Source organism: Epinephelus lanceolatus, chromosome 18 (genome assembly GCF_041903045.1).
Source record: "Epinephelus lanceolatus isolate andai-2023 chromosome 18, ASM4190304v1, whole genome shotgun sequence".
NCBI classification, from domain to species: Eukaryota; Metazoa; Chordata; class Actinopteri; order Perciformes; family Serranidae; genus Epinephelus; species Epinephelus lanceolatus.
This window is the reverse complement of record NC_135751.1, coordinates 10,104,686-10,233,316: the sequence shown is the minus strand read 5'-3', so window position 1 is coordinate 10,233,316 and position 128,631 is coordinate 10,104,686. Positions and strand designations below refer to the sequence as shown.

Genomic DNA, 128,631 nt, shown 5'->3' with positions numbered 1-128,631 from the left:
ATTAAAATGAGTGCATAAACAGAAATTAAAAATTTGATTAAAATTGAATTAAAATTGTCCATTCCACAGTCTGGACTGGATCTAGGAGGCGTTAAACAGTCTTATTGCCGTGGGGACGAAGGATCTCCTGGAACGCTTTGAGATTGTTCAATGTGCTCCTCTCTACCACAGTTCTTAGTGGGTCAAGTCTCCTGTCGTCTGCCGAGCACTGAGCAAGCTTTTTAACCAGCCTGTCCAATCGCTTGGAGTTTTTGTCCGTCAAGATGCATCCCCAACACACTGCAGCATAGAAAAGTGCACTGGACTCCACTGTGTGATAGAACATGGTCAGCATCTCCACACACATCAAAGGACCACAGTGTCCGCAGGAAGAACAGATTTATCTCCTAAATAGTTTGATACAATGCAATAAATGTTTGACAAACTTTTAAAGTATTTCTTTATTTTGGAAACAATGTCAGAATATTTCATATATATAATACAGAAATGTGACAATCTATGACATCTTAAATGAAATAAATGTTTTGCAGTTATGATTTAGTGATTTTCATTGGACTTAAAGACACCATCTTTAAATACACATGCTAGAGTCACATGACTGTCACATGATGATACAGGTGAAATACAAAATCCCCATAAATAAATAAAAAAAATTATACAGATGCAAGTAATAAATCCACATATGTTGAAAATAGTATCCCAAAAGTTACCATTTAAAGTTTACAATTTACTATTTGTACTATTTGATCTATCTGTCCATGTGGTGACAGGTTTGGTGTGTTGTTCCTGTCCTCTATGTGTAATGGTGGATATTAGTTTAGTTAAATCATTTTGTGCCTGTTTATTTCATTGGATAAGTTGTTAATTGCTGAACTTTAACTAGGCTAAATTACAGATCTAAACATATAGTTATATCTTCTTCTTCTTCCCATTTTTAATGACAACTTTCAACCAGGCAGTTTGACATATTCTGTTAGAGGTTATAAAGTGGATTGCCCATGTTGCCTAACATGTGAGACCACAAGTTTTATTACTGAAGGATATTAACATTTTATGGGAAATAACTAACTCTGAAGACCTTTAATAAATCTGCTTAATCAACTGATCAATTAATCCTTATTTTCAAGAGCATACAAGAGTGAGCTCCAAATGACTTAAAGAAGAAAGTATGATATACTCAAAACCTGTTACCAGTTTAAATGTGCTTTACTCATAATGTTATCTTTAATGATCTCATTCAAGCTGTTGCTGCCAGTCTGCTCCATTCATTATGTGTGTGTGTGTGTGTGTGTGTGTAGGTGTACGTGTAGGTGTTTGTTCTCTGGAGATTGTTCTGGCAAAGCTAAAGAGAGGTGACTCATGATGTTACAGAAACAGATTGATACAGATAGCATCAAACTTTAATTAGCCAACGAGTGTACATCACATGTCATAATATTAATCATGTTGCCATGCAGATCCGCTGCATTCATACTGTATCCAAGTGTATTCATATCTATCCCTCACTGTTTATTTATTTATTTTTTACCTTTATAAATACAACTCTGCACTGTTCTGCTTTTTTGAATCTGAGATTTTTTTTCTCCCTCAGATGTGACAAATGTGATCTGTTCTGTGACTGTTTTAGCAGAGAAAATCACAATGAATCAAACATTTTCAACTCTGATTTCCATCCATTCATATCAGAGCAAGTGTTTGTGTCAAAATAAAACCCAGTTTTTAAGGGAATAGTCTAACATTTCAGGAAATACTAGTCAGATGGAAAGGTTGATTTGATTTTTTTTTTTTATCTCTTTTAGATCAGCTTAGCCAAACTGTCATACTGGGATACATGACAGTTCTTTCTGACATATTCTAGTGCTGACTATTGGCAGTGGTGGCAGAAGTATTCAGACCTTTTTCTTAAGTAAAAGTAGCACTACTACAGTGTAAAAATACTGTTGCAAGTTAAAGTCATGCATTTAACAAGGTTAATAGGTACTGACAACCAACGTTAGCATCAAAATATTCTTGAAGTGCCAACGGTAAAAGTCCTCATTTTGCAGAATGGCACATTTCAGAATTATACATGTTTTATTACTGGATTATAGCCTAATAAGTAATACATCAGTGTGTTCCTCACATCTTGACTGAAACTGATGTTCTTCTATTGACTGGAGAAGGTTAATGAGATCCCAAATCCCCCAAGAGTGTGTCTCTCTGAAAGTCAGAATTTTACTGTAAGAAAAAAAAACATTTCAGAGCTTTAATTTAATCATGTTTTATCTAGATGATTGCCATTGTTCTGTATGTATTCAGAGAGAAATGAATCAGCTTTGTTATCCACATTCCCCTCACCATCTGCGTGTTGACAGCAGTCTTTGATAGACGTTTTGCTTAGCCAATGTATTACACCCTCGTAACTCACCGTCCAATCATATGCGTAAAGAGGCGGGTCTTTGAGAGAGAGGGCGGGAACCAGCGCAGGGACAGCAGTGGCGATCAGCCGATCTGTCAGCAGTAACGTTACATTTAGTGTTGTTGTGCGGTACTGAGGAGCCACGGCTGTGATTATGATTGAATATAATGGAGAAAAATGGACAAATCACGGACTGAGATTACTGAGTACACCTACAGAGATTTAGACTGGACGTAAAAAGGCTACGGGCTTTTGATTTCCCTGCGGATATCGGTATTTTCTGGATATAACGCAGTGAAGTTGCAGAAATCTTTGTCATCCCGGACTAAAGAAAGACAAGGGGGCCTGAAATCACACAGACGTCGGTTGAAGTTGAGCTACGGGCTGCGCTAGCTAAGTTAGCATTTAGCTTCAAATACCAAGTCTTTTTATCCAGTGGGGAATGGGGTTGTAAAAGGCAACGTTATATGTGGCAGTGTACAGCATAATGTATAACCAGTGATGGTGTCTTTTAATACGTATCGTGTCTGATAACTGCTTTGACAACGTTAGCGCCAGTGCTAATAGCTAAACTAGCTGGCTAGCTCTCAGGCAGGGCTAGCTTGTTGTTCCCCTGTTAACTTAGCCAGAGAGCTTCTCTTAAATGGGAACAAAAACACAGACTGTAGCTTAGGCAGTTTGTTTGCTTATAGAAAACATATCTCAGCAAGGATATCTGCTTATAAAATTTGAAAAGGGGCTCATTATAATTAGCATTCAAAACAATAAGCATGTTTTTCTTTCCCACATAACGTTAGACCACCAAGCCTATAAGAGTCATCCTGTCCGGATACAGCTTTAGTTAGACTTTGCCTGTGCTTTTTCTTTCAAATAGATCTTAATCTGTCACTTAGGATGACGTCTTTTTAAGTATCTTTAGTGTCCGGTTATTTATAAGCTGTCAGAGATCAGTTTGAAAGACAGTACCAGTTGTTTACATTAATTACCCCCCACCCCACCCCACCCCACCCCCACTGAGCACCACCTATTACCAATCTATATTTTTTTTCTTACCGTTACTTTTAGTAATAAGGATGTTTTGCTCTTCAGAACCACATTTTTGGCACCCACTTTGTTTTTCAAGGAGGACATTCCTGTGAGACTGGACCTTTTTTAATCTGAAAATTGCTCACAGTTTGGAGGACTGTTAAAAGTTGCCAGGCAAAACAAGGACTTTATGCTGGTGGATACACGGCTCAGCAGGTTCATGGCATAACAAGTCTTTGTTTTGAAGGGGGTTATCCATCCTTGTGTTGACGGGGGAAGTCTACAGTCACTCATCTTCAGCCCCTGGGCTCAGATGTGAGATACAATGGGCAGCCAGGGCAGCCCAGTGAAAAGCTATGACTACTTGCTCAAGTTCCTCCTGGTCGGTGACAGCGATGTGGGCAAAGGAGAGATCCTGGACAGCCTGCAGGATGGATCGGCCGAGTCTCCATATGCTTACAGTAGTGGTGAGTCACTTTTCTTTCAGCTGATTGGGAGCTGCTGGCTTAGTTTTGTCCTCTTGTGATGATGAGCTCCTTGTGTTATGTCATGCTGGCTCATCAGAAAAGTCTTGAATGTACTAGCTGTGCATTTTGTTGTGTGGACTGTGGAGACGCACAAAGAGCTCTCTGACACTGATAACACAGAGCATTGACATGGAAGTGAGTATATGGATTGTTGTTGAATTTCACTTGCTAAACAACAGTTTTCATGACCTCTGAATTTAATAACCAGACAATAGATTTTAGACCTACACTTTTTAAACACTGAATATTTTCCACCCCACATCCTCGTGTGATGGTGGTTCCTCCTTTTTCCCTTAACAGCTTCAGTGGTGTCCAACTACAAAAATAATGGAGGCTGCTAACCCAACTATAGCAATGTGCCTTGGTACTTGTATGTATTTTTAAATCTACTGTAGGTTTGATTTGAAGATTGAATTAGATTACAATTGCTTAATATATTTGTTACTTTAGAGTAGGCACACAAGCTTGTTTAACTCCTTCGACTATGCTATGAAGGGGAAAACTGGTGGAGCTGTGCCCAGTCAGATGATCCCTCCCTGGGTGCAGAAGCTCAGATCACCTGGCTCTCTGACTGCTATTGCTCCGGGGCTGACCGCCACTGCCTGATCACTGCAGCCGCTGCTGCTGCAGTAAACTGGTGGTCTCTGGCTTCTGTGCACACATACTCACACACTCCCATCAAAGGGAAGCCCCGAAGAGGAACAGATAGGGTAGGGAAAAATCAAAAGACAGTTCTTATAGGACCATAACAGTGTTTTTCTATTTAATACAAACCATATATCCCAAGAAACCATTTTTTCATAGTGTTTTATATTTTCCTCGTCTGTGTTATGTAAGTGACTTTTCCATACTTTTTATAATAAAAAGCCTTTATTTGTGGCATGGCTTGGTAGGGCTGGGCTGAATAGTATCTAATGAAATATTCTGCTTCAGTCCATATTTGTTGGGCTTCAGCCTTTCAGAAAACAACATTTTTACTGCGGTCAAAAAATGTTTGCTCTCCATTTTGCTGTAAAAAAAAATGGGAGGCATGCACTGGTATTAATAGGGCAGTCTAGCAGCAATCTAACAGCACTATAAATTACTCATTGAAGAAAGTTAAAGAGAAACTCATTTATTACAGTGGAACAAACTGAGGATTCTCTTAAGGATTCAGTTTGTTTTTTAAGGTGATGGCAGCGTAAAATATGACGACATTGATTCAAAGCTCCATTCAAAACATCAACGGTCATAGGGCTTGGTCATTATAAATGACATGTTGCTCCTGCTCATGTACATATAAGTTTGCTTTGCTGTTGCCTTACTGTTTTAAATAATTGGCAACTTTAATTGCATTTCTCCAAAGGAAAGAAAAGAATATTACATGTAAAAATACCAACAAAAAAATAAGTAGATCCATTTGGGTGTGTCACCCAAGTGTAATCGACATATGAAAAATACTTTAACTTAAATAACAACCTTTTTTATGTTGTTCATTGTTTAGTGCAATATAAATGATAATAATACATTTTATTTATAGAGCACTTTTTATATTGCTCAAAGACACTTAACATTAGTTAAAAGATAATAAAATAGAATAGAGTAAAACACATACAACATCATTCACACATTAAAAGCAGTTTTGAACAGATGAGTTTTGATGACTGATTTGAGCTGAAAGAGGTCGGTGCAGTCTCAGATGTGTATGGGGAGAGAGTCTCAGAGGGAGGGGGAGGCTATGGAGAAGACTCTGTCACCCCAGGTCTGGTGCTTGGTCCTGAGTGGTGGAGTCAGGAGGCTGGCATCAGAGGAGCGGAGACTGCTGGAAGGAGTGAGGCAGTGGAGAAGGTCGGTGAGGTAGGAGGGGGCCTGGTTATGGAGGGCTTTATGAGTAATGAGAAGGCATTATGTTATCTGTACTGGAATACCTCGATTTAGGCAACTTTAAAATTTCTGCAAATTAATTTAATAGTGTATTAGAATGAGATGAACCAGTGGCTGCACGGTAGGCACAAAACTCCCCACAATTTTAAAGCACTAAACTGCAATATTATTCCTTTGAAAACAGTGAGCAGTAATTTCGATAATATATTCATTTTGTTAATTGGCCTAAACATGCAAAAACTCATGGGCTGGTCCTTAAAGATGTGGTGAATAAATCTTGTATCACTGGAATCACTCCGATTATGCAAAATAGGTTGTTTGGGTTTTTTTAAGGAACAGTAATGAGGGGCACAGCAAAACAAAAAGAAGCGAGTACATCTTCACATGCATTTGACTCTCTTCTCCACTTTAAAGCACTAATAGTGGAATAAAAGCTGCTCAGTCACTTATTTCTTTAAGCTAAAACGTGCATGTGAGCTGCATTTGTTAAGAGATACTGTCATAAATGATTCCCTATGTATTCATTTAGTTTTTCAGATGAAGATTTTCATCTCCTCCCCTTAGGATGACAGAAACTGTTCATGAAATAAACATCAGTCAGCAGGATGAGCTCTTTTCACCAGTGCTTATCTAATGAATTCTGCTGAAGGGTGATGCTGCCTTGTGGCATTTGGCAGCAGCGTGAAGACCTTCCCAGGTCATGTGTGTTTTCAGACACCCACATTCACTAAAAGCCAAACTGTTGGTGATTTAGGGAGGGAGGTCATCATTGAGCGAAGCTACAGAGTGGTGATTGCAGACAGAGGAGAGCATCAGAGCCAAAGTGGTGCATCAGGTGACCACGGTGCGGTCACAGCTCCACCCAGACTAAAATGCCATATTGCTGCCCAGGCCTAGATGAAACTCAATTTGACACTTAAATAGCTTTTTCATTTTTATCTGCATTAGTGTGGTTGTGATTTAAAGATGAGTGGACGTCACCTTTGTGTTGAAGTTTCTGAGCACCAAACCATGGAGAACATTTCATTCCTCCAAAGACAAACTGAGCCCGGCCAAAGAGTCTCTCAAAGAGGAAGACGTCCTAATTGATGCGAACAAGATCAAAAGCCTTCAAACAGCTTCATTAAATATGGAGGGCAGAGTGGAAAGCAGCTGAACACGCTTCAGCTGGGATGTTTGTGCAGACAGAAGCTCCGCTATTGATTTTCGTCCCTCTGGCAAAGAGAGATTAGGGTGGAGAGAAGGAGGACGCTCGTGAGGAACCTAAATATTTTAAGAGTAGAAAATCGGGACAGAAGGGCAGATTTTGATTGGACGGCATTGTCCTCAGGCTATGATTGTCTCCCTGCCCGATTTAGGACAGCAGTTGGTCTGTTACATTTCCTCCACGTTGATTGTTTTATTGATCAGAAATTTGGTTCCACTAATCAGAATAGTAACAAGTCATATAACTGCAAATTAATTTTCCTTTTTAAATATGTCTGTGTTGGTGAAGGTTTTTGTGACTTCAGTCAGTTTGTTTTTGCCCTCAGGTATTCAGCAAGATGCACACTGGGATGATTTTTAGGTGGTTTTACAGTGTAGTATTTGCAGTTCTAATGTTTAATTAGTTGATTCATCACCAACTAATTGCAAACTGTTTTGTTAATTAATTAATCACTTAAGTAATTTCGGTTCCAGTTCCAACTTCTCAAATATGTGTATTTGCTGCTTTACTTTGTCATAGAGCTACAGCATATTGAATATATCTGGGTACTGGACCATTGCTTGAACAAAACAATCAATTTGAAAATGTCAACTTTGGCCTGAAAAATTTTGATGACTAATTTTTTTTACTTTTTTGACACTTCCTCAGAGCTGAAATGATTGATTAGTCAACAGAAATAGGCAACTGTAAAATTAATCGATAATCTAGCGATTAATTTTGCGATCTACAAAATGTCTAAAAAAAAAGAAAAATGATCATCATAATTTCCCTAGAGGCAAAAGTGATGTCTTCATTTCTGTCTTTTGTCCAGCCAACAGGCCTAAACTCAAAGACTGTTCATTTACTGTCATAAATAACAAAGAAAAGCAGCAAATTTTCACATTAAGGAAGCTGGAACCAGCTAATGTTTGCCATTTTTGCTTGAAAAAACAAACAAACTGAAATGGTAGATTGATTATCAAAACAGTTAGCAATTAATTTTCTTTCGATGGATTAATAGTAGAATCAACACGTCGTTTGCAGCTCTACAACTGTATTGACAATCTTACAACCGTTTCAGTAACAACATCAGATTCCAGGTTGTCCAGATTCCAGATGTTGAAGTCTTCTCCTTTTCTTTGCCACACATGTTAGTTCACTGAAAATATTTTAGTATGGGAATGTTGGCAGGGGGAAAACAAGATTGCAGTGTAAGTTGTTGGAAATTTGGAGTGACATTTTTCACTACTTTCTGACATTTTATGGACAAAGCAATGAATCAGCTAATCAGAGTGAATCACAATTTACCAGAGCAGAAGTTGATTTATTTGAATGGAAAAAAGTAAGGATAGACCAATACATCGGCCGGCCGATATATCGGGCCAATATTTGAGTTTTTTACTTGTATCGGCATTGGCCGATACGCGCGTGGGTTCGCGGATTTATTTTTCCCTGGCACTTTTTTTCATTTGAAAGTGTGTGGTTAAGTTGAACAAAGCTGTTGAATCCTACTGTGTACAGTAGTTGTTGTTTTATTTATGTTTCAGCTTAAATATTTGTTTATTTTATAAAGACATTACTCAAAGATTTAAGAGCATTGAACTCTTTTTTTTATTTGAATGTATAATAATAATAATAATAATAATATTCTACCTGTTCTACCTCAACTTTCCATCTTGTTTTAGTATTTTTTACTGTTCAATAAATGTTTATTATTTTAAACTTGAGACCTGTAATATTTGTTATCATTGTTTCATTTTTTTTAATGTAAATTGAGGGAGCAAAAGCAGTATCGGCCCCAGATATCGGCTCAAGAAAATCGGCAGTCCATAATCGGTCATCGGCTAAGGGTGATGGAAAAAAATCGGTATCGGTATCGGCATTGGCCCTAAAAAATCCATATCGGTCTATCCCTAAAAAAAAGGTTCACTATCACAAAACGCTGGAGCCAGTTAATTTTGTTACACCCTAAGAATTAAATATCTGACAAATCAAGGTGCCTCATGGCATATTTATGAGTAGACTCACAGGTCAGTCTTTAGACGCTTTGCTTAACTAAAGACTGATGACTTTCTCCCTGATTTTGTGTTTAGATGGGCGGATACAATTTCAGAGTTTAAAAAAACTCCCTACGTTGCAGAACCAATAGTAAATCTGCAGGGCGGTCCTTCAGTGGCTCGCTGAACTCTTGTGCTAGTAAACATAGTCCGACTGCGTTAAAAGTTTTAAACAAAGTTGCTGTCAGCCCTTCATTTTCACAATCTTGTAGACTGAGCACACGTTTGATAAAACGGAGTTAAATCACTCGGCATCCATTTTCAAGCTCTCTGTGTGTTTGTTTCCTTGCGGATGAGAAAAGGGGGAGCGCACATTTCCAGGAGGGCGTGTCCTTTTAAAAAATGCAAGGGGCGTTGCTTTGTTGCCGGCCGTTTTCTCCAGTGTGTTAAACACACTTTAGAAAGGAGTGTCCCCAGACTATCAGAAGGCGCAGATCTCTGATTGTCTGGTGGCAAGACTAATTTATGAGTTACTGTAAAGCATTTCTGCACATTAATTTCTGTGTTACTTACAATGGCCTAATATGTCTAGAGATATTTTAGAGATTGCTTTCTCAGTATTGTTGGTATAACAGAATCTCTGTTGTCTCGCTGCATGTATCTTTATATTAACTAACCCTAATTGATACTAAAGTGGGCTTTGGGAGGCTTTAGGAGGGAACATTGGTCTGTTTGGGTTGCAGATAATTTCTAAGGGGATCTCCAGATAACTTTTTCCCACTGTGATAAGGTTTTAAATTTCATAGTCTGTTGCTGTTAGCCATCAGATAACATCAGGCTTGATGGGGTGAAGCCAATTAAAATGCAAAATTGAAAAGATGCATTTGAGTGCAGCTGGCAGACAAGTGAGACTCTTAAATCTGTTTTTCATTCAGCAACAATGGGATATTCCCCAGGGGTCACGCAGGCACGGCACTCCATTGTTTCCCTATGGCAATGGACTGGCTGTTTTGACAGTGCCATATCCACAGACAACAGTCATTGCTGGATGCATGCCAGCTCAGAGATAACCCCCTGTACTGCCCTCCTGAAGGAGAGAGGGTTTTACAGTGTGTGTATAAGACAGTGAATTGATAGGTAAATGAAAAGGTTAACCTGGTCTAATCTTCTTGAAAGATGCACAGACACTGACTGTTCAATATTACCACAGAGCTTAGCTGTAACTGTAGTTTCACTGCTGTCAGATCAGATGTTCTGCACTCTCCTCTGTATTTCTTTTCCTCCCTGTTTCATTTTTTCCCTCACAACATCTATATGTTTTTCCTATTCACTGGTCATATGTTTGTGTTCAAATAATTTAGTAGATTAATTAAATAGACATACCTTTCTGGTCAGTGTTTCCATAAGTAATATATTACATAGAAAGTCAATAGAGAAACTAATACTAGGAGGATTTCAGCCATGTCACCCACTCCAAGGCTTACAGTGACATAATAACATCATCTGAAACATTACCACATAGTTAATTCAGTGCCTCTCTGGTACAGCCTCAACAAAAGATGAACATTTTAAGCCTCGCACAGATCTGAGTGCATCCAAAGAACAAACAAAGTAAGCTGACTCCCGGAATAGAAGCAGCAGTGTTCAGCTAACACGTCAGAGACATCACAGAAGCTATTGATTATCTGGGATATCTAAGTGAGCCCTGGCAACGAGAGGAGAGGAAGCACTTGGTACGAAGTCCCGCACTCACTCCAATTCAATTAGGTTAGACTGAGCTCAGCACTTTAGCTCGGCAGCAGCTTTATGTTGCCTGGAAAATTGGAAGATATTGCTAATTTTGTTAGCCAAGCAGCTGCTACCTGCCAGAGGCTGATGCAGTCATGCGTGAGCGTCTGGGAACTGGGAAGGCTCGCTCTTTGGCTGCCCTGTTTTTAAACAGTACTGAGCTATTGATGCCTGTTTTTCCCAGCAGTCTTAATGTTTAATGTTAAAGCTGATGGTTTCCAGTTAAAAGTGGTCTCTCTTCAATAATACGTCCATTTGGTGGTGGTGCATAGGTTTGTTGAGTGTGGGCATGAAGGTCAAAGCTAGATGTGGAATGATACATTGCGTGAAAATTAGTCAGTGTCGCTTGTCAAAAAAAAAACAAAAAAACAACAACTTGCTTGTTTGTATATGTTTCTCAGATCTGCTGGAAATGCAACTTACTTTTCTCCTTTTTACAATTTAAAATAATTCATAGTCAAAATAATTATGAATGAATTATGAATATCATCATGAAATCATTCTTTTCAGACTTAGCGAGTGCTCATTATTTAAGTTAAGGTGTTGATCTATATTTACGTCATTGCCAACAATGAAAAGCCCAAAACTAACAATGTTTAATCTGTTTCTCAACACTTTCTGACTTTGTGTCTGTGGATCTCAGCTCCAAGCCCATTGGGTTCCTTCTGAAGACTCAAATCTTTAAAAACAACTCGCAAATACATAGTTTAACATTTAAAAAGGGTCAGCAATTTCTTAGAACAGCCTCGTAGTGTAGTTTGTATCAACCAAAACGAGGGGATTGTGTTTTTGTAGGGGACTATTTTCAGTGGTGGATTAATACATAACAGTGTGGCTCATTGATGTATTTTTAATGGTTTTTAGACAACAATGGAGCTCTGTGCCGCAAAGGAAGAAGATACATCAGGCTTTGGAAACACATTGTACTTTGTTGTTGTTCTTCTTCTTGTTTTTTAATTTGTTGAGGATAAAAATACATATATAAAAAAATGACCAGCCTTCCTTTGAGAGCAGCCAGTAAACACAAAGATTTACCATGTCCTGAACAGTTTAATAACTCTTGTCTTGATGGAATTGACATTAAAACAGCATGTAACTGGTTAGCATGTTGAGGCACAGTTCTACACACTCATACATAAAACTGTGGAGCAGAAGATAAACATCTGTAAGGGGGTGGAAAACACTATTTATCCAGTGGTTCACCAGTTTGGCCCCAGGTGATACCAGACTCACTGAAAACCACAAGAACCTGGTGAGCAGACTCAGGTGAACATGTCGAGACGTGGAGCAGCAGGGCGACAGGTGTAGCAGTCAGACAGGTTTGTCGGTAGTGAGCTAAGCACCTGGCCAGAACAAAGATCTGTTCCGCCTTCTTAAGACTACCAGCTCAAATCCCCTTTCCATATTCATATTGTAGCCGGATTAATTTTGGAAGGTCTGGACAGCACAAAAAAAAAAAAGTCTCAGTCAGGACACTCTTGCCACTTAAATTGAAATTCAAAGTGTCTTCTGCATCACGAGCAACACATAACGACAACATCAAATCCAGAGTAACGGAAGTGCTGAGCAGAATGTATGCTTCCTCTAGCAGAGCGCTACGCAGGACAGCATGTAGAACAGTCTGTGGACAAATGCTGATATAAATTGAAATAAATAACTGCAACTTGTTTGGTAGTTGTGTGGTAGGCGAAATGATAGACCCTCATTTTGCATGTTTTGAGTGGGAAAGCCACGTCACCAGCGTTGCTACGTAGTTACTGGTGCCTACGTCACAATATCTACTATGGGATGGATTGTGATGAAATTTGTTTCAGACGTTCATGCTCCTGTCAATATGAACTGCATTAACTTTGGTGATCCTCTAATTGTTTAATCTAGAGCCATCCTCAGGTCAGTATACTTTGGTTTATGTCCAAATACCTGCAGACTTAATGACATTCCCTGCAGCCTCAACTAGACTTTGTATTTAGTTCTAAACTAACATGGTCGCCACTGGAAACATTATACCATTAGCATTGTTAGGTTGCCATTGTGTGCATGTTAGCATGCTGATGTTAGCGTCCAGTTCAAGGTATAGCCTCTTGATCCACTCGCAAGGCTGTTGACTCTTAGATGTGCTGTTGGTTGGTTGAGTAGCAAGGGCAAAATGGCTCATTTAATATCATGGATTTCATATTTCAGCCTTGAAATTGAAATAAAATCGAATTAAGAAAAAAATAAGTCCAAAGATTACAGAGTAGACATCTTAAAAGATTCTGCTGGATTTTATTAATAGGTCTTATATTGCATTGTTATTAGCAACTAAATAAATATGACATTGGTATTTACCAACCAAGAATTAGGTAGAAATTAGAGAGAAGACAGCCTGAATTTCAGAGCAGGACAGACACTTTGAAAGGAGGAAGAACAAGCAGAGGTTATTCTTCACTGTAACTTAGCGATGTTGGTGAAAAGTAGGAATGGGGAGGGACTCTGCCTAATTGTTACCTTTGATGAAAACAAGTCAAAAAAACTGATGTGATAAAAATGTTATTTTCAGGGCAAGCTGAAAGATCTCCACTGTGATATATTTTGTGTTGTCATCCGTAAATACACAGTTGTCTTATTTTTCAGAGCTAATCACAGTTCTCTGTGGTGTGGTGTGGAAAGATTTTCACTGCGATTCAGTTTAAGTGGCTCAAACAGATGATGAGTCATTTTATTGAGCATCAGCTTGTCTCTGACTGCGGTATTGTAATCTTGATTGATGTTGGCCTTCTTGATGCATCTATTTGCCTAATGCCTGCCTCTGTCTGCCCTCTCTCTGTCTAGGTATCGATTATAAAACCACCACCATTCTTCTGGACGGGAGGAGAGTGAAGCTGGAGCTTTGGTAAGCACACATCACTGCTGAACCTACAACCTGCTTTTGTCTGTTCAATAGAGAGAGGAACTGCTGGTCTGTTTCTGGAATGGGCTTTTAAATCTAAACTCGAAATAGTATTATTCTAGACCTCCCAGACATTTATGGGTTTGTTAAGCCGAAGTATTATCATCTTGTGGTGTCAAACCATGAAGAAAGTTTTAGTATTATCTGCCCAAAGGTTGAGTATCTCTCTGTGAGATTTCTGTCTCAAACCTGATACAATGGAGGTGAAAGGAATTTCGAATGTGGTGCTCACAGCTTTGACAAATGGCTTTTGAACAATACAACTATCTGCCTGTTACTCTAGATAATGCACATATAAGGGTTTCAAATAGGTTTGATATAGTGTCAACACGGGATCAGACTGGTATACCAGATTTTACCACTAGATCTAGTCACACTTGACTCAGCAGTCACTCCTGGCACACTATGTCCTAATGGCAAAGGAGTGTCCGATTATCACTTCACATTGCATAACATGGGAGCTCTCTGTCCACATTAAATCTGTTAAATATGCACTTCTGTTACGTTACGTAAACAAACCAAGTACCTATCAGTCATGCGCTCGAGATCAGACTGGAGAGGTAACCTCTTAAAAGATGGGTAAGTACTTGCTATCCTCCTATGTTTGAACAGAAAACATATGTTTTATATTGTGATATTTAATGGAATGACGTACAATGTAGCCAACAGCAAGAAGCCTAGCTTGTCATTTACCAGAAACTTTCATGCTCCTTGGCGCTCTACCGTGCATTAAGAGATGTTTTTTTGGGAATACAGGACTGTAAGAGAAGCCCCGTTTACAAACAGACCTAGAATCCATCTCCTCTCCTCTCCTCTCCTCTCCTCTCCTCTCCTCATTACCACACATTACCTTTCTAGCAAACAAACACAATGTGTGCAGGGCACCCAATAGCTCACCTAGTAGAGCATGCACCCCCTGCACTAAGGGTGTGTCTTTATTGAAGCAATCAGGGTTTGATTCTAACCTGGAGCCCTTTGCTGCAAGTCACATCCAGTCTCTTCCACCTTCCCTGTTACTCTTTGCTATCCTATCTAATAAAGGCAAAAAGGCCATAAAAATATTCTTTAAAAAAACAAAACAAATGCAAACACACTGGCGCCGCATGTTGCCCCTCCCACCTCTACTGAAATTCAGTCTCTTTAATGTTGCCGTCACCGGCCCAGGCTCAGCCTGCACATGGCCTGTTAGACACTAGTGGCTCTGTTAGTCAGTTATAAACATATAACCATGATATTATGTTAATCATCTTGTCATATTGTTTACTACTAATGCAATACAAGTTGGATTTAGCGCCATGACGCTTTCAACACAGGTTGCTTATGTAGGCTATTTATAATTTGCCAGAACGTGTCATGATGACAAATGTCGGTTCAACCAGTTTGTATTAAATCAAACCGGGTCAAGTTCGTACACTGGAACAGACTGGCAAAACTGGAAATTGACCCAACTCTACCACAACCCTACACAAGGACTTTCTCCAGTAGACAGGACTCTCAAGGAAAATGGTCACAGAAGTCTTTGGATTATCTTCAGTAACTGGTAAAAATTGAATACAGTTTTCGTGGCTTTTAGCGTAGACAAAATTTCCTTCACCTCAATGTATTGTATTAAGATAAGATAAAACTTCTGTTGATCCCCAGTGTCAAAGATGCAAAAATCAGTGTGACATATTAACACAATATAATATACATATTTTGTTATTATATTAGTATTGGATGTGAGATATACCATAGTCTAAAGTGAAAGGTAGTCACGTAGTTCAGCATATAGTTCAGTGCAGCATTTTAGCATACTGTAGAATAAAATAGAATAGAATACTTTATTATTCCCCTGTATTATATTTGATGAAATGTATCATAATATTTAACAGAAAAATGGGTATAATATGATTTATAACCAAATAAATCAACATATATAGCGAGGTATATAATAAATAATAGTCAATAGACAGAAATCTCGGCAATTACATTTAAAAAAAATTTATGTCTGGAGACCCCTTACTTAAGGTATGCGAGTGTAAAAATATGTTCACAAAGAATAATATGCATTGACTTTGTGTCTATGGTGTTTGCCTGTGCTGTGTTTGTGTGACAGACTATGACTGGAACTCTCAAGTCTCTGCTTTTCTTGTCCCTGTACATTCATGGAGTAGATTCATAAAGGCTCCAGGATAAGCACACATTTTTTGATCAAACTGAAACACTTTCAACTCAACCTGACGTGTCTCCACCTCACTTTGTGCTGCCCTGGGCCCGCTCGCATCTTTTCTCGCGTTTAAATTTCTCCTCGTGTTTCATCTGAACACACCTATTGTAAATCGGGCACACTAACCCTTTAATTTGAAATCTCTCTGACGTGCTTGTGGTCCGGTTGTTACAAACTCACGCTGTGTTACCAAAACATTGTTCAAACCCACAAAACTTAATTTAAAATTCTGGTTGAGATCCCAAAGTTTCCAAAGATATCAAATATGTCAGGCTGAATTTTGGGGAAATGTGTATAAAATAAGTGCATCTTGAATATTTCAGCTTGATGGAAGAGTGCAGTCTCGAGTCTGAATATTTCACTCAGTGTAAACATCATAGAGCGCCAAAGAAGAGCTGGAACAACATGATACAGAATATATCTGAAACTGGCAGACAGTGAAAGCTACTTAAGGGAAAAAGGGGAAATGTGCATGTCAAGGGGTTACATTTACATAATACACATCACATTTTAAAATTGGCAAGTGAGATGCATACATAACTCAAAATACAAAAATACACTAAGTAGGACGTATTATATAATGATTGCATACTTGTGCAGAAACAAAACAGTTTGGCAGATACATCAAATGATAACTTTTAGATATTATATAATATCCAAACCAATGCTTTAGACATTGAATGGCATACAGTAAAAAAAAAAATATACCAAGCTGTAAGGTGCATGTACTTCACTGCAAATGTTGTAGGTGCATCTGCTTATTCACTGCATATTGTTACATGCCTCACAAATATTCTTGCATCAGTAGAGATGCAGTAGATGTGTGTAATTGTCAGTTAAGACACACTGCAGTGCTAGGCGAGGCCTGTTTGGTGGAAGTAGGCCAAGGAATTCAACTCCTCGGGGGAGAAGCAACGCCTTGTCTTCCCTGTGGAGGGAAAAGTTTAAAGGCAGCTCTATGATGCAGAATCTTCTTTATTTTTCTGCCACAGTCATTTCTCCACTCCTCGCTGTGTTTTTTAGTGTTTAAATGTTGTCTTGTCTTCTTGCTCACACTGTTTACCTCATCCTCTGCTCCCTTTTCTATTTCTGTCTCTGTTGCCATCTTTGTCGTATGGCAAAGGAGAAGAATGCAGAAACTAAAGATATTAAGGGGTGACATCCTTTATTTTTCTTATCAACAAATCCCATGTGCAGTGCCAAACAAACACAGAATGTATTTAACTAACAAATATAGTGTGTGTATTAAAGTCTGATAAATACATGACTGTCAGAGGAGCCCCGTTTACAAATAGACCTACAATCCATCTCCTCTCCTCTCCTCTCTCTCTTCTCAGCGGAGGGTGCCCTGTCAGCCCTGCGCTGACAGTGACAGGGCGCATCTCTTTGATCTGAAGTGACACAGCCCGTTTGCTCATGCTTCGGAGTCGTTCAATAGAGTAATTGCAAATAAATATTGTTTTAATGTGTAACTATTGAAATGTTCACAAGGGCTTTCGGCTGCCGCCTTTGCAGGTTAAAAGTTAATGACAGCGACTTGAAGTGAGGAGGAGCAACACGTCTGTGTTGGTACCGACACCGCTGCGCTGACAAGCCGGAGACGCTCACTTTCGCATGTGATGCAAAATATTAAAATAACGTCATCATAACACAAAAAATATAAAAATGCGGTGGTAGGCCTAGGCTATAGCCTATACCAAGGAAATATTCGAATATTATTCGAATTTTTAACATAAAAAAGAGGGTGAAGATTGACAGCCCTAGAACACACACACTGTAGTTTATTCTGACTCAGTCTCACATACACCGTCCAGCTGCACTTAATATTAATAGAGCCCCAGATGTGGATTAATCTGCTGCTTAAAAAAACAGTCCCCAACAAATGCACTATTTGGAATGGGGTTCAAACCCCGGGGTGGGGGAGCCCTTCTGTGTGGAGTTTGCATGTTCTCCCCGTGTCAGCGAGGGTTTTCTCTGGGCAGTGTGGCTTCCTCCCACAGTCCTGAGACGTGCAGATTAGGTTAATTCGTGACTCTAAATTGCCCGTGGGTGTGAATGTGAGCGTGAATGGTTGTCTGTCACTATGTGTTGGCCCTGTCCAGGGTGAACCCCGCCCAGTGTCAGCTGGGATAGGCTGCCGGTTTAACTCATAAGCTCTGAATTTCGCACAGAGCCCTTTTAAATGAAACTAGCCTTACCACCGACTTTTGGCCAGTCATCAGTCACTTAAGATGGGGGACTGCATGAGTCGTATTTCATTTAAATTTTTGGTCATTGTGAGCCTCAATAAGTGGGTTGACAGTGAAATAACAGAGATGGGGAATGAAATAAAACAAAAGTGGACTCTATCCAGGGACATTGTGATTCACGGTTGGCGCCTTAAACCCATAGACCACCAGGGCGACCCCTCTTTGATTGTCTTTGACCAGGTGATGGCCTACGAATGATTACCATCATTAATCCATCATCTGGCTCAAATATTGGTGTGCTGGTTTCTGAGGCACCTTTTATTTAAAACTGATATCAGCCTGTCAGTTTTATCCAACATCAGTGTGACCAGTGAGCATAATTTAACTCTGTATTAGTCATTCATAAAGCTACACCTGCCTTAAGAATCATAAGCATATAGTTAGTAGGGAAGTAATTTCTGGTAGACTGCATAGTAGATGATTAAAAGATGATTGTCTCTCAGATGGTAAATAGTAAATAGACTGCACTAGTATAGCGCATGTCTTGCCTTCCAACCAATCAAAGTGCTTCTACACTACAAGTCACATTCACATATTGGTGGCCCAGACTATCATACATGGTGCCACCTGCTGCTCTGTAACCATTCACACACACACTCACACACACAGATGGAACAGCCATGGGGAACAATTCGGGATTCATTAGATTGCTCAAGGATACTTGGGCAAGGGATGTAACCACCAGTCTCCCAAGTAGTGGACAACCAGCTCTACCTTCTGAGCCACAGACGCACTAGATATCAACATCTGTCTGGATGAACAAACAACTGGCTGAGCTTTGCTATTTATTTCTAGACTGTAAAAGCAAAGCAGTTGGTCTGAAATTGTTGTTCAGACTCTCCACCAAAAAAATAGTTTCTAAATCTGAAATGCAAAACAAGCTATGAAGTTGTGAAATTGTGCTTCCTTTTATATCTGTAACGCCTGTTATTAAATAGTTGTTCACAGGGTTTGGGAGTGTAGAGAGGCTTGTCAGGATTTGTCAGGCTTAGTTAATCCTCAGTTATTCTCTTGGTGAAAACTGGAATCGCACAATGTAGACGGGCTTTGTAAGGCTGATAGTATGTGTAAGCTAAATATTATAAATTAGGATTTTATAAATCATTTAAGGCAAAAATGGCCATAGAATAAAGATATGACTGAAGAACATGCAGAAAAAGATACATAGAGTACTTTTACATTAACTGAAGACAGTATAACTAGCTCTAAACATTTTGACTGCTGTGTCATATTTTATCCCTCACATATTTGTTTATGAAACTGACCCATAGAAATGTACCACAAAGATACCGGTGATGAATGTAAATTCTGCTCCTTTGGGCCAACACGTGAAAGTTTAATCACCTCTGCTGAAACTAAGGAAGTAATTTTTTTGATTGTAAAAGTCAGACCAGTTTTCAGGCCAGTGTTTTTTCCTCAGGGCTGAAGCCTGCTACTTTTCTAAGGAAAGGCTTTGCCTCATGGCAGCAGAACAAATCTGACTTGACTAATAATCCTTCTTTCTGCCTTTGCTTTCTCTCTTCAGGGACACGTCAGGACAGGGGAGGTTCTGCACCATCTTTCGCTCATATTCCCGCGGGGCTCAGGTGAGAAACAAACAACTTAAATAGACTTAACTGAAAACAAATCCACTCCGCTTTAAGTAAACCTGCTTGACTTAACCCAAAGGTCCAAGCTTTGGTTATAGGAGTCACATAAAGCATGCTGTTGTGTTGACTGTGTTAGTCAAATGCAAATTTACAAACCAGCTACTCTGATACTCTGAGACTTGCTGTTGATTTTGTGTGTGTGTTTGTATGTGTGCGTGTGTGTCTCTTTAGGGGATTCTGCTGGTGTATGACATCACCAACCGGTGGTCCTTCGATGGAATCGACAGGTGGATCAGAGAGATTGATGAGGTGAGTGCGGGAGATGGATTGATAGATGAATAGATGATTGATTTGACAGATGTTGGTCATTTTGGGATTATTTTGATGTCTTTGGGCTCAATGGAATAGTTCACTCAAAACCAATATAAAATGTACATAATACTCACTCCCGTATGCTCTCTATGGTCCCAGAAAAAAGGTTATAAAACATCTGAAAAATGTTCTGAAGATTCCTGTGCAGCATTATCCAAGTGTCTTGTATCCAATCGTGGGCTCATGGAAATCCAAAAACAACTACTTTCGCTAAACAACTGCTAAAGCATAGTATCCTCCAATGAAGGAATTTGTTATTCACACATCTGCGTGTGTTTACTCGCTCAAGCTTTGAATTGACAATCCCTCTACGATACAATTCAAAGCACGAGCAAGCATGCACTTTCCTTAACACCATTTCATGGAAAACTTTTCTTGGACCATAGAAAGGCCAGGGAGGTGAGTACTACATACAATTTATATTGTTTTTGGGTGAACTCTTCCTTTAACTCAGGTTTTCCCATTATCACAAAGTCGTCTCACTTTTAACCGGGGTAGATCAACATGGTAACCTATGCTGCATGGCCAACCTGTTCTAAAGGATAAGATTAAAATCTGTCAACAGCATGCCCACTGACCAATCACATCACTGGGAAAAAAGTGATTAAGAGCAATAGAGATCTTCTTATATATCAATGGAATCACTTTGCTGGAAACGGAAATCATGTTAGAGATTATTTTTTACACAACCCTGTTTCCATTCTGGCTTTAAACAGATGCTTCTATCAGAGGGATAATTTACCACACCGACAGCCATAATAATGGCACTAATAGCTGCATATTAATTGAGCTGATTTTATTTCCGGGGTTCCACTCCGTTTATTGATGGCTTTTACCCAAATTTAACTGGGCCACTTGATATCCAGCTGTATGATGCAGTTATCCAGCATCACCAGTGTTAAGCTCAATAAAGCCAACAAAGCCAGAGAGAGCCAGACTAAGAGTTAAACGTGCTTTGTGATACAGGTTTATTGATATTGTCTAAAGTGATGATTTCTCTCAGTTGTGGATCAGTTTGGATCTTTAAAATAACCTTTTGCAGACTAAGCTTTTACTATGAATAGACTGAATTTTTTCGCAAGAGGGCAGAACTGATGGCACCAGAAGAATATAAAAATTAGAAAAATATTTTATCTATAAATCATCATCAATCGAATGAATTTTTGTTGTTAGTTTTTTTTCCTATTTTATTGCTGCAGCAATCCAGCTGGATCGTCTAATGATGCAGCAGGTTTCATGGACGATTGATTTGATTGTTTTGCTTTTAGACTTAATGTTCCCATTTATAAGATGGGACAAAGGGTCAATAGAGGGAGTTAAGTGAATCACTTAAGACAACCTGTGTGTGTGTGTGCGTGGATGTGTGGGCTACTCTCATCATGTCCTTCCTGCTGACTGAGACACAAAGAGGATGTCCGAGTTTGTGTGTCCGTGTGTGTGTGTGTGTGTGTGTGTGTGTGTGCGGCGTGATATTTTTGGACTGTGGAATGTATGTTTCAGTTTGGCCTTTCCTGCTCCACCTCCACGGACGTGGTGTGGTTGTCGGACACTTTTGAAGGACAGAAATAAAGTAGAGATGGAGGGATGAAAGATTTCTGGATGTTGAAAGTTAAATAGTGTGTAGAGAGGTGCACTGTTAAGGTCAAAATGCCCTTCCTATATTTCAGTTCGTGGGGTTAGGGCAACTTCCTGAAATAGTTTTTTTCAAAATCAAATACAGTGAATTTGTTTTGTTTGCAATTTTTGCTCAATAACTTACTTAAACAATTACTCAATAATCAACACTGTTGACTTCTTTTTTTTGTCAATGGACTATTGTTTGGGCATTATCTCAGTGTCTCAGTGCTGTGGAATTATGTAGTCGGATCAACAAAGCACAGCCATTATTCTGAAATGATTGGCTGTTGATCAAAGTGTCAGCTGTAATTCATTCATGTCTCTCACAGTGACAAAAAACATACCCACTTCTGTTGTTATCCAAATACAAAAACATAAAACACGTCACTTTTTACCAGCTAATACTTAAACTTTATTGTCCTCAGAGGGAAATATGTCTTGCAGCCTGGTGAAACATACACACATAAACCTTAAACTGAGGTAGGCAGTTTAATTTTGGTGTCATGGGGCAAAAATCCCATAATAAACTTTGAGTAAATTGTAATTCAAGTGGTCTTGGGGAGAAAACTAGACTTCTGCACCTCCTCTTGACTCTGTTTTCAGGCTTTAGAAAATCTGGCTAGTGACAGGAGACTTTGGCCAATCACAGGTCATTTCAGAGAGAGGGCATTCCTATTGGCTGTTCTACAAATGCAGATGCACTTGCACGTCCCTTCGGAGGAAGCCTGATTCAATGGTGGAGAATCCTGCAGAGAAAGTTGCTATCCCATCATTGGCAACAACTGCCTACACTGCAAAGCAACCTGAAAAAGGAAGACAGACTTATAGACTTAAAGAGTGTCTAAAAGAGGGTCTGATAATAACCAAAAATAAAATGTGTCACTATCAGTGAAGTGTTTCAGAGATGGAGAGAAAATTAAGCTAATGGTTTAGCCTTCTGCTAACCAGAGCCAAAGGCTCACAGCTGTGGCCCCACTTCAACTTTATGTAGCTAGCGTTAGCTAGAGCTTCAAATCATAGTGTAGAAGGACAGCGCGCAGCAGCTCCAAAGATGGGTTACCTGTCAGCAGCTGCAGCAACCCAAAACCAGCCAGGGAAAACCCCAGCTCCAGGGGACCAGATAGCCTTGACTCCCTGCCCGATCAGAAAACTTTCTGTTGCTGCTGGGACCCATGTTAGACTCGGCACTGTTGCTGGCCACCAGCCTGCTCTGAAAGCTGGTGTTGGGGGGTTTGTGTTGGCCAAATTCAAGCTGCTACAGCTGGTGTTCGCTCTCCTCCTGGTGAAGCAGTCAACAGCAGTGGGGAGAGAGATGAAAGGACAGTGGGGTGGCTAGCCAAGCTTGTCTCATTTGTAGTCTGATAAAGAGAGAGAGCTGGTCAAGGCGACGATGAAATAAAATAATGTATTGAAAACACTGGGTTACTGCATGAAGTGATTGCGTGTATCTTTTTTTTTTTTTTTTTGCCTTTTCCAGATTTCTGCCTACCAAAGCTTTAAAGCATATAAGATACATAAAACATTTCATAAAAATATGTCAAACATAACTACAAAAACTAAAAACCTACCACATTAGCTTACATATAACAAAAAATCTATGATAGCATCAGTACTCAAAAATGTGAGAGTCATCTATTTATTACCAAAGATCTTACTCGCCAGTGGCAAAGTACAAAGCCTAATGCTTGTAGAAACCACAGCTGTTACTGTTTCCCCTGTGACTGCTGCTGCTGCTGCCAGTATAAGACCGACCTCGGTGTAGAGACTCTGAGCATGAAAAGGCAACAGGGAGAAAAACTGTGAAGAGAGGCTGATGAGTGGTGACAGTCAGGGGGAGTGAAGAAGGAGAGAGGTTGGCCTTTCGCTGCCATCATGTTTCATTCAGTTTGTCAGGACAGATGGGGATGAATTAGAGAGACCTGAGCCAGAGTGGCAGGACAAGATACATGCTGCTTCCTGGAACTTGTTGAATTAATAACAAGCTTCCGTTGGTCACTGTGTGTGAGCACAATGTCTCTTAGTCACTTTCTATCTCTGACTGAAGCTTTTAATCAACTGGAGGTACTTTGTAACTGAGATTGTTTTAATGTAATCAACTTTCCTGTTTAAATTATTTTTGAAAAGGTTTGGATAAGCTGTATTCATTTAAACACCTCAAAATATTTGTGGATTGGGAGCATGAAAATAGTTTGTAATATTTGAGAAGATGTTTGTTTCAGCTATAAATTAAGCTTCATGACATCTTGATAAGATTCCACATTTAAGACATACACAGATATCTCAAGGCAATCTTGTCAGTAACTATTAAAGGGTAACTTTGGTATTTTCTAACCTGGACCCTACTTCATGTTTTTGTGTGTAAGCTATTAATGGGAGCAGCAGCTTTTGAAATTGGCCCAGTATTGAGTAAGAGGGCTGCAGCCAGCAGCAGCGAAACAGGCTTCGATCCTAGTGGACAATTGGGTACCATCAGTTTACGTCCACCAAAAGTGCTTGTTCTTGCCATTGACATGCTCGGATTGTTATTAGTGTCTGACAACTGACAACATTATGGAAAGGATCCCTATAGAGATAGACCTTTTGTTGAGAAAGTATAATCTTTTTCGTTCAACCACAAACAGACCTGAAATCGCAGTTGCCAAATACACCAGACTCCATTTAAATAAAGCTTAGCCTGCATAGAGCTGTGGAGTTGGTGATTGTTGTAACAGTGGAAAGACTAACCAAGATGGTTCCTAGGAGTTTGAATGAGGTGTGTTTACAATGATAAAATTACAGTTTATTTAAGTTTATTTGGAGTCTGGTTGATTTGATGATAAGAGATTTCAGGGCTGTGTCTGGTTAAACAGAAAGGATCTTTGTCTTTGACAAAAAGGTCTATGTCTGTAGGGATCATTTCTATAATGTTATCAGATGCTTAGAAAACCAATCTGAGCCTGTCAGTGGCTAGAATAAGCACATTTAATGGACGGAGGTTGACAGTGCTCGGTTGCCTGCAGGGATTACATTACAGCCTGTTGCTGCTGCAGCAGTCTCGCCTTAAACAGGACCATTTTCAAAAACTGCTTATACAATTCATAACTTAGACACAATACCATGGGAAGATATGGTCCAGGTTGAAAATACCAATGTTACCCTTTAGGATTTCTTGCTCTGGAACAAAATCTTTTAGAGCAATGCTCTATTAACAGTTAAATGGACAAATAGACACAAAATATTAGGGACAGCCAGAGTTAATAAATAAGAGAAAAATGTCACTAAAGAAGGAACATGCTCAGTGAAAGCAAGCTCAGACTGGCAGAGAACAGTTATTGGGAATGCTTGTAAAGTTACAGAGAGGAATAATTGTTATGATGTTAAACAGGTTTGAATGTCAAAACATGTCACTAAGATGTTAAGTTCATAAGTGCAACTACAGATAAAGGTTAATTCTTTGATTTTTTTTCCTTCCCAGCATGCTCCAGGAGTGCCTCGAATCCTCGTCGGTAACCGTCTACATCTGGCCTTCAAAAGGCAAGTTCCCACCGAGCAGGCAAGGGCTTACGCTGAGAAGAATGGCATGACCTTCTTCGAGGTGAGCCCTCTGTGCAACTTCAACGTCATCGAGTCCTTCACAGAGCTGTCGCGCATCGTCCTGATGAGGCACGGCATGGAGAAGTTCTGGAAGCCCAACAGAGGTGAGTGGAAAGGGAGCCAGGGTGAGGAGCAGTGGGTAGGTAGACCAAAGAATTAATCATTAGAGAACATCAACCCATTTTCTTCTTTCTAGGGGGGGTAGGGGATCCATAGAGATAGCAGGTCAACAGGATGTGCCACTGAGAAGTGGTATACATTATCTGAAAGATGGGAACTTGAAGATTAGAGATGCAGCTCAGCACAATGTGTTAAGTTTGTCTAGTCATGAATGAATTTCGGTTATGCACCTATTCAAATTTTGAGCACATCCTAACTGTTCACTTCCTTCGACAGTGTTCAGCCTCCAAGACCTCTGCTGCAGAGCCATCGTGTCGTGCACGCCGGTCCACCTCATTGACAAGCTTCCACTTCCAGTTGCCATCAAGTCCCATCTTAAGTCCTTCTCCATGGCCAACGGCATGAACGCCGTCATGATGCACGGACGCTCTTACTCGCTAGCCAACCCGGCCGGCGGCTCCAAGGGCAACAGCTTGAAGCGCTCCAAGTCCATCCGTCCACCGCAGAGCCCACCACAGAACTGCACCCGCAACAACTGTAAAATCTCCTAATTAATGGCTTTCTTGGGGGCAGGGCGGGGTCCATAAGAGACAGTAAATGACAACATGGGATCAGGAGATGGATTTACAGGATGTAAGTAGTTTGAGGAAAGAGCACATCCCTGAACATGAAGAGCTGATGAGCAGGAATGATGGATAAAGGGATGAATGAGTGCTACCTCTCACCTTCATGTTAAACAGCATGAAGTACTTTCCAGAGGAGGGTACTCAAATGGTGCCTCAGGATATCGGAGGATAAAGACTGCAGACTTTTTGGTCTCCACAGACCTGAAACTCACTATTACCAACTGCAAAAATGAGAGAAAGAGACTCCACATTCACTGCTGGAGTTTATACTACATGTACAGAAATCCCTCACCAACTCAAGCCACCGTATTTAATTCCTCTACATGATGCACGCCTCATTGTGTCAGTGCATCACAGAAATCACCTCAAGATCAAATCCTCACTCTTATGTCTCACATTTCTTTCTTCTGTCTGTCTGGTCATAACCCCACCTTTTTCTGTCCATGTCTTAGTTTATTTGCTTTTTTAATGACCAATAAGCTAATGATCAAGACACTAGTAAACGGTCACCTGTAATAATCATTTTTTATCCTCAGCTGGCAGTAATGGTTGTTTGGACACTCATTGTGCTTTGGAAGTTAATTTTTTTTTTAAATTAAGTAACGCTGACTAAAATGGAAATCTTGGTGACAAGATGAGTGAAATTTCCCACCCGCTGTTGTAGTTGAAGTGGAGGCCTTCAGGCAAACATTACTCCCCTAAAATCCCCCAAAAGAAGCAACCTGAACCAGGACCTGAATCAGGTCCAGACTAGCTGCTGTGCCTAAGTTTTCTTATAGAGTGTTTTTTGGGTCATAAACAACGTGTAAGCTTCAGCAACACATGCTGCATTTTTAATGAGCCAGCTTACCTGCAACAAACAGGCGTAAAGCACCAAATCAACCCAAGATTCACAGATGAGTCATATTCCCCAGTAACCAGTTTTCACATTAGAGTTTTAGGTTTCTATTATAATTCAGTGGTTTACACAGCCGCCTACTTTGACGAGGGAGCCAATGAGGCTTGTTGCTATGGATACCACTCAACGCTTAAAAAATAAGCAGCCTATTTGAGGTCTCCATCTTTCTGTGAAAATGTATTTTTAACTTGAGAACAACAGTCGATGGGCGGAGACTATATTTGTCACATTTTTCAACAAATCCCATTGGAAGCTCTTGATGTTGTGCTTTTTGGCCCAAGAGCTTCTGGGAGTCGTAGTGTGGAGATGGTGAAGGAAAGCATACATCTGCATCACCCAGAGGTGCTGGCTGGATCTAGGCAGAGATTAGTTTTTACTGTTACTCCTTCCTCCTCCTTTCACATTTCTCTTTCCCCCTCTCTGCCTCTCTGCCAAATGTTGAGGGACACCTGCTCTTCATGATCTCTGATTTCACACCTCATCTGTCATGTCACACCCATGTCATGCAGCAGCAACATGTACACACCACCACCTGTCCAGGCTGATTCATGTGACATACGTACACACTCAGTTCTGTCTGCTCCCTCATACTGATACTCCAGTGAAATTCTACGTTTTAAAAAATGTCCTCCTCTGTGCACATTATGACGCAACCAAATTATGTAGAAATAGAGTGTTAAGTCATATTTTTACGGACAGAATAAGTGTTTGAACTAGAGCTGAAATGATGAGTCGATCAGTCATTTGTCAAAATGCTAAAATATCTGCTGTAGAATTTTAGCCTTTCTCATGCAAGGATTTCCTGGTTTTATGTTTTTAAAAAACAGTTTTAAAACTGAGAATATTTGGTTTTGGGCTGGTTGGGGAAAAATATGTTATTTGAGAATGCCTACTGAAACTAACTGTTAAGGCATAATAAGGCAATAAGCTGAAGATACAGTGGACAGTAGAGAAGTTTCTATAGACAGTGAAGGCTGGTCATTTTGGGAATCAGCTTTATAATTACAAGACATGAATCTAAACAACCACAGCTGCTATTCTCCTGAAAAAAATAAATCTACAAACTTAACTTTTTAAACCTACAGAGGTTGAGTGTTTGACAGTAAAAAGATTTTGGGTGCCATGTCACTTTAACTATTCTCTGCTAAATTTTAAAATCAGTAGGTAAAATGGACACTGTTGCCACACTGTCAGTTATAGTATGTCCTAACGTGCTTTCCATACATTCATTTAATTGTTAGAGGTGGAGCGAGCGTGAGCCTGGAGGGAAAGGAAGCGCAGATATCAGATGATGGCCAGAGTGACAGTGAAAGGTTTGATGAGCGGAGACAGAAACCAGTCAGTGTAGCTGGACAGGATCATGTTGTGTAAAGTGGGAAATTTCACATGTTGACAGTAAACAGTGACCCGTGTTTATTAGTTTTCTCTAAATGTCACTCACTCCCCTTCATGACCAGCTCCGCATCTCCCAAAGGAGCAAGCTGCTGGTTTATTTTAAACTTGACTGATATAAGTGATCTGTGACATTGAACTATTTATAACAAATCGACAGAGAAGTAATCGCCAACTATTTCGATTTCTTTTATATTTTCAATTAATTGTTTAAGTAATATGCCAAGTTAAAATATAAAACAGTTGCTGTTTTAAACATTAGGTATTCTGAGGATTTAAAGCTTGTAATAGTAAATGGAATATTTGGGGGGAGTTTGGACTGTTGATAGGAAAAAGGAAGCCATTTGAAAACTTCACTACAGGTTTTAGGAAATTGTCATGGGCATTTCTCACTATTCTGTGACACTTTACCGAACAAATGGCTATTTTATCAATTATAATACTAATATTTAAATGTCTCATTAGTTGCAGCCCTTATTATCTTCCTTCCAGGCAGCCAATAGTTTTAGTTCATTTCAAACAAACAGGAGGAAATGGTGCGTTTGTCTAGGATTGTTTTCAGCTGCGGATTAATCCACTTTTGCTTGTTTTTTGTGGGGCAGCAGTGGAACTCTGTGGCACAGAGGAATGAAATTTATGAGGCTTTGGACACACTCAATATTTGTTAATAATGCACTAGTTGTGTGCTAGTTTTGGACTTTTCATGAGAATGTTCGGCAATAAGAAAAATATAGAATATCACCGGTTTGGTCTTTAAAATATGAGCACTATTTGTCATCATCATAAGAAAACAGTATGTTTTTAAAACATTAGCAGCCACATGTTTTTCCTTCATGTCCACTGCATTCATGTCCAGTGGGAAACGGCAAATACGAGTGGATGAGTTGTAAATACTGTTTAACAGCAGGGAAACATCTGCTCCAATGTATCAGTCACTGGTGTGAAAAGGTAATCAAACATGTTAAGTCTTCCGAGTCACTGCTTTTTAACTACCAAACTGCTCCGACTGGATCTCCCATAGGAATGAATGCAGCATGTCTTCTTCTTCGTCTCCCTCTGATCTGCACCACCGCCTCCGCACGCTGTCCCATGATTCATAGCTGCTGAATAATAGATGCTCTTTTCATAGATCTCTTGAGGGCTTCATCAGTACGCCCCGGCTCTGCCTCTCCCTCGCTGCTCTTTCATCCTCCACTCAGCTCAGCGTGGTTTGTTTCTTCGTCTTCACCAGTAGTCCTCCTCAGCATCTGCCTGTCACTGTTGTTTCTCTATGATATAGAGAAAGTGCTGCTGCTTGCTTTCCATTTGACACCACATTTTCGGCAGGTGTTTACTGTGTTCTTCCTCCTAAATCTGGCCCAGTCCAGTCAGCTCTGTGTTAATGGAGTGCGTGTTTGTGGACTCTCCATCTGTCTCCCATCCTCTTTTGCTCGGTTATCTCAGGGAGTCATCTTTGCCTTTGAGATATCTTGACTCACGCGGTAAAGCCTCCTCGCTTTAGGAAAGATTTCCACTGATCCAGAGTGAGATTCCTGCAGCGTAATTCACACCAAGCTATTAACTTGCTTTAACCCATTTACTACAAATGATTTATTCTTTACATCAGTGTTTTTTTATTTTATTTTAAGACCTTTTAGGGACCTAGAGAGATCAAATGATTTTGTAATTTACTACAACAAGATAAAATTAGAAAAGGAATGTGTAGAATTATGCTTTTTCTGCTGTTATCCATCTCACAACTTCAGATGAATCAGATAAGTTTTTTTTTTTTTTTAATCAGATATTTGTTTTGAGGTAAAGATTACTTTCATCAAAGTAAAAGTAGTAATGCAGAGTAGAAATACTCAATTACAAGCAAAAGTCTTGCATTCAAGCTCTTACTTGAAGAAATAGTCCTAATTTTTTGAAAAGGAGTTGATTGACGTTCTTACCCAGTTAGTGTATCACCCACAGTATATGTCAGTTGGCCTGCCCCCAATCTAGAGAAACAGGCGGTAGTACTAACATGAAAGCTAAGCAGTGCACTGCTGTGGACAGGGGTAGCAGCAAAAAGTACGTTGGCCCCCTAAAAAAGTGCCACCATTAAAAAAAAAAAAAAAAAATCAGAATCAGTTTAAGTGTACACTATATTTAGAATATTTTCACTGCTTTACCTCGTCATCAGACAGTCCGCTCTGACAAGTATACCTCTCTTCAAAGCCACCAGACTAATTTTACCTCGCAGAGCATGATAGTTGTTGGTCTACCGCTGCCTAGATTGGTTAGCTTGTGTTAGTTTTGTGTTATTATGTGGCTTTGGTGAATCTGTACTAATTCTTTTAAACATGTACAACCCCACTTCTAAAACATCTGAACTTTCCCTTTAAGTACAAAAGTAAGTAGTAGTTCAAGTCAAAGTATCATTGACTTAAACTACCAAAAGTAAAAGTACTCATATTTTAATTGTAATTTATTAGTTGATGTATATTTTGTATTAAGCTGAATCTGCAAAGTAACTAAATCATTAAGTTACATTGAGTACAACAGTTCCCTCTGAGATGTAGTGGAGTACAAGTATTAGGTATAAAAAGAAAAGTACAGGTACCTCAAATTGGTGTGTAAGTACGTTACTTGAATAAATGTACCTTCCACCACTGGAAACCAGCAGCTGCAATAAAGCTAGGAAGAACACATTTTTTTTTAAATGGGGAATGGTTAACAGTTACTTTAATTTGTAGTAAATGGGTTAAAATGTGTAGAAAGACAGTTCAGTCCTTTTAAAGAGGGTAAAAATGAACTGCTGTACCCTAACAGGACGGTTTTATTCATGGCTACACTCTCTACGTGTCCCGGAGTTTAAGGCTGAGACAGAGATTTAGAAACAGCTGATGCTCATCAGACAGCTCATGCTTTATATTAGCGTTTGTTTCGTCAGCATCAGTGTTTTAAGAAAGAAGGAATTTGACTCAAGCTTGTTGCCAAGATTTTCAGAAGACGTTTCCCACTCTCTGATGAACAGGAAAAGGCTTTTACTGTTGTTGCTGCTGCAGACTCACAGAACATAAAAACCTTCACTGGGTGTAATGATGTTGTCATATTGTACATCCAGCCTCTTTGTGTTATGTGGTAACACTCAAGCATTTTCCTCCATGTTTTGGTCCTGCATCTCCTTTTGTTTTTGTATGGACCTCCTCAGTGTTTGTTGACTCTTTGTAGAATTGTTTTTTTCCCAAACTTTACATTTTTGATTTTCATGGACTTTTTTTAAAAAAGATTGAAATGTGTGTAGAGGATGGTGGGAGATTCAGGGACACCCTCTGATATTGCCTGTTGTGGGGGTGTTTGTATAAAGGAGCAGACTGTTGTGTTGATGATGATGATGATGATGATGATGGTGGTGATGACTCGGACAAAAAAAACACTTGTAAAACACTATTCTGTTTTTTGGCTAAAGCTGCTGAGTATTCTGAAGTGAGTGTGTGAGAGTGTGTGTGTGTGAGAATGTTCTTTAAACACTAAGCTGAACATTTTTCTTTTTTTAAATTATTGATTGTACAGTTTCAAGGCAAGGGTATGAAGAGATAAGACTTTTTCACAATAAAACTATTGAATGTTGGAGTCAAGATGTCTCAGCTGATTATTTTTATGTGACTATTTGTAGGACTGCTGCTTTTAAGGAGTTTGGTGTTGTTTTTGTGGTGAGGCTGCCATCTACTGGAAGTTGCCCCATTACATTTCTCTTCTAAACAAGATTTGCTCATGGACATCAAGACAATTATCTCTCTTTGTGCAGATATCAGATGAACAGTCTTATCAGATGTATCTTCTTTTATTTAAATATCTTATTTGTTTTTTTTAATGGCTAAGGACTGTTTTGACATACATTTTCAAAGTTAAAGGATCATCTAGCCCACAGGGAGTTTTGGGAGCTGGTGCTGGGGCTTCCTTGGTCACAGAATCCGGGTAGTCATCCCGGCCTGTGTGGTCCTACGCATCCGCACGGAGTTTCCTGACGCCCAAAGCCACTACACAGGTTTCAGACCGCCCCTCGATTGAACCGAGTCACATAGCTGGCAATGGCCTCCTCCTTGTCAGGCTGCTCCAACTGTGCAATGAGGTCCTCTGGAATGGGGATGGCCAAAACAGCATCTGTGTACTGTGTCGGGTCAACAAAGACTTTTTCAAATATGAGGTCCACCATGTCAGCCACATATCCTGTTTGATACAACACAAAGATTTAGTTTACATTTTTAAATTTTGTTTTATGAAACAATGACTGAAAGTCTGTTTCTTAATACCTCCTGACATTGGACGCTTCATCTAAATTGTTATAACATGTGAGTGCAATACTTACAACAATACTACAAAAGATATTGTTTGGTTGAAAAATGAACACATGTAACACTTACTGAATGTTGGTTCAGTCTTAACTGGCTTAGCCCTGCATTCTCCCTCCATGGCTTTTGGGAAATGGACCTTGAAGAGTGGTTCGCCTTTGTTGCTTTGGCCTTGTGGTCGGTCAGCGTTTTCATTATAGTACATGGCAGCCAGGTAGAGTCTGGAGATACCATAAAGAGTCAAAAATCATGGAAAGACAACATTCTTTTGGGCAAAATGAAGGATGACGCTGTGGAAAGCCTCCGCAGATGAAGTCTGGTGGTGGGGGCTCAGTTTTGCCACATCCTTTAGAGTCCTTTTGTTCATCAGCAACTTCTTCAGCTTGTTTAAGGCAGGAGTTCCTAAACACAATAAAAATGTATATTTTACAAAACAATATAGTAATAATTATTCATGACAGTATTTGTGATGAGTTCTAAAAGCTTCTGAATCACTAGGTGTGGATACCCTTATATGTTATATAATATATATAATAATAATATATGATCACTAGTTATAACAGGATGAGTCAGGGGATAAGGTTTTAGTCTGTACATTAGTAACACACCTGCTGAAAGCCATTTCCTCCTCCCTTGTCTGGTGCAGTGGGTGTTGACACTGGGGGAAATGAGGATCTTCATGTGTATGGATGTCTTGTATATGGTTGATGATTGAGGTCCACTTTGCCACTCTCTGGCCCAGTGGCTGAGGAAGCTGCAGTCCAGTGTATGTGGTTCTTGATGCTTCTCATCCACTTCTGGAGCTTTTCACAGCCTTTCAGCTTACTGATCTTCTCCAGTTTCTTTGAAATTCCTACAGTGCATATAAAATACATTTATATCCAGTAAAAAGCCCTAAATTGCATGATATGTTAAGTGCTGCATTTTAAAATGACTAAGTCTGAGATACCAACAGTCTCAAAGCATTACACTGACTGTAAGGACTGAATTGCTACAATGTACTTTTTGTAAGAAAAAAACTGATCACCCATGCAGTCACACAATTTTATGTGTTCATACTCATGTTTGCACATGAAAATTAGGAAATGTACTTTTCTCCATGAGCGAGACATCGTAGTAGTGGGTAAAGTTGCTCTTCCTGAGGAACTTCTGGATTTGTGGATGACAGTCGGTGATAATGCAGTCAAGAGTCACACCACGTGCATCCAACAGTGTCAGGCTCCTCTTCAGGCCCTCTTTCTCCATGTGGAAGCTACCACCCACCTCATTGCTCTGCCACCCCGCCACAAAAAATACAAATACATAGTATTGGTAAAAGCCAAATGGACATTGAATTGCAAATTTAAATGAATAGCTGTGTTGCAATTTGATTTCTTCTTACTCACCTGAACCAAATGGATATCCACAACAGTGTTGGTCTTGAGCCATCATTGAGTAAATCCCAAACTTTGCAGAGTGACCTGTTAAAACAGTGTTAACAGTTGTTAATGCCAGTTGTTAATGCCACTCTCCCTTTAACCTCACACAATATCAAACGGCTGTGTAAACTTTACTGTTCCAGTAAAATATAGATACCTGCAGAGTCAGTCCTCATGTCCCCACCAACTATTACTTTGTCCTCCTGACTGAGCCGCTGCAGCATCACATCCTGTGAATGGTTCCAATGGCAAATGACTGCTGGCTCAATGAATGTGCTGGCATGCCGGCGAAAGGTGTCATACTGGAATAGCTGCAGCTGCATTGTTTTGAAGACCTGTTGGTAGATGAAACGGACACAAAAGGTTTCTGTTGCCTGTAATCTGATCTGAATGGACTTTGATAGAGAAAACATGATTACATGCCATATTCAGAGACTCTGAGGGAAAGTAGTTCTTCGTCATTTACCCTTTCAATTTTGAAGAAAGATGCTCCACTCAAGTACACAGCTGCAGAAAGGTGGAGGTTTCCGGCTGGAGTGCTTCTGAGGACAGGCTGGCTATACCAACGTCTGTAGAACTCACAATGTGAGCACCGCTGCTCCACAGACAAGAATGTCCCCAGGACACACAGCAAAAAACTCCATAATGCAGTTCTCATACACTATGTATTTGTTGATCTTGTGGCTGGGAGTGGATGCTTCTTCTCTATAAAAAGATTATAAACATGTTAGGAGCACTCAAACAGCATGAGCTGTGTTCAGCAGTGTACCAATGCTGTAAAACACAGCAGTGCTGCAATAAAAACTGTTGTCAAAGAGGTTATAATATTCAATTTTTGTCGTTTGCAGTGCGGTTGAATTGTACTGCAATTTACAGAGAGGTTGATCTTTTACAAAGGCAATCCCGCCAGTGAAAAACAAAACTTCACGTCAGTATAATGTAACAAATTTTAGCATGAGCCTAAACTACATCAGAAGATGAACATGCATCTGTCTGAAATTCATTCATGATGATCATGATAATCGATTTTATTGCAGGACTGTTGTATCACTCTATGCTAGTTTCAGCAGGTAAACTATCATCAGCACACACGCACTCGCACACACAGATACATTAGAGTAACTTACAACAAAACTGTTGACTCTGTCAAGGCTGTGACAGAGTCTGCATGGTCATTGGTCGCATCTAGCCCTTGTGAAGCTGCCACTGGAGAGCTGCCCTCTGATGGATCATCGTTGTCTTCCTCCTCCTCCAGGTCCAGAGCAGATCTCTTTGAAAGTCTTTTTCTCTTTCTAGGTATTGATGAAGAAGAGAGAGGATCATCTGCGAATGTCCCAACACCAAAATCCTTGCAGGACACAGTAGCCTGGACACCTGTAACCCAATATAACTCTTATTAAGGAAACTCTAACAATATGACACACAAACACAGAGCAATATGACATTATAAGTGAAATTATTGAAGCCTGGCAAGAGTAAAGTGATTATTAACTCAATTAAAAAGTTGTTCCTGTTGTACCTGTACTTCTGAAGTGAGGCTGTAGAGTCCTCAAGGATAACTGTGTGCGTGATTCCTATGGGTCAGTCTGGCATGCAACATCCCTTGTTGCAGCAAACTGTACGGATGCACTTGATGTGCTGGCCTGTACAGACGAAATAGAGGTTACACCAACATCTTCCAAAATGTAGATAAGCATATCTATCCAGCAGACTAACAGACGGTAGGAACACACGTCTCAATCGGTGCTAATTACAACTATAGCCATAAAGTTACCTCACATGAGGCTGATGTTCACACAGTTTCTCTTGAACGTCTCCTAATATTATTTACTCCAGTGTGTTAGTCTGTATTGGAAACTAATGCACTTGAAACTTACACTTGTTAGCTATTTTGCACATTTTTTACAACCTCTACCTCACTTCTCACTGTGTTGTGTACATAATTGATCTTTTTTTTACTCCTGCAATTTTGATATTTTTATTTTATTCCTGTATATTTCTCTTGAATATTTTTAATTTTAGAACTACTTATTTTTGTATACATTCTACATATCTATTATTAGCCACATTAGCTGCCATGCTAACAACACATTCAACAGCCATCATGGTATTCACAGTAAAGCAACAAAAAATGGTCAAACTTACAGCACCCATGTTTTCAGTTGGGTCACGGACAGTCGGTACGGATCCATGCTTTATCTTCAGAAATGCATCGAGTCCTGCTTTGTACTGGCTCTCGTTGAGAAAGCAGTCCATAGTAAAATGGTTACCACACACATACAACACTTTAGCAGTTGTTGTGGGTACATTTCCATCAAAAACAAAATGAATCCACTGGGTCCTCAGGTCCTCAGGCGTAGGAAGTAAAAACAGGCTTTTTTGTCCGCTTGTGCAGCCAACAACAGAGCAGCTGGCGTGCTTTGCTTGTACCTTTGACGTTGTTGTTTTACTGGAGCAGGTGTATCTGAGGAATGAAGGGGGGATTCAATAGGTGGAGCAAACACCTAGCTGGGGGAGTGTTATTTCCCCGCATGGTTTCCTTTCTTCCCCCTCTTCCTGCAACTCCACCTCCCACCAAAGGCCTACTCCCTCCTCCTCCATTACATCCTAATTACGTCTATGATAGAGTAGGCGTTGGCAAGGTAACGTTTCAGAAAAGGAAGAGCCACCACAGACAACATACTCCGACTATCAGAAGACATCTACAGAAATTTCAGCAAAAACCAAATAACCCTTGCAATATTTTTTGATATTGAGAAAGCATTCGACAAACTCTGGCACAACAGACTCAGATACAGATTACTGCATTCCAACCTCAAACCCACCCAAGCCATCATCTCAAACTTTATTACTAACCGACAAATCACAGTCAAAGTAGCCACAACCACCTTTAACCCCCCAAGCAGGAGTTCCCCAGGTCGCAGTTTTAAGTCCACTCCTCTTTCTGTTGTACATATACATTTACTACCCCCCAGCCACCATAGCCCAAGTCTCACAGTTGGCTGATGATCTCTCTTACTGCTCCACCTCCAAATGTCCTAAACTCGCAGCCAAGAAACTTCATACATGCATCAACGAAACAGAAAACTGGTCAAACATGTGGAGAATCAAACTCAACCCTGGCAAGACACAATGCATCCTCTTCACCAAAAACCCACACCTGCAGCCAAACACCATCAATCTAACACTCTGCAACCAGAAAATAAATATCAGTAATAAAGCAACATTCCTTGGACTCACTTTTCAGAACAACATGACCTGGACAAAACACACTGACAACCTGGAACAAAAAGCAAACAATAGACTCAACCATCTCAAAGCCCTCTGCGGAAAGCATGGCGCATCACCCTCCACAGTAATCAAAGTTTACCTATCATCTTCAGATACTTCATCAGCAACCATTACATACACAGACACCATAACAGGCATCAAGACTTTAAGACAAAGACACCAAACAATAGCACAGAGATATTTGAAGACAACATCCAATAATCATGCCCTCCAGAAAACCATACAGGAAACAGACCTAAGAGCTGCCACCCCCCTGTCATTCATTTTACAGTTGGCCAAATCTCCCCACCCGACCCACCATAACCAGTTATCAGTCTACACACATAGAACACTATTCCACCACTGCTGCCTAACATCACCTACATGCACACGTATATTTCAACATTAACAGACACAAGTCTTCTCTCTCATTCTTAATTTTATTCCCTTTTCGTCTTTTCTTCCTCTTGTTTCGTGCCTTGGTCCACATGTGTTCTCTAACGTTTGAGGTCCTTTTGCTGCTTTTGCCTCTGCCATTAACCAAGCCACCAACGATGGACAGAAAAGGGCAGAAGCCCTGATCCAACCAAGCTCATGACCCTCTATTCGCTAAAGTAACGTTAGATACACGGAAGAGGAGAGCGAGTGTAATACGCCAAGACAAGAGCAGAAGAGAAGAGGATCAAAGATATTTATTAACAACGAAGTGAAGATTAGCCAGCATTACCTAATTAGCTGGAGAGGTCCACTAGAAATATGCTAAACTAGGTCGGGTTACTATAACGTTAAAGTTACAACCAGACAGTCAAACACAACCCCGGAGTTTTAAAACTCAACCAGAGTCAGTGATGACTGATGAGTTTTACATTAGATAGTAGCATTAACATTAATAGTAAGTGTAAACGCACAAGGTCAAGGAAGATAACGTTGTTTCAGAGGCTACGCTACAGTAGGCTAACGTTAGCCATTACCACCTGGGTGCTGTGCTGTCATATAATGTTATATGTTATATTAGAATCAATCAATCAATCAATCAATCAATTTTATTTATAAAGCCCAATATGACAAATCACAATTTGCCTCACAGGGCTTTACAGCATACGACATCCCTCTGTCCTTAGGACCCTCGCAGCGGATAAGGAAAAACTCCCCCAAAAAACCCCTTTAACGGGGGAAAAAAACGGTAGAAACCTCAGGAAGAGCAACTGAGGAGGGATCCCTCTTCCAGGACGGACAGACGTGCAATAGATGTCTTACAGAACAGATCAGCATAATAAATTAACAGTAATCCGTAACAGACAGGACCGAATGCAATGATTGGCCAGAGTTTTCTTAGAACCGTATGAGAATGGTACAATTATGAGTTTGTATCTCAGGTGGAATTCACTTACATTTTAGTGTGCCATCAGCTTATTAATAGAATAGTAACCTAAACAAAGAAAAGCGTACAATATCCAGAAAGGTAAGTGTCGCTTTAAACAAAGCCACACGTTGCAGGGAAGAGGTTGTCCATTCTGTAAAGTTTACGAAGAACACAACAGAATAAAACGTGGCGGCAGCGGTGCAGCAATTTAGTGCCGCGAAGATGACGAGTGCTGTTTGCTAGCTTGGATGAGACTGGCTAACCAAAACATCACCACGCGTGAGCGTAGAAAACAGCACACTGCGGGATGGAGGGACTGAAACCTGCAGCAATGTTGGGTCTGGCAACCCTGAGCCCTATATATATATATATATATATATATATATATATATATATATATATATATATTAAGTAGATTTCCAAGAACTTCAATGAATACACGTGGAAATTAAGATAGAACAAAAAAGGTACAATTAAAAATTACCATACCAACGCACAGTCAGACTACATAAACATAAAAAAGAGAAATATAATTTTATGCTATACAGTAATAGTTTTATTATACATTGTATGTGCGTGTGTGGGTGTATATGTAAAGGTTTGTATGTTCTGTATTGTTGTAATATATATGTATGTATATATATTATATCTTCTTTAAGGATGTTCAGGTGTAGACTGTTTAATCTTTAATATGATTCGTTTTAATCAAAAGGGAAAAAATCAGTTTACTCCATCATGTTGAAGAGTTACGCTATTATTTTGAAAATAGCAGGCTCTGACCGGAAATACTTCAAGGCAGCTGAACACAAACGCTAACTTAGCAACAGTCAAGCATTGCATGGCGAGCCGCCGTATTCACAACCAAAACAGCGTGTAGAAACACTGGATATCAGTCAGGTCCGGCCTGTAAACACAGCCGAGTGTCTGTCCGCATCATGTCCAGCGTTCAGCTGCTCAGAGTTCTCGTTAACGAGCGGCTGTCTGCGGCCGCCGAGGAGATCTTCGAGGCGGTTAAAAAAACCATCGCAGGCTACGAGGAGGAGATCCTGCTCTCCAAACGGGAGATCCGCCGGCAGCGCAGGATGCTGCGAACAGTTTTACACCCTGAAATAAAGATAAACAAACAGTCAGGTTTGTGAATTATTGGCATGCATTCATCCTTTCACCATGTCTGGCTCTGACTATGCAATGAAACGCTATCATCACGAGCCTCGTCAACGCCCACTTTTCTGGTGAAAATGAAGTGGTGTCAGAAGTATTTGGTCACTTTAGCTAAGTTAGCTTAGTTCCGTCCTCTTGTCTTTCCTTGTTAAACAAACTGGTAGCTAAATTTGATGATTGCAAAACCAGGTTCATTACCAGGTTATCATGCCTCATATTAACCAGGCCCTTCCGGGGTAAGATGATACCTGCCTAATGGGAGAACACCAAGGCGCCGAACTCCGTTGATATATCTAGAAAGGCAACATTTGATCGTTCATCTGCACGTGTGTGCCTATTAGGCGGCGATTCAAGATATATTGTTGATTGCACATGTATACTATTACATTCGGCATGCGAGTGATTCACAATGCAGCTTTAAATTTAGATGAAAATAAATTCTTATTGTGTCTGATCACCATCGGCGGTTGTAGAGGGGTAACATATTGGGACAGAAAGACGGCCGTATGGTTTGAATAGGTGTAGTGGTTATTAACATACAATATAAAGTAATGTGTGTAGACTGGCAAGTGTTACATATGCCGAATTGGAGAAGGCATCCGAATGATTTGGAAAAAAACTAACCTCCATGACTTAAACTGACAATGTAAGCCTGTAGGTTAAATAAGGTATCATTTAATCGACATACTGAATGGTGTCTGGCGTCACGTGGTATGGTTGGTTAGTGCCAGCCAAACCAGTATAATAATAATCCACAAATAACTATACTGTCAAAATTATGTCACTTTTATGTAACATACTCATATTAACTATAATGTTTTTTGAGCCAGCTAGTGTTTGCTAAGATTTATCTCAAACAAATGTGGCATAGCTAGATTTTGCTACATAAATCTTTGACATTGAGTCCAGATACTTTCATATTTTCAAAGCTTGTATATTGAGATATTTCAATAAGTGCTGTTTAATTTAAGGTAGTGTCATTTTGCATCCAATGTTAAAATATTACCAAATAATAACACACACACAATAAAAAATAGGTTTTAATTCCAATTAATTAAATAAAATCTACATAAATGCAAGTCTAAAAAGATAGGTTTTAAGATTTCATTTAAATCTGACAACTGAATCAGAGTCCGACCTCCTCTGCAAGGATATTTCGGGGCAAAGCCAGAGTTCAAATTGTAATGACTGTAACAGTAACACGTTTAATTGAAAAGTAATTAATTGATAATAAAAGTAACTATTAGCTTTGGTAAGATATTAACCATTTTTATTGGCTGTAAAGATTATAAATTATATTGAAGCTTTTAAATACTCCTTATTTGCTGTATTCTGATGGATAATTTATTTTATAAAAGTTTCTTCCTTTGCATTTTTTCCAGCAGATCAACCTCAGCTGGCTCTTTCCGTCTGGGACGAGGAATTCCCCTCCAACCAGCAGCAGCAGCCTGACAACTGTGATCAGGCATGGAGCTCCGGTCCAGACCAGGACGACCAGGAGCCTCCAGAAACTAAGGAGAGCCAAGAAGACCCCTCATGCAGCCAGGAGGGGGAGGAGGAGGACAAGACCATCAGGTTCATCTTCACTCCTCCGTACGTGAAAAATGAGCTTGACCAGCCTCAGTCCAGTTATCAGAGCACTGAGGGAGAAGGAGATCCTCTACCGAGCACGTCAGCTGAGCAGAAGGCAGAGGGTGATGATGGAGCGTCCTCCAGCTGTTCTGCAAATGAACACGACGATAGCGACGAGGACTGGAGGGGCAGTGCGGGATCTCAGAGTGACAACAGTGACAGTGACCACAACGGCAAGCAGAAGAGGAGGAAGGGGCCTAGACTACCAATGGCCCCAAAACTGCCCCTGACTAAAAAAGCAAAATCACGAATTTGCTGTAAAGTCTGTGGGAAAGGCTTTCACGCGAATGTGTCTTTGGTGAATCATATGGAGGTTCACCCAAAAGAAGTGTGTGGTGTGTGTGGGGAACGATTCGAGACTGAGGACAGCTTTCAAGTTCACCTGAAGACACATGTGAAAGCTGAAATCTGTAGCGTTTGCGGGAAATGTTTTGGGGCCTCCAGCTCTTTAGAGACACACATGAGGATCCACACGGGAGAGAAGCCGTTTAACTGCAGCGAATGTGGGAAATCCTTCAACTGTCGCCACAACATGATGCGACACATCAGGATACACACAGGAGAAAAGCCGTATACTTGCACTGTCTGTGGCAAATGCTTCAATGACTACTCCACGCTGAAACGTCACCTCCTTATTCACATGCACAAGAAAGACCATGACTCAGTTAACACTTCTGCAAACAATAATGAAAATGGCGACGACATGGAGAAGAAGAAGAAAACATTGTCGTCATCACAGAAGAAGCAGCAGACTCAGACCATATGTGAAGTATGTGGGAAAATGTTTCACTCCATGGTTTCTCTGGTGAATCATGCCAAAAGTCACGCCACAGACCTCTGTGGCGTGTGTGGGATGCATTTCGATTCCCAGGAAAACTTAAAACTTCACCTGAAAACTCACAAAAACGGGAAAGTCTGTGAAGTGTGCGGGAAGTGTTTTGACAGTCAAGGAAACCTGGAGATGCACATGAGGATCCACACGGGGGAAAAGCCGTTCCTCTGCAGCGAGTGTGGCAAATCCTTCAACTGCCGACACAACATGATGCGACACATCAGGACCCACACGGGAGAGAAACCCTACCTGTGCAACATCTGCGGCCGCTGTTTCAGTGACCACTCCACGCTGAAACAGCACAGCAGCACACACACCGGAGAGAAACCACACCGCTGTGAGATCTGCGGTAAAGGCTTCCACCGAAAGACTTACGTGAGGCTTCATATGAAGAGCCACACAACTGAGAAGTGACTGTTCTGTAAATATAATGGGATGTAAATAAAAACCTTGACATGAAAAGTTTTTTTAAGCCAATATCGACTTTTTTTAACATGTCAGGGCTGCAAATTCATCTCGACTGTTCATGCATCATTTGCCTTGTTGGGATCTTATAGGATCCATTTTTTACACTGTCCCAATCAATTTTTTAAATGGTTGAAAAACCTATTTTTAAGATGAGATGATGTGACAAGTTGTCACCAGTCATTGCAGTTTGCTGCCCTTAAAAGCAGGTTTAAAGCTGTAATAGCAGATTTTTGGCACTTGGAGGCAGCAGAACAAGCTAAACACGACATACAATCTCTTTATTAGGTTAGTTTGGCTGATGTGTTAGCAATTAGCTGCTCATTAGCACATTATCACTCATATGTAGTTGTGTTAGTGTCCACCTTAAGTCCAGTGTTCACTCTTCAGCTTCAGGTTATTTACATCACGTGCAGTCTGCAACACTTCACAGGTTAAAAGGGACCAGTTAACTGTTAGTTGACTGCTGTCAGTATAGAGTGGTGCAAAATTGAGTCCTAAAACCTGGAAATGAGTTAGCATTTTGGCACACTGGTTCCCTCGTCTTGATGTCATTGGGGTTTTTGAATTGGTGCTAAGGTCTGTGGTTAACACAAGCTTAAAAGACTTTAGTACTACTACCATAAATACGTCCGTAAATACCCTACAGGTACATTTGAAAGCCTTTATGCGTCTTAAAAAATATCAGCCTAACGTCAGCTTTTTAATTCTGGTGATTGCATTTAGGCTCAAAGAATCACAAAAGTGGTCTTGATACGTGAAGATTATCTTGCTGAACAAAACTTGTGAGTATCATTAACCTTGTTTTGCCACAGAGCTTATATTCTGCATCAATACAAAATTCAAAAGGAAAAAAAACATTGGCTTCTCATTGAGGGGACCAGGGCGACACTAACTTCCACATGGCCTACAAATAAACCTCATCCCTATAGTACTCTATGTTTGACCAGTTATACATGTCAGACTGTAGGTTAATTATGCAACTCTCCAGTTTACTGCACTGCACATCAATAAAGTCTGGTGGGAGCTAGTTAGCAGCATGTTATTCAGCAATTACCATATTAATCAAAACTGACATCCCTAAATTGAATATAGAATTTAAAAAAACACACTGACATAGCATGATAAAATTGAAAATACCACTGATCAAAGTAGAAACCAGACATAAAATTCTCAGTATACAGAGAAATAAGACACGAGATGTACATGTCAGTTAAAGGCTTTACTAACCCTTTACACGACTGAAAACAAGTTCCGTTATGCGTTAAAGAATAAGGCCAGAAATAATATGTATTCTTCTTACTGTCAAAAAACAAACAAACAATGTAATCGCCAAAACTAACGATGTTGTAGTCCACGGTGCTTTCTAACTTCTTGTCTGTGGCTTAGTTTTAAAAATGTGTGTCGCATAATGTTAAACGCCCTCCATGTGCTGTTACAGTTTACTGCAGCAACACACAACGTGCCTAAGATAATGGAAAGAGTTTAAATAGTAAAAGACTTTTTCTTGTCTTCTCATTTATGGCATTTATTTTATCAGTTAATAATGCCAAGACTTAAAAAAAAAAAATCCTCTTGTAATATTTTTGAGGTGTTCAACCAAAGATGTTTGCAGAGCTGTGAGACTCTGACAGTGTGTCAACATTCAGCTGTTTTAATAAACATTCACGTAATGACTTATTATTTATGATGATTTATTCTTGAGTCCACTTTGTGTATGCTTTTTTTCCACAGAGATGAAAAGGGGAACAGGGGAAACATTGAACTTTCAGAGGCATGTTTGCAGTTTCAATATTTCAGCTTTGTTTTAGGTTAAAATCATCATCAGGAACAGGTAAAGGAGTCAGGAAAAAAAACAGGTAATATATAGGTGTGCCAGCAGGTAGGCTGATGATGCCATGGGCAGAACATCAACACATGTCAGCACACAACTCTTTCAGGATTTTTTGCCTTGGATGACAGAGACTGTAGTGAGATGATGAACCAAGTTCAGCTAAGGTCCCTGCCCAGATGTTGCAGTTACTTGGTCAGGCCACCAGGATGCCTGAAAATGGCTCTGCACACATGTGGTTCACCTACACAGGTGATTTATGAGCCTTATTTCTGCTGAGCAGACCTCTTCCAGGATGTTTGATATCACCCCCATTCTCCTGGTAGCTTTGTTGCACCTGCTAGTGTGAGATAAATGAAATCTTTATGTTTCTTATCAGTTTAAGAAAATCTGTTTTGTCATAGTGCCCCATACATGACACAGACTCTGGTTTTCTCTCGGTGTAGAGTTTTCGTATTCTCTCTGTGTATGTGTACTGTATCACTGAAGCAGAGCTTTTCCAGCTGAGCTGCACGTGCTAGTCTGTCCCACCACCAAGTGTTAAACAGGACTGATAATGTGGTTTATTACATTACGTTAATAATCTTATGTATCTCTGGAATGGTGCATGCAGAGACAAAACACACTGTCCCAAGTTTTGTCCAGAAGCTAGCATTAGCTGTCATGCCGTTCCAAAGAGGGCTCTGGTGTGATTCAGAGGCTTTGTAATCCAGCCCTGAACTGCAGTGTATTTCTGGGGAGTTTGTAAAACAAAGCCATTATAACAAATCCCACACCGGATGTCTTCTGTGATTATTTATCCATTTCCCGTGTTGAAAACTGTTGCTGTTGTTAGCCATCCACTAGCCATCCATGCTTTGGGTTGAGTCCATTGACCAATCAGAGGTTGTGTTTCTGACTGTGTGGCAGCTCTGATCTCAAACACACATGATATTGGTCCAGACAATAGCGTAATAAATGTTGTCTTTTACTTCTTTTAGAAAGGGAAATGTTTGTCAGTCTTAATTAATAATTAACAAGAAATGTCAAGAAAATGTATTTTCTCCTAGGATGGGTCAGTTGTACAAATGCAGAGGTTGACAACAGTACATCCATGTACAGAACTGAAATATAAAAGACACTCAAGCACATTTACTCACTGGACCAAAAACAAGGCAGCAGTTGTTTCAGATGTGGACCCAACCGCACACAAAATAGTTACACTCCACGAGACAGCAGAGAGGAAACTGCATGTGATCAACCGTTCTGTTTTTTCTTTTATGTTTCCATTGTATCACATTAATGTGTTCATGCATCTGTGAAGTAAAGTAAAGTTGTGTGTGCGTCTGTGTGTTTGGTAGGGCTGCCACCTTCCTGAATGGAAATAAGGAAAGGGTGTAGAGAGGGGTCCTCTGTGACTAATGGAGAAAACTGGGTGGCAGACAGTGCAGTTGGCCTTGTACACATTGTCACAGTCACGCATCCCAGCCATTGGAAAGCATTTTCCCATTTCCCGTTGTATTTTTGTAGTCTTTTTTTTTTTGCCAGTGGGCTATTCTCATAGGTTGCCTTTTTCAAATCTTTGCTATGTCAAGTGTAACCTATTAACACTGTCACTCGAGTGACTCATGACCATTGAGAACCGCATTCTCTGTTTGAGTAGTGAAACTCTCTCTCCAGTAGCTGTGGCCCCCCAGCAGGACAATGCACCATGCCACACCACAAAAACAGCACAGGAGTGGCCCGAGGAACGTGACAAAGAGCACTACCATCGACAAGTACCATTGCCACAAAGGGGTTTACTTGGTCTGCAATGGTGTTCGGGTGGGTGGAGCACATCAGGTAGCATTTACATGAATGCCAGGACCCAAGGTTTCCCAATGGAATATTGCATTGTAACAAGATGATCAATGTTATTCATTTCACCCGCCAGTGGTTTTAATGTTTTGGCTGATCGATGTATAAAAAATATTGGATACAGCGTCGGATGTGGGAACCAGTTCATCAAAGTTGCTCAGTGGCACATGTAGCCAAAACAATTTGATTTTTGTGTGTAAAATTACCCGCATCCCAAATCAAATCTCAATCGCAAAGTTGTGGTTGTGATGTATCCACTGATTTACAGACATCTCTTTCACAATGTAAGTCTACGAGAAAAACTCTTTATCGACCCAGTGGCATCATGTGATGGACCCCAGAAGTTGTAATTCCACAGTTTGGCCTCAACGCAGAGTGCTGTTTCTCAGGGCTTGAATGTAACATGACAGACAGTCTGAGGGATGACGGATCAGGAGGGTGTGCATCTACTTCACACCAGTTGCCCTGTCTTAATAGTCTAACCAGTAATATTTCCCACCCATAGATTTGCACTAAATTAATTTTCAAAAATATGGGACACTTTGAAGTGCATTATGTATCAGTTCAATAGAGAGCATGTCTTTTAGTTCCCAATTATGGGATGATTACTTATTTTACGGAACGGTTATCAACCGTCATGTGTGTGGGGGTTGTTGTTAGCTGTTCAATCATTTGACAAGCAGTTCTGACAGAGTATACTGGCACCTTAACATACAGGGTCATGATCAACTGCCTGTGAGGCTGTTGCAATTAAAGTGACATTTTAACTTTTTGTTTTTTAAGCGCCTGCCTACAGTACACTGATATCTATCCAATCATATTACAACATCATCAGTTGGAGCCAAAAATGAAAACCCATCTTTAAACACATCAGAAAGTTGTGTTACTCGCAAAATATGCAGAAACTGAGACCAATAAAAAAAGGAGTCTCGTCACAATGAGGAAGTTAATTGAAATCAGTCATTCCCTGAGATATGTTCAACTGCTATTTAACATTTTCATCATTTTAGTAAAATAATGTTGAGCTAAAAAGTGAGATGCCTTTGCAACATACTAAATTTCTCTCTTTCTCTTTTTATTAATTCGTAGGCGACATCTCAGGCTGAAAAACAAAACTAGAGCGTGACTTTGTTTAGAGCAAAACAACTTGCAGCGGAAATTAAATGACTTGTTCATTTCATGCTCGTTGTTTGTTTCAGGGTGAGTCACAGCTGATGTGAACAGCCGTGTTTTATATTGCACTGAGAGCAGAGAAAAAGTGTGTCATCCACACAAATAAGTGTGTTAATAATGGATCTGCACACACACTTTGAAAATAAGACAGAATATTGTACCGTATGAGTCATAAGAACAAGGAAACTCTTTCAGACTCTTGAACATGTAACTGACTCACACCTGATGATGCCAGGTTCCTCATCTTGGAGCAAACTTGCTTATACAACATGTTGTCTAGAATTGTGTTTATGGCTGTTCCAAAATGTCCACACCTGCAGGTGGAGTGAAAAGCTTGTAGTCATATATGGTGGGTGGCATACGATGCAGAGTTTAAAGGTGCAGTGTGTATGATATGGCCAGAATTGTAGTCAACATTAAAAAAACATTAAAAAATGAATGAACATTAAAATGAACTAACATTACCACAGAATCTGAATAAGTAACAGCCTGACATTATGTTAAAGACATCTATGTATTGTGTTGCACAGATATCTGCTGTAATGAGCATGCTAACCAGCTAGCCCTGACCTGTCCTGTCCTGTAATATCATATGTACTCCAACAGGGGACACTGAGTTATACTGTAGTGTCTGTCTGCCCTCAGTCCAACATGAGAGGACGAAAAGGTAGAGCTGCTCTGAGAGCTTGTTGATGGTACAGATCCTTGTTAGTGACAAGGTAAACATAAAGGTGGCGGAAGCTCTTGGCAAGCGACCTTCATCACCATCCCAAAAATCTGTCATCCCAAACTCCCGGTGAGAAACTAAGTTCAGGCAGAGAAAAGAAGGGATATTTAAATTTAAAAAAGTAAAATAAGAGTAAACATTGGCGTGTCCCTCCACCACTGGAAACAGCTCTTGGGGAGGAAAGAGATGAGGTTTGGTGCTGAACTGGTAACATTTTGTTTAGACTCATAGATAGGATAACATCTAATGTTGGCTATTTAGCGAAACATGTCTTTTGTGCCTTTCAGTGCAACTAATGACAACACAAAATGTACCCAAAAACATCCCAAATGCTTTGATAAATGGTTTTGTTTTCCTCAAAGTGAACAAAATTAATTATAATGTAATCAACAGGCCGACGCCATACATAATGATTTTAAAATAGCAGTATTATTTTGAGTGGCTCTCAGAGTTTCAGCAGTTTGGTCGAGTTTTGCATATTCTTGCCTTGCTGTTAGTTAGTAGTTGGCTTGGAGGTGAAATGCTGCCTCCCATTAGTGTAGCAAGGCATTACATGCTGCACCTGTGAGCTCTAAAATACACTGCTCAAAAAATAAAGCGAACACTTAAATCACACATCCCAGATCTCGATGAATGAAATATTCCAGATGAAAATCTTTATTGATTACATAGTGTAATTCGTTGAGAACAAAATAATGTAAGAAAAATCCATGGAAACCAAAATCATTAACTCATTAAGGACTGGATTCAGAATCATACCCAAAATCAAAGTGGAAAAATCAGATCACAGGCTGATCCAACTTCTGTGAATTTCCTCAGGACAACTCATAATGTGGCTCAGTAGTGTGTGTATGGCCTCCACGTGCCTGTATACATTCCCTACAACATCTGGGCATGCTCTTGATGAGTTAGTGGATGGTGTCCTCAGGAATCTCGTCCCAGACCTGGATCAGGGTATCAGTCAGCTCCTGGACAGTCTGTGGTGCGATGTGGTGGTGGTGGATGCTACGATACATGATGTCCCAAAGGTGCTCGATTGGATTCAGGTCTGGGGAACGGGCGGGCCAGTCAATAGCATCAATGCCTTCGTCATCCAGGAGCTGAGGCCGGGCATTATCATGCATCAGAAGGAACCCAGGGCCCACTGCACCAGCATATGGTCTGACAATGGGTCTGAGGATCTCATCCTGGTACCTAACAGCAGTCAGGGTACCTCTGGCTAGCACGTGGAGGTCTGTGTGGCCCTCCAAGGATATGCCTCCCCAGACCATTACTAACCCACCACCAAACTGGTCATGCTGGAGGATGTTGCAGGCAGCAGAACATTCTCCATGGCGTCTCCAGATTCTGTCACGTCTGTCACATGTGCTCAGTGTGAACCTGCTCTCATCTGTGAAGAGAACAGGGTGCCAGTGGCGAATCTGCCAAGTTTGGTGTTCTCTTGCAAATGTCAATCAGGCTGCACAGTGCTGGGCTGTGAGTACAGGCCCCACTTGTGGACATGGGGCCCTCATGCCACCCTCATGGAGTCTGTTTCTGACAGTTTGGGCAGAAACATGCACACCATTAGCCTGCTCGAGGTCAGTCTGCAGGGGTCTGGCAGTGCTCCTACTATTCCTCCTTGCACAAAGAAGCAGATAGCCATCCTGCTGCTGGGCTGTTGCCCTCCTACGGCCCCCTCCACCTCTCCTGGTGTACTGGCCTGTCTCCTGGTATCTCCTCAATGATCTTGACACTGTGCTGGGAGACACAGCAAACCTTCTGACCACTGCGCGTATGGATGTGCCATCCTGGAGTAGCTGCACCACCTGAGCAACATCTGTGAGCTGCAGATACTGCCTCATGATACCACTAGTGGTGAGGGCACTGGAAAAATGCAAAACTAGCCAAGAATCAACCAGAAAGGATGCAGAGAGGGAAATGGTCTGTGGCCACCACCTGCAAAACCATTCCTAAATAGGGGTTGTCTTGGTAATTGCCCCTTTCCACCTGTTGTCTGTCCAATTTGCACAACAGCAGGTGAAACTGATTCATAATCAGTTTTGCTTCCTAACTGGACAGCTTAGGAGTTTGAGTGACTTTGAGTTATACTGTGATGATTATGTGTTCCCTTTATTTTTTTGAGCAGCGTACATTTAACCTTAAAAAAGAGACGTTCTCAGATATCTCTAGGTCAGAGAGTACTTTAGTAAAGAAATTAAACATGCAGAGGATAGTGAAACAAGTCGCTCAACTTGCCCCAATTTGCAATGTATAGCACAAGTCCTCAATTTTCCAGATCTCTACGACTGAGGTGGTGAGTGCAATTTAACACAACCCAGAGAGTCACAATAGCCAATTTATGTGAGATACACTATGTTTAAATATACCTCAGTTACAAACAGTTTCCTTTTCATGGAACTGAAAAGCAGATGCACAAGAGCAATGAAAACCTGAGCACATAAGGTGTGAACGTGATTCTGGGTGATCCCTGGTGCCAAACCTGTTTCCTCTTGATGTCTCTGATTAATTGTCTCCACTGTAATGCAGTGGAGACAATTAATGTAGGAACAAAATTAATCATTATCATATATAAACATGTAGTATTTTGCCTCCTTATGTGTCCTTGGAGAGTTTTCATTTGTGTATGAGAAGCTTGCTTTGTAGCTGTTCTCATGACAGTTATCAGTTAACTAGAGGCCTCCCTTTTCCTCCCTTTGGCTGTGCACTTCTAAGTATTAATTATATTATGCCACTGAATCTGTGATTCTTTGTCAGACCTACAGAGGACACTCCAGGTGTCAGAGCTCTGACCTTTCAGCTGAAATAAGCTGACTCTGTTATAACTCTTATTATTCTGTTCTATCACTTAATTAAATAACACAGAAGACAACTTGATCATTTCACTTTCTTTATTCACTTCTGCCGCCTCAACATACTGACAACAAAAGTCATTAAACAAGAGGTGAAACGAAAGTGAAAGATCCTCCCAAATCTTGAAGCTGCCTTTAAAAAGTAGAGTGAACTCATTGCCTGCTTGACGCATGCATGTGAGGTACACGAACCTCTCAATGCAGAAAATATTATCATTGAGGAAATGAAGTTAGTCTGGAAAGTGTGCTCTTAAACCTTCAGTAAAAATATGTTTGACTCAGCTTTGAACCTCCATACTGACAAAAGCACATTTATCCAGGAATTTGTAGGCCTAAACACTCACTCTTTTCATTACAGTTTTTTGTAATTAGTAATGCACATTTCTCTCTTCACACAGTCAGCACTATAGGTCACCTTTGGTTGCTTTGACACAAAATGCAAAATCCAGACTTTCTGTTTAAAAAAAAAAAAAAAAAAAAAGTTAAGCCTGGCTCAACTTTTGTCTGACCCCTATGTGTAGTCCTCCAGCAGGGCCGATCAGATGCAAGTACATGTTCTTGGTAGAATATGTTGTAACGTAAAGGCTGTAGACTTACTGTTGGCAGTCGTTGCAACAAAATATATAAACCTCTGTGCATCTGATGAGCCTTTGAACTCTTGGATTTATTACACCTCACCGAGACAGCCTGTTTTCACAGAGCTGCTAGCATGGTCACAGACTCTTGGTGTCACTTTTGATCAAGCAACACTAACAGTTTCTCTTTGTTTCCTCCAGTTTTTATGCTAAGATATGCTTAACACATCCACAACTTAAAATGTGCTGTTGAATAATTTCTTAATGTTCCATTTTTAATTCTGTATTGTTTTATTTATGATGTTTAATTTCTGTCATAGACTGTACAAAATAATGGATACAGCTACTGTGATGTCACCCATTGGTTTGTGGACTGCCATTTTGATCTTGGTTTTTTTGGAGCCAGAAGTGACAATATTGGGCGAGAGGGTGGAACTGTGGAGGAGCGAGGGATGGATCTGACTCATAGTGAAGGATCAACTGATCGCACCTGAGACAGGGTGTTATGGCCCTTGATGGAGCCCAGGGGATGGAGGGCGTAACACAATGAAAGAATTGGGATGAAAAGGATGAGAGGAAAACGGATGGTACAAACTTAGGATTTATTTATAATAGACAAAAAAACCCACAAGAGAGGTCTCCACAACAACTGAAATCAAGCTCTCCAAAAGGTGAGGCTGATCTGCCTAAACAGGGTAACAAAACACAACGGATATTACCAGACAGTCAAGCCACCTACAAAATAGTGCTGAATAACACTCTTCACCAAAAGAGTAATCTTACCAACAACCGGCACACAACCGCCTCTAGAAGTGGTCAAGGAATACACACAGCTCACCAAGTGGCTGTCTCAGGAGACTCCAAAAAGGGAAAATCTGTCTCTCTTAAGGTTTTTATGCTGCCCCAGGGCCTGATTCAGATTCAGATTCAGATTCAGAATACTTTATTAATCCCCGGGGGGAAATTGTTTTTGTTCCAATGCTCCGTGCAAAGTAGAAATAGAAATACAGCATGAATGGAAACAAGAGATAAAGATGAAGATATAAATAAGATACTAAAATAGACAATGAAATAAATAAAATAAATATTAAAGTAGACATTAAAATAAAATAAAATATTAAAGTAGACATTAGAATAAAATAGAATAAAATAAAATACTAAAGTAGACATTAACATAAAATAAAATATTGAAGTAGACAATAAAGTAAAATAAATAATAAAAATAGTAAAGTAGACAATCTGAAATATATACAATATACAATGAAATGGTTGTAGCGTTATAAATGAAATAAGAATGAGTAATAATATTGTGTGTTTTGTTTTATAAATAGCCAAATGAGTCTGATAATCAAAGGGAGGAGCTGTACAGTTTAATGGCCACAGGTAAGAATGACTTCCTGTGACGCTCAGTGGTGCATTTAGGAGCAATCAGTCTCTGGCTGAAGGTGCTCCTCTGTTCGACCAGAGCGTTGTGGAGAGGGTGAGAGCCATGCCGAAGTATTGCCCGCACCTTCGACAGCATCCTCCTGTCTGACACTGCTGTCAAAGAGTCCAGCTCCACCCCCACAACGTCACTGGCCTTTCTGATCAGCTTGTTGAGTCTGTTGGCGTCGGCTACTCTCAGTCTGCTGCCCCAGCACACCACAGCAAACAGAATAGCACTGGCCACCACAGACTCATAAAACATCCTCAGCATAGTCCGGCAGATGTTAAAGGAGCGGAGTCTCCTCAGAAAATAGAGGCGGCTCTGTCCCTTCTTGTAAAGGACTTCAGTGTTCTTAGTCCAGTCCAGTTTATTGTCAATGAACACACCCAGGTACTTGTAGTGTTCTACGATGTCCACGTTATACCCCAGGATGGAAACTGGGGTCACTGGTGTCCTCGTTCTCCTCAGATCCACCACCAGCTCTTTTGTCTTTGTTGTGTTGAGCTGCAGGTGGTTCAGCTCACACCATGAGACAAAGTTATTCACCACAGCCCTGTATTCAGCCTCCTCACCCTTGCTGATACATCCAACTATAGCAGAGTCATCAGAAAACTTCTGAAGATGACAAGACTCTGTCTGGTAGCTGAAGTCCGTGGTGTAAAGGGTGAAGAGGAAAGGAGAGAGGACAGTACCTTGTGGAGCCCCGGTATTGCTGACCACTGTGTCTGACACACAGTGTCGCAAGCGCACCTGCTGTGGTCGGCCAGTGAGGTAATCCACAATCCAGGACACAAGGGGGGGATTCACCAGCATCGCCGTCAGCTTGTCACCCAGTAGAGCAGGCCTGATGGTATTGAAAGCACTGGAAAAGTCAAAGAACGTGACCCTGACAGTGCTCCCCGGCTTGTCCAGGTGGGCGTAGATGCGGTTCAGCAGGTAAATGAGGGCATCCTCAACTCCAATCCGGGGCTGGTAGGCGAACTCGAGGGGGTCCAGGTGCGGCCTGACAATAGGCCTGAGCTGCTCCAGGACGAGTCTCTCCAGGGTCTTCATGATATGTGACGTCAGTGCCACTGGTCGGTAGTCCGAGAGACCACTGGGCTGCAGCGTCTTTGGCACTGGAACGAGGCAGGACGTCTTCCATATCACAGGGACCCTCTGGAGGCTCAGGCTCATTTTGAAGACACGATGAAGCACTCCACAGAGCTGTTCGGTGCAGGCTCTGAGAACCTGTGGGCTGACACCATCAGGGCCTGCAGCCTTACCAGCGGGGAGTTTGCTCAGCTGTCTCCTAACATGTAGAGGTGTAAAGAGTGCAGGTTGAGGAGGGGGAGAGTTGGAGTCCAAGGTGAGAGGAGGGCAGGTAGCATGGGAGCCAGAGGAGGTGTGAGGAGTGGGGGATGGGTGTGAGGGGCTCACCAAGTTGGATGAGGTGCTATCAGGAGGAGGAGGAGGGGGGGTCAGAAGTGGTGGTGTCTGGAGACAGTCAGCAGGAGAGCCAACAGGGGCCGGGGCAGTAGTGTCAAACCTATTGAAGAACAGATTTAACTCATTAATGGCTCACAGGTGTGAGTAGTTACCAGCCATTTTCAGTAGGAGGGGAGGGGCCAAACCTGGAGACAGCAGAGAAAAGAAAAAAACAACCATCCACACACACACAGTCCTGCAGCCATAACACCCCCTCCCATAAATGCAAACATCATGTTTGCCACACAGTCACCACATAGCACTCAAATCACAAACAATTAACACAACCATCCTGTCACTATACTTACACACCCACCCCCTTTCCTAGATGCTAGGTCACAGCTGTAGGATGGGCGAGCTCACCCTCGGGAGAGTGCGTCCGCAACCACATTGTCCACTCCCTTCTTGTGCTTTATCTCAAGGTTGAACCCCTGTACCAGTAGAGCCCAGCGCATCAGCCGGTGGTTGTGGTTATACATCTGAGACAGAAAGACAGGAGGGTTATGGTCTGTGTACACTGTTACAGGTGAGAGGCTGGAATCAACATACACTTCAAAATGCTGGAGGGCAAGGAGCATGGCTAAGGTTTCCTTTTCGATGGTGGAGTAGTTCAGTTGGTGCTGCTTGAACTTGATAGAGTAGTAACACACCGGGTGGCTCACACCATCCTTACCATCCTGCAGGAGTACCGCACCTGCTCCAGAGGCACTGGCATCCACCTCTAACTTGAAGGGAAGAGAGAAGTTGGCAGCATTAAAAGCATGTTCACACTCTTCAGTCCACACAAATGGGATGGCTGGACTACACAACTTGGTCAGTGGAGCCACCACCACTGAAAAGTTCCGACAGAAACATCTATAATAATGTCATTCCTAGGAAACGGCGAAGCTCACGTCTGGTAGTAGGCACCGGATAGGACAGTACCGCGTTCACTTTTGCATCCACTGGACGGACCTGACCATGCCCTACTTGCTTCCCCAAGTAAGTAACAGTGGCCCTCCCAAACTCACACTTGGCAAGGTTGAGTGTCAGTGATGCCTCAGCAAGCCGGCTAAACACCACCGCCAGACTATGGAGATGTTCCTCCCAGGTGTAGGATTAGACTACCACATCATCCAAGTACACGTTACAGTGGGGTACATCCAATAACACCATGTGCATCAAGCCCTGGAAAGTGGCAGGTGCATTTCTCATGTCAAAAGCCATGACAGTGTACTGCAAAAAGTGATCAGGTGTTACAAAGGCAGAGATGTCTGACGCTCTAGAGGTTAGAGGAACCTGCCAGTACCCTTTAAGCAAGTCTAGCTTGGTGATGAACACAGCAGGTCCAATGCTGTCAATACAATCCTCCATACGAGGTAGCGGGAAGGAGTCTGGCACAGTTACAGCATTAACCTTACGAAAATCTGTACAGAAACGTGGAGTACAGTCAGACTTGGGGGCTAGAAGGCAGGGGGATCTTCAGGGGCTACGGCTAGGTTCAGCTAAGCCATTCTCCAATAAGTATGCCACTTCCTTCTTCGGTACCTCTCGTTTACCTAAGGGGCACCGGTAGGCATGTTGTTGATGTCATGTTTCAACACATTAGTACGTGATGGCACATCACCAAAGAGAGTGGGGTAGGCATGGAGTAGGCCAACAACATCCTCTCGCTGATGTCCAGGCAGGTAGGACAACTTTGACTCAACGGTCTGCAAAAACTCAGAATTGGTCAACCTACCACACTGCTGACCTTCACTTAGGGCAGCCAACCCATCATCAGGCAAGGATCCTGCACAAACCAGAGAGACGGAGACATCACCAAGGGTGGCAGGTCCTGGGATTTTGTCCTGCTCCCCCTGGGCACCGGCTCTGGAATGATAAGATTTCAACATGTTGATATGGCAGACACGTTTTTTCCTTCTTCGGTTGGGAGTGTGAATGACGTAGTCTGTTTCAGACACTTTTCTATTCACCGCATAGGGGCCTGAAAAACGTGCAGTGAGGGCAGAACCAGGCACAGGCAATAAAACCAAAACCTGATCCCCAGGCTGAAACTGGCGCTCAACTGCTTTTCTGTCAAACAGTTTCTTCATGCCCCTCTGGGACGATGAGAGGGCTTCCTTTGCCAGTGAGGAGGCACGATGTATCCGTTCCCTACACTGGGAAACAAAATCATGTACATTAATTTTGGGAGTTGAAACAGACATGAGTTGCTCCTTTAACACTTTCATTGGGCCACGCACACTGTGACCAAACACCAACTCGGCTGGGCTGAACCCCAGAGACTCCTGCCTGGCATCTCGAATAGCAAAAAGAACAAAAGGCACACCTTCATCCCAGTCTCTAACTACTTCCTCAACATGGACTTCAGCGTCTGGTGCCACCTCTCAAGGGCACCTTGGGACTCCGGATGGTATGCACTGGACACTGAGTGAGTGACACCTAAGGACTGCAGCGTCTGTTGGAAAATTTTTGAGAGAAAGTTGGAGCCCTGGGGCCTCATTTATAAAGCTTGCTTACGCACAAAACGGGGCTTGAAAGTGGCGTACGCCACTTCCCACGCAAAGGTTGTGATTTATAAAAATAAACTTGGCGGGAGAATGTGCGCACCTGTAAGCAAACTCTGAGTCATGCATGCGCACATTTTCTCATTCACCGTCTGCACAATCTTAGGCAACCCAAAAGTGGTGAAGAATTTTGTCAAAGCCGGGGTAATGGTGGGTGCGGTGATTTTCCTTAGAGGAATTGCTTTAGGGAAACGAGTGGAAACACACATGATAGTTAGGAGAAACTGATTGCCGGACTTAGTGCGGGGCAAAGGGCCCATGCAGTTGACGATGACATGTGCAAAGGGCTCACCTACAGCTGGAATAGGGTGCAGAGGGGCTGGAGGCACTACCTGGTTTGGTTTTCCCACAATCTGGCAGGTATTGCAGGTCTTACAGAAACGCCTCACATCAGCTTTCATACCTGGCCAGAAGAAATGTTGCAGAACACGATTATAGGTTTTTGTGACACCCAGATGGCCAGACCATGCATGCTCATGTGCCAACTCTAGCACATGCTGCCGCCAGCCACCGGGAATCACTATTTGATACACAGTACCCCAGTCCTCATTTCTGTCACTAGGCTGTGACATCCACTTACGCATGAGCACACCTTCATCCACAAAGAAACACTGTTTCTCACCACTCTTGATGGGGTCCTCACTTGCAGCAGCAAAACACTTGGCTAATGACCGATTAATCCTTTTGGGCTTTGATGAGTGCTACACGGGTCAGCGGCAAGGAGACAGCAGGGGCAGCACTCACACACCCTGGTTCCACAGAAGAGCCAGTCACAGACTCAATGGGTGGCACGTTTTCCTCAGACAAGACGGAAGCAAACAGAGTCAGACAAGTTAACTTCAGCTTCCGCTTTGGCTTGGGCACGAGTCAAAACAGTGTGAACACGCTGGGATAGTGGTGGGCCAGCTCATCATGTTCGGACTCTGGAATGGGAATGTCCGCGACTTCAGGGGTAGGAAAGACTTTGCCTCCTGCAATGTCATTCCCCATAATGAAATCTATGCCATTGATCGGGAAGCAAGAGCGGACAGCCACTGGGAAAAAAACAGAAACAAGGTTAGAACTGATATGCACATGATGGAGAGGTGCCAGCACAAAGCTCATCCCAATGCCCCTGACCACAGTGCTGGCATCGCACTCAGACTCTCCACCCAAGGGCAGGATACCAGAAAGGATGAACGATTGGGAGCCTCCAGTATCTCGCAGCACAACGACCTTGCGCTGGTCCTCCGGTTTGCCTGTTAGAGACACATAAGCTGTGAGAATGAAGGGTTTGAAACATTCATCTGGCTCTGTTGGAAGAGGACATTGACCAATGGGAGCCACAGTTTTAAAATCAGACCCATCCCTTTCGGCTGCTTCAAAGATGCTGCCTGCTGTTTCCGTTTCAACATTATGCATTCAGCTACAATGTGACCAGGCTTATGGCAGAAAAAACACAGTTTCTCATTGTTCTTTACACCTGACATAGCTACAGGGGTGCGGGTAGCCTGTGGGTCACTTGGTCTCTGAGGAGCATCATGGGTGGTAGAGTCGCGTTTTGTAAACATCATCTTGTGTGTGAGAGCAAATTCATCCGCCAGAGAAGTGGCCTGCTGCAGAGCGGTTACTTTTTGTTCATTTAGATACACCACTGTGCGCTCAGGTAAACAGCTCTTGAATTCCTCTAGTAACATGAGCTCTCGCACCGCGACAAGGTCATAAGCTTTACAGGCAGCACACCAGCTGTCAAACAGCAGTTCCTTCTCCTGGGCAAAATCAGTGAACGTCTGACCTGCCGCCTTCCTGAGACTGCGAAACCGCTGCCTGTAAGCCTCAGGGACCAGCTCGTACACCCGCAGAATAGCACCTTTCACTTTGTCATAGACTAAGCTGTCCTCCACTGACAGAGAGGCACATGCCTCCTGAGCTTTGCCTGACAGTTTACACTGGAGCAGTATTGCCCACACCTCCTTCGGCCAGTGTAACGCAGTCGCAATACGCTCAAATGCACCATTATATGACTCGACCTCAGACTCTCGGAAGACGGGGACCAGTGAAATGTTCTTACTCACATCAAACTTAGTGTTCGACTCACTGACAGTAGCAGGAGAGCTGGCGGTAGAATTCCGCAGCTCTAACTCACGCATCCTGATAGCTGTTTCTGCTTCTAACTTTTTCAGCTCTAACTCTTTGCGGAGCTGAAACTCCCTCTCCCTGTCTTCCCTCTCCATCTGCAGATGCGCCAAACGCACCTTCAACCGCGCACCCGACCGGGAGCCAGGAGAAGACTCAACAGATGCCGAATCAAAGTGAGGCATTGTGAACGACTTGTCATCTGGGCGCACCCGCTCAGCAGGGGTAACATTAACAGCCAAATCAGGTGGCCCAGTCGCCTCTCCCACCTGGGGAGAAGGGTGGCCGGACCCCGAGGGCTCCCCCATACCAGAGCTGCCTTCGCCTGGGGACACTACAGCCTCAGCCCCCACGCCCAGAGCATCAACGGGTAGGCCAAGAACACCCTGGCTTGCTAAGCCGCCCACAATCACTGTCCTTAAATCATCTTTTCTGAGAGAAGTGGCGACCGCAATGTCATAATGCGCAGCGACGTCAAACAAGTCACACTTTTTACACCCTAGCTGACTCAAGGTAGGATTAGCCACAAAAGCCTCCAAATCAAACACCACCATGATTACCACTACACATAAAACTCCAGCTAAGCTCACACAACACATCCACCAGCAGCCAACACAATGTCAATGATGCCTGGCGTCAAACACACCTGTCCAGCCCCACAAACAAACTTCCCCAGCTCCTGCCTAATTCACACATAACCTGTATAGCTTCTGAGGCATGCGGGGCTCGAGGCAACTTGAAAGGCAAAACATCAGCGGCCAAGACCCTGAAAACGCCTACCCCCGCCAGGGAACAACGTCCCCACCCAGGATTACCTCGAAAATATAAAAGCAAAATAACAAACGAAGTGTCGTTGGAAGGGCGGAAACAGCCCAGCTGGCCACCCCCTAACTAGGCTGAGGAAGCTGTCTAATCACCAGTGATGGCAAGACAACAACCAGACATCAACACACTGTGACAGCAACTGTAGACAAAGCACAATTTGTAGGGATCAACAATCAACAATCATCTGAAAACACATTTCCAACTCTCCTAATCGATCCCGGACGAGCCCCCAATTATGTTACGGCCCTTGATGGAGCCCAGGGCATGGAGGGCGTAACACAATGAAAAGAACCGGGATAAAAAAGATGAGAGGAAAACAGATGGTACAAACTTAGGAATTTATTTATAATAGACAAAAAAACCCACAAGAGAGGTCTCCACAACAACTGAAAGCAAGCTCTCCAAAAGGTGAGGCCGATCTACCTAAACAGGGCAACAAAACACAACGGATATTACCAGACAGTCAAGCCACCTACAAAATAGTGCTGAATAACACACTCTTCACCAAAAGAGTAATCTTACCAACAACCGGCACACAACCGCCTCTAGAAGTGGTCAAGGAATACACACAGCTCACCAAGTGGCTGTCTCAGGAGACTCCAAAAAGGGAAAATCTGCCTCTCTGTGAAGGTTTTTATGCTGCCCCAGGGCCTGATGGGTAACGGCTCACAGGTGTGAGTAGTTACCAGCCATTTTCAGTAGGAGGGGAGGGGCCAAACCTGGAGACAGCAGAGAAAAGAAAAAAACAACCATCCACACACACACACGGCCCTGCAGCCGTAACACAGGGATTGAAACAAAATAAGCACATCTGCCTAAACTACCTTCCTTGTCTTTCTTTAGACTCCCTGCTTCATCTTTGATGCAAGTGAGATTAATCATTTAAAGAAAACATTTTGTAGTCACCTCCTCAAGCTAAGAAATAGTCCAAGAGCACATAACCTCCAGTAAAACCACAACACATCATGTTTACATAGTGATAGAAAGTAAATTAATATATTTACCAGTAACAGTAAGTTCTGTACAAAAGTACAAAGTTAAGGTACTTGTACTTAATTTTAATATTGTCACTAATGCCTCTTTTTACTTCATCTGCACTGCAATAAGTCCCATGCTTGCAGCTGCTATAAGGCCCTAAAATCGTTGATCACTGTGCTGCTGCTGGCAGGACAGAAAATACAACTGCTGTGTTGACCACATTTACATCCTGTCTGACTGTAAAACAAAAAGTGAAAGTTAACACATTTCCTCCCAGCTTGATGTTTTTGTGAACTCACAGCCTGCATTCTTGAAGGAACATAGAGAGAGGTAAGTGCACACTTTGCTTTGTTCACTAAGAAGCACATTAATAAAATGAATATTATCAACACTGCCTTTATGAGATTAGTTAGTCTGAAAAAGATTGTGCAGTTAAACCTTCAGTGGAATATGTTGAGGTGACTGACCAAGCTGTGAAGTTCCTGACTGAAAAAAAGCTCATGTTTTCTGTCATTTTTTGAGGCCTTAAAAAAAAGCTTCCTTTGAACAGCGTGTAATCCCAGTGAGAAGCTGCATTTTCTCAGAAGCTAAGCTATTAATTAAAGTCAGCTTTGTGTTGACATGGAAAAGTATTGTTAAAACACCAATAGTGAAAGTTGAAAGTCTCCAGTTCACTTGATTATTATTACTTTTGGACCTATAGTTAAAGCAACACAGTTTTTGTCGAGAGGGAAATAATAACTTTGTGGTTAGTGCTAATTAGCAAATGTTACCACGCAAACAAGATGCCAAACTGTGATGGTAAACATAGTGAACATTATACCTGGTAGGGTCTGTACTTTGTTTATCAGAGTAGGGGGTGGCTGTGGTGTTACTTTGGGTTTTTTTATGTATCATGACCCTCCCCAGAGATACAAATATTTTTTTAAGCCTTCCTGAGTGACTGGGGAAAAAACACGACCCCTCCCTCCACCAAAAATAACCATATTGCACAATTTCTGGCCTTGATGAATAATGTGATTTTGGAGATTTTCTCTCCTAAGCCAAATCAAAAAACAGAACTTCCTCCCTAGAACTAAAAAAAATATTTGAAATGCTTCCCTTGTTCTGCACCACCCCCTCCCCTCTCACAAGTAACGAACAGTCTCCTAAACATTAGCAAATTAGCATTATCATTGTGAGCATGTTAGCCCTGTGTGAAAAAATTGCAGCATCCTCATTCATTTGAATTTGGCCAGTCCACCAGTAGGCCTACAGCTGGGCTGCTAACATAGAGGCTGTGGTTTTAAAAAAAAAACAAAACCAGAGTGGTCTGGCCAAAAAGTTGTTCCTGGCTCAACTTTTGCTAGACTGCCTTGACTTGTGACATGTTAATTACAGTTTCGTTCTCTTCAGTCATTTTGCTAAACAAGCCTCAACACGTGAATTTTAAAATGTGTTGCTGAATCATTTCTTAAAGTTCTGGTTTCAGTAAATTGTTTTGTTTGCAATGGCATTTATTTTCTTCACGTGGACACCTTCTGAAGTCTTCAGTCTAATAATCCTCTTTCCTTCAGTGATACTGACTCCAACATGGAGTACGCGTGGGATGAAGATATCTTTCTTGATCTATCCGTGGAGGAATTTCAATTTAGTGACAGAGGGGAGGATTATGTCCGGGATCCCAGTCGCATCAAGATCAGTAAAACCATCAATTCATGCCCAGTCCAACCCTCCCAAGAATGTTGTGCAAGGGGCTACAAGTAAGATCCACGAGATGTTACCAATTTATTGTCTAGGCTCATTTATGTGTGTGGATTATATGTATATATGCTTTGAGCTAAATGTTAACATACATGTTCACAATGGTTCTGTTTATGCCCCTAATGGTAACATTAGAGGAATACAGCCCATACCATTGTAGTTCAGGATGCTAGGGAGCTAATCTCAAAAATCATGGCAATCCATCCAATAGTTGTTGAAATAATTGGTGCAACAAGAGAAGCCAGGTGATCTCCAAAGTCATTAAGATACATTCAGTGGCGGTTCTAGCCTAAATGGCGCCCTTGGCAACACCCCCCGATGGCGCCCCAATGTGCACACACACACAAACACACAGACACGTGTGCGCACTTTCAGGTGAGCACACTAGAACGCAGCTCGGGCCACATTTACCTGACCGAACTGACCCGAGTCCAATGCAGTTTGTGACCTGACATAGTTATTGTTATGGACAGTGTGTAAGGGCACAAGTATACTGGCTGCGTGGCCAAACATACGCGTACATAGTGTGCTGCGCCTGTGTGTATACTTGCTGTAGCAGGGTCGTTCGTCGACGCAGCCAAAACGCCTGATACTGGTGGTCTCCGCTAGGGGCACACCACAGAGGTCGCGAAAAGTGAAGAAGGCGGTGACACTGTATTTCCGGATGTAGGCTATACACAAACATGGATACTCTCGATGAAGGGATTATAATTTTATGTCTTTTAAGATCTCGGCAGAGGAAAAGGCGTTGTCTTAGCCGCCATCGGAGATGATGTGTGCAGCCCGACCTCACGTTCACGGTCTCTAGAGGTCTACTTTGCACAAGCGCCTCTAGTGTTCATGTCAATATTGCATCTTGCGCACGCGTCACGTTACCTTGCGTCAAAGTGAGCGCCCTACGTGCCAAACGACTGCAAAATACGCATGGCAGCCATGATGCGTACACGCCTATTTGGCTCATATCAGGATCCGCTACTGGATACATTCTATAAAAGCTAAGATGTTTCACGTGATGAGTGAGCATATGGAGCTGCTGGTGGCACTACAACAAACTTTTACAGATCACTAAAGTCAGTAAGATTCATTGTCTCAGCATCATGAATTTGTGGACCACATTTCATGGCAATCAAGTCTAGTTGTTGATACATTTGTGTTTGGTGCTACTTTGGAAATTGTTACCATGCAAATAAGATGCTGAACTGTGATGTTGGACATAGTAAATATATACCTGTTAAACATTAGCACATTAGCATTATCATTGTGAGCATGTTGAAGTTAGCATTTCGCTGAAAACACTGCGGTGCCAAAGAAATGTTCGAACCAACTTCAGCCCTGTGTGAAAAATGCAGCCTCCTCATTTATTTGAATGGACTCAGTCCTCCAACACAGAAACTGTAGTTAAAACACAGAGCGGTTCGGCTAAAAAGTTGAACCTAGCTCAATTTATTCTGTAACGTCTTGTGACTTTGTGTTCCACTTTGGATCAAGTTAACAGTTTCCCTCTGCATCTTCAGTCTTTATTCAAAGTAAGGCTAAACATGTGTTCATGTATTGTTTTTAATTTGCTATAATGTTTAATTTCTTTACACAAATAATCCTCTTTCCTACAGTGATAGTGGTAGAAAGCTCAGTATGTACTACGGCACCACCAGGGAGAATGCTCAATCCATCCTGGCCAACGGTTTTCGCCAGTCTGCAGACGGGATGCTCGGCCGTGGCATCTACCTCAGCACAGAGCTGAAAAAAGCTAAACGCTATCCCATTGGTCACCCTGAGTCTGACAAGGTTGTCATTCAGGTTAAGGTCAATGTGGGGAAAGTGATCTCAATCAAATATCAAGGCCACCCTCGTCAGAAAAACTGGCATGACTCCAGATATGGCCTGGTGTATGACACCGCCTGGGTGCCACCTAGGTGTGGAATCTTGAAGAGTGGTTCAGAGGACAGTTGCGTCTGGGATCCCAGTCGAATCCAGATCATTAAAATCATTGATCCACGCCCAGTCCAGCCCTCTGATGAAGGTGGTGCATGGACCTGTGCATTTTTGTGTATTATTATATTTTTATGGATTTTCTTCATATTTAGATTGTAAATTAATGACGTGCATTTTGTCATTGTAATCTGGAATATAAATGGTTCATGTTTAATCTGTGTCAGTTTAGCTATGTTAAAGACAGTGTGATGAGTATATTTTTATTTTATTGTTGCGGTGATGTGACTGCTGTTGTTATTGTCATATAAAGTAATCTTAGTATGTGTTTGCGTATAACCAAGACTAAATGTAACATGTATGTAGTAAAACTTTTAAAATGAATGGCCAAAGTTATTGTAATGTATGAAATATACCTAGATGCTACGATCATGTACACCTAGGGATGTAATCCATGTTATGCCCAGGTGGCACCGTGGCTCCATTATTAACACTGTCAACTCAACAAGCAGGTCCTGGATGAATAGAGTTGAGAACTGGTTATTACTAGTTATCACCAGATATGAATAAACAGTGTTTAAGTCCAAGGTGTTGTTGTTGTTGTTGTTATTGTTATTTTTAAATCTGTTTGAAGAATACGGATTGGGGGAAACATCTCGCAACTCCCTGGTTCCACCAAAAACAGGTTAGCTTCATGACCTCTTCACCATGAGACCAGGAAGAGAACAAAGTACAAGAGGGTACAACTCACAAGAGGAACAAAAAGACAAGTTAAGGCCATGTGTCCTGGAGGACTAAGATCTGGACCCAAGACATCTGGAAGATGATGGAGAGAGTGAAAAGACAGAGAGAAAGAAAGAGAGAGCATAGAGTAAAAGGGGAAGAATTCATGTCTATTTTTAAATGTTCATTTAATTAGATGTCTTGCACTTTGCTGCAATATGCATGAAATCAGACTAATCTGGTGGAAAGTGTATTAGAAGGCGAGCAGTGGTGGAGTGGAGCAAGATTCATAGAACCACTGGAGCGTGTTTTCCTGTGTGTTTACTGCATGGCTGAAGACACATTATGTATGGAGAGGTAATGATTTCCTCTGATCATAAAGAGGCCTTGTTTGTTTATCATATTAAATCAGTCTTTTATCTTCCTTTATTGTATCTCTCATCAGTTGGACCACCACAGCTGAGTGACTGACTGCACTGGTTAGATACCAGTGGTGAGGTGTAACTAAGTACTGTAGTACTGTACTTTAATGCAAAAATGTCTTTTTTGCTGCTAGTGGTCTCTCAATCAAAAATCCACAGGATAACAAAAGATGAACTTTGGTGATGTTGTAAAATAGCATGGAATCATGGGAGTTGTTGTCTTCACTGTTAACAACCAGCATTGCAGATAAAAATCTATCTGATATGACTCAGGCAGAAATCATGTTCACAGATGGAGAAATGTATTTAATTTTATTCACCTTATGTTCGTCACATTAATTCACTTTACATTTGGTAACATTAATTCATGTTATGTCATTTTATTCCAGAGAAATAGATGCACGGAACGTTAGCTTATTTCATGTTAACTTGCCATTAGCATTAGGTGTACATGGACAAACTCATAGAACCTGTTTATATTCTTCGTATATATGTTTGTCATGCATGCATATGTAAATGTATGTGTGATTCAAACGTAATTGTTGCATATATAAGTACATGCAATCTTATGATAGATTGTACACAAACCTACTGTAACCCAAACATTTGTAAAGCTATTCATTTAAAATGGTTATCATCTTTCAAAGTACTTATCTGGACCCTACAAACAAACTGGTACCAAAAAGTTTTTGCCAGTTTAGAATGTACTAAATTCTGGCCTGGCCTTTGTACTAACAAGTCACAGGCTGTATTATAAAGTGTTACCAAACGTGCATCTGTCAACTAGGGGAAACTTGTTGACTGCTGTGTTGACCACACCCAAATAGATACTGTCTAACTGTAAGCCATGAAACAAAAACTGAAATTAAAGTGAGTGATAGACGCTCACTTTCTCCCACAGCTTGACAGTCTTTACTAAAGGGGTGTGAACTCACAGCTTGAACTCTAGGAGAAACATAGAGAAAGGTATGTGAAAACACATTTAATTTTTTCCCCAAAAAGTGCATTTTAATGGTAAATATTATCATTAATGTCTGTGCAAGGAAATTAGTCTGATGGGAAGTGTGCTGTTAAACTTTCGGTGGAATATGTTGATGTGTGTGACTCAGCTGTGAACCTCCTGACTGACAACAGCTCACGTATCCTGGTGTTTGCAGGTCTAAACGTTTGCTCCTTTTCAACTGTCAGAAGCTGCAGCAAACCGTCATCTTCTCAGATCCTAAGTGTGTGTGTGCCATACACTATTATAAATAATGGCAAACCAGTTCGACATCATGTACCATGGCACCACCAGGGCAAATGCTCGATCCATCCTGGCCAATGGTTTTCGCCAGTCGGAAGATGGGATGTTCGGCCGGGGCGTCTACCTCTACAGAGACCAGGAGGATGCTAGACGCTTTCCAGTTGGTCACCTCAACTTGGGTAATGTGATCATCATCGGTCATCAACACCATCCACGTCAGAAGACTTGGCATGACCCCAGATATGGTCCAGTGTATGACACTGCCTCAGTACCTGGTGGTTCAGAGGTTTGTGTCTGGGATCCCAGTAAAATCACCATTTACCTGCCTTTGCTGCCACCGTGTGTCTTATCCTAACGCCTTAATTGGGGAGCTTTAAGAAATGCTGAGCTAACTGACCGCTGACTGGATTTATATTTACTGTGAGAACATCATGAGAGTTGTATTAAGCAAACAATAAATGAATAAGCATATCTTCCAAAATGTTACACTGTTCCTTTAATATGTGATTAGATTACTTATCTCATATCATTTTTGTTGATGTATTTGGTTTGAATGTTAGCAATTTTGTTCTCTCAGCTTAAATAACACATATATCCACCTAAAAATGCAAACAAAATAAATATTACTCTGCATTGTGATTTTGTGATTTTGGAGTCTTTCCTCATTTGTCTCTTGGTTTCTTGTCATACTTCAGCTGGCCCTAACAGGGAAACAGTAAACCTGAGTTGCAGTTGGCTTTTAGACTGTCCAGTTTGAACCCAATCATAACGTGTAGCGATAAGATAAGCTGCTGGACTCGAAAGTGGGAAGAGTGCAGTTACAAAGAGTGCAAATATAACAAGACAGACAGACAGACAGACAGACACACACACACACACACACACACACATAAAATATTAACTATGGAAATTTACACCAGTGTATTATCAACCTAATAATCCAATATATCTGACTTGTAACAATAAGTGATGGCCAGAAGAGGGGGCCATGGCCACCCTGATAGAATTGCTGCTCCCTACTGACCCCCGAAAATAATTGGAGGCCATTACTTCCTTAGGGAGGCTGTGGTGTACTACCTATCATGTTGGCATAGCCTATCAGGAAGGTGACTAAATTATGCTCTAAAGTTTAGCAAAATTATGGTGAGGGAAAAACTGGCTCGTCCAGTTCCAAAGGGTTCCTTTGAACTTTCTCCTCATGATGTCTGAATAAAAATGTTTTTTTGACTGCAAAATGAGTACCCATGAGTCTCTCCTAACCTTGAGAGGGCTTAATCCCAATGTTTTATTTCTTGAAATCAATCTACTCCCTCAAATTAAAGCTATTTATTTATTTTTTTAAGGAAAGGGATAACCAGCCTATTTAAAGAACAATGAATTGCTGAACATGTACAGATCCATAACACATTAAAACAGGAGTGTTATGCAACTCTATTGTTTACTGTACCAGTAATAGTCTACGTACATCAGATATTTAGTAATTTCTAATTTTTAATTAGAAATTAAAGTATATTAGTATGTGATTCCTTAACTATTTATATTGACATAGTTTTCAACTAGCCTATATTCTTCAACGGCATAATTGAATTTTTGAAATTTATTAATGGGTTTTGGTTTTGTATGCCACCCCAAGATTTCCAGTGGCCCAATCTGGCCCAGTATTGGGGAGATAATCCGCTCACTCAGAGAACCAAGATTACAAAGTAACTGAATGTGACATGGCCCTGTCACTCAGAGAGAGCTGGATATTGTTGTTGGATCATCCCCAGGCATGAATGTACACTATTTAAATGATTTTACTACATGCATTATTTATTCGTATACCACTGCTGGAAAGTCATGAGTCAGCTATATAGTATAGTAGTATAGTTATATTCACATTTTTCATCTTTCCTACAATAATAACTATCCTAACAGAGATTTAAAAAAAAATAAAATAAACAAACAACAACAAAAAAACAGCAACAGTATAATTTAGACACAAAACATATATTTTACATTTTAAACAGTTTTGGCCTCAAAAGACGAAGAATCAAATAATTCAGACATCCCTTTAGTCACTGTCCCCATAGCATTGCATTGACAGGAGAGAATACTGTTGGATTCTGAATTAATTTTTCAGTCCAGAGAAGCGTCAGTGACCCTCGATAGTGCAACCTGGCTCTAAATATTTTAAGTTAATTTGTTTTTCTTTGGGTCCTCTGCAGTCTACTCAGTGGTTAGACTGAATATATTTAAAGACATACTAGGCTGAATTTCCTAGAAACACAAAACAAACAACAAAATAAAAACAATATATAGACTCACACAAAAGAAACCCCTCTCAGTCATCACTTACGACCCACTCTCCTAATGTGTGGTGATGTATTTATCTACAGAAAACCTGTCCTAAAGAATAGCTTTACTAAAGCAATATGTTGCCTGTTAATTCCAGTTATAGACATCAATGTGCACCTGACACTGAAACTGGAACCTGTTTCTATTTACACCTGCTCACATTTTGTTGCTCCCATGTCTCAATGACTGCTGATTTCGTCTTTTCTTATTGAACAGTTGCTCAGAGGGATCTTTGTCTCTTTCAGCTCTCAGTCTGGTTGAACCATTGTAAAGTGTTTTGTTCTCCATGTACAAAACAAACCCTTCACACAACATATCATCTATTTGAAAAGAGGACCTTCTACAACTTTTCTATGGATGGTGACATATGGTGACATCCTCAAATCAAATAGATGACACAGAGCACCCCATGTAAGTCTGGACAGATATGATGTTTGTACTGTTAAACATGAAAAACAGAACAACTATCCAATACCACCCATGTGATCAAAATAGATATATACAGTAGAGCCCGAGTTGCTGTCATCAGACAAATCTGATTGATGACCTAATTATGTGACTTATATTGTGCCTAGAATACATGCACAGATTTCTACGGATAGAGTGTGGAAGAAAGGATGTAAGTGACCGAGAACACAGCAATGTTGGAGAGTAGGAGTAAATAAACAAATGAATGAATAATTAAAGACAACAGATGCATTAACTGGTTGGATCCTCTCTTGTTTTATTCCCCCAGCACGATTTAATTATAAATGTAACTTGTGGTGAACACTATCTGGCTTTATATAAAGGTTTTATACAAATCAAGCTGCGATATAGCAAATATTGCATATAGTTGATGGATTATGTAATTTTAGCACGTTGGTCTGATATCAAGTCATGGAAACCAGTTAAAACACCAGGGCTGTAATCACGTATTTAACAACTGAAGTGACCATTTTAGAGCCTTTCAAAGCAAAAATCTCAGATCGGGGGTTCTTCATGTTTTGTGCCATATACGTGACATGTTATACTATGACATTTTCATACTACAACTTTTAAAAGAACTCTTTATTGTTAAGTTTTAACAGTTTTACCACATAACTCCTATTTTATCTTCTCTGCTGTCTCACAATAAAACAGAGAACTGATCTCTTAGATCATCAAATAAAGGTCTACGCATTGTACCTTAAATCAACTCTCAATCAGATCATGGTGCTTTTAGTCATTATGTTCCCACTCTGTGGATTTCTTTTCCACCTGAACTACACTCTGCCACAACAAAACTAAAAACATCTCTCTTTTTGGAAGCTCTTAGTTAGGCTTTTAAGTGTATATTCATTCGTTTCAGGAATTAGTATCATTATTATTGTTTTTATCTCCGTTTTTTTAAGAATAATGATACCATCTTATTTTGTTTGTTTTTATCATGTTCTGCTTGTTTTTATATATGTAATACTTTATTATCTTACATGATATTTTATGTTTATCTTGTCTGATGTATCTAATTACACCTGTTTATAAAATGTGCCATATAAATAAAACTGACTTAACTTAATGACATTTTATGACATACTAACACTTTACAACAGCTATAATAATCGACAGTGACATGAAGCTAATTCTCCTGGAGGACAAAGATCCGGATCCAAGATGTCTGGAAGAAGATGGAGAAAGTAAAAAAACAGACAGAGAGAGAGAAAGGAAAAGAAGACAAAGAGTTAAGGGGGAAGAAATCATTCAGTTAGATGTCTTGCACTTTTCTGCAATATGCATGAAATCAGACTAATCTGGTGGAAAGTGTATTAGAAGCCAAGCAGTGGTGGAGCGGAGCAAGATTCATAGAACTGCTGGAGCGTGTTTTCCTGTGTGTGTACTGCATGGTTAAAGACACATAAAGTATGGAGAGGTGATCATTTCCTACGATCGTATAAAGGAGGCTGGCTTTGTTTGTGTATCATATTAAATCATTCTTCTATGTCATTTCATTCAATCTCCTGTCATTTGGACTAACACTGCTGAGACTGACTCACTGCACTGGTTAGATGTGCCACTGTTCATGAACATCTGGGCAAAAAACATAATTTGTTTCTTTCGTGTAGCAGTAAAAACCCACATCTGGCACCTAATAGAGGAGACCTGGAAAGTCCCTTAACTTCCACACTCACATCCACAAATACGGCCCTGAAACCACTGATCACTGTGCTGCTGCTGCTAGCCAAACAAACAAAACCGCTTTGTTGACCACACCCAAATGAAAGTTATAATATCATGCAAAACCTGAAACGAAAGTGAAAGATAAAGGCACATTTCCTCCTGAAGCCTGAAGGTGACTATAAAAAGCAGAGTGAACTCACTCTCTGCATTCTTGGAGGAACGCAGAGAGAGGTAGGTGAACACACTTTGTTTTTCCATAAAAGGTGCATTTTTACAGACGCAATAGGCCTACTGTGTGTACAAGGACACAAAGTTAGTTAGTCTTGTGGAAACCGGCTTTTAAACCTTTGGTGGAATATGTTGAAGTGACTGACTTAGCTTTGAACTTCCTGACTAATAAAAGTTCATGTATCCTGGTGTTGGCGAGTCTAAACGAATGCTCCTTTTGAACTGTTTTTAACCCCAGTGAGAAGCTGCAGCAAAACAACATTTTTGTAAGATCAAGGAAAACTGAGAAGCAATCCATGTCAAAGAACTTTATGAATATATGCTAAGCAGAAAAAAGAGTGATCTTTACAGTCAAATGGGATAGTGTGTTAGGCTTGTGCCGATTTCCGGTTTAACTGGTTTAGTCCGGTTTAAGAGCTCCACCCGGTTTAATTCACGTCAACCGGATAAACGAAGAAGAATTTTTTTTTTCAGTTTGTTGCCCTAACCAAAGATACTGGATTACTACTGTATTATACAGCAGAGATGGGGACTTGAGTCATTGTGACTTGGACTCGAGTCGACTTGAGTCGCTGTTTTGATGACTTGTGACTTGACTTGACAAAAAATAAAAGACTTGAGACTTGACTCGGACTTGGAAGTTAAAGACTCAGGACTTGACTTGACTTGAGACACGATGACTTGAATGACTTGAGTGTTATTCGCATCATGTTTTCAGTTTGAATATAAAATTAATAAATTAATTTAAAAAATAATGTTGATTACCCGGTAGGAGCGCAGGCTGAGAATGGCGTTGTCATGATTGGATCATTACCCTGTCAATCAGTCATGCCCTCTCTATGTACCCAGAGCCCTTGAATAGAGAGTCGCATCATCTCCATTCACTCTAATGGGCCATGTTTTTCACAGCAATGGTGGTTCGCGGAGCCTCTCAATAGTTCTCGAAAGTAAGCACCTAGCAGCTATAAATCATGAGCATACAGTATCTGTTTCAGTGAAAGGTGTATATGGATTTTCTATTATTTTCATTATGTCTAATTTGTATTTAAAAAATATTTTATCCTTTTTCTATTGCCTCTGCTCTGAGCTCTGAGCTGCTGTAACGTGAATTTCCAAGGTTGGGATTAATAGAGTCTTACCTAACTGTAGTAAACTAACACTAATCCTCAAATATTAGCACATTTTACAAAAAAACAACATAAAGATGTAACTGTTTATGGCGTACTACACATATTATAAATCAATGTAGTTATTGACAGCTACTTACCAAAAATCGGAGTTCTGTCTTTCAGTATTATGTATTTAAACAGCCCGCCAGTAACTTCCGGGAACTATCCGAGGTCTACATGAGTCACGTGACGCACAAGCATGTTGGACTTCCGTTGTCGCGACACTGTTATATTCTACGGCACTGTATGTACCTTACGTGTTTATTGGAGAAACACGCCCTCTTATATCAGATAGGCTTTTGGTGGAACTTGTTTTCTAATTTATTTGCTAACATTAACCCCAGAAAACGTGAGCAAACATTCCGACCGGTTCATCATAAGACCGGCTGGACGTTTTATGAACGAGCAACACAGGGTTAAATGAGCTAAATGGGTGATTTTGGCCCCTGCCTTGGTTAGTGTGTGTGTGTGTGTGTGTGTGCGTGTGTGTGTGTGTGTGTGTGTGTGTGTGTGTGCGTGCGTGCGTGTGTGTGTGTGTGTGTGTGCGCGCGTGCGCATGGGGCAAAGTAAACATTGCAGTGATGAAGTCACCTAAAATTTGGTTAAAACTGAGTAACCTAGGTAACTTAGGTTGTAAAGTTGAGTGAATACTGTTTGAGATGGATTAAATGAAGTAATGGTTTTAAAACCGAGTAATTATTACATGCTAAAACACTACTAAACAAAGTAGATATTGCTTAAAAACAGATCATGACATAAATATGGGTTTAAAACTTAGCAAAGTAAGTAAATATAATTTAAAATGGAATAAATATGTTAAAACAGTACATGAAATAAATAAGATTTTAAAATGAAGTAACTTTTAGTTAAAGGTAGGATCTGGAGGATTTTCAGACAAAACAAAATATAGACATATACAAATGAAATCCTGCTTACTTATCACCTATGGGCTTCTACTCATGTGTGGTGGTGACTCTGTTTGCAGTGGTCCTGCCCTTTAACTCTATTTTGATGTTTTTGTGAGCTCAGACTGCTTCTGGGCGGAGATTTCCCCAGCCAATGAGAGAGCGCAGGTGCCGTGCCTGAGCGTGTCCGAGTGTGCACCAGCGCGAGCCTTGCCTGAACCTCATCTGTGAAGCCTTCTTCTGTACCTCCGGGCTCCGTACACCCGGGAGAGTTGAGCCTGATAGGAGGTAGGGCTGTCAAAATTGCTCAAAAATGACGTTCGAATATTCGTTCTAAAAATAACTCATAGGTTGAACCATTCGAATTTTTTTTTTCGCATTATGTCCACAAGAGGGCAAACTAATACAAGGAAATATACTTCTGTATGTATTAATACAAGGAAACATAACTACTTGTAGGTATTTTTATTTCACCATAAACATCTTTGAAAACATTTACATACCTACACATTAAAACACATAAAACAATTATCTATAACATTACGTTATAAATGACCGCGGACCTCTCACTCGCCCCCCCTCTCTGACCCGTCAGGCCACACTGCCCGCGGAAGCGCTGCAAATAGCCTCGAAGCACCGAGAAGTGAAGCCAGTTTCCTTTCAGCGCCCATGTTAACCGATTGTGTCATCCACACCGGCTGCGCCGCGCCGCGCAGCTCCGTGGCTGCTCCCACCTCCCACTCGCAAAGAGGACAGCTGCGGTGGTGTTTTTTTTTTTCTCCACAATCGAATATCAATTTTCACATTCAAAGGTCCATTTTTTTTCAAATTCGAATTTAAATTCGAATTTAGAATATTCGTTGACAGCCCTAATAGGAGGGGCCAAATTTGAATGTGTGTTTACAAACAGCAACTGGAAAATCCTCCAGACCCTACCTTTAAAAATAGCATATGACGTTGATTTGGGTTAACAGCTGAGTTAATGAGGTGTATATATAGCTAAGATCAGATTCTGCAGGTAAAATTACAATAATAGGGTGACTTGACTTGGACTTGACTTGACCTATTACAGGACTTGACTTGACTTGACATAACCTGTGACTTGACTTGACTTGACTTGCCCAAGAAAAAATGACTTGGGACTTACTTGAGACTTGAAGGTTAAGACTTGAGACTTACTTGAGACTTGCACATGTGTGACTTGGTCCCATCTCTGCTATACAGTACTATACACTACTATTACTGCTATTATTACTGGTTTATCCACTGTCTTTGCCCTAACTCTTGGTGTCCTTCTGCTTCTTCTTCTTCTTCTTCTTCTTCTTGTGTAACCTTGTGTGTATTGGCAGTTGGAAAATTTTCAAACCGGCACAAGCCTAATAGTGTTATACATTAGTGTACTTATCAGTTATTTGGGGGGGATTTATTCCTAATTGAGGGCCTATGGACAGAGGGTGTTGTATGCTGTACAGATTTTAAAGCCTCTTAAAGGTACATCTGTGATCTGTGATATTGAGCTACATAAATAAATTGACTTGACTGAACGGTTTAAAGTCTTCACTTCACTTTGACTATCATGACTTTTGGCCCCAGTAAAAGCAACGCCTGCATTTTTGTCCACATCTTCACTGGAATCTATAGTAATGCTGACAGCTCTGTCAGGCTTCACAAAGACACAGCTGTGCTTTGAGCTAAATGCTCATATGCGTACATGCTCACCAGGACAATGTTAACATGCTGATGTTTAGCAAGTATAAACTCTATTGTTTACCATGAGGGACCCACACTGATGGTTAAAACTTTTATTTCTGGTCAGTCTTCACTTTGATGGATAAAAGAATGATGAGCCTCAGTTGTTCTTTTTTGATAATATGTGTTTATTCAACACAAATCTGATATCAGAGAAGATCTTGATATAGTACACACCAAATATAGCACATACTAGATTTTTAGCCTTTAATGGATAGGACAGACAGGTGTGAAAGGGGGAGAGAGAGAGAGGGAGTGACATGCAGCAAAGGGCCACGGGCTGGAGTCGAACCCACGCCGCTGCGGCAACAGCCTTCTACATGGGGTGCCTGCTCTACCACTAACAAGTCACAACAAGTCACCTCTCACTAGATTTCAGAATGAGACTTCTCCTTAAGACTTCTGTGTAAGGTCCTTTAAATGCTATCAGACATTTCTAATAGCAATCTGAGCTTGTTGATAGGAAATACGAGCAATAGGCTACTAAGGGATGTGATTCGATGGTGCACAAACTGCCCACAGGGAGTATGTTAGCAGCCTGTTTCACTGTTGCAGCTGCAGTGGTCCCTCTTAATACTAGACCAATTTCAAGAATTATTTTCTCCATTAGGCACTTAAACAAAAACATGGGAAAATATGATCCAGGTCAAAAAATACCTAAGTTTCCCTGTAATAGGTTCTATTAACTTTATATATTATAAAATAATATGGGCTATGGCTATTTTGATATTCAAGGTTGCTGACCCATGTGCTACAGGAAAAGCACTTTGTGTTTAATGCTAATTAAGAAATATCACCATGCAAAAACACAAAACTACAATGGTGAACATAGTAAACATAAAACCTTTAAAACATTAGCATATTAGCATTGTCATTTGTATGTCATTAGCATGCTGATGGGAACAGTCAACTCAAAGCACTGCTGTGCCTAGGAAAGTGTTCAGACCGTGGGGGGAAAATTGCAGCCTTCTCTTTCATTTAAATCAGTGCCAGTCCAGCGACACAACTGGGGTACCAACCCAGAGGCTCTGATTAAAAAATGCAAAAGGTTTAATCTTGATCAATTTTTGCTGGACCACAATGTAATGTCATCCAGCAAGGTGCTAGACTGACCAATCAGATACACAAAAGCACATATTCCTGGTAGAGTACTTCATAATGTGAACAATGTTGTTTTAATGTTTACCTAGTGATCATTGCATCAAAATATATAAACCTCTGTGCATCTGATGAACCTTTACACTGGCCCCCATTGACACAGAATTTTTTTCTGTCTAAAGACTACACAGAGTTGCTAGCATGGCTACAGACTGTTTATCTTATCTCTTTGGGTTGGAATAGAGCCTGTGGCTGCTGCGGCAGGGACATAGCCTTAGTACACGGGCGCCTGCTCTACCAGGTGAGCTACTGGGTGCCCCAAGATGTTATTCAGTTTTGATCAAGCAGTGCAATCACTTATCACTTATCACTGAATCATTTCTTAATGTGCAGATTTCATTCCGTCTGATCGTTCTGAAGTCTCAGCACTAATAATCCTCTTTCCTACAGTGACACTGACACCAACATGATGTACGCGTGGGCTGAAGATGACTTTGATGTGCCTGATGGGGTGGGTCGACTGGGCCTCTCTGAGCCCATTAATAACAGGAAGTACATCATGTACCATGGCACCACCAAGAGGAATGCTGAATTGATTCTGGCCAGTGGTTGTTTTCATCAGTCTGCAGACGGGATGCTCGGCCCCGGTGTCTACCTCAGCAGAGACCTGGAGAAAGCTAGCCGCTATCCCATTGACCACCCTGAGTATGACAGGATTGTCATTAAGGTTGTGGTCAATGTGGGGAAAGTCATCGCCATCAATTATCAAGGCCACCCTTGTCAGAAGACCTGGCACAACTTTGGATATGACACCGCGTGGGTGCCACCCAAGTGTGGAATGGTGAAGAGTGGTTTGGAGGAGGATTGTGTCTGGGATCCCAGTCGCATCAAGATCCTTAAAACCATCAGACCACGGCCAACCCAACCCTCAGGTGGATGTGGTGCATGGGGCTACATGTGAGCTCTGTTAGATGTTACCAGTTTATTTTGTATGTTCAAATGTATTTTTATATATTTGGATAAAAGGTAAAAGACATTTGCACTTTGTTACTGTGTCACTGTAACCTGAAAAATAAATGGTTCATATTAAATCTCAGCTGCTGTCTGGTTATGTTGAAAGCAGAGTGTGATGAGTATATTTTTATTTTGTGATGTTCACTTCTGGAATGACTACTGCCATTTTAATATAACTGAGATGAATAAAATGTTGAAGGTGGCAAAGAGGCAAAGCACAAGGACGCAGTTCACGCAGGTGGAGACAAAGAGACAAAAGTCTCCTGGAGGACAAAGATCCAGTTCCAAGATGTCTGGAAGAAGATGGAGAGAGTAAAGAGAGAGAGAGAGAGAGAGAGATAGGGGGCAAAGAGTGAAAAGGGGAAGAAGTCATGTCTATTTTTAGATGTTCATTCAATTAGATTCCTGGCACTTTTCTGCAATATGCATGAAATCAGACTAATCTGGTGGAAAGTGTATTAGTGCAAAATTCATAGAACTGCTTAAGCGTGTGTGTGTGTGTGTGTGTGTGTGTGTGTGTGTGTGTGTGTGTTTACTGCTTGGTTGAAGATACATCGGGCCTAATGTACAGTATAGAGAGGTAATCATTTTCTCAGATCATATGTACAAGGCTACTAAATCATTCTAATTTCATTATATTTCTCATCAGTTGGACCAACATTGCTGAGTGACTGACTGCACTGGTTAGATACATACAAATTCAATTACTTATTCAAAATAACATCTTAAACTAACAATAAATGGTCAGTTTATTGTGTATATATACACACATATGTTAATATATATCAATAACATGCCTATGTAGTGTTGTGTATTGTTGGCCAACTACAGATTGGCTGTTGCCATGAATGGTGTATTTCAGCTCATTCTATGTATTATCATATTTTAAATATTTGGATTTCTTGTACTTGCATTTGTGTAAATTAAATTTGTGCACATATTTGTGTCTGCAGACTAAAATTGGTTTTATTTAGGGATGATAAAAAATCGACGATCATTAATCGGTCGTTCTGAATTGATCGAACATGTGAAATTTAATCAACCGATAGGCTATGTAATGGTGTCAGAGTAAATGCAATATGTTGCTGTGAGCTTTGATTGATGAAAAAACACATTTCAATGTGGAGAGACAGAAGAATAATGTAAAGATAATGTTTAATACAAAATATGAGTGTACACGTTAACAGGTGATTTGTGCTGATTAAGATTTAAGAGAAATCTCTGGCGCTTGGACACCTGAGGGAGATATTTTGTGATCAAGGGACATCTGGACGGCAGCAAGATTAATCCCCCCATGGAGTTCAGACACTGGTGGTGGTGGCCGCTGAGTTTGAGGCTGCTGACTGCTGAGGCAGATGAGGATGATGAATCTGTAAAGACTAGGTGGTGATTGGGAGGTGGAGGGCACAGAACAGCAGCAAGAAGGAACTACGGCACAGGAAGAAGAATACATATTTAAAATGAGGAGCAGTAAGATGATAGGCTGACAGAGAAGGTGGTTGATGGTGAATATGATGAAAAAAACTGATGACTGAATTGAGCTAACCAGACAATAGCCCTTTTTAGACAGGAATTGTGCAAATTTGCAGGGAAGCCCAATCAGTCTTTTTTCAGCATTGACAGTATAAAAACAAAATCGGGGAGTGCGGCAAATTGCCGCCTACCTACTTTCGTTTATACAGAATGCGCCTTTTTCAGGGCAATAGGGGGCATGAGCAAGTAACAAAACGTGTAACTCAGCGTGTGACGTAAACTAGTCTAAATTAGGCGGTGATAGTCAGGCGGCGATTCTCTCGTAAATCAGCCTGTTCTTCACTGTCCCCATCACGTGACGGTTAATGGCCTCTTCGTTTGCGAGAGCAAGGAGGTTGCGCAGTTCCTCTCCTCAGCTGCTCATCTTTACAGTGTCTGTCAGGTTTGCGTTTCCCTCTTGCTACTAGCTGCTTGCTAATTCCTGCTATCAGCTGTTTCTTGTTTATCCACCGCCAGTGGGTCACACATGCAGCGTCATCAACAGCTCCTCCCACAAGTCTACAACAGCCCCTCCCGTTGTGGAAGGTCGCCTCGGTCTGTTTAAACTAAAAGGGTTCCGCCAATATAACTACCCTACGAGGTGGAAAATTGGGCGCCTTGGATGAACTCGCCATTCCGCCTCTGTGTGTACAGATGCTCACAGCTGGCCAGCAAAATGGCCCAACATTCGCGGAAAATCTGGCAGTGTAAAAGGGGCTAATGACACCTAGAGATGGTGAGTGAGCATGCATGCAAGGAGTGAATGGCAGGGTGAGAGAGAAAGTATTGTCTTCCTCTCTGAACTTTCACAAGAGCATTATTTGGTATTGTTTGGTATAAGCAAAGTTGTTATGTTTTTTGAACAATCAATTAATCAATTGTTAATTTTACCAAGAATCAATCAAGAAAATTACTTACAATTTGCATCCCTAGTTTTATCGTATTTTATCTTACATATGCATTTTTTTTGTAGAATTATATTTTAAAAAGTTTTCTTTTGTGACTTAATGTAAAATACCTCAGCCTAAGAGAGCTACTGAACAAATTACGTTGCTATCATTCTTATTACCATATTATTATTATTATTATTATTATTATTATGCTGTTTATGGCAGGTGTGAATATGCTGCCCGGGGCCGTAGAAATGTTGTCTCCGGCCCTGGCAGGGACTCCTGATGCGTCTCCTCTTCACTGGTTCTCAAATTGCAGCGACGTCATTCACTCTAAATGACAAAATAAATGCTTTCACTAAACTGTTGACTCGTTAACGGCCACATGAGGGCCTCTGTGTCCTGTCTGCCGCCTCCAAACCTCTCTCCTCATTTCAAGCCTTTGCCAAATTCCCTCCTCCCTCCTCCTCCTCCTCCTCTCTGCCTGCCAGTAGCCCCTCTCAGGCCGCGTAGGGGAGCATTCACACCCCGCTGTCGGCGTTTAGCGGATGGGGCTCTCAGCTTGAGCCGGAGGGAGGAGGAGGAGAAAGATGAACGGTAACCCGTGTACCCGCAGGCTGGCCCGGCGCTCCAAGTCCGCCCTGCTGGTCGCCGCTCTGGCCGTCCTGCTGGTCCAGACTCTCATCGTGTGGAACTTCAGCAACCTGGACTCTGCCGGCGGGGACGGAGGCGCCAGGAGCCGGGAGAAGAGAGAGGACCGTGCCGGGGGGCTCAACAAAGCCGACAGGGAGCACCCGCGGAGGGGGCTGCAGAAGAAGGGCGACCCGCCACCGCCGCTCGGAAAGGCGGCTGTTCGGCACAAGCTGCAGGCGGTAGGTTTGAATGATATCAGCTTCAGTATTCACGGTGAACCGGGCTGTGTGAGTTTAATTAGATTTTTACACCTGTGTTTCCTCTACCGACTGGAAAATGAACGTTTGTCCCCGAGGGAAACCGCATGGTAGCCACAGAGAAGATGCTACTGAGTGGCTGCAGCTGCTCGCCTGTTGTTTTGGCATTTGCATCAACACAATTTGGCCGCTTTCGTTCCCTTGTATGGAGAGATGTGTCGCTAGGCCAAACTTACTATCAAAATCTGCCAATTTAAGGTATCGATCAATGGCCAGTACATCTGGTAAAACGGAACTCGCCTGCCTTTCCAGGTGCTTGTAGCTAATTACCAGTTAAGTGCAATCATATCCAGTGTACAAACGGCATTTAAACAGTTTAATAACTTAAAGCTAGTATCAATGTGTTTGTTTCACCCAGTGTTCTTTTATACTCCTTGGTGTTAGCTTACAGTCAGCATGAGCAGAAGAAAATGGTGATGTTTGCTAAAGTAAATGCAGATTATAGATAATATACACGCCGAATGTTAAAGTACAGCAGGTACTGTCCTAAAATTTCTTCATGCGTATCTTCATTATATGTCTGTTCGGAGAAATTCAAGAGCATATATAATTGTGTGTTTTGTTAACGGACTTTGGTTTGACATTTCTCCACTCACCAGACAACAGTCTCTCTCGCTTGTATAACGTAATTGTCGTTACTTTCAGTGTAACAAATCAACATGGTCCTATTTTTATTAATCTATTAATTCTAAACCTTAACAGTTATCTCAGCTTTTCATATTAAGGTAACTGCAGCACATGATGAGTAACTGTGAGGGATAAAACTGTTAAATGAGTGTCTGTTCCTAGATTTGTGATTTAGGGGTTTAATTAAATCCCTTCTGTTGGTAATATTAAGGGACCCTACAGACACACTAGGAAACTGGGAAATGATTACGCCGTTTTCCTGAATCGAAATGTCTCCCTTCTGATACTAGCTATAAAAAAGACAATGGCAATTTATGTTAACTTGGAAACAATGTCATGTTGCTTGCCAAGGCAAACTTAAAAGTCTTCTTTCTTCAGCTCAGTATGCATCCTCTACATTACCTGTCAAGCTCTCCTACTCTTAGAGTTGCAGCGATATACCGCTTTCGTGATATAAAAGTTGGCAGTTATTATACCTTGAACATATGCTTATCTACAATACTGAAAAAAATGCCAGACATTGAATCTCCCATGTTTGTTCAACCAACAATAAGCCTTCCGTTTTTAATCCTTATGGGTCATTCTGACTGATAACAATACAAATTCTGTAATACTGTCATATCTTGAAACTGCAATATTTCTGAAATGTTATTGTATCATGAAAATCTCATACCATTGCAACCCTACTGTGTATGTGTGTGGCTTACATTCATCTACTGTCTAATGACTGTACAGTTCATGTATAGGATCTGGGGGAGATGTCCTTCATGTTTTTATGCTCAGAAAATAGTGTTATGTGTGTATGTGTTGCTTTGCCTGTGAGATCCAGGTGTTTTCTCATGTTGTTAGGACATGAATGTACTGTATGCTGCTCTGTGTGTGAGAGAGAAAGAGGGAGACGTGGGCTGTATTGCAGGCATCCGTTTTTTTACGTCCTTTCATTACAGTTAACCGGATGCCCTGTGATCTTCCCTCTGTGTGTGTGTGTGTGTGTGTGTGTGTGTGTGTGTGTGTGAGAGAGTGAGTGAGTGAGTGAGTGAGTGAGTGAGTGAGTGTGTAAGTGTGAGAGAGAGAGCGGTGGTAATATCATGTCCTGACAGTTATTGGCTTTTAAAACAGTAGAGATACATGCCAGCACTTTTTATAGGACAGGAGTTTGGGAGGTGAAGAGAGGCGGAGGGAGAGTACACAGGATAAAATGAAACAAAGAAGAATGTGAGAGGTAAATGAGTAATTAAAAAGATCATAAGACATGGCTGAGCAGTGAAATATCTTCACTGTTTATTACTCAGTGACGGTGTTGGTTTGATTAAGACCAGATCTGATGTTGAATCAAACGTACCTTACCAGTATTTTACTCATTCATTGTTTAGTTTGATTAATTTTACAACCTTAAACCTTAAAACAATCAACCAACAGCTCTGAATTTTCCAAAAACTCCTGTTCTTTTTGTTCTACTCCTCTCTCTCCCCTGGTTACTTTTCCGCACTTCCATAAAGTGTCCAACAGCTTTGAGATAAGTGCTTTTTTTGCCTGTGTTGACACACTTTATTCTCAGCAAATGTACTCTCGATTAACTCTGGCACTTGTGTTTCCTCTAAAATTTCTTTCACATTTGGTCTAGAAGTCTACATAGGGGAAGGGAGTTGGACGGATTTAACAACATGAATATAATTTAGCCTTCTTATCTTGAGTGGGCTAAGAGTGTAGGGCTGCATCTAACAGTTATTTTCATCATCAGATATTCTGCTGATTACTTTCTCATTGAGTCACTTTGTCTATGAAACATCAGAAAATAGGTCAAAATGTCCATCAGAGCTGAGGAAGACATCTTCAATATCAGCTTTCCCTGTTGTCCAACCAGCAGTCCAAAACCCCAAAATATTCAACCTAATGTATGATCAGAGAAAACAAAAAGCAGCAAATTATCACCATTAAAAATTTGGAACCAGATCATGTTTTGAATGGGTCTCAGATATTTGTTTAACAGGTTGGACTTGGAACTCTACCAGAAAGGCCTTTGCCTCAGTTTGCATCACCTGCAGGAAATGTTTTGCATCCACTTGGTCACATTCAGTGTTGATTACATGGCACAATGCAGAAGTAGGGATGTCCCGATCACATTTTGTTTGCATCCGATCCAATACGAGTCCTTTATTTTGAAACCGAGTCTGATACAGAGTCCAATCCCATACTTTGCAAAGCATTAAGAAAGGGGAAAAAAAAGAATGCATCCAAGTTGTCCCATAAGGTTTGTTTATCTTGGCTGTGATCTTTTTGGCTTTATCGTGGTCCTGGGGAAATTTGTATTTCCTTTTCAAAGCCTCTGCCAATGTTGGTTGGTCCTGTGGCTTTTTGCTTGCTGCCTCGAACTCGGCATGCTGTGATGGATGTTTCCTTTCCAGATGGCGTATCAAATTGGTTGAAATGAGCTCTGTCTTCCCCCTCGCGAAATGCTAGACTTGCTCATTTTACAAGTGGCTGTTGTACTGCCTTCACCTTCCAATGTATAAACGTTCCATATTGTTGACATTTTGCTACCGTTACTAGCTGCCCATCTGAACTCGCCCGCCTGCACAACGTAAAAACACTCTTTTGCGGCAGGGCCTGTCGTAAAGGAGTGTCGAAATGAGCGTGTTAATGTTGGGCAGGTGGGGGAGTGACGTTCAGACAGATAACTTGTTGTGGCATGGACAGCCAGCATACTAACGGTAGCGAAAATGTCAGCAGTTTGGAAGTATTATACATTGGAAAGCGGAAGCAACAATGAACAACATAGATGAAAAACCTGGCCATTTTTGTTGTTTTTAATTCAATTCAATTTTATTTATAAAGCCCAATATCACAAATCACAATTTGCCTCACAGGGCTTTACAGCATACGACATCCCTCTGTCCTTATAACCCTCGCAGCGGATAAGGAAAAACTCCCCAAAAAAAACCTTTTAACAGGGAAAAAACGGTAGAAACCTCAGGAAGAGCAACTGAGGAGGGATCCATCTTCCAGGACGGACAGACGGGCAATAGATGTCGTACAGAACAGATCAGCATAATAAATTATCAGTAATCCGCATGACAGAGAGAGAGAGAGAGAGAGAGAGAGAGAGAGAGAGAGAGAGAGAGAGAGAGAGAGAGATGCAGGTAATGACAGTAGCTTACAACAACATTAATGAAAGTAATAATATTATAGTTATAGTTCTGGCTACTGTGGTACAATATGTTGAAAGTATGTATTAATATCTGGCAGTATACATGTGTGACAATAGTCATATGTGTATAATAACAGTAGAAGTATGACTAATGACTAATGATGGCAGCAGCAGCAGGAGGCATCTGGCAGGACCACAGCAGCAGCACAACCACACACGTCACGCTGTCCAGGCACTGCTGCGATATGAGTTAATCTGAGAGACAGTGGAGCACAAAGGCTCCGGAGAAGAAGCTGAGTTAGTGACATCCGATCTTTTATTACTGATTCCGATTTTGTAAAAATAACGTGATCGGCGCCGATATGCAGAAGGGTTGCAAAGATTGGATATGATGCTGATGTTGGACTGCAACGATTATTTCAGTTATGTTCAGTTGTTTAGTCTATGAAATGTGAGAAAATAGAGAAAAAGGCCTGTTGTAATTACTTATTTTGTCTGACTGTTTGTCCACAACCTAAAGATATCCAATGTAATGCTGTCAAAGTTCTAGTGAAGGTTGAACGTGTGTGAAGGTGATGAACTCTGTGTGTGTGTGTGTGTGTGTGTAGGCCAGGTGTGTGTTTATTGACAGGAAGAAGCATCCTGTTTCCAATAAAAGAAAAAGTGTGCGTGTGCGCGTGTGCATGTGTGTGTGTATGCACGCATGTGCACGTGTAACGTGTACTGACTGTTGATGTCCAGTTGAGTGTGTTTATAGCACTTGTGGATGGCGCCACAGTTGCACAACTCTCACATTCATCACACCTTTGACATGGACACCCCCCCCCCCCCACACACACACACACACACACACACACACACAGTGCTGACCACATGTGTATCAGAGCTGATTCCTATCCTAACAGTCAGGTCAGATCAGATTAAAGGATTGGTTTGGATCAGGTTTCTCTGATGGGATTTATACTTCCTAATCTAGTTTAGATTGTTTGATAATCCCTAAATACTGTGTGTGTATGTGTGCATGTGTGTGTCTGAGAGTATGAGAGAGAGCTCTTGTTCTTCTGTATCTGTGAGGACCATTTTAAGACCTTGACAGTGAGAACACTTTTTGAAAGTGAGGATATTTGTATAGATTTGGATTAGAAATGTAGCTGTGATGCTTGTAAAGGTCTGTGGAGCTCAAAGCAGCAAAAAAAAACAAAAACAAACTCAGAGCAACACCTTTTCCTGGACATCCTGTCCTTATGTGGTCATTACGTGTGGATTATTTGAGTTCTTTTCAGCTGAGTACAGATATAAATTAACCATGAGATGAGATGCGTTGAGGTGGAACTCATAAATCACCTTTTCTGATTCAAATCGTTTCTTTTCGATCAGTTCTAAGATTCGAAGTCACTGACAACATAGTTTCTTCACTTTTTCTCCTAAACTCAGAGATTGCATCACTGTTCAAATGCACTTCAGTACATACAACAGTAAGTGAACGCATCACCTGTCATACGCCCTGATTTTCATCGTAGTTTCTGGCTTTCAGTTCACTTGAACGTTCAGTCCACTTGTGGTCTAAGCTGTTCAGTTCTGAATCAGAGGCAGTTTTATTTGCCAAGTATGTGAACACATACAGAGAGTTTGACAAGAGTTTTGACTCCAGTTTCTGTACATGTAGACACACAGTAATAAACATACAGCTAAAAACAAGGACAACAAAGATGGACAAGGTGCTCAGTGCTTCCCAAAGATGTGCATTTTTGCTAAAACTTAACTATTTAAAACTGAACTGAAATTGAAACTTATCTATGCTTTCTTTAAAGCCGGACTCTAATACTAAGTTTTTGTAAAAAAAAAATAAAAAAAAAAAAAATGCATGTCTGGCAAGCACTGAGCATACAACTGGATAAATGAGACTTGGATTATACAGCATGAGTTCTGTGAGAGTTTGTAAACGGATGTTTTAATATAGCTTTGCTGCTGTTAAGCGTGTTCCTCAGTCAATCTTAAATCAATATGTTAACTGTATTCTGTTCAGGCATGCAAGAAAAACAGTTTTTTCTTCACAAATTCAAGGTAACTCATCATGACTAATTAATATACAAATGGTAATTTTGTGGGTGAAGTATTCCTTTATAAGGTGGATGTAGTAAATAATCATTAAATTGAGGGGAGCTCTACTGCTAAAAAATACTGATTTGTTCGTTGACAACTGAAGATTTGTTTGTACAGGTACTGAGTTCACTAGAGATGTGGTAGTGGCATTCAGTTCTCATCCAGGACATTGGTGGTTCTAATGATGTTTGCACTGATATGCTTTCATTTCTCGTGTGCCAAGCTTTCCTTAATTCCATTCAATAGAAAACTTTTTCTGGGGCCATGGAGATCCTAGGAAGTTGAGAACTATGTACACATTGTCTTGGTTAAGGTTTTAAACCACCTCTTTCATCAAATACGTCGAGCAGGGAGAAGTACAGCCTTGAGCGCTTATTATTCCAAATGACACTAAAACAATTTTTTTCATTCCAGTTAAAAATAAAAGAGAGACCGAGGTTTAAGGGGAAGGAATTATCTTTGTTTTAGACAGATTATCACAAGTTATCTCACACAGGTGGAGACCCTGCAATGTGGCTGCTACTGCTGCTACTGCTAATAATGATAATAGTAGTTTGTGTTAAATATGTTTTGGTTTGGTAGATCATGTTAAAAACCTTTGTAGAAAAAAAAATGTAAACTGTCATTGTGACACCAGATATTCACCACTAATCATAGTTCTTGTCTTCTGATTATTTTGTGAAATATACTTACAAGTTTTTTTGGGGGGTATATATTTATGATATTTATAATGATTTATTATTTTACTGAGAACTGCAGGTTGTAGTGTCTCAGATGTTCCCTCTGCACAGCACACGACATGGTGGCATGTCACTCTCTCTATTGGCGATTAAGCACAACACTAATGTTAAAACCAAAAAGCTGCTTTATATATTTTTTTTCTATTTTCTTTGAGATAATTCTCACTAAATCTGGCATAGATGACTTAAATCCATGCTGTAATCCCGGGTCATCCTGCGGGTCCTGGGACTACTACAGCCAGGTTTCACAGCACCATCCCGTCTCTCAGAATAGTCCATTTAGCTTACTTTCTGTCCATCTGTCTCTGTTTTTTCCCTTTGTCTCATCAGCTCTATTTTCAGCGTTTTGGTGAGACAGATAACTTTAATTCATTTCCATCAACTGTTTTCTGGATGAAGAGAGATAATGATCATCAGATACAGTACAAATGTAGTGGAGTAATGAGTGCATTATTTACCTCTAAGATGTAGAGGAGTAGAAGTCTAAAGCTGAATAAAATTCAAATACCCAAAGGAAAAATACCTCAGATTTATAGGGCTGGGCACTATGGCCGACAAATATTGTTGTGGTATTTGTAGGCTATATAGTAATACACGATATATCTCGATATTTTGAAATCTACTCTAAAACACTTCATAAATGTTCGATTTAACTCTTAGATGCATATGGTGAACACTGCCAGACCTGACACCCCAGTGCTCACATTACAATCCTCCCTCCTGTAAAACAATTTTAATCATTTTAAATTCAATATTTATTCAATAGTCAATGTAAATCCATTGATTTCCATCTTGTATCAATCCGATGTTGTAACTAAACCTTGACTGAGAGACTAGATAATTATTGTGCTGTTTTAAAACTATGTCTGCCAAATAATGTCCATATTGTCTGGACTGGTCCCCACAGTGGTCGCTGCTGAAAACCCAAAGTTTCATATTGTGAGTTTGCATATAAAGGCATGTTCACAAACGATTCAGTTATGTTTTTAGAGCTGTAGTTTATAAACACACTGTTTATCAAAGGTAATAAATAGTTGTGTTTCACTGACTGTCAAGTGAGCAGGACACAGACAGACTAAGGGATACACTGCTTAGCTTAGCAAGACAGACAGGCTAGAGTCAGATGCACAGCAAGCTAGCACATCAACTTAATGTACTGGTACTTGCTGGCATCAAACTTAGAGAGGAGTTTCACCTGATGGCCATTCCCGCAGTTCACTTCCATTGTGTGTTTTTTTTTTCCTCTCTCTCTTTTCATGGTAGTTCGGCTTCGTAACTAAATCATCAGTATGTTGTTGTTTTTTTCACATTCCTTCATATTGTGGAGTTTAATGAACATGTTTCGCGGTGTTTCGGAGACAGTAGCATGAATTCAGACTCCTAGTTGTTTTTTTTGCCTTTGTGTCTGCAATAGCCTCAGCAGGAGTTGGTGTTGGGTTGTCCGGCCTTCCCATTCTCGAGAATGCAATATCTCAAGAATGCCTTGAGGGAATTTGTACAGATTTTGCACAAACATCCTCTTGGACTCAACGACAAACTAATTTGATTTGAGAGATCAAAGGTCAAGGTCACTGTGACCTTGAATCCATCTCATTCTCATGAACGCGATTTCCCGAGAACAACTTAAGGGAAGTTTGTCAGGCAAAAATTTTCACTTTGACTGAAGAATAAATTGATTGGAATTTGGTGGTCGAAGGTCAAGGTCACTGTGACCTCACAAAACATGTTATCGGTCACAACCCAAGAAATCTTACGCTAATTATGACAAAAAGTCACACAAATGTCTCATAGGATACAAGGTTGATGACATTTTATATCTAAAAGGGACAGAAGGGGAGACATTTGGTCAGATACTGAATTTGTGACACTAATCATGAGTGTCCACCAAGAAATTGTGCTGACTGTATAGATCTTCTGTACTGCCGGGGGAAAGCATGTTTTCACAGATATGGATGTAAACTTGTAAATTTGACTGGTTTGTGGAGGCATACAACCTCAAAGCAGTAATTGTGGGGTTTTTTTCAAGTTTTCTGTAGATATTACAATAATACCATTATAATGAACTCTTTTGGCCACTATGGGCATGTAGTTAAAATGTGATATTGTGCCAGCCCTAGTTTCATGTATTAATGTGAGGAAGGTTATAGTCTCCTGCTCGTTCCATGCAAATGTGATGTTTTCGTCTCTTCACGTTTCCTATACGTCATGATTTGTTTGCTTCGTCTGTTTCCATTGTGCTATGTTGCAGTTTGTTTTTATCAATACAAAAACCTTTCCACCCCAGCCAAGCTAAACTGTAAGGGTTTCACTGGGCAACAGCAATAAATTCCCGGCTGTAAGTTCCCACAGGTATCCCAAGTACAAACACACACACATACACAAGTTTTTGATTAATGCATAACTGGGGCCTCTTGATGCTGTATACAGCCTGGTGAAAGAGCTCTTTATTGCTTGATATGAAGGTCTCTCTCTCTCTCTCTCTCTCTCTCTCTCTCTCTCTCTCTCTGTCTCTCTTTCACACACACACATACACATACACTCTCAAACAAACACACACTCAACTATTCATTATGAACTACTTGTGAGGAGACAAACTGTCTTGGTAATTATTTGCCAAGAAAACAAAGTTGACTTCCTCCTGGTAAATAATGTGAGAAAGTTGGATGTTATTTGGATTTGAAGCTGCTGTTTTGCAGTGTTTAAGCTAATATGTCTTTATGTGGAATATTTTAATGCAGGAGGACTGCAAACATTTTCAGTGTTTCTCTTAAAATTGTATGTGTGGGTTCTTAAAAACCATGAAATACTAGCCTCAAAAAATCATTACTCAGGATTGACAAAGGCAACTTTGAAAGGTGTGGTCCAAAAATTACACTTTGAGGAATATTCCCACAGTAACTCATTGACTGCATGACAAAATTACATGAAGAAAACTGAATTTGACAAAATTTTATATACTTATTTTAATAAAGCCCAACTCCACCCAAGCACATACTAAATAGCCTATATGAAGGGAAAGCTTTATCACACTGACTTGACTGATGGATTGAAAATGTGCTGCACAGCTGAGATGTAGTGTTGAATTGTTTATGACATGCTGTACTTAAGTATTCCATTAAACTGATTGATTGTGTGCAAGAGTACTTTAAAGTGACTTCTGAACTTCTCTGACTGGTAATAAAGGATTTTTACACGATTTTTTGGCATCAATATGATAATAAACCTTGATTTGTCAGGTAATTACCCAAATTAATCTAAATCAGACTCTCACTGCTGGCTATTGTATAAAAAAACTGCTCTCAATTGATTTTCCAGATCACCCACTCTTACCATCCTTAACTAACTACAGTGCAATGTTTCAACACTTCACTGTGGCCGGTAAACATGTATGAAGTGTAATGAACAGTGTTTAGGAGACACTAGCTGCAATAATTAGGTGATTGATCAAATTATTGGTCATGAGTTGAGTAATCATTTCAATAATAATCTAAGAAGAAACAGTAATCATCTCTTGGTTCCAGCTCCTCGAATGTGCCTTTGCTGCTTTTCTCTGATTTATGTCACTGTAAATTGAATATATTTGCTTTTTAGAGTTTTGTTATCACAGAAAGGAAAAAAAAAGATGTCACCTTGAGCTCTGGGAACTTCTGTTAAGTATTTTATTTTATTATTTATTATTTTATTTTAAGTATTTTATTTTATTCTATAGCAGCAACTACATCATAGGATGAGATGCATCAGGATTAGGCTTGTGCCAATTTGCAATCATATCGTATATCACCGATTGAAGGGATGATCAACAATTGTTTTTTCCTACGCTGATATTAAGATAGTTTTAACTCGCAATCAGAACTAAGATGTTAATAAAAAAATCTCTAGAATCTGCGCCCTACTTTGCATGAGATGTTTCTGGTGGAGCGGCATGTCCACTCAGTGAATTAGAGTGAGTGAAGGGTGAATTTTGAATCCTGAATTACCAACCAGTTTACCGTTACTTTTCCATGGATCTGACACCACACATCTCAATTCTCCGCATACCTGCTCAACAAAACTTTGCTCTGCGCTTCATAGGAGTAGTTGACGTTATTGATATGATTTGGATTGTGATATTAAAGATAAGATCATAATGTTAATCGGAACATGATGATTGATACCTTGGACTGCTCCGATTACATCAATAGATTAGTTCTCAGTTATGTTGTGTTCACATAACAAGCAACAATGCAACAGCGTAGCCAGCTACACTATTGCTGAGTTGACATTAAAGTGTTGTTCATGCTCATTAACCTAGTTATGTCACCACAGGCTTGTGTGTGTCTGCTACTTGCTACAAAGCACCTCGACTAAACGTCATCTAAAGTCTGTATTTGGTCAAAAAATATCTATGCTTTTGATCAATGTCGGAGCCCCATTTTAACATCACATTTCTCCACCCCATTGCATCTCCATGCACCACAGTACGCTAAATTACACAGTACTACAGACAAAAACAAAAACCTAAGACAGTTCTACGGCCCAATACATACACCTAACCCCTAATGAACTTATAACTCTTTGTCATCTCTGCTGTGGAGCTTGGCTCTGTGCTGCCTTCTGCCCCCTAGTTGCACACGCATCTCTGTGAAGACTTTGCACAGAAGCTCGTTTATTAATCAGAGCAGCACATTGCAATGTCAGGGGAAAAGACAGCCCGCAAGAACTTTGATTTGTCAGTTAAGGCTGCCTTAATTTTTTCTTGCCACAAGTTTCTGATGCTGTTAGAGACATGAAGCAAGTTGAAAAGACTTACTTATCTTTTTTTTTTTCACAAGCTTTTCACATCTTCCAAAGACCACCTCCACTGCAAAACATCTGCTGAACACAAGCCAAGCTTCCAACCAAAGGTAGCCCACATTTTAGACAAATTTACAGGAAATTTCCAAAACAAAATGCAAATGAATGTATGTTTCCATCTACAAATGATGGATGCAATTGTTAAAGCTCCAGTCAAATTTCAAATGATGCAAAATCATGTGGAAAATCTGATAGAGATTGTTGAGACATGAGGCATGTTGAGAAGACTCAGTTATCTTCTCCTTTTAAGTAACTGAAAGGTGGTATCGCTTGCTCCTCCATCCTCCAGCCACAGCAAACATTTAGAAAATATCTCAAGCATTTTCAGATTCATTTGCATCAGTGTGAACATGGCCTCTAAACAACAGATATGTCAGAGCAACAGGTCTGCTTTCTTCCACCCTTCCCCTCTCTCTCTCTCTCTCTCTCTCTCTCTCTCTCTCTCTCTCTCCCCTCTTTAATGCCTCTCGCCCCGGGCGCCTGAGGGAACAGCTTCTCTTGTTTCTTTTCTGTCGCCTTTATCATCAAGCAGCAGGAGGTCTGAAGACGACTTCAATAAGAACCTGCTGAGGAGGAGAGAGGCTGAGAGACTCACACAGTTAGCAAGACAGCAATGCGCGTGTGTGTGTGTATGTGTGTGGTGAGTATAAAGAATGATGTCTTTGTAGGTAAGCAGTGGTATTTTAGCTGTGGTCTGTCTCCATGGAATGCACAGCCTTCTGGGAAAAAACGCAAAAGGATCTGTGAAGTAGAGAGAAACAGCAGTTTGTATTATTCTGTCTGCGAATCAAAGAATAACTCAAGGACATTTTTACAGGTTAGAGTACACTGAGACGCTCTGTTTAGGAGGAGAAGTGAATTACTGAGAGATATTTATCAAGAGATGGAATTTCTTTTAAGACAGTTGATATCTGTATTTTGGCTGCAACTAATGATTATTTCCATTATCCATTACTTGTTTGGTCTCTAAAATGTCCATTGGAACTTCCTAGAAACCACAGTGATGTATTTAAATTCCCTGTTTGGTCCAACCAACAGTCCAGAACCAAAAGATGTTCAGATTACCATAATGGAAGACTGAGAAATCTCTGGAGGCTGGAACAAACTGCAGATTAGTTGATTGAAGGACTAATTGTTTCAGCTCTGACAAAGATAGTCAAATGCAACTTGGAAGTTCCAAGAGCTCAAAGTGTAGTCTTCAGATGCCTTGTTTTGTCTGACCAACACTTCAAAACATACAGATATCCCATTTACAATCATACAAAACAGAAAAGCAGTAATTTAAAAGCTCAAACAAGATTATCTTTTTCATTTTTGCCTGATATATCTTTATCAGTCTTCAATTCTAGCATCTTTTGTAATTTGTAAATCAGAATATAGACAAAATTATACTCTGACTCTGGGGCGTCCGAATGGCTAACAAAACACTTGCTACGGCGGGTGAATCTCATTTCTATGAGCACATGGCAGTACATTAAGGGGGTGTAAAAGAGTTTATCAGTGTTTTTATAAACTCAGAGTTTCTCTGATGTAGATTATGGTCCCTGGACAGTAAGAGGACACACTGTGGTAGAGTTTGCGCTAATTTTTGTGATCGTGACATGGAGCCCTTGGAGGTGCTGAAGAAAGACACATGAAACGATTCATTGATGAACTGAAAGTTAATAGGGAACCATTTTGATGTGGTAATGTAAAAAAAAAAAAATTTCAGGTTCCAATTTACAATTCTAAAAATTTGCTGATTTTGTTAATGATATTTGATAGTAGTATCTGGGCTTTGGACTGTAAGACAAAAATATAAATATTAATAAAGTTCGCATTTTATATAAAATGATCTATTGATTAACAAAGAAAATAACTGGCAGATTTGATTGATTGCAACTTATCACTGCAGCTAGTAGGGAAAAATATTTACTCAAGTATTGTATGTAGGTACAATTTTACTTGAGTATTTAAAGTTATTGCTATGTTGCAGGCTACTTCTAATCCTCTACATCTTAGGGGTAGATATTGCACTTTTTACTTTACTACATTTATCTAACATTAAGATTTTATTGACAAAACATGATTCATTTATTGAATTATGATACTGTGCTAGATATAACTACCCAACAGGATAAAGTAGTTAAAATATGTCCCACTGTCACCAGCTGTAATGTTAAAATGCTCCTAATGTGTTAAAGCATCAGTGGGTTACCATTCCACCAAAATACTTTTTTGATAATACTTAAAATACAATTTGCTGTCAATAGTTTTTTTGAATGTAGGACTTTGACTCATACCAGAGTATTTCTAAATTGTGGTATTGCTACAACAGAAAGATCTAAATATTTCTTCCACGACTGACAGCAGCTAACTTACCAGATTTTAGGAAAACATACCAAACATCATTCCTTTAGCGCCACCCTCAGGCCGAACTTTATATTTTTTACACCACTTACTGGCTCTAAGAATAGATAAATCCTCAGAATGTTAATTCTGTCTAGAGTGTGTGTACTGATGTTTGTGTGAGTCTTTAATCTTTAATCTCTCTGTATACTGGAGGTTTTATTCCTGGTTTTCTCTGTATTTTCATACTCACAATAATGGCAGGAAAGCTAGAGATATTTGCTGTAACTCTACACACACACACACACACACACACACACACACACACACACACAGGTGCGCTCTCTCTCTCTCTCTCACACACACACACACACACACACACATTCTTTTAAGCTGATATTAGGCTACAGATGAGATAATGAAAGGTTGTCTGAGGAGCAGGTGGCAAGAGCTGATATTACTGCCTTCCCACAGGCACTCTGTGTGTGTGTGTGTGTGTGGGGGGGGGGGGGGTGCGTGCGTGTGTGTGCGTGCGTGCGTGCGTGCGTGTGTGTGTGTGTGTGTGTCAGAAACACACTCTTTATCCCTGGAAAAGACAGATATAGGGCAATCTGTGGGATTAAAATACCCACCAAGGTCATGTGGCTTTGCCACTGAAACTCACACACGCACACACACACATTCTTATATATCACCACCTGACTCCAGGAGGTCAAGGCCACAGCTGTCTGTGTCTCTGGGGTCAAAGGTCACTTGTGCTCAATTGAGCTTTTACTTTTTCTCTTCTCATGTCTGTCCATTTCTTTTTTCTAAAAAGAGAAACTGAATTTAATGACTGACCTATGTGAGGAAGTCAGGGACTTAAGTAAATGAATAATAAATGTGCACATGTCCTAACAAAATGACAATCATAATTCCTTCAGAAAATGAGATGATTTTTATAGCAGATAATATGTCTTGTGTCATTTATTTGTGTCCTTTGGGAGTCTTTCAGGACTGGTGTGTAAGGGTTATGATGTTTATAGTTGTCAGTATCAGGTATTTTGTGGTAGTTTCATGGTCCAGTTTTAGGGGTTTGTCTTTATTTCCTTCCTTCAGCATAAGAATGGCATAAACCATTGGTTTCATCATAAGGAACAAACATTTCAATACTGTTTAAACCTGCATTTACAAGCTGTTATCACCTTTATAGTTATATGGCAAACATGTGGGCAGTTTGCTATTGGCTATTGGTCTCCAGCAACTCCTGAGGGTAATTTCTGTCCCTTTAGTTGCTGTCTTAGAGACAGTCAGTCTCTAACTGTGTCTGTCTGCTGTTTGCTTGATTTGAGTGTTCAGAGTGTATAAAAACATAAAAGTCTTGGGCCATAAAACCAAAACAGTGAGCTGAGAGATGCTAAAACCCTCTGTAAACAAACAAGAGTTTGTGATAAGTCTCTGTAGTGTCATCACTACGAGCGATGCCTTTCATATAAACATAGTCATTGATCCGTTGTTGATGCAAAAGTACTGATTTGCCTGCTGTGCTGTCGATTTCCTTCTGGAGCAGGAAGAGCTGCATTCCAAACTTATAACCTGAACTGTTATTGTGAAGCACAGGAACAACACTGTGATTTAGTCCAAAAGGAATAAAAGGCTTCATATACTCACACAGATACTGTGCATGTACCTGCATGTTTTAATGTTTTTTTTTTAGGCTGGAGCTTAATCATTTGCTCTGGAAGTGGTTTGAAAAAAGTATGAACATGAGCATGTGTCTGTGTAACATGATTTTAACTGTATTCTATCTCCATTTCCACACACTGTGTGGCTGCCTCTTTCTTCACTGTTCTTCCTTAATAATTTGGAAACTAACCCAACTAACAAAGATGCGGAGAAAACAGTTTTAACCAAACCATGATTTAGGAGTTCGCCTCTAACCTCTAAAACAATGTCAACAGTTTACAGCTACACCAAACCGACATTAAAGAAACTAGTGCCAATGAAGGCAGACTGTTGAATCACCCCATGTCACCTGTGTCTGGGCCAAAAACTTGCACTTGAGCACACAGCAAAGACTGTAGCCAATGGCCAATGACCACATACAGTACAGGCCAAAAGTTTGGACACACCTTCTCATTCAATGCGTTTTCTTTATTTTCATGACTATTTACATTGTAGATTCTCACTGAAGGCATCAAAACTATGAATGAACACATGTGGAGTTATGTACTTAACAAAAAAAGGTGAAATAACTGAAAACATGTTTTATATTCTAGTTTCTTCAAAATAGCCACCCTTTGCTCTGATTACTGCTTTGCACACTCTTGGCATTCTCTCCATGAGCTTCAAGAGGTAGTCACCTGAAATGGTTTCCACTTCACAGGTGTGCCTTATCAGGGTTAATTAGTGGAATTTCTTGCTTTATCAATGGGGTTGGGACCATCAGTTGTGTTGTGCAGAAGTCAGGTTAATACACAGCCGACAGCCCTATTGGACAACTGTTAAAATTCATATTATGGCAAGAACCAATCAGCTAACTAAAGAAAAACCAGTGGCCATCATTACTTTAAGAAATGAAGGTCAGTCAGTCCGGAAAATTGCAAAAACTTTAAATGTGCCCCCAAGTGGAGTCGCAAAAACCATCAAGCGCTACAAGGAAACTGGCACACATGAGGACCGACCCAGGAAAGGAAGACCAAGAGTCACCTCTGCTTCTGAGGATAAGTTCATCCGAGTCACCAGCCTCAGAAATCGCAAGTTAACAGCAGCTCAGATCAGAGACCAGATGAATGCCACATAGAGTTCTAGCAGCAGACCCATCTCTAGAACAAGTGTTAAGAGGAGACTGCGCGAATCAGGCCTTCATGGTCAAATAGCTGCTAGGAAACCACTGCTAAGGAGAGGCAACAAGCAGAAGAGATTTGTTTGGGCCAAGAAACACAAGGAATGGACATTAGACCAGTGGAAATCTGTGCTTTGGTCTGATGAGTCCAAATTTGAGGTCTTTGGTTCCAACCGCCGTGTCTTTGTGAGACGCAGAAAAGGTGAACGGATGGATTCCACATGCCTGGTTCCCACTGTGAAGCATGGAGGAAGAGGTGTGATGGTGTGGGGGTGTTTTGCTGGTGACACTGTTGGGGATTTATTCAAAATTGAAGGCACACTGAACCAGCATGGCTACCACAGCATCCTGCAGCGACATGCCATCCCATCCGGTTTGCGTTTAGTTGGACGATCATTTATTTTTCAACAGGACAATGACCCCAAACACACCTCCAGGCTGTGTAAGGGCTATTTGACCAAGAAGGAGAGTGATGGAGTGCTGCGGCAGATGACCTGGCCTCCACAGTCACCGGACCTGAACCCAATCGAGATGGTTTGGGGTGAGCTGGACCGCAGAGTGAAGGCAAAGGGGCCAACAAGTGCTAAACACCTCTGGGAACTCCTTCAAGACTGTTGGAAAACCATTTCAGGTGACTACCTCTTGAAGCTCATGGAGAGAATGCCAAGAGTGTGCAAAGCAGTAATCAGAGCAAAGGGTGGCTATTTTGAAGAAACTAGAATATAAAACATGTTTTCAGTTATTTCACCTTTTTTTGTTAAGTACATAACTCCACATGTGTTCATTCATAGTTTTGATGCCTTCAGTGAGAATCTACAATGTAAATAGTCATGAAAATAAAGAAAACGCATTGAATGAGAAGGTGTGTCCAAACTTTTGGCCTGTACTGTACATTCTGCGGCTGTGTGAGAGGAAATAACTATCCATACCAGCAGGTGGTCTGTATTCATCATTCAAAAAGGGAACCCGGCAGACCTAGGACTGCAGATATGCAAGTCCTTTTACTTGCACAAGAAACAAGGCAGCGTTTGCCTACCATTTTCACACTACTCTTGTTCCGTAATATAGCTACTTCTAATTAATAATATGTCTGATTAAAAAGTTGCAAATGAGAGGAGCCTTCTGTGTGTGCTCTCTTGACAAAAGTTGTTTGCTGGTGTTCCTCACTTCTGTTTCTTTTCTCATGCACTGATTTGCTTAAGCTAAACAGCCAGTCAGAATGATTTCTCTTCCCAACGGAATCAACATGCTTAATCAGCCGTTAAGCTACCAACAAGGGCCGACAAGGGCCGACTAGTGCCAACGGTGTGGGATACAACACTATGGTCTCAAATGTGCACCGACAACCCAACAATACTCCCAGTGGTTTGCTTTTGAAAGGCTTTTAATGTGAAACATTAGCAGGACTGTTTGATTAGGACTATACATAGGTTAACAAGTGAAGATTTAAGCTAAATGTTTTATGTGATCATGCTAAAATACTTACAGTGATGTTTAGAGGGTTTATTATTATTATGTTCACCTTGTTAGTTAGGATCCTAATGTTTGCCAATTAGCAATAAACACAAAGCACAGCTGAGGCTGAAGGAATGCCATTAGTTCTGCATGTATTTGGTCATAAACCAGAGTATTGGACACATTAAAATGTTGACCCGATGATGGCATTAGATGAAAAGTCAAAGGATCACCAAATTTAATACAGTTCATCCTCTGGGGAACATGAATGCATGAAGCAAATTTCATCACAATCCATCCAATAGTTGTAGAGACTTCTCACTCACAGCCATGAATCTGAACTTCAGGATGAAGCCAGATAAAAGTCCAAGGATCACCAAAGTCACTAGGATTCATCCTTTGGGGAAAATGAATGTCTTCAATAAATGGCAATCCATCCAATAGTTGTTGTGATGTTTCAGTCTGAGCCAAAGTAGAGTAACGACCAACTGACATTGCCATCCATAGAGCCTTGTTTGCAAATAGCATTTTTTTAATTTAACAGGTTTGATCATTTTTGGGGGTTTTTTTGTATCTTGTGGAAAGGAAAGCATGTGGACAAGGAAACTTCAGTATATCACCATGTCTGACTGTTTATCTTCTATGTGTGAAGAGGTCAAGACGTACTTTCAGGATTACAGGATGGCATTGTCATGATTTATATACCCACTTTATCTTCTCCCTCACAGGATGTCTACCATTCTCACCGGCCAAAAGAAAAACTTCGCCTGGACAGCAACAACAATGAGAACTCAGTCCCCAAAGACTTTGACACCATCGACAGCAACAGCAACCTGGGAGCTCGATCACAACGCCAGCGAGTGCCAGTCGCAAACATCAAACGCAAGCTCGACAAGGTCCAAGCACAAAGCATGCTGGGAAAATCTGCAAACGAAGTCCTCAAGTACCCTCCCATCCAACCCAGAGGTTTGGGTCACAATCATAACCGAACCAACATCCATAAACCCCACCCTCAGGTGCCAACCATCCCAGCACCGGTCCAGGGGTCCAATCAGGATCCACCGCTGTACCAGGAAAAGAAGTCAGCCACGGCGCTGCCACCTGGTTTGGAGCCGAGGAAGGAGCAGCCGCAGTGTGAGATCAGTGGGAAAGAAGCCATTTCTGCTCTGTCCCGAGCCAAGAGTCGCGAGTGTCGGCAGCAGATAGTGGAGGTCTACTGCAAGCACAAAGAGAGGGCGCTGATGCCTGAGAAAGTGCCTCGCTACTGCCCCATAGAAGGTGAGATCAGAGAACCAATACTTTATGCATATGCAATATGCATTTAATAATAGTGTATTTTATATTTATGAAAAAAAGTCCTGAAAAACATACACATTTAGATTAAGATTAAGCTTTATTTGAGTTAGCAACCAAACTCCTACTTTTATGACACATTTGCACAGCTGCTTTAGGAACTGTTGGGAAATTGTAAGGGGGAAAGGGGGATCAAAAAGGGCAAGGATTATGCATATTTTTCTTTTAGCTGAAGGTAGAGTAATAACACTGTTTTAGCTCCTCTTTCCAACCCAGTATTGTACAATCCCATACAGTAAATGTGTTTCAACTAGAGCTGAAATGATAGTCCATTAATGAATAAGTCAATTGATTAGTTGCCAAACATGCTCTAGTTGCACCTTCTCAAAAGTGAGGATTGCTGCATTTGTTTTATGTGATATTTTAAGACCCCTCCAGTGAAAATCAACTTTTTAACCTCATTAACATATCCATATAGTGTTTTATATGTTACAAGACATATCATGAGCTACATAAGAAGTCAAACCCAGACTTCTAGGGTTTGTTATGTTATAAACCCAAGGAACCAATCCTTTAATTCTACAGTCACCTCAGCTTGTCAGCTGGTCATCAGGAGATGATTTATCTAACATTGGCAACACATTATTAGCTGTTTGATAACATATTCAAGACAAAGGCTCATGTTGTATATTGCTGTTTACAAGTAGAGGTTTGTGTGTTTGATGAGCTGAGTCAAAGGTGAGCAGGTACATGTACAGTCAAACTGCAAGCAGGGGGGTGGGAGGTGGGCTAATTTGCATATTTATAGATCTGCACATACTAAGCCATTTTAGTACATGAAGAGATTTTTTAATGGAACAACTGGAGTTACCGCCTTGCAGTTGTATGCCTCTGCGAAAGAAAGAAGAAATTCCCTCAAGCTGAATGAAACAGACAGAAAGATGGATGAACAACCTGAAAACATAATGGCTCCAGCCACAGCTGTTGCCAGTGCAGAGATATAAAAAATGAAATAAGTAATTTTGATGAACAGAGTTTTTTTTAAGAGGTTTAACCAATGCCAGGATAGGAACTTGAACTAAATGCCTTTTTTGACAGACCAAATGATTAATCAGTTAATAAGAAAAATAATCGTCTGGTCAATCAACAAAATAAATTATTAGTTGAAACCTTAAAAAACTTGCTTCATAAGAAAAGTTTAAAGCTTTATTTTAGACAACAGGCACTGTTGGCTAAACATTAGTAGATTTCTTCCTGGAAGTTTAAGTCTACAATATGCATTATTTCATGTAGCTTCTGATGTTAGGTTACGTCAGTTAAAGTCAAATCACGCTGAAAAAATCTTTTTATTTTCCTGTTAGGCTGAATTTGTACCAAGACTGGTTTAGCATATTTCCAGGTTAATGTAGTCTATACTTATGGGTGTTATCCAGAATATGAGCACACAGAGTTATTGTGCATAGTTGGTTTATGTGTATTAACCTATGATTTAAGGACTGATTCATCCCCTCATGGTAACATAGCTGGTGATTGAGCCAGTCAACAAATGAAAGGGTGACAGCCTGAAAGACAGAAAGCGAAGGAATTGGGCGAACATGCAGCTGCTTTGAAGTGGCAGGTTGCAAAAAAGTCAAAGATGTTCTTTTTTCCTAAATTTATCCTTTGGGAAGCATTTTTAACCCGGCACGTGCCAGAGCCAATGAAGAGGCATCCAGTTTGTTTCCAGTTCTATTTTCAGGGACTTAAAGCATGGATGGACACTGCATGGATGATACCCAACCAACGTAATTACACCCCAATTAGAAAAGCAGTTTGTAATCTTATTTTTAGAAGGGCTGACTAATGATTTACTTGTAGTCATGCTTTCGGAACCACCCTGAGCCGTTTGAGGTTTAATTTATATGATTATAGGTTGCTTTGATGATACACTAGTCATTATATCCACAGGCTCAAGCAGCAGTGAAAGATGATTTGGTTTGACATTTGAGATTGACTGACGTGTGCTCAGTCTGTTAAAGAGAACAAGAGGGTTGTTGAAACAAAGTTCTGTGCATCTGTACTCATGCAGACATAAGTATACATCCCTGTCCATGCACGACATCGCTCCCCCTGCCTCCCTCTGTCTGCACAGCAGCGCTCTACTGAGCTGCCTGATTACAGTCATTTCTCCTCAAACTCGCAATCCCAGCATGCCCCAACCCGGGAAGGTCACTAATTAGGCCAAGCAGGCCTCAACCCGCGCCATCTTTAGCGTGATGATGGAGAAGCATTAGGCTGTCAGAGGGTTTATATATACAAGAGGCAGATTTAGCTCAGCCAGCCACAGACAGCACAATCTTTCCAGGAAAGATGGAAGTGACGGAGTGGAGAGCAGGGTTCACAGTGACAGTGATGTTGTCTTGCAACCAAGAAGCAATAATGCAACAAGTGGTGTCTGCCTTGCTGTTCTCTTTTCAGATGTGTGACTAACAATGTGCACTGAAAATTGCTGATTAGGTCTGTTTTGTTCCAATGAATGTATTACAGTTTACATTTGGACCGCAGGAGGGCTGCCACGATTTTTTACAATATTCAATAAAAAGTCAGAAAATTGCGGAAATTGCACTTTATAATTTTGTGGAGCCCAGTGTGATGTTTTAAAATGGAATTTTTCTGTCAGACCAACTGAACAAGCTGGACCTGAAGAATGTTCTTCAAGAAAAAGACTTTTTAAATGGTTGCCAATTATACCCACCACCTGCTGACATGAACTGTATTTTCAACAGGACATGAACACATCAATAAAAGCATCATTAGATTTAAATCATGTTACCGGCCCTTTACAAAATTTTGTGTTTCATGAGCTGAAGACCTTATCCTCTCTGTCCAGGTAAGGCTAATGTGAATGTACAGTGGGATGAGGAGCCCTCAGATGCTGCCCAGGTCATGCCGGCACGGATCGCCTTCGTCCTGGTCGTCCATGGCCGAGCCTCTCGTCAGTTCCATCGTCTCTTCAAAGCCATCTACCACACCTCGCACTATTACTACATCCATGTAGACCTGGTGAGACTGCTGACTTTCATTCTGTGTCAAAAGCATCCAACAACTTCTTTTTTGGGAGGCATTACAAATGGGGACATCATCTTCATAAGCCAGAGCCAGAAAAATAGTGACAGATGTAAATAAGATGGACAAAGCTATACAGATTACTTACCGATATACTATCCCTTAAATCAGAATATTTCTTTAACTGACATGACAACCATACAGGACAAATTATATATTTATATACATATAACATGTATGATAATATAACCCTTCATCTTCTTCTGTTCTCTACCCTTCTCAGAGGTCAAACTACCTCCACAGAGAGGTCCTGTCTCTGGCTGGCCAGTATCCCAACGTCCGGGTGACTTCCTGGCGGATGTCCACCATCTGGGGCGGCGCCAGCCTGTTGACCATGTACCTACGCAGCATGGAGGACCTTCTGAAAATGAGTGACTGGTCCTGGGACTTCTTCATCAACCTCAGTGCTGCAGACTATCCCATCAGGTGAGAGACTGGGTCAGCAGAGGAAGCAGCTGTGGGGTCACCTCTTCATTGTTCATGTTTTCATGTCATTATCACAGATAACAGAAACACAGGACCAGTTGTTACCATACTACAAACTAACGTGGCACAAAAATGGCCCTTAGCAGACTCTTTAATTCGTAAAGGTTTGGTTGAAAATTCCCTCCACTGTTCCCTGTTTTCTATCCCTCTAGAAGACTGTAGGAGATTTATCGATCACGTCAAGTTTCATCCAAACACACAGCACATTGATTTGTTAAAGCCTTGTTTGGTTTGTTTAAGGTCTTATGGATCAGGTTACGTGGCCAATAGACCTCAAGTGCATCGACTCTGAATGGATTGGGAGTCTATAGCTATGAAGCAGAGCCCTGTTAATGGCTGTCTTGCTGCTTGGGGATTTAAATGGGATCTGTATTGTTGAGGAAAGAGCTTGGCTGTGATCAGTGGAGGTATTGACTGGTGATTCGCTCGCTGTAGCTGCAGCAGTGAAGAAGTAACATGTAGAGGTTTATGGAGGTCATTCTTGTGTTTGGCTGAGGTCCAGGTGGTTGTGTTTTTACCAGATAGCCAGCAGAGATGGGCCTGTTGCAGCTGAGTGTTAGTGAACTCAGCTGTGTTCCAGAAATGGAGAACTACATATGAGCTCGCTTTGACCTCTGTGGAGCTCCTAGATCTCGACAATCATGTATAAGTAATTTGAGCAAACAATGAGCTCTAGAAAGAAGTACTTGGATTAAGTTCTAAATCAGTGAAATTAGTACAATTCCGTCGGCCCATTTATAGCCAATGGTGGTGCATCATTCAGGACTAATCTGATAAGGGTAAGGGTCCCTTAAATACGGAAAAATGTCCAATTTCCCAGAATGTAAATTGACACATTCAAATATCTAAAGAATATTTAATTAACAGTAATGTGAAGAGAAAATCTCCACGTTGGAGAAACTAAAAACAGATAAACCAATAAATTCTATGGTTACATGACTAATCAATTAAACTCCAGGAATTTGGTGACACCGCTGGACAGCTTTCAAGCCAAGTCCCCAATTTAACCATATTATCTAAACCAAATTCCTTGGAAGCACAAACAAACTCTCAGTTGTAAATGTCCATTAGATTTAGCAAACGTTCGTACTTAATGTACATGATTGTGTATGCATGCAGGTTTTATGGACATTTTAGGTGTGGCTCTGTTTTGCTTCCAGTTAAGGAGTTTAGATATGACTGGGTTAAGCTGGGGTTTGTTTAGAACATGTAAGATCCTCTGGCAGCTCGTGTTGCTGCTTAATTAAATTTAGGTAAAATAAAGTTGATTGCTTAAACCTTACTACATTCTTGACCCCAAACTCAAATCCTATTCCCAAACTAACCTTTTCCTCCAAAGTGTGTTTCTTTTTAAAGTGCTAAACACTAAACTTCCTCTTCTTCCAGTCTCTGAAGACTTACAAAATAGTCTGCGTTGTAAGTTCTATGTGTTTCTACTCTTGTGAGGGCTCACACAAACGCAAGCACACTAATCCATTTATTGTCCTCCCATCAAAGTGACTGTTTGAACACCCTTCCAGCTAAAATCCATAGCACATCCACAGCATTTACACAACACCATCGATAGCTGTGACATCACTGACGCACATGCAGAGTGAGTCAATGGAAGTGTGTGTGTGTGTGTGCGTGCGCGTGCATGCGCGCGTGTGTGCGTGCGTGCGTGCGTGTGTGTGTATCCACTGTATGTTTCTTTGTCAAGAGAAGGTCACACAAACATTTTAAATATCAAACACAAAAGCAGCTACCTTCAGAGGATCGGACATCTGACAGACTGATTTTAGCAGTGGGTATAATATTGGCTATACTTTTACATGAAAGCAAATGCCTGCATAAAGCTTGTAGACAGTGAAAAATAAAGGGAATTTAAAGGAGTAGTCCAAGTGTTCAGCCTGATTTATGGCAGGACGCTTGACACTTTTCATAAGTGCTGCTCGACAGAAATTAAACTGTCGCACATCGTTTTCAATTTATGCTTCAGTGAAAGGTTTTAAGCTGTTTTCATGGTAACCCAGACCCGCTGCACTTTTTTTATTATACTCAGAGTCTATTTTTGTCACGTTTAGTAATGTTTAATCACAGACAACTGTTTAATCACACAGATATCCTACTCTATATATTTTTAACTCAGTAACGTATCTACGTTACATGCATCAGCTCCCAGTCTGTCTATAAGCGGCAGATTCCTCTCACTTGCTATGGAGGGCTAGGAAATGAAATCAGTGAACTAGTCTATACAAACAGTACAATACATGTCTTCCTGAGGAGCTGACATGAAAAATATATTGGTTGTGTTAATGTCTGCTGTCAGTCAGCCTGGTGAAGGCAGTTTGACTGGCTGCTGTCCTCTCAGCTCCACAGTTGCTGCTGCTGACAGAGGGCTGCCTCTGTGGACAGAGCCGCTGAATGCAGGTGGGAATGGTGTAGATTGAAAACTGCCATCTCCATTGCAATGATAGTAATACTACCAATCACATTGTGTGACAAAATATGACGATGTGCGCAACATAACCAAATTCTACTGGTGCAACATAAAAGAAAAGTGTCCAATGACACTTTTTTCTGTCAAGAGCTCAACCATAAATCAAGCTTTATATAAGAAGACTGATACTCCAGTCAACTAGCTTAGCACAAACACTGGGAACAGGGGGAAACAGCTAACCTGTCTAATTCGAACACCAGCACCTTTAATGGAGCTCTATACGATATTCAGAGCGTATGTATGATTCAGTCTGAGCTAGGGTTTTCTGCTTACAGTTCTCAACATAGAGCCGGCTGAGCCGGTGGTCAGCAGCTTACGATGCTTACAATGCTAACTGCAACATTATTGACCGAGCGAAAAGCTTTCGTTGCTTTTCATATCACAGTTTCTCATCCCCTTCCTGTCCAGTGAAAGCCATGTATCTCCAATGTGTTTATTTTGAATGTGTGTGAGTGTGATAAACTAAAGGGTGAGGTGTTTTTTAATTTAATTCTCCCACTTCTTAAGCTAATAAACTCTTTAAAAACCATCATGGATCAGCTGGAAAATGCATCATCACAAAGCTGAAAACAGGGCTGTTTTTCTGACACCATGAAAAGCTAACTATTTAGAAATCTGCTGCTCTCACGGATCACCCAAGCTACAAACAAATATCCTATAGAATATAATGCAGTGCTGTAGATTGAACAATGCAACATTATTTGAAGTAGTTTCAAGTGGACTCTTTGAAGATCAGCCAGTGAGCTAAAAGAGATCCATGCAGCAGTAATATTGATCCAAAAACATAATTTATAACAGCTGGGAATATCTTACTGCACAATGAATACTTTAACTTTTCATACTTAAGGTTTGAAGGTTTAGAATGCAGGCCTTTTACTTGAAGTGGACTATATTTACAGTGTGGAATTAGTACTTTTACTGAAGTGAAGAATCTGAATATGTTGTCCACCAGTGGACGCAGTCAAGAAATAGTTTAGCAAATACACTCCCATTACACTTTGTTTTTTGTACACACATTATATGCAAATTAGATATAGCATGCTAATCAGTGGGCTTTAGAGGTGCTGGCAGCTAACTGGCTGCTGGCTGTAGCTTCAAATTGATCATAGAGATATGAGAGTGCTGTCATCAATAAGCAAACTATTCCTTCAGGTATCTATAGTCTAAATTCAGCTATGACAATTTAAAAGATCATAATTTGCAAAAAAATAAAAATCCTAGATGAGAAGCATCTTCTGTGATATATGACCATATGTTGAAGCAGTCTCAGTCAGATTTAAATGTGTGTGAGTAACTGATGAACACAAACATGCCCACAAACGCACACATGCATGCCTGCGGTTCGTTTTAACGACTGTAATCAAAGCGATCCGTCTGTCTGCTATCCTGTCTACTCTCTGGGACGACAGCAGGCTCAAGCCATGTGCTTACAGCTCACACTACATGCAGGGAGTGGCTCTTTGAATGTGTTGCCTCCACTTCAGGCCCCACACTGCAGCGGAGCTGTTTGCTCCCAGCTGGAGGAGGAAGCTGAATAAACTGGTCCAGCTGTCCCAAATAGAGTCACTTGGACTCACTCTAATTCCCCTAAATGGAAGATTGTTTTGCATTGTTTAAAAGAAAGACACGAATCGTTTAAATATTTAATTGCATCCTGCCTAGACGTGTATCCATTAAAGGGAAAAATCCCCCCTTGAGCACTGTTTAAAAAACAGCTATTGGGAATGTACATTGCTTGTGTATTTCATGGCTTACTGGTGTATTTCTCCCTCCTAAGAGGGAATTTTTGGCCTGATGACAGTTGGAAAGTTAAAAGCATTGACAGACATGAATGTTTCACTCTGCACCAAATTTAATGGCCATCCATCTAATAGTTGCTGAGATATTTCAGCGTGGATTAAAGTGGTGGAATGATTGACTGACATTGCCATCACCACAACCACTTAGCTAGAGTCACAAAAAAACAAAACATTGTATCTGCCCCATAAATCAATAAAGGGACATATGAGTGTAACCAGAGTTTATCAGTGTGATGTCAGATCTGCAGCTGATTGTCTTGAGTTGATGATTGACAGCAGCTGTCTCCCTTCAGAACCAATGACCAGCTGGTGGCTTTCCTGTCCAAGTACCGTAACATGAACTTCATCAAATCTCACGGCAGAGACAATGCACGGTAAGCGAGAGAGAGACAGTCTGTCACTCTCTGTGTCTCTTGATCACAGTTTCTCTCTCTTTTTCTTTGATGTTATTTTTTGTAAGCAAATAAATTGTCTTGAGTTCAATGCAGACTTTTGAACAAAATGTAAAGATATTATTGCCATTCCCATGAGGAAATGGTTTATTAAAAACATTGTAGTTTAATTGAGGTTTTAGTAGTAGTTTGCAGTTATTTAGAAGGTGTTTTAATATCTAGTTAACTGCAATATCAGGTGCAAGTTGAATTATTGAGAAAGTGTTATTACCCTTGTGCCTTTAATTCTTCTAATTTGCTTTTTAGATTCAATGTACAAGTAGACCTGCAATGGATTAGCCAATTAGTTGATTAACACAAAAATTAGTCAGTAAAAATGCCCCAAATTACAGATTATTAGGTTAATCCAGTAAAAGGACACAAGATGTTAGGACATCTTTTCTTTTCTACGTCTTTCTTGCTAAAGCAATTTATTTATTATTATTATCATCATTATTATTATTTATTGATTTATTTAAGTGCTGAAACTTTAGTCTTTTTTTTTTGGTTGAAACTCAGGTTTGGTCACAAGGGCACTTCAGGGTTCAGTAACTGATCACTGGCTGAATAGTAAGCTTGTCTTCACTAATTAACTTACAGAGATGCAGTGCATATGTCTCTCTACAGTTTGGAAGTAAATCTGTCTCAGCTGAAAGTATTTATACAGTATGTCAGTTTGCGTAATCAGCTAAACACTGGATGTCTGTGTGTCTTCTCAGTTTCATCCGTAAACAGGGTCTGGACCGTCTCTTCTACGAGTGTGACACCCACATGTGGCGTCTTGGGGACCGCAAGATCCCAGAGGGCATTGCGGTGGACGGAGGCTCCGATTGGTTCCTGCTAAACCGGCCCTTTGTGGACTATGTGGTCAACTCCCAAGACGAGCTGGTCAGCAGCATGAAGCGCTTCTACGCCTACACACTGCTGCCTGCTGAGGTAACGCACTCGCACACACATAGTCAAGTAACCCTTCAGACTCAAGATACAAATACAGCGCATGTGTCTGCTGGTGTTCCCTAGAGGAGGACATGATTATCAACAGCATAATCCATCTTGTAATGGATTTGTCATCTACAAGGACATTTACTTAATTGCAGTTTTGAGGTACTTGTTTATTACTTGAGAATTTCTCTTATGCTACTTTATACTTCTACTCCACTACATCTTAGAGGGAAGCGTTTACTTTTTACTCTAAAATAAACTGGTGTGTTACTTTGCAAATTGTGATGGATGTTTTGTTCTATTTTTAATTCTAAATTCTAATTTTTAAACTTTTTTTTTTTTTTCAACTTTTACTAGACCAGGAAACTCTCTCTTTATCAAGAGTGTCCTGGCCAAGAACTTTGAGCACCACAAGCCGAGTGTCATATAGTTTCATTATATTGTAGAGAAGGCAGACCTCTCTATAGCCGATATCCCCAACACTCTGCAACTCACACCAAAAACAATCTAGATAAATAGTAAATGGTGCCACAGGTAGAATGAGAAATATGTATTTTATATTTAGGGGTGAACTGTCCCTTTAGGACAACCTAAGAACGGTCTAAAACCATAAAAATAACTCAGTCCTATGTCTTATTTTGTTTGTAGATAAGATATTTTATTGAGATTGTAAGATGTGTATAAACTTGTCTGTCTCCCTGTGCTCGCCTCCACCTCCAGTCGTTTTTCCACACCGTGCTGGAGAACAGCGCACACTGTGAGACCATGGTGGATAACAACCTGAGGCTCACCAACTGGAACCGCAAACTGGGGTGTAAATGCCAGTACAAGCATATTGTGGACTGGTGTGGCTGCTCACCCAATGACTTCAAGCCCTCTGACCTTCCACGCTTCCAGGTGAGAAAAGATTTTCTGGGCCAACTGGCTAAGTTTTTAGAGACTTTTGAATATTTCACAAAATCTGAACATTATTATTGGATATATGTATACTGAAAGAATCAGGCATGTGTTTGCCTGCTCGAGCACTTACACAAATGCATCAGGTCGGGTGAAATTCTGTCACCAGGCTACTGACCAAGATTAAGGGCCACTATACTAGTGGTGCTGCTCTGCTTCACTAGTATAGTGGCATTTGCACACTGACCTGTGACTTGTGAAGTGTTAACAGCGAAACGCACTATAAGTAATTTGGCAGAGGTATATTATTATATATAAGACATTATTGTTATCCTGTTTCTAGCATTGTTAGCCTGTAGGGGATCAAGGGATGAGTGTGCATTTGTGTGAGTATGTGTTTCTGTCTGTTTGCGACTTATTTTGAAAACTACTGGACCAATCTGCCTCATATTTTGTTTGCATATGTATGACTGTATGCTTAAAGACCTCTTGTGGTTATTCATAATTGTCAATGACTGCTGACTCCTCGCTCCCCTTATCCAGCAAGTCGGAGGCTGATAATCAGCTTAGCAAACAACAACAACAAGCCTTATCGTCTGTTGCAGGACATATTTTGGCCTTTATCACATTACATAGCAGAGATCAGAGCAGAGCTGCTGTCCAACTTCCCTTTTAATGAGATGCTGTGTGCATTTACGCACTAAGAGCAGCGTAGCTTCATTGATTACTTCGGAAGCTAAATGTTTAGTTTTGTTTCCTCTGTCAAGTTTAGAGCTACTGTTTTTTAGTTTTGCTGATTAAATGTCCCACAATATTTTCTGTCGTGGCATTACTGCTCTTACTGCATTACTGTCAGCAGAAAACTGCTCACTTTTCCTATTTGCCGAATCCGCCATGTAAATAGCAATGCGGCAGGTAGAGGCGAACCTTGTTTTTTAAGGGACTAAACACAACAGCTTTGCCCTTTTTGCCTTACTTTGCATCCAGATTATGTAACATATAGCCAAAGTGGAGTTGGACAAACCCTAAATGCACTTGTGCCACGCACTTCAGACAATGTGATATAGATCATTTAAATTGGGCCCTATATATAACAGATGTGGTTTCAACGTCTCAGTAATCACAAAGCTTTACATGAAAGAAAATTTTTTGGATTTTTTTTTTTTGTACCAAACATGATCATGTGGCAGCCATATAATGAGTGGTAGAAAACATCTATGCAGATAAAAGTCATCGTGTTCAGTCTCTCTGAACTGTCCAACCTTCCTTCTCAGGGCCTCGGTGGCCTGAGACCAGAATAACTTCGTATTCACAAATTAGCAGTGCTGCTTTTACTTACGGCAGGCGGCCCTTGGCTCCCTGTAACGACAGACCTGAAGACAGCGTCTGTGGTCGAGCTACTGATGGTTTCTATATGAAGAGCTGATCCTGGAAACAGCTGTACACTTGAGGCAGCTGATATTTTTAGAGCTTTGTAGCTAGCTGCTGCTGAGGTTTGTAAGGTTGTCATTATCATAATGCTGGGTTTTGCCAACTAGAAAGACTGAGTCCTGAATTTAAGGGTCAGGGACACACTGTACAGTATCTACAGTACTATACACACACTTTTTTTTTCCTATATGTAACCAGTTGAGACTCTTTTAGATTTGAACTCTTATAAACTGGAGACCTGATTTTTAAAAAGGAAGATTTTTTTTTATTGTTCTTGAGAAAAAGGATCAGCAACATCCAACACACAGTACAGAGTCAGGATCCAGTTAAAGTTACATAAACCAAAAAGTGAGGAGAAGTGCAACTTACTGCTAAAAGGATCAGACAATCGAGAGAAAATTAATCTGCAATCATTTCAATAATCAATAAATCATAATTTACCAAGCAAATTTCCCAGTTCCGGCTTCTTTAATGTTGAAGGGTTTGTTGCCTTTCTCTGTTTTATATGATTGTAAAGTTATTGGAACAGTTCATTTTAAGAAGTCACGTTGGGCTCTGGGAGATTATGAAATGCATCCTTCAATTACTCATCTTCCTGTTTTGTTTTTAAAGCAAAACATGCCAATTTTTTTTTAATGCTTCCAGCTTCTCTAATGTCAATATTTACTGGTCCTCTACAAGCGTAAAGCCGGACGTATTTCTGGGCTGTTAGTGTTTAAAACAAGCAGTTTGAATATGTCAATTTGGGCTTTAGGAACTTGTGATCAGCATTTGTCACTATTTTCTGTTCTTTTATCGACCAAATGATTCATCAGTAATAAAATGATTGCTTTTTACAGCCCTAATATTAGTATAATGAGCCTTTAAAAATCTATATATATCTCATATCTTTGTGAATTTGGGGTTTTGGACTGTTATACCTTTTTAAATCGAAGTAGTTGAAAGACAAATCAATAATGAAAAAACTATTGCTCTAGCGTAAATTAAAAAATGAACTAAAACAACCAAAAAGAGAAAAAGTAAAATCCACAGTAGAATACTCACAGGGTTAAAATCTGTTCAGTCTTGACTTAATAAAGCTTCAACAGCTCCAACAGTAGAGCAGCTGCTTGAATCATATTTGGCTGACCTCCTTTAGGGAGAGTAAAGAACATACAGTAAAGGCACTTTTATATAATTTCCCTGTGATCTTCAGATGAAGGAAACAAAAATCCCCCCTGACCCTGTAACTAGTGGTTGCCACTGTTGTCTTTAGCTGTGTAAGGACACAGATCGTAAGGTAACAGCCCCAGAATAACCACACAGATAAAACTGTGCTGCTGAATAAAGAGCTCCGCTGCAGCCTGGGCAGTCCGCATGGCTCTCATTATGTTGGGGTTTCCTGGCTCGCTGGTGCAGCCGGGGCCCACCAAGAGCTGGTTTGGTGAGGTCACACCCTCCTGATGACATCATAAACCACGCCCTTCTTTCTTCCAGACTGGACCACATGACAAAGTGTGTGTGTCTATGATTTCACTTGTCCTTACTTTGGTTTTCCATAGAAGGTTGTCAGATAGATTTTGTCTTTTCCCATACGTAAAGAGTCTTTGAGTGTTTTATGTATATATAATACTGTTAATCTTGATCACTGATACATCAGAGAGCCTCAACTTTTCAAAAAACAGGATGACATTTTTTTCTTTATTAAAAAACATAATCTTTACATACAGTACAGTACAATACAGTACACATACTGTATTTTAACATGTCTTTAAGATAAATGCATAACAGGCCAAAAATGTCCTTCTTGATCAGTCCTATGGTGGCCCTGAGAGCTCAGCGCACTGCAAATCAAGAAAACACATGCAAATGAAGTAACGTCTTCACCAACTTGACAACACATGCACAGCATTTAAAAAAAAAAAAGTGCCATGAGAAGCTGACAACACAACAGAAACTGTTTCCAAAAGACACTAAAAAGTTATGCACACAGCACACAAGGTTTTTTGGGTCCGTGAACGCAGCACAGGCAGAATTCTTCATTAGCTTATTTTTCCCTCAGCAGCAGTTTGTAGAGCTTTGTGTCACGAGGTAATAATATAATAATTGATCAGTCGGTCTGATCAGAGTTGATCAGATCAGATCAATGCATGAGACGAGCAGCTGTCTGTGAGTGACAGCTAACTTTTAGACCCAGTGCAATGAATGCTTAAGTTTCACTTTGACTGTGCCTTAAGTTCTGCTGCTCTGTCTGTGCCCAGAGTATACGCTGCGCTGTGAGAGTGTGGAACAAAGAATAACCAAATGGTATATATATTCCAACAGTGCTCCTAATGAATGGTCCAGCTCCAAAAACATAAATTCAAAAAGTGGCAGCAGATGGTTTAATTATGGCGGGCCGCTGCAAATAAATGAATGAGTGGGAAACCCTGAATAAGCAAAACGCTAAGACAGGCTAACAGCACATATCTGTTATATTATCTGAAACATGCCATCACAATGTTAAAAAGAAACCAAAACTCTTAACATTTAGATCATTCTCCAACACCACTGATTGATAGCCGACAAGCCAAAGAGCTGGTTCCTGTAAAGCAGGGCAGGTCTTTGTTCAGCAAAAGTAGCATTTGTATACATTCAGAAAGCTATACCCTAAGTGGCTAGCTAGCTAACCCTACACTTTTCAGAGTTTGATTTTGGAACAGGGGAGAAAAGTTTATCTCCCTCCAACTTCTCTGAATAACAGGTATCATTACTACATGTGCCCCAGGTACAATGTTTCGCTCAAAATCCATAAAACCTGTGGAACATTAAGGGACTCTGACACAATTGGACAAGAGTCTATGGAGCACAGCCGTGCAGTTGTCGGCCCCCCTGTCAGAGCTGGCCGATGCTATGCTAGTCTGCGCTTGAGAGGCGGGACTTAGCGAAGGGTCAGTTTGCAGTTCCTTGAGCTCTCAGGGCCACCGTACAGTCACATTAAAGTTTGAAACTGTGTTGGCCATAGACTCACTCTGTGTGTGTGTGTGTGTGTGTGTGTGTGTGTGTGTCCCCGTTTCCAGGCAGTTGTGGACAGCTGTGATAGTATCTTAAGGTTTGGGTTTAATATAAGATGAATAAAAACTCAAGCCATAGCTTTTCCTCTGTTGAATATAAATAGTTTGGGTATGATGAACATAGGGGAAGGTCACTCATTACAGTGACTGTTAACACATGTGTAAAGCTGCATACAAAGTTGTTTTTGGCTCCAACAGTGAGTTGTACTGAACACGTAGAGAGAGCCAGCCCTGTAGACCGTCAGTGTCTTTGACACTGTCTTCCTCACTGTTTTCTCCCACCACAACAGTTAGTGACAAGGTACTTAGGAGCATTTAACCCCCAACTGCAGCAGTGGAAAGGCCCAGTGGCATCAGTAGCAGACTGGCTCTGAATCAGCCCGTAATCTGTGTTAATGAACAGCATTTAGGTACAGTTTTACAGCAGTGTTATTCTACTTGAATGTCTACGATGCATCAAGCTCTGAGGCTGCTTTATTTTCAGTTTTCTTTGGTACAGATCCGATTAACACAAGTGGTCATGCAGGTATGTTAGATGTAAACACAGAATAGTGAATAAGCATGTTTCATAAACTCCTCAGGCAAAGAGTCACCTACCACGCTGGCTGCTGGACTCTCAACGTGACCCATATTTGCCAAGGTGCAGAAGTTTGTTTACCACTCCTAGGTTAAAACCATAAGTCTGCATCATAAATGAGAATAGTCCTGCTTGAAGATTGCTTGCTTGCTTATTGTTTGTAAGTACTGTAAAGTGGTCAAAGCAAATTTATTTCTGGTTCAAAGTATTGTTGTATGGAATGTGATGAAAATATTACATTAGAGCCAATCATTAGAAGAGAACCAGTAAAATATTGAATTATACATTAATGTTGAAATCAAATGCACCACACTAACAGAAGAGGCATTCAAAAAGACATTTTAAAATTATGGAAATATTTGCTCCTATTAATGGCAGTAGGATATTTGATAATATATAGGGATTGTTTGTATATACGGCAATTTAGAGGGTGTGATAATACTTGTCCTGCTGTTTGTTAGTTTGATTACATGATGGTCATTATCCTCAGCCCGGAGACACAGTTGGAAATATGTAGTGACACTTTGAAACAAACTCGTTGATCTTTCCAGCCTGTAATTTTTTTTATATTTTGAAGTGAAGCATTAAAACTGGCAGAACTGCTTCCTGGAGATTTGTCTTGCATTTTTACTCTTTGCTTTACATAAACTGTAACTCAGTGATTTCACAGCTGGAAAAATAGAAATGAGTGCCACTACAACATGAATCAGTTCTGCCAGTGTTGGCACTCATGTTAATGTGTTGCATGAGTTTATTTCTCACTCTTGGGATGTCTCTCATTTTAACAAAGGGTGTGTTTTAACTTGTTAATCTTATTTTCTCTTATTTTGTTTCATGATTTTAAAACTTTTCCTTTGTGGGTTATACATTTCTGCCTTTTTTTATATATTGCTTTCTCTATGTTTTGACAAATTTAATGCCTCTGCTCAAGTGAAAGCTGTGGCCCAAGGGATTATGTTTTCAGCTTGTCTGTCTATAGCTTGCATCCATTATCCAACTGCCCCATAATCAAGCACTCCTTGAGGGAATTTTTCAAAATTTGGCAAAAATGTTCACTTAGACGCAACAATGAACTGATTAGTTTTTGGTAATCATAGGTCAAAGGTCTCTGTGACCTTGTTTGTCTCATTCTGGTGAACACGATATCTCAAGAACACCTTGAGTGAAATTTCCCCAATTTTTTCAAGGATGAACTGGTTGGATTTTGGTGGTCAAAGGTCAAGGTCACTGTGACCTTGCATCCAACTCATTTCATGAGCGCAAACAGGCAGACACCATAATGTTCTGCAAAAACACTTTTCTGGCCATTACTCAACATCTTATCTCAAGAACAGAAGGGGAGACATTTGGTCAGATACTGAATTGGTGACACTAATCTTGGGTGCCCACCTTGAAACTGTGCTAATGGTATAGATCTTCTGTGCTGCCGGGAGGAAGATATATGTAAAGTACATGTTTTCACAGACATTGATGTAAACTGTAAGTGCAACTTGACATGTACGCGGAGGCATACAACTCATACAACATGGTGGTAATTCTAGTTTATACTGGTTGGCCAGGGTTGATTACACAATAATCATCCCTTGTTGTCTCCTTCTGTCTTTTCTGACCACAGCAAGCGTCCAGACCGACCTTCTTTGCCAGAAAGTTTGAGGCCAGCGTCAGTCAGGAGATCATCAACCAGCTGGACTCCTACCTGTTCGGATCGTACGACTCAGGCACCCTGGGTCTCCATGCCTACTGGGAGAACATCTATGAGGAGGAGACAGATGGCCTTGCCAGCCTATCAGACTCCATGCTCAGCCACTACCATGCCTTCAGTCGCATGGGACTGTCCCGCGCTGCCAGCTCACTACAAGGACACCCCAATGACAACAGCTGCAGGTATAAACATCCAGATGTGGATTTATTGGGAGGTGGATGTGATGTGGCAGAGTCAGCCTTGCAGTCAATTAAGTGAAGGTCAAGCAGAAAATCCAAAACCCATTTTGTGTTTCTGTTGGCTGAGCCATATAATTGGTGTAATTGCCATACTATATCCACTTCTCTTAGTACATCCATGGTACCAGATGGGAGTTACATAAGATCTAAGAGCCTGTTTACACCTGGTACTGCACCATGCATTTTGATAATCTAAAAACAAATAGACAGCCAAGACATATTGTTGTTCACCCCTGTGTCTATGATGGGTCATTTTTAAAAGGATTTGGGTTTTTTTTAATGTGGTTCTAGGGGTTGTGAAGGAGCACTGGTGGTTTCAGGGTTTCAGGCTGCAAGGGTTCTTACTGATGGTCCAAGGAGTTCATAAATGTTATGAAGGGATGATTGGAGGCATTCCAGAGATTTTTGATGGGCTGGGGGTTTATGGGGTAATCCAGGAGTTTGTGTATGGGATGCACAAGTAGATTTTAGTTTGAACAATCTCACCAATCCCAGTTAAAAGTGCATAATATTGACACTGATCTTTGGTTTATATACAATCATTGTCCAGCTCTATATCAAGAAGACTGAAATGGTGTTTTGAGACACTATGCTTTCACACTGAATCTGTTCGGGTAATTTCAAACAAACACTTGGGGTCCTTGGTATGGCTCGATTCCATGAGATTTCTGGTGCAGTTTGTTTGATATGTGAAAGCAAAGCGGGCAAATAACATGATTTAGTAATGGTAGATATGTGGTTTTAGCAAAAGTTCAAATGAAAAACTGCTTTTAAATCCACCTACTTATTGTGAATTGTTTAGGAAGCAACATCATCTTGATTATTAATTATCATATTTATGAACTCAGAGAATATATATAAACACTTATGGTTCAGTGAAGTGCAGCATCACTTGGTGTCAGTTACCAGAGATTTGATTTCTCACGTGGATCCATCAGTCCATCAATCAGTGAGTTACCTGTCTGTGAATGTGACTTCATGTTTACGGTTTGTTTGTAATTAGTCAATGTGAACAGGAAACAGACCAGGACTAAAAGGCAACAATGGATCATTTTTCAGTTGGTTTGGACCAAATGAAGCAAACTAAAGATGCAAGAACAACAGACTATGCTGGAATTGTAAAGCCAATATCGGCCTCTTGTACAGTCTGTCACCAGTGTAATGGGGTGCTTTGTATAGTCATCCCATCCTTGGGTCAGGAAATTTAGGCTGAGAGAGAAACTGCACAATTAGGGGGGAGCGAGGAGGACTGGCAGATGAAATGTCTTTCCACTAAATTCACCACCACTGGTGTTTGTGTGTGTTTGTGAGTCCAAATTAAATATAAAGATAACGGCAGCTTGTCTTGGGGTACAATCAGGCTACAGTGTCTGCACAGACTGGATTTTTCCGGCTGTGTGTGTGTGTGGGGTGGAGACCCACAGTAGGTACAAGGAGGTACTTGTTGGAGTTCGGGTGGGGATTGGTGGCTAGAATGGGTGGGGGCAGCATTATGGGAAGTGTGTGTGAAGGGGGAGATGAGGGGGGAGTTAAAACAGGACTAGTCTGTTCCCTTTAACCTGTGATTTCAGTCAAGCTACATCTCAGACCACATACACACACTAATGTGGATACATTTGAAACATGGTTCCATCCACATAAGTACTTTGACAGTTTCCTTGCAGATTTTGGTACGCCCCTAAATCCAAAACAAGAGAACAGTGAAATCTCTTCTTCCTCTTTTGCTTTGGAAAATTGTGCATTGCTGCCATTAACTTGTAAGCAGTGTATTCGTATGGAGTTGACACTTCAACAAACAGAGTCTGTTACTGCTTTTCTCCCATTTAGTCTTATGTGACTCACTGTTATCACTCATTTTATGTTTCCACACAGCTGATGCGTATTAAATTTTGTAGCTTGTTTTCAGTATGTATATTTTTCCAAAGGGGTTGTATGTTGTATGATTTTTTTTGACAACATGCTATACTATGCCTTTTTTAATGACATTTATATGATTTACGACATACTAAACTGTGACGTAAACGTACGTAGTTACATTCCACCACTGGGTGTAGCAATAAAATCCTCTGGCAGTAACAGAAATTACACAAACATTGTTGACACGCTTATGACATATGCCTGCAAGTTAGCTCACCACAAGTGTGTGAAGCATCCATGTTTTAGAATTTGTAGCTTCTTTACAGCAGCATCCATATTTGAAGCATTGTCAACTGTCATGGCTACACATGAGTCTGGACAGACATGGATGTAAACTGTAACTGCAACTTGACTGGTATGCAGAGGCATACAACCCTGAGGCAGTAATACTAGGTGTTTTTTTAATCCTTCCTCTGAACACTGAGTTTCTTTCTTAAAGGGGCAAATAGCGAAATCGTTTCACCGCTAGGTTTGCTGTTGTGCACTGCCTGTAGACCTAAACAAAGTGTGTCATGAGCCACACCTCCCTCTACCTCTGCTCTCCACCCCCCACCCCCCACTCGCCTCATCTAAACTTAGTTAAGCAGTTAGGGATGTCTTTCACTCACTCTCGGTCTCTGCTGTGTTTAGCTATTCCCCTGCCTACTTCAATGATGATGGTACTTAATAAATGTAATATATTTGCTGAGATGGAGGCAAGGTTCAGTGAATAGAAGAGCTGGTAGAAGCGCTCCATAGCTATAAGTTACTCCAGTAGCCGGTGGCAGCCGACTCGGCTAGAGCCACCGCCGGATCCCGGCTAGTGCTAACACCGGGAGCTAACGCTAACGTTCCTACTCTTCTCTGTGAGTGAGAGTGATGTTTTAGCCTGGCTACATTTTACAATGCTAATTGTAAATGTTAGCTGGGCTGCCGGGCTACTCACTTAACACGATCGTAAGGCCTGACCCATTGCTGCGGCCAAGCCGCTAATAACTCAAGCTCCGGACATTAAGCCATGCTACAATTGTAACATTAAATTTAATTGAATCGACACAGCGACATGTGCCTAACGTTACTGTAACACTAATTAAAACAGACATTTGACTTTGTGTTGTTACTTAATGTTACCTGTCCAGGAGAAGAAGAGCTAGCTCCGAGTCAGATTGTAGCCCCTTTAGCTCTCACAGTGCTCTCCACCTTGGAAATGCAAGGCCAATGTTAATCCAGGTTCTGTCCCTGTCTTTATCCGACAACTTCTTCACCAACGACCGTTGTTTCTTTAGAGGTAATGTCGGATTCTGGTCGTCTTCAGGTGAACGTTTCGTTCTGCTCTCCGCCATTTCGCTTCGAAAATATGCACTGCCATTGCTCACTGCCTGTAGCCTTTTATAGGGAGGGAGGGCCAAGGGCTCCGAGAGGAGGGAGGAGGCAGCGATTCATGTGAACGTACATGAACGTGCAGCCGGACCGGCTTGTAAACAAGGGGCTGGAGATCAACACAGAGAGAGGGTGTGTGAGGTCATGCTATACTCCAGATGAAATTACACCTCTAGTTCTTCACATAGCGATTTTTTAATTCCTTCAATCTAGAAATGATGAATTTCTGCTTATTGCCCCTTTAACTGGAACATCCACTCCAGAAAGTTTTCTAATACATTTCTTAGGATTTTCCACCACAGCTTCCACCATACTCGTAGTTCTGCTCCATTGGTATGGTCTCTTCCCACTTACTGCTACCTTTAGCATTGGCTGGTTGATGAAAAACACATCACTTTGTTGCGCCAGAATGGGAAAGTCGCTCAGTCGACAGATGACGGCTTGACAGCTCATTGACAACTGTCCGAAGTTGCAATGATGGATGACAACACATTTAACCGATGACCAGTCAAATATTAATAATAGGAATATTCATTGTTTAAGTGAACAAAATAATCATAAATATTACAAACAACAAAAGGACATAACTATAGAAATAACAATGACAGAGAACTGCAAACGTAATTTTACTGTCGCAAATATGTTAGAATCTACAATCTATGCAGTTGTAACTTTCAAGTTAAATGACATACATTGCAAAGTTACAACAGCAGAGCTCTCTGGGTTGATCTCTGTCTCTGGAGAACTCAATGAGTAGCATTTGTTTCATCTCCAAGGTAACGGATATAAAAGCAAGAGGGTCAAAGTTCAGTGCGCAATGTTATGAAGAGGTAGTATGTCCCAATTGTGTGCATAATGCATGCAACAGTGCATACTTTTTAAGGGCAGCTGAAGTACATACTAAAACTATTAAGAAAAAGTATGCAATTTGGAACAAACCCAGAGTTTCCCTGGTGGCATGAGACATTTGACTTTGACTCTTTAACATTTTGTGAACTCCAAGGGCTTGAACATAACGAATGCTCATTCATATGTAAAAGTCCCACACTCCAGCTTTAACTTTTAATGGATGAAAGTATCCACTATATTGCAGATATTGTCTGTCTACTTTGTAAGATGTATTGTTTCACTGCGCTGCATCAACAAGTGAAATTCCTGTGTACATTGTACATTTGCTATATTCACCAAATGTACAATGTACATTTGTTGTATTCACCAAATGTACATTGCACATTTGGTGAATACAGCAGTTGTGATTCTGAAGTATAGTATGTATGCGTCTCCCTCAGGTATGTGGCCATGAGCCACCCAGTGTCAGTCCACGTCTACTTCCTGTCAGACCAGTTCCAGGGCTACCTGGTGCGTCATGTGGCCACTAACCGAGCCTCCACCCAGCTGGAGAGCCTGGAGACCTGGGTGACACCCAAAGACCACTTCACCCTAGCCAACCCACCCCACACCACCAACAGGCTGCAGCACGTCCAGGTCAGACACACACTAACACATACACACACTAATATATTCATATTTACTTGGCCCACATAGACTTTTGAAACCTGATATTTGTTTTGACCACTGGCTGAAATTATCTGTGCACATGTTATATTCAATTTAAACACCATTATGTTCAGCATGTCTATATTGTTCAGCTGCTTGTTTATATGTACATTTTTAATTTCATGCACACTGTTGCTGTAATGTGGAAAATATTTATGTCAGATTTTCTTTTTGGGCTCAAAAAAAAAAGAAAATTGAAAGCCTTTTGTTTTACATTTCGATGGGGACTGTACTGGACCCCGACAGTGGGGTGATGAGTAATACTTAAAACTGAACAAAAACATTTTAATTAATTCTAAAATTATCCGAAGGCCAATGTTATAAATCATTTTTAAGCAGCTATTGCCAGATACAGCTAGGAGGACTGATAAACTGTGCACCCCTGCAATCTGAGAGTCAGAGTGATCCTGACCCTCTCCCTGTCCTTCAGGTTGGGGCAGACTGGGATCCTAAGGAGCGTCTCTTCAGGAACTGGGGGGGTCTCTTGGGGCCCAAGGATGAGCCGGTAGCTGTGCAACGCTGGAGCCGAAGCCAGAGCAACCTAACGGCCACTGTGGTGTGGATCGACCCCACCAACGTCATTGCTGCCACTTACGACATCCTGGTGGACGCCTTGGCTGAGGTCACCCACTACCGACCGCCACTCACCTCGCCTCTGAGGCCTGGCTTGTGGACGCTGAGGGTGCTGCACCACTGGAACCCACTGGGCCAAACCAGCTTCATCGTGGCACCACTCGAGTTCCACCGACAGCAGCCTTTACAGCAAGGTGAGCAATCCAACGTCGTCACTGTGTTTACATGCCCACAAGAAAATAGATAACTGCAGGAAATCAGGTAAGGACAGTACAGATCACACAGAACTGGAGTTGTACATTGAATAGAGAAGTCTTCCAGCACAGTATATGTAGTTAGGAGTATCCTGAGCCAGACACATTTTAATCCATGTGTGAATGTGAAAAATTAATTGAATGCACCAGTGATCAAAATAATTAAAGCTATTCAATTTCATAGTATCAAATGAGGACTTTGAGTATTTTAAGTAGCTCGTGAATGATTTTGATTTAGTAGCACAGACCTGCTATTTCAGTGTGTCAGATATACTGTATATTCAATCAATGTGTATGGATTTATTCAGCTCAGAGAGCTTTTTGATGAAAAAATAAAATCTTATGACAGGGTCCACTAACTTTGTGGACTTACATGTGAACACTGCTTCCATATTACTACTATTTTGTTCAAAGAGTCAGTAAAATATTACTCATTTGACACAAAGTTTAAGCATCAACCTGCAGAAACTCTCATGGAAACACCAGTTGGAATGATATTCAACAGCTTTAGAGGGGTCACTGAAGTTTGTATGTCAGTGGCAGATCTAATTCCTAAATTACACTCACACACACACACACACACAGTAGAAGCCCTCCTGTCACAGCCGTCAACACCATGCATACTCATATTTATAGTGTCAGTATCCAGTCACTCACTCACGCACACACAGGGTCACCTCTATCCGAATTAGCCTCCCCTGTTTGATTTGTTTGACCTCCTCGGGCCTCTGTGTGTGTGTGTGTGTGTGTGTGTGTGTGTACAGGGGATAACTGCAGAACTCTAAGTAAAGCCTGGTATATAAATAGACAGTGAGAGGTTTTATTGGCTAGTGTTATAAAGTGAAGGTGGCATGTGACGTGATCTGATCGGAGTGTGTGTTTGTGACATTGTGTTTTTACAGGAGTATCCAGGCACTCTGTAATGGGTGCCTGCATATTAAAATGCAACATACATGATACAGTAAATCTGATCTTTGAATAACCCAAAACGTACCGCTATTTCCAGAAGACACTTCAAACTATCTGGATCATCCATCTTAGAAGACAAGCAAAATATTGATACATTGTTTAGTATGAATACAAAAATTGACCAAAAAATATACATATAAAACTGAGCAATACAGCTGCCATTATGGACTTAGAAAAAAGGGTGAAAATCTTTTTCACTTTCTATGGATTTTTTAAAAGATTGCTGGTGAACCTTGGCACTCCGTATGTTATTCCATGACTTGGTCACATAGAATATATAGAATAGAATTTTCAGCGCAAACCTTGGGAGAGTTACAGCAGTTTGCATTTTCTAAGGTATTTTCATCATCATCTGTCTGATTGGATGAGAACATTTTTAATGTTTCCATCCAGTGTGCCCACATGTCTGTAGAAATACTGCATTAAACTTGAAAACTGGATGCTCAACATGAAATTTGATGGTAGTTCAGTTTTTGGTGAATGCCTAAAAAGTTTATGTCGAAGTTGGAGAAGGGAAAAAGGTTTCCCTAATCCACCTTCTTCACCATTCTTCTTTTCTTTCCCCCACTCCCATCTTTTTCCTCCCTCTCCTAACATCTGGCCCTGGGATCCAGAGGACGGGCTACGGTTGCACGGCGGCCCAGCTAGAAACTCCTATATGGAGCAGAGTTTCCACGGCCTGAACCCGGTGTTGCGGCTGCCGGTGAGCCTAGGCGCTGTGGAGGAGGCTGAGGCCAACGCTGGGCTGACAGGGGCACCGCTGCGTCGCTGGCTGGACGGGCTGTTGGAGGGCCACTGGTCGGCTGCAGATGTCTGCTCAATGGGACCCAGCGTCTGTCCCGTCATGCAGCGCTGTCGTCTCACTGCCTGGAGCTCCGCCAGCCCTGACACCAAGTCTGAACTGACATCGCCCAGAGAGGACGGACGCATCAGGTAGCAGACAGACAGACTGAGGGAAGATGAGAGGAACAAATGAAGGAAGACACGGGGCTAATGTCCTGTTTGTTTCTGATATTTATTTATTTAAAGTTTGTGCAACGTGTGTGAAAGGAAATGGATGAAACTTTGGCGGCAGCGACGGGAAGAAGAGAAACAAACTCAAACAGTGGGGAAGTCTTCTCCTTCAGTCCTCATTCAGTCTGCTGCTCAAAGCTGTGTGTGTGTGTGTGTGTGTGTGTGTGTGTGTGTGTGTGAGAGAGAGAGAGAGAACAAGAGAGAGAGAGGATAAGTGTGTGTTGAAGCGTTGTGCCAGAAGAACTCTATACCTCTTTTTGTGCGTGTTTTCCTGGGTTAAGGTGTGTGTGTTCAGATGCTGAAAACACACCTGGTTGCTCATTCTTAGGCCCATTATTGCGAAAAAAATTGATCACGGCTTAGTTAGGTCTCAATGTCCTCATTTTAAATTTCCTAATTATATTTTTATAGTGATCATACTTATTGTTTTCAGACTTTTATCCCAAGATGACCATTTAATTCAAAGGTTTAGTCTTTGAATGCAACTTCCTAGTCATAGGACTGAAAGAAAGTGAACACAAAAAAAGAACAAGAAGAACCTCAAGTCAGGCATTAGGTGAAGCTGAATTAGGATGATTTTGGATGATGTACAGGCACTTGCTGAAGACAGGTGACACAAGTTTGTATTCTTTTTAAAATTCAAATTAAGAGTCAACAGTAATGCTTTGACTTATTGTCAAGGCTTTTTTCAGCCCCAGATGTTACCATGTACAATAATAAGCTTAAAACATTATTAAAAACTATTTTGTGAAGATCAAACTATTATCTTAAGATGACAAAATTAAGATTAGAACTATCTGTGGGGGCCTACTGAACTTATTTTTGCTTTGACGGTCCAATGGCTGAAACATGAATTAAAACATGAATACGGCTGATAATTTAAGTCCTCATCACCAAAATATAATGTTTGAGTTCTTGAGATAATGGTGCACTTAAATCTTGGGATAACAGGCCTGAAACACTAGATAGTAACACTATTTGTGTCCTTGAGATGACAAAATTCTTCAGCTGTGATCCAGATATAATGAGCCTTAGAAAATCATTAGCAACTATGGATATTCTCATACAGAGCCAGGTAGGTGTCAGGGGGGAATTCTGATACATTTTTCACGCAAATTACTAAATTTCTGTTTACATACATATTTCTTTTTTACTATATTGGGTTAGCCTCATGTCTGATGTTAAAAACAGCAGAGACCACAGTTAACATTTCCTCTCTAACAACAGTCAGTGTTTGTTTCTTTTAACTATGAAGATGATTTTTTTTTTTCACTACTACTGGAAAAACACTGTTTAACTGTTAGTGGTGGGGTAAGTACTCAGATCCTTTACTTAAGTAAATTTTCTATTACCAAAAAAAAAACCCAAACAAAAACACCATTAAAAGTATATATTATGTTCAGTTAAAGGTCCAGTGTGTAAGATTTAGGGGGATTTAGTGGCATGTAGTTGTGAGGCCTGTAGATTACAACCAGCTGAAACTTCTCCAGTTAAGATTTCCTTCAGTGTTAATTTTTCAGGAGGTTTCTACTGGAAGCCAAATTATCGATTATCCATAACGTTCTTCCACTTGGAAAAACAACAACAGATTCAGTAATGTTAACCTGTAAAAACACAGAATAAAACAGATTTATGTTACTAAATTAGTGTTTTTCCAAAAACTGCTCATCCTAGAGGGGCTGCTAACTACATTGGCCGATGCAAAAGTGAGGATGGCCCTATCTAGAGCCAGTTTTGGTTTGTCTGTTCTGGGCAACTGTAGAGACATGGTGATGCAGCACTGTGGACGCCACACACATGGACCCGCTCCCTATGTAGATATAACTGGCTCAGCATGATTCTTATTATTCTTATTTTCAGGTGATTATACACTAAAGAAAACAAATTTTATTATATTCCTTTTCAGCCAATATATTACTTAAGTCCTACACACCAGACCTTCAAAGCACAGAAGTGTTAGTAAGCAAAGTGCCAATTTTGTAGAAAGGCCCCTTTTAATGTTTGTCTTGATATTGGATATGGTAGGCATAGGATGAGCTGCGTCTTAATAAACTGTCCTATGTTTGTCTTCTTGTCAGGTGCAAAAGTCAGAGAAGGAGTCTTCCTTTGCTACATTTTGATATTACATATATAATAATAATGGGTTTATTACTGGTGGAAACAGCATGTTAACATGTAGTTGATCAAGGTGGAGCTAATTTTACTACTTTATCTACTTTATATACTGTCGACAGGTTGTTAAATCTAGCTGCTGTACATTTATGTAAAATATGAATCTGCAAAGTAACCAATAACTATAGCTCTGGATAGGTGTAGTGAAGGAAAAAATTATTTGTTTTCAAGGTACTTTAAAATTGTACTTGAGTAAAGGTACTTGGTTACTTTCCACCACTCACACACCACCTGTTCAGAACTAGTTGAAACTTTTCTCCCCTGACACTGAGCAGCTCTGTATTCTGCTGTTTGTTATATTCTGTGCCATGTCTGAATCCTTCAGACTTGAAGTGTGAGTCTCCGCTATGCTGGAACCTCGGAAAAGATTCACCTCCTCTTTTATTTCACTTTACACACATTTGTCATCTGTTCTTGCTGTAGAAACTGATGTAACTGTGTCAATGCTTCAACAGCTATGTGAGTAATTTATTCAGAAGTTTATATAAAACATTTTCTTTTATTTTCATTTTTTCCTTCTTTTTTAGTCAGTGACTAATATTTGATATGCTGATATTTGCAGCGGGTGAGATTTGTTTTTGTTTTTTTAGACAAAACATCTGCCTTTGTTTCTAAAGGCCTTCCGGTGTTTGTCAGGACTGATGGTAAATGTTTGTGTTGGTCACTTTTGGGACTGGCCTCCTCTCCTCTGCCTTTTGACTCATCTGCTCTCATTTCAACTACTTTACAGCTACAAGTTTATTACGACCATGGAGCTGAGGTACAGCTACATATTTTAAAGGAGGATATTCCGATTGGACGTTTGTGAGTCTGTCAGCAACAGTTACAATATTTTGTATTAAGTGGTCTTTCAGTCCTTTTTAACGTAACTGTTTATTCTCTAAAATAAAATATATTTTGCAAAAAATATATAATTGCAAATGCTTATCAGCAGTTACAAGAGCGAGGCCTTAGAAAAGTATTTTGTACTCTATGCACCGAGACCCAAAAGGTATTTAATTTTTTAATATGGCACTACATAAAAGCAGAAAATCTTATTTATAGAGATTTAAACTGAAAAAGGTCGATTATTACATAAATTGATAATATTCTGTGAAACCAATCAGCACGTTGTTTCAGAGCTTGACATT

The 128,631-nt window shown here is 40.7% G+C and overlaps 4 protein-coding genes, 1 long non-coding RNA gene and 1 pseudogene across 7 annotated transcripts; 4 read left to right on the top strand and 2 right to left on the bottom strand.

Annotated features, from left to right (window-relative positions):
- Window positions 1-2,487: 2,487 nt before the first annotated feature.
- LOC117268416 (ras-related protein Rab-40C) lies at window positions 2,488-31,958 on the top strand. Its single transcript, XM_033644854.2, has 6 exons — window positions 2,488-3,891; window positions 13,597-13,657; window positions 19,695-19,755; window positions 19,990-20,067; window positions 25,202-25,424; window positions 25,717-31,958. Exons 1-6 carry the CDS (start codon window positions 3,750-3,752, stop codon window positions 25,989-25,991), a joined length of 840 nt encoding a protein of 279 aa, XP_033500745.1. The 5' UTR covers window positions 2,488-3,749; the 3' UTR covers window positions 25,992-31,958.
- Window positions 31,959-32,148: 190 nt separating this feature from the next.
- On the bottom strand, window positions 32,149-35,345 carry LOC117269010 (uncharacterized; annotated as a pseudogene). The gene is made up of 8 exons (XR_013487984.1): window positions 35,218-35,345; window positions 34,557-34,795; window positions 34,248-34,425; window positions 34,058-34,132; window positions 33,764-33,944; window positions 33,281-33,525; window positions 32,745-33,074; window positions 32,149-32,550 (listed from the first exon to the last, which is right to left on the bottom strand). The product of XR_013487984.1 is annotated as an uncharacterized LOC117269010 (transcript).
- On the bottom strand, window positions 35,340-36,641 carry LOC117269009 (uncharacterized). The gene is made up of 3 exons (XR_013488034.1): window positions 36,236-36,641; window positions 35,610-35,733; window positions 35,340-35,464 (listed from the first exon to the last, which is right to left on the bottom strand). It is a non-coding gene; the product is annotated as an uncharacterized LOC117269009 (long non-coding RNA).
- A 2,856-nt stretch (window positions 36,642-39,497) lies between these two features.
- On the top strand, window positions 39,498-42,810 carry LOC117268020 (uncharacterized). Of its 2 annotated transcripts, none has more exons than XM_033644139.2 (2): window positions 39,498-39,854; window positions 41,267-42,810. In XM_033644139.2, the coding sequence occupies exons 1-2, from the start codon at window positions 39,659-39,661 to the stop codon at window positions 42,760-42,762; spliced, it is 1,692 nt and encodes a 563-aa protein (XP_033500030.1). In that variant the 5' UTR covers window positions 39,498-39,658; the 3' UTR covers window positions 42,763-42,810. The 2 variants fall into 2 exon arrangements, with proteins under 2 accessions (XP_033500030.1, XP_033500031.1); XM_033644140.2 differs by having other exon boundaries at window positions 39,500-39,854; window positions 41,270-42,810.
- A 19,884-nt stretch (window positions 42,811-62,694) lies between these two features.
- LOC117268308 (uncharacterized) lies at window positions 62,695-77,945 on the top strand. Its single transcript, XM_078161653.1, has 5 exons — window positions 62,695-62,909; window positions 64,521-64,998; window positions 67,238-67,570; window positions 67,923-67,942; window positions 77,300-77,945. Exons 1-5 carry the CDS (start codon window positions 62,740-62,742, stop codon window positions 77,808-77,810), a joined length of 1,512 nt encoding a protein of 503 aa, XP_078017779.1. The 5' UTR covers window positions 62,695-62,739; the 3' UTR covers window positions 77,811-77,945.
- Window positions 77,946-80,760: 2,815 nt separating this feature from the next.
- On the top strand, window positions 80,761-125,519 carry LOC117268815 (xylosyltransferase 1-like). The gene is made up of 11 exons (XM_033645513.2): window positions 80,761-81,137; window positions 100,002-100,551; window positions 103,436-103,608; window positions 103,895-104,097; window positions 108,729-108,809; window positions 109,586-109,802; window positions 110,529-110,705; window positions 117,361-117,629; window positions 122,252-122,447; window positions 122,950-123,286; window positions 124,930-125,519. The coding sequence occupies exons 1-11, from the start codon at window positions 80,856-80,858 to the stop codon at window positions 125,250-125,252; spliced, it is 2,808 nt and encodes a 935-aa protein (XP_033501404.1). The 5' UTR covers window positions 80,761-80,855; the 3' UTR covers window positions 125,253-125,519.
- Window positions 125,520-128,631: the final 3,112 nt, after the last annotated feature.

What these genes read in the sequence shown, in the direction of transcription:
- LOC117268416 (XM_033644854.2), top strand. Translation starts at nt 3,750, where the DNA reads ATGGGCAGCCAGGGCAGCCCAGTGAAAAGCTATGACTACTTGCTCAAG. An exon ending in TCCATATGCTTACAGTAGTG is followed by an intron (nt 3,892 to 13,596) that starts GTGAGTCACTTT and finishes CTCTCTGTCTAG; the next exon opens with GTATCGATTATAAAACCACC. An exon ending in CATATTCCCGCGGGGCTCAG is followed by an intron (nt 19,756 to 19,989) that starts GTGAGAAACAAA and finishes GTGTCTCTTTAG; the next exon opens with GGGATTCTGCTGGTGTATGA.
- LOC117268020 (XM_033644139.2), top strand. Translation starts at nt 39,659, where the DNA reads ATGTCCAGCGTTCAGCTGCTCAGAGTTCTCGTTAACGAGCGGCTGTCT. An exon ending in AAAGATAAACAAACAGTCAG is followed by an intron (nt 39,855 to 41,266) that starts GTTTGTGAATTA and finishes CATTTTTTCCAG; the next exon opens with CAGATCAACCTCAGCTGGCT.
- LOC117268308 (XM_078161653.1), top strand. Translation starts at nt 62,740, where the DNA reads ATGGAGTACGCGTGGGATGAAGATATCTTTCTTGATCTATCCGTGGAG. An exon ending in TGTTGTGCAAGGGGCTACAA is followed by an intron (nt 62,910 to 64,520) that starts GTAAGATCCACG and finishes TCTTTCCTACAG; the next exon opens with TGATAGTGGTAGAAAGCTCA. An exon ending in TGCCTTTGCTGCCACCGTGT is followed by an intron (nt 67,571 to 67,922) that starts GTCTTATCCTAA and finishes GTCATACTTCAG; the next exon opens with CTGGCCCTAACAGGGAAACA.
- LOC117268815 (XM_033645513.2), top strand. Translation starts at nt 80,856, where the DNA reads ATGAACGGTAACCCGTGTACCCGCAGGCTGGCCCGGCGCTCCAAGTCC. An exon ending in TTCGGCACAAGCTGCAGGCG is followed by an intron (nt 81,138 to 100,001) that starts GTAGGTTTGAAT and finishes TCTCCCTCACAG; the next exon opens with GATGTCTACCATTCTCACCG. An exon ending in CCCAATGACAACAGCTGCAG is followed by an intron (nt 117,630 to 122,251) that starts GTATAAACATCC and finishes CGTCTCCCTCAG; the next exon opens with GTATGTGGCCATGAGCCACC.